The sequence below is a fragment of the Microcaecilia unicolor genome, chromosome 1, assembly GCF_901765095.1.
Source record: "Microcaecilia unicolor chromosome 1, aMicUni1.1, whole genome shotgun sequence".
Taxonomy (NCBI): domain Eukaryota; kingdom Metazoa; phylum Chordata; class Amphibia; order Gymnophiona; family Siphonopidae; genus Microcaecilia; species Microcaecilia unicolor.
The window spans coordinates 46,750,328-46,894,506 of NC_044031.1; the positions used below are offsets into that span (position 1 = coordinate 46,750,328).

Below are 144,179 nucleotides of genomic sequence, written 5' to 3' on the forward strand. Positions count from 1 at the left end.
GGATTGATCGAGGAGGATGAGGATGGAGTAGTGGCCTCTGGATTTGGCAAGGAACAGGTCATTACAGACTTTAGAGAGTGCTGTTTCTGTCGAGTGTAGAGGGCGAAAACCGGATTGAAGTGGATCGAGGATAGCATGAGAGGAGAGAAAATCAAGGCAGCGGCTGTGAACTGTGCGCTCAAGTATTTTGGAGAGGAAGGGTAGGAGGGAGATGGGGCAGTAGTTGGAGGGACAGGTAGGGTCAAGTGATGGTTTTTTGATGAGAGGTGTGACTACGGCGTGCTTGAAGGTGTCAAGGACAGTTGCAGTGGAGAGAGAGAGGTTGAGGATATGACAGATGGCAGGGGTGACAGTATGAGAGATGATGTTGAGTAGGTTGGTGGGGATGGGATCAGAAGAGTAGGTGGTGGATTTCGAGGAGGAAAGAAGGCGAGCGGTTTCCTCCTCGGTGATGTCGGGAAAGGAGGAGGAGGAGGCCTGGGTTGATTGGTTGAGGGAGAGGGTTGAAGGGTGAAGAGGAGGAGATGGCTTGGTAGTGAACTCAAGGTTGATCTTTTGCATCTTGTCACGGAAGTAATCGGCCAGTGATTGAGGAGAGAGCGAGGGGGGGGTGGGAGCGGAGGGCACTTTGAGGAGGGAGTTAAGGGTGGTGAAGAGACGGCGGGGGTTGGAGCTGAGAGAATTGGTCAATTGGGTGTAGTAATCCTGTTTGGCAAGGAATAGGGAGGAGTGGAAGGAGGATTGCATGAATTTGTAGTGAAGGAAATCGGAATGGGTGCGGGATTTCCTCCAGAGGCGTTCAGCAGATCGGGCGCAGGAGATGCAATCTGCTAGTCAATTTGAAATTGTGCGTTTGCCGATGGCTACCCCCATCCGGTTTGGGTCAAGAAATACAAAAAGCTGGGTAGACTGTCTATGGACTTTTGTCCACTCCAGATAGAAGACTAAGGCTCGTTTGCAATCCAAGGTATGCAGGACACTCTCGCCATGATGGGCATGTGCTTTTGGGAAAAATGTTGGAAGGACAACTGACTAAAATGGAACTCCGACACTACCTTAGGAAGGAACTTAGAGTGTGTGTGGAGAACTACTCTATTGTGGTGAAATTTAATTTAAGGTGGATAAGCTACTAAGACCTGAAGCTCACTGACTGTCAGCTGAAGTGACCGCCACCAAAAACATATCCTTCAAGGTCAAATACTTCAGCTGACAGGAATCAAGCGGCTCAAAAGGAGCTTTCATCAGCTGTGTGAGGACAATGCTGAGATCCAATGACGCAGTTGGAAGTTTGACAGTGGGCTTTGTTAATAACAAACTTCGAATGAAGCGAACAACTAGAGTCTGTACAGAAATGTGCTTACCTCCTACACAGTGATAAGCACTAATTACATTTAGATGAACCCTTATAGAGTTGGCTTTCAACCAAGAATCAGAGAGGTGCAGGAGGTATTCAAGCAGCTTTTGTGTAGGGCAGGTGAGGGGATCTAAGGCCATGCCCTTACACCACACAGCAAACCTTCTCCACCTAAATGAGTAACACCGTTTGTAGAGTCTTTGCTGGAAGCCAGTTAAGATGTGGGAGACTCCTTCTGGCAAATCTAAGGATTCAAATTCTATGGTCTCAACATCTAAGCTGTGCGGGCTTGGGATTGGAGGTTGGGATGTAGAGGAGATCCCTCGTTCTGTATGATGAGGGTCGGAAAATATTTCAATCTCCATGGATCTTCGGAGGAAAACTCCAGAAGAGGAAACCAGACCTGCCTCAGCCAGTAAGATGCAATTAGGATCATAGTTCCATGGTCTTGCTTGAGTTTCAGCAAAGTCTTCTCTATGAGAGATATTGGAAGTCCCTCACCCCCCAATGTACAAAAAAAGACATCCGACGCTTGTCTGCAGTGTGACCTGAGCCTGGAACAGAACTGGAGGACTTTGTTGTTGAGATAAGTGGCAAAAAGATCCATCAAAGGGGTGCCTCACTGTCGGAAGATCTTGCAGGTTACACTTATACTGAGATACTACCCGTGCAGTTGCAAACCCCTGCTCAGTCTGACCGCCATGCAGTTGTCCTTTCCTGGTAGGTATGTGGCTCAGAGGACCATTCCGTGAAGGAGGGCCCGCTGCCATATTCCCACTGCTTCCTGACACAAGGGGTAGGTCCCATACCCCCTGCTTGTTTATATAGAACATTGCAACTTGGTTGTCTCTTGTTTGTATGAGAATAATTTGGTTCTGTAGCCAATCTCTGAAAGCCTTTAGAGAATTCCAAATGGCCCTCAAATCGAGGAGGTTGAAATGGAGATCTGTTTCCTGAGCAGACCAAGTTCCCTGGGTGGGAAGCCCATTCACATGAGCTGCCCATCCTAGGTTGAATGCATCCATTGTTAGCACCTTCTGAGGTGGTGGAATTTAGAATGGTAGTCCCACAGTCAAGTTATTATTATCCACCAGAGAAGGTCATGAGTCAGTTCTGAAGGAATGTGGAAGACATGCGCTAGATTCCCAGCTGCCAGAGACCAATAGGAAGCTAGGGTCAACTGGGCTTCTCTCAAATGGAGATGTGCCAAGGGAGTGACATGCACTATTGAGGCCATGTGGCCCATCAGTGTCGACATTTGCCGAGCTGTGACCTGCTTGCTGCTTTGGACTTGCGAGGCGACAGTTGATAAAGTCTCTGATCTCGCTTGTGGAAAAGTCTGAGTTTGCAATGTATCAAGCAGGGTTCCTATTTACTCTAACTGCTGGACCAGGAGAAGGTGGGACTTAGGGTAGTTTATGACAAACCTTAGGAGTTCCAACCCAAACAGTTAGGCGCATTGACTCCGATGTCCCCTCCTGCGATATGCTCTTGGCCAGCCAATCGTCCAGAGAGGGAAACACATATACTCCCAGTCTGCACAAATACGCCACAACTACCGTTAGACACTTGATGGGTGAACACCCTGGCAGCTGACACAAGGCCAAATGACAGAATGCAGTACTGGTAGTGGTGTTTCCCTACTCAAAATCTGAGATACGTCCTGTGACTGGGAAGTATCGAAATATGGGTATAGGCATCCTTTAAGTCCAGAGAGCATAGCCAATCATTTTCCTGACTCATGGGGAGAAGGTTGCCCAGGGAGACACAGAACCTGGAAGATGTATTGAGCCAAATCAACAAGTTAAAGAGTGATAAATCATCTGGACCGGATGGTATACTCCCCAGGGAACTGAAAGGACTCAAACATGAAACTGCTGATCTGTTGTTAGTGATCTGTAACCTGTCATTAAAATCCTCCCTAGTACCTGAAACTTGGAGGGTGGCCAATCTAATGCCGAATTTTAAAAACGGGTTCTAGAGGTGATCTGGGAAATTACAGACCGGTAAGCCTGACTTCAGTGCTGGGGAAAATAGTGGAAACTATTATAAAGAAAAAAATTACAGAACACAAACATGGTTTAATGGGACAGAGTCAGCATGGGTTCAACCAAGGGAAATCTTGCCTCACCAATTTGCTTAATTTCTTTGAACATGTGGATAAAGGTGAGCCGGTTGATTCTGTGTATCTAGATTTTCAGAATGCTTTTGACAAAGTTCCTCCTGAGAAAATTAAAAAGTCATGGGATAAGAGGCAATGTCCTTCTGTGGCTTAGGATTTGGTTAATTGACAGAAAACAGAGGGTAGAATTAAATGGACATTTTTCTCAATGGAGAAAGGTGGAGTGCTGCAGGGATCTGTACTGGGACTGGTGCTGTTTAACATATTTATAAATGATCTGGAAAATGGAACAAGTGAGGTGATTAAATTTGCAGATGACAAAACTATTCAAAGTTGTCAAAACGCATGTGGATTGTGAAAAATTCGAGGAAGACTGGGCATCCAAATGGCAGATGAAATTTAATGTGAACAAATGCAAAGTGATGCACATTGGGAAGAATAATCCAACTCACAGTTACCTTGATGCTAGGGTCCAGCTTTGGAGTCAGCACTCAAGAAAAAGACCTAGGTGTCATTGCAGACAATACACTCAAATGTACCGCCCAGTGTGCGGCGGTGGTTCAAAAAGCAAACAGGGTTCTAGGAATATTAGGAAAGGGATGCAAAATAAGACCAAAAATATTATAATGCCTCTGTATCGCTCCGTGGTGCGTTCAGTTATGGTTGGTTGGTCAAAAAAGATATAGCGGAATTAGAAAAGGTTCAAAGAAGAGCAACCAAAATGATAAAGAGGATGGAACTCCTCCCATATACGGAAAGGCTAACGAGGTTAGGGCTCTTCAGCTTGGAAAACAGACATATGAAGAGAGATATGATTGAGGTCTATAAAATCCTGAGTGGTGTAGAATGGGCAAAAGTGAATCGATTTTTCACTCTTTCAAAAAGTACAAAGACTAAGAGACAATGAATGAAATTACATGGAAATACTTTTAAAACAAATAGGAGAAAATATTTTTTCAAAGAATAGTTAAGCTCTGGAACTTACTGCCGGAGGAAGTGGTAACAGCAGTTAGCGTATCTGGGTTTAAAAAAGGTTTGGACAAGTTCCTGGAGGAAATGTCCATAGTATGTTATTCAGATGGACATGAGGAAGCCATTGCTTGCCCCAGGATTGGTAGCACAGAATGTTGCTAGTAATTGGGTTTCTGCCAAGTACTTGTGACCTGGATTGGCCACTGTTGGAAGCAGGATACTGGGCAGTATAGCTACTCTTATGTTCTTATGATGCACCGGTCGTCGAGGAGCCAAAACGCCTCTCTTGTTGGACCTGCCATGCCCTCTATGTCCTCAATTGCATTTTCAAATAGAGAGAACAAGAGTTAGGCTCATGGTTAGACCCAAGGCACACAAAGCACCAAGAGTGCGGGTTCATCATCAAAATCACCCAATTCATTGGGTGCACTTTTTCAAACCTCTGAGGGTCTTCTGGGACATTGAGAAAAGAATCGTGGCCAAATTAAACTCCTCAATTGTGACCAGTAAAAAGGGACAGCGTTCAAACTGTGGTCTGTGCTCTGGCCTAAACTGGCCTAGCAACTCAAGAAAAAGAAAGGAAAACTTAAGAGCCGAAAAAAAACCTACAAGAGTAAAGGAAACAAAATAAAGAAAAAAATTAAAAATACTCAAAAAAAAAAAAAAAAAAAGACAAAAATACCTGCTTAGGAATCACTACGAACAAGAGGAAAAGATGACGACGCATTCTCCCTGCTTCATGGAAAAACGAAGACTAAGGAAACCATGTGTCGGATGGGAAGGTGCCAGCACATGCGTGGTGGGACGCTGCAAGAAAGTTCTAAGTTAATCTCGCTAGTCAGTGTCAGCACCGGGCTCCATCGGATGACATCACCTAGCTGTGATAATATAATGGCTTGCTTGTCCTCAGAGAATGATTTTCACATATCTTCCCTGAATCTTCAGCTGTGTGTGTTGCTTGCTCTGCATATAGCAAAGCAGCCCCCCAGTTCACTTCAGCTCACTCGTAAGGTGGGAAGTAACTAAGCAGCAAAAAATAATTGCAAAACACACACCAGTATAAAAAGAAAAAAAAAAAAAAAAAAGAAAAGGAAGAGAATGACCTTAATGATTTCATTGCCCAGCTTAGCTGAAAGTGTTTTTTTGTTTTTGACTTTAAACTGTGTGGACCCAGCCTATTATTGTTATGCTGTATAAAGCAACAAATGTTGAGGTCTTTTTGTGCTTAATGCCAATATGAACACCCTCACAATGAGGGGGAGAAAAATAAAGTGGTTTGCCTTTATGAGAAATCTTGGTTTCATCAAAATGAATTTCCATTTGTTAAGATATACTGCATGCAAGAGTCCTTACAATAGCTACAAATTCATTAAACAAATAAAAAAAGTCCTCTCCCCACCCCCCAGCTTGCTTTTTATTTGAATTAGTTCTCGCTTGGAACCTAAGTCTTTCCTTCCTTTCAAAATGCGCAGGCTGAAAGACAATGCGTACACACTATGCACCAGATGTAACACTCCAGTTCCTCAGCGTGATTACAGTGACAAAGCATGAGTCACATCACCACACTCACACACACTCCCCCCAATCTATGAATCAAGACACACATATAGGTATCCCATCTTGGAAGAATTTTATTACAAAATCAAACAGTAACAAAGAGAATGAACGTATGAAATAATTTGTTACCACTGAGCATTCAGTGAGAGAGAACAAATGCCATCATTACACCCAGATTAACGACACGGTTGAACTACAAGCTGCTCTGCTTGTGCAGAGGACACACACTTTGTTCAGTCAGATGCCTTTTTGTTTTTATTTCAAAAGGCTTTATACTTTAGGTTGAGGTGACATTGAACTGTTACTGTGTACTTCAACACAGGGAGCTGGGAATGTGTTTCTTCAACTTGACACAGTGCAGACACAGAGGGACAGAAGTGGCACAAGACTGAAACTTGTGAAGGGTAGCACCCAGCAGCAAGATGTCAACCTTTGCCATGAAGCAAAGGCTGACATTTTGACTGCTCAGAAGTTTCAGATCTCTGCTAATTTATCTCATTTGTCTGTCAACGTCACAAAACAAAACATAGAATGTGGTCCATGCTACCTATCCTCTGATATCATCAGTAACAAATCTGTCTTATTTTGCTCACAATCTTCACATCTTGATCCATCATCTCCAGGTCACTCGTGCACAATATTGTCCTGCTCAGGAGGGACTGCAGTGCTTACAGAACAACAATGAAAAGCATCTCTATGGAAGATGCATTGCAGACCGGACAGAAGGGGTGCAAGATGCTAGTACAGGCATCAGGTGCTTCTACTATTGCATCGTGTCAACAAATCCAAACTTGCTGAGCTACAGAAGTGTTCCCAAGCTCAGCTTCCAAGTTCCATCCAGTCCATGCTGTCAGGCTTATGCTCGTTAATCTGAATCATCCTCTTCTTGCTTTGCTGATTCTACTGCAGCTGCCAAACTGTCAGCTTGCCCTTGTAATCTTTCTCCTACAAAAGAGAATAGAGATCCTGCTTAGGTACAGCCTCCCAAGTAATCATCCTGGTAGAACACACAAGAAATTGCCATTGATGGAAGCTGGGGGGGAGGGGGAGTAGGGGGACACGAGGTTTTATACTCAAATTGTGTTAATTTCAGAAGCTGATGTCAGCGCTAACCTCCAAGCAACTGGATGCATTTTATATTTAAAAAAAAAAATCTGAGATACACAGTTTTATTACTAACTGAATGAGATCTCACCATTTCAAATTCAACATAGAAAAAAAATAAATTCTTATTAGTAGGGGCACAACAGAATAAAGAATTAAGATCAAATCTGCTGATTGATGGGAATTGTTTTGCGCTAGACAAGTTTATAAAAATTTGGGGTGTTATACTAGACAATAAATTATCCATGGAGAATCAAATGAATTCCATAGTAAGGAGTGCTTTTTAGTTTTTACACGATGAGAAAATTAATTCGTAAATATTTAACAGTAGATTTGTTTCAAATAGTGGTGCAGGTGTTGATTCTTAGCAAACTCGACTATTGTAACAATCTATTCGGGTTTACCAAAATATCTTTTAAGAAAAATTCAAACAGTTCAAAATGTGGCTTTATGCCTAATATTCTCTCTACACAAAACATATAGAATTACTCCTTATGTTATTAGAACTCATTGGTTGACTGTTGAGATAAGGATATTTTTTTTTAAGTTGGGCTGTTTGTTATGGAAAATTACATTTGGACAAGTTCCATTATACATGATCACTCTTGTATATTATACAGTGGCGAATTATTCATATAATTTCCGGAAATCGGCATTATTTGATCTCCCGAGTCCTAAAGGTATTACCTCTAAGAAACATTTTGTTTGTTTGCTTTTCAAGCTGCAAAGGTTTGGAAATTCTTACCGGATAATCTTAGAAATATTACTCACTATGACATGTTTAAGAAAGGTCTGAAGATGTAATTGTTTCAGATTTATGTAACAAAGAAATAATCTGATTATAGTTACTTTTATTGTTTCATCGCTATTAATATGTGACTCTGTTCTAAGGTTTGTATTATTTTATACTATATTATGTAACTTCCTAGACTATTGTATTCTAGAATCTTGTTGTAATCCGCTGTGAACCATATTCATGGGAAACAGCGGGCTATAAGTGAACTAACTGCAACTGTACTGTGATCAGACACAATCTGTGTATGATGTGGTATACAGTAACAATGATTCAAGCCTATAAACCAATGCTGGAGCAGTAAGGTCAGCTGTAAACTCAAGGGGAGAACAGACACCAAAAGCAAATAATGTAAAGCAAGCAAATCTTCTAAAGTCTATAAAGAAAAACTGTCTCTGATATGCAGGCAGTAAGGGAAATACACGCATTCATTAAATTGTAAAGAAAACAAAATGAAGCTCTTCACTAGTTTCTCTAATGTCCAAGTAAAAAAACAGTGGAGTCAACTAGCTCATAATTCAAGAACTAGATTTGCTGTGCTTTAGTGTGGTATCTGAACACATTTATTTAATTTTTTATTTTTGTTACATTTGTACCCTGTGCTTTCCCACTCATGGCAGGCTCAATACGGCTTACATGGGGCAATGGAGGGTTAAGTGACTTGCCCAGAGTCACAAGGAGCTGCCTGTGCCTGAAGTGGGAATCGAACTCAGTTCCTCAGTTCCCCAGGACCAAAGTCCACCACCCTAACCACTAGGCCACATCTCCAGTGAAATGTAAGTTAAAAGTGAAGAGACAATTTGAGACTCTGTGACAGATACAGTGATTTTATATTGCACTGGATTTCAAGGGTACAGGGCACTACAGCAAGTTTTTTAAGCTTGAGAACAGCCACACTTGAACAGTAGTGACTATGATATCACACTATGAAGAAATCAGATCCCACTCTACAAACTATGAGGTCCTTTTAGAAAGGGAACACTGAAAAATGGCCTGCGGTAGTGTAGACGCGTGTTTTGGAAGCGCACAAAATCATTTTTCAGCGCACCTGTAAAAACATGACTTTTTAAAATTTTTGACGAAAATAGACGTGTGGCAAAATGAAAATTGTTGCGTGTCCAATTTGGGTCTGAGACCTAACCAGCAGCCATTGACCTAGCGGTAAAGACTCACACGGTAACGAGGCAGTAATGACTTACGTGCGTCAAATGCCACTTGGCACGAGTCCAAAAATAAAAAATATTTTTGGGACGTGCGTATCGAATGTGCACCAAAAATGAAATTACCACAAGAGCCAGGCGATAAATCCATTTTGGCACGCGTTGGGCACGCGTAGATGCTTACAAGGCTTAGTGAAAGGGCCCCTAGATGAACCTAAGGGCTTTTTTCATTTTGTGTCTGTGAGCATTGCGCCAAATGTGAAATAACCTGCAATCTTCCAAATAGGAATATTTCTAGAAACATAGGAAACTACAGAGTGTATGTTTAAAGAAATACAAGAGCCCCTCCTCCTGAGCATCTTATGCCAGTTTGAACACAAACAGAACAGAAAAATTGAGAGGATAAAACAGTTCTGGTTTTAACACAAGTCTATTAGCAGAAGTGCTCTGGCCAACTGAAGTACAGCCTCACTAAATGTCTTCTCTCAAGAAGGAGCAGCCACAGATCATCTGAGCTCTAAGGTGAGGCATCAGGAATGAAAGTGGGCAACTAGATAAGCCTTACTGTCCCTTCCTACACATCAGATTTTCTGTTTGTCATTTCATATTTCAGTTATGACCAGAAGGTATACCTTTCACTCCAAAAAGAGGATGACTGAAACTGTTTTTTTCATTTTCAGCTAAAATTGAAGCTGCCACTGAAACTATCTGAAAGCTTTCAGCCAAAACAGAAACTGCAGTCAAAACTCATCACTTAGTTTCAGCCAAAGCCAAAAACTTAAGTTGGTTGTGTGAATGTGAACCAGTGAAGCTGCTGACTGGGATTGCAGTGCTTGCAGTCTTGCATCCCTCTGCTAAACCCACTGTATCCAAGCCAGAATATAACAATTTAAATAATGAAAGGCCTTATTATACCTCGAAGCAAAATAGTCTCCACACACAGACCATAGCTAATGAAAACTGAAACTAAAAGCCACGGTGCTTTTACAGTGGCTGACTTTGCAATAAACTTCGAGTGACAGCTGATATCATAACTTCACAGAAAGATTAATTCCTAAGGAGCTAATGATCTCAAATTTATAGATTTAAATTCTTGCTCAAAAGCATGTATTTGGAGTGCTCTATTTAGCATATAAACTGTTGTGCAAGATCAGAACTGCATTACTTGCAATCGCGGTACAAAAATGAAAAAGAATATAAAAAGTAATCTCTCTCCACCCCCCCCCCCCCCACCACCCCCCTCAAGGCTGCCTTACAATCCCTGGTGGTGTAGTGATAGAGTTAGGGCAGAAGTGATGCCCCAGCCATGGAGCCATATTGAGAGCAGAGCTGGGATAGGTCAAAGTAGCTGGGAATTACTCCTGCTCCAAACTGCATCCAGAGACCACCATGGATTATAAAAAAGGCTCAGGAAGGCCTATAGGTGGGGGAGGAGGCAGTAGTGGGAGTCTGGGAAGAGGAGCAACTCCTGTTCAGGAGGAGGGAGAGAGGAGGAGGGAGAAAAACAGGACAACACACAAATCTTCAGCTTCCACCGAGAACACACGGTCATTTTTGGCTGAAACTGAAATTTGTTTAAATTGCAAAGGAGACTATGCTTAATTCAGAATATGGCTGCAAAATTGATATTTAGTAAGATGAAATTTGATCATGCTACATCTCTGCTGATGAAGTTTCATTGGCTTCCCATGGCAGCACGAATTGAGTAAGATTTGTTGCTTGGTATAGGAGTGTGGTAGCTGTGTTAGTCCACTCTTAAGGTTATCAATAGAAATCAAACAAAATAAAACATGGAAAAGAAAATAAGATGATACCTTTTTTATTGGACATAACTTAATACATTTCTTGATTAGCTTTCGAAGGTTGTCCTTCTTCTTCAGATCGGTATCATCTTATTTTCTTTTCCATGTTTTATTTTGTTTGATTTCTATTGACATTGCTTGGTATATAAATCTCTATTTGGCCAGGCTCTTGAGGTTTTTGTTCCTTGGGTTTCATTATTAGTATCCTCTTTTACCAGTAGAAATTCTGCTTTCTGACTTTTGCTACTATTAAAGGTCATTTTATGAGAAATATTTTCTATCTTATGCAGTGAAAATTTGGAATTGTTTATCATTAAATGTTTATCTAGCCAGAGGCGTAGCTAGGATTTGACGTCTGGGGGAGCAGACTTCTGTAAAATAGGTGCCAGAAGGGTAGGCCGGCCATAGCATCCCACAGAAGAAGGAAGAACTAAGCTCCACACAAAATAACAGAACATAGTTAACCAAAAAAATAGTGTGCGAATCAAAGTCCTTAAAAAAGGAAACTCAAGAATGATTAAGTTGAATTCCAAACCAACCAATACAGTTCTAGACAACAATTTCTTTAAATAAATCCACATAGGATATGCTTCAAGGGAAAAGCAGTGTAGGGTCTTCTTGGACCTCATATGCACTACAGTTCTGATATGCACACCAAGAGGAAGCTTGTGTCGGAACTCAGAAGGCACAGAGAGAGCAATGCATGCTGCTGGTCCATAACACACTTCTTTGGTTAAGAACGATTAGTCTAGGCACATGCAGAAACACACCTGGTACAAAATAGGGAGACCACAAAAAAAAAAACATTCATAAAAACTGAAATGGTGACCCCCCACTCCCCTCTATCCAAGAAAGCTAGGCTTTATAAGCAGTGCAATATCAGTACACGAGAAACAGAAATGCATTTTCTACTACTACTACTTAACATTTCTAGAGCGCTACTAGGGTTACGCAGCGCTGTACAATTTAACAAAGAGAGACAGTCCCTGCTCAAAGAGCTTACAATCTAATAGACAAAATACTCTGGCTAGAGGGACTCCCCCTCACCCCCTGTATTCGCGCAGAGATGTTTTCACCTAGTAAAGGGTCACCATTAAAGACATCAGATGCAGATGTGGTTCCATGTGTCCCAATGAAAGAAGTTTAATTTTACTTCCATTTAATTTCAGCTTATTCCATCATTATAACATCAGGCTTCCCAAAGGCAGATTACAGCAACAGTTAAGATCAAGAAACAGGATACTCTCACTGAAATTTTGCCATTTCTATTGTATAGAACAGTGTAGAAAAATGAGCACAAAATACAGAGATTATAACTGCGGTTTCTCCCAGCTATAATCATTTTTAAGCTATTTTAGTGATGTTCAATTTTTATTTCATGATATTTATATCTAGATATGGGAAGCTTTCAAATAAATTAAAAAGCTATCAAATAAGTAAAAAAGAAAACAAAATCGTTTGTCCTCCACCTTTTAAGGCACTGCCTATCCAACTGGAACAGATTTAAATAATCTTTTGCTATTGCTTTAGCATTTGCTATTGTTTTGAGTGAACTAAAGTCCGTATAATGGACTAGATAGGAACACCCCATCTCCTGTTTTCTTCAATCTCCTTGGACATCACCCCTTCCTTCCCTGGCCCCCCTCCTCTCTGGGTCTCCCTTGCTTCCCCCCACCTTTGAAATCTCCCTCTTGCTTCCCTTGATGACCCCTCCTGTTTTGAGTATCACCACCCCTCCCCTTTCTTTTCTTATTTTATGGGCTAAAAAAAAAAAAAAGGCTGTATGTACCCTCCCCCTCCTATCCATCGATCGCCTTCTGTAACCCAACCCAACCCCCCCCCCCCCCGGTCCATCGATCGCCTTCTGTAACATAACGTAACGTAACCCGACCCCCCCCCCCCCCCCCCCGGGCTCTGAGAATTATATTTTATTTTTAGCTGGAACAGCTAGTGCCCGAGGAACCCTTCCAATTTCCATCCCACACACACAGTCAGTCAGCCTGCGGACTGCCAGCACAGCGCGAGCTGGTCCCTTGGCATTACCTTACCCCAGAAAAGAGCTCAGCTGAAGCCGAGGCCAAGAGGCTGCGCATCGTTCAAGCGCCAAACAGCTGGGCGTGGGTGGGCAGCATGGGCTGCAGCAGCTGCACTGGTGCCTAACACCGCGCCGACCACGTCACTGTGCCTGAGGAGGAGAGGAGGACCCCTGGGCTGGGCGGGGGGGCCTTGGCTCTGCCTGCCCCACAGTGCTGCGCTGCAGTGGAGTCGTGTCAGAGAAAAAAAGAGGACACATAGGAACGTTGTCGAGAGCGCTGATGAGAGCGCATAGGTAACTCAGCTTAGCAGCAGCACCTGAGCCTCAGAAGTCTGTTCCCTTCCAATTCCTGGCGAAAAGCAGCAGCAGGCTCTCACGAACTCCGCGCGGGAAGGCAGCAGCAGCGCACATGCGCATAGGCGCTGTTTATTGAGAAAATCCATTTGGGGGAGCGACCACTCCCCCTGTGCCCCACTTAGCTACGCCACTGTATCTAGCTTCTAGCTATCTTAGTTTTCAGAAGTGATTATTAAGAAATTTTACAAAGTCGTAGAATAATTCTAGGAGGTTTCTTTTTATGTATCTGCAATATTTGTTATCTATCTTGAACCTACTATGGTAGGGATAAGGTGGGCTAGAAGCATTTTAGTATAGCATAGCATAACATAACTGAAAATTAAAATAACCTCTTGGCCAAAACTGAAACAAAGCAGGAAAAGGATTTTGGGCCAGTTTTGGCGTCTTAACCAAAACTAGGTTGGCCTCTAACTCCAAACAGCATAAACTGTGACTTAGCCAAAAGGGCCAATCCAGAAAGTCTTGCTTTATAGAATTTTCTTAAAACTTTGTATGGGATGACCCCAGTCACTAACATCCAATGTATGCTGTGGCAATGTGCCAAGCATGTTGCTCTGTGTTGTGTGGTAAGATGGGGATGGTTCAATATGACTTATATCTGCTGCATCCTTTTATTTCTCATAGAAAGCATATGAGGTCTATAAATTCTTAACTAGCCCCACTGTACCTGCACAGTCTCCTGCTTACTCATACATTTTATGAATCCATTGGACTTACTTATTAACTCTGCAATGGCTCTTTGTGTTCTCTTCTCTAGTTTCTCCAGTTTCTTGGCCACATCTCTCTTTAAATCCCTGCAAAGGAAGTTAGTTTTTACTTTCAAAAAATAACCAGCACGAATGTGAGGGCAATACCCTTCTTTTGTAAAGATAGATATCAACTCCAAAGAAGGTGCCTGCTGTCAGCACCATGTCATCTCATGCACAATAGTCTGAGATGTGTCACATTAATCTGCACTAACAAAACAGCGAAGTTACTCACCCGTAGCAGGTGTTCTCTGAGGACATCTGGCCAAATATTCTCACACGTGCCCAGACAAGAGCCCTGTGCAGACGCTGCCTAGCATGTATTAGTTAAAGAAAGTTCTAGCAGCGTCACACCGTGCATGTGTAAGTGCCTTCCTGCACAATGTGTGAGCATGGGTCCATCAGGCAAATGACATTGATTGCTGAAGAAGATAACTCCTTGGGGAAGTGGGAGGGTACATAAGGATCCTTGCCCTGCTGTCCTTGGAGAACACTTGCTACAGGTGAGTAACTTCATTTTCTCTGAGGACAAGCAGGCCAGTTGTATTCTCACATATAGAAATCTCTAGCTACCAGGCTCACAAAAAACAATGTCAGGACAACAAGGATTCAAAACAGGCTTTGAAGTCAATTAACCTCAAAGTATATAAATTAACCTCAAAGTATAAACAAGCTGGTTGTGAAGATGCAGCCTAGAACAGAACAAAACTGGGCCTAGGAGGGTGGAGCTGGATTCTAGACACCAAACAAATTCTGCAGGACTGTCTGACCGAACTGGCTGTCACATCGGGTATTTTGTTCAAGGCAGTTATGTGATGTGAATGTGTGGACTGAAGACCACATCGCAGACTTGAATATCTACTCATTGAAGGCAGATCTCAAGTGGGCTACTGATGCTTGGTTGATCGCGTAAAGTGTCCCCCTCACATTTTCACCTATATACTGCAAAATATAGACTGCAGATGTAAATTCTCAAAACTGACATATTATACTTCAGTTACTAAACAGAAAATAAAACCATTTCTCTTACCTTTGTTGTCCAGTGATTTTATTTTTTTCATCTTATTCTGTTCCTCTGTCTGTGCTCTTAACTCTATTTTCAGAGCCCCTCTCTCCTCACTATTTATTTATTTTCTTTCCTCCTCTCTTCACTTCTTCCCATATAACATCTTTCACATTCAACTTTCTGCTATTTTACTTCTCCTTATATCTGTCTTGTTTCTATCCCTTCCCCTTCATCCATGGGCACCATCTCAGAAGGAGAGAGGAGAACTCTCCTCCCCTCTGTGGGCAACATCTCCTCCGGTCTGTCCTCCCACCCCTTGGGCACCATCTCCTCCATCTCTCTTGTCTTCCCTTCCTCTCTATGGGCACCATCTCTCTTCTCTTCCTCTCTATGGGCACCATCTCATCTCATTCCATCCCTTTCTCTCCTCTCCATTGGCACAATCTCATTTCCTCTCCCCCCAGGAGCTCCTGCAGCTTTTTCTCTTCAGCTGCCCCACATGCTCTCCTAACTCCCCCCCCCCCCCCAAACACACACACACACACCGAGTGCCTTTTCTTTTCTTTCCTACTACCCCATGACTCTCTGACTCGTCTTCCCTCCTGCATATATTTTTCTCTCCTACCACTATCCCCCTCTCTCCCTGATGCTCCTGCAACTTGTTCCCTCCTGTCCGCCGAACACCAGCAGCCTTTTCTTTGCTGCCACCATGCTCTCTGGTATCTCATCCCACTCCTGCCTCATGTGGCCCTCCAAACTTGCCTTGTACACATGGCGGTATTAAGCAAATGCTGCTCCGCTCCTCTCTGTAACTGAAGCCCTCCCTCTCTAGCGTCTGACTCCTGCAACAGGAAGTGTCATCAGAGAAGGCGGGACACTAGAGAGGGAGGGCTCCAATTACAGAGAGGAGTGGAGCAGTGTGTGCTTAATGCCGCCGAGTGTACAAGGCAAGTTCAGAGGATGGCAGGTGGCCGGGATGAGATGCCAGAGAGCAGGTTGGCAGCAGAGAAAAGGCTGCTGGTGTACAGCAGTGGGTAGGAGAGAACAAGCTGCAGGAGCACTGGGGGGAGGGGGGGCAGCAGTAGGAGACAGCATCATGACGCAATTAATTGCATTAAAATTATTAGCACAAGTTAAAAATGTTAATGTGTTAATCGCATTAAAATGTGTTAAATGAACAGCCCTAATTTGTACCCTGGTATGACAGTGTCCCACTGGTTATCCTACTTCCACCAGGTCTCAGAGATACCTCTTATATCTAATTTTTCATTTAGTGCAATATATCCTACCTCTCCCATCTTATTTCTTAGGCTTCTGGAATTCTCATATACACATTTCAAACTATGTTTGTTATTCCTATTTATATCTTGCTCAGTAGTTGACAGTGTTAATTTGCAATCTTTTGCCTGCTTTTTATGTAAAGACACCTAGTCTACTATGTTCTCTATTGCAACCTTGATGTTGGGATACCCTACCTTCCCTGTTTTGGTGATATCTTTGAAAGATAACTTGTTCCGAACCATGTGCTTTTCAAAGACTGTTGACCTTCCCTAAGGTTCTAGTTTAAAAGCTGCTTTATCTCCTTTTTAAATGTCGATGCCAGCAGCCTGGTCCCACCCTGGTTAAGGTAGAGCCCATCATTCCGGAATAGACCCTTCCCCAGAGTGTTGCCCAATTCCTTACAAATCTAAAACTCTCCTCTCTGCACCATTGCCTCATCCATGCATTGAGACTCCATAGCTCTGCCTGTCTCTTAGGCCTTGCACATGGAACGGGATGCACTTCGTTAAATGCTACCCTAGAGGTTCTGAATTTGAGCTTTCTACCTAAGAGCCTAAATTTGACTTCTAGAACCTCTCCCACATTTTCCTATGTCATTGGTACTCACATGTACCAAGGACAGCCGGCTCCTCCCCAGCACTATCTAAATTCCTATCTAGGTGATGCGTAGCACCCAATTGTTGGAAGTTATGAAAGACCATCTCTGTTGAAAGTGCTCCCTCCAACCGGGAGGTTGCTTGGCACGGACAAATGTATGGTGACAATGCTCTCTAGGAAGGAGTCAAAAACTGGGTTGTTACTTAGACTGAGAGGGTATCTGGGACTTTTGACCTCACTGCTGCCTTGGATGTGAGCGTTGAGATGTAGTCCTTTGAGATGGAAGAAGGAAGGAGAGTAATGATGTTTAGACATATAGTAATTGGAGAATCGGAATCCTCTTGTAAATCTTCTAGTAGATGAAGAGGTAGTAGAAGTCTGTGGTCTGGATAGTTTTTATAGTATCTATGTTTTTTGATTACGTCAGCCACCTCCTTGACTGTCACCAAACCAGTTTTCTCCATGATAAAAGACAGCAGATTTGAGGTCAGAAACTGAGCCAGGAGAGATGTCACATTGCTACTGCTAAAGCGGAAATGTGTGAAGAAGAATTAAAGGCTTGCCTTGCTAGATACTTAAGACAATCAAGAAGTTTCCTGTGAAGCTTATGGAATTCCTCAGCCTTTTCAGGGGGAAGAAAGTCTGCAAAGGAGAGAGTACTCTGTATCAAAGATTTTAAGTAAATTGTAGAATAAAGCTGATAATCTAATATACAATTGGTTAGCACTGAAGCTTTAAAAGTTTTTCTGCCAAAAGCTTCTCTTGCTGGAGGAGCAAAAGCATGAGATCCCATACAGCAAGTATGTTTTAAAGCAGATTCCACAACTAGAGAATGATGAAATAACTGTGATTTGTCAAACCCAATGCATTTCTATGTCCTATATATTGTATCAATTTTCTTTGGGGCCACCTGAACTGTCAGTGGAGTCTCCCAGTTCTTGAGAAGAGTATTTTTCATAATTGTATGAAGTGGAACAGTAATTCCTTCTCTAGGAGGAGAGTCAAAAAGTTCTGAATGAGGTTCCTCCTCTGTTTCCAATTTGAAAGGTATGGCTTGGGCCATCTCACAGACAAAGCCAGAGAAGGATATACTTTCTGGAGGAGACCTACATCTTCTCAGGTGGCGGAGAAGGATCAGGATCAGATGGAATACCATAGGACTCCTCAGCTGAGAGGTCCTGTAGGTCCTCATTTGTCTCCCAGGACAAGTCTGAGTTGGACTCTTCAAAGTACTGTTCATGGGAAGTACGTGGAAGAGAGAGTTGACTAAAGTGTCGGCTCTGCATCGAAACATGTCAAGGCAGATGAGTCTCCGATGTTGGAGAAAGTTCCTCTGCCGATGCATGTGTTGGTCAGGTTCATGCTACATCCAATGATTGGCGTCAAGCCAGTGTGCGGGACCTCTTTCATCACTGTCTCTCTGATGTATCCAAGGGCTGGGCTGAAACTGGTGCAAGCCTGTACAGACTGTGAATGCAGTAGCCCTGAAAGCTCCTTCTTGAGGATATCCTCTTGTAGAATAGGCATCGGTACAAGCTGAGAAAGTGGTGTGGACACAGCCTGGGCTACAGCCTGTGCAAGCATAGGAGATCTTGAAGACCTCAAAGGCTCTTGGTGAGAAATAAGTTGGAGAGAAGGAGAGTAGTCACTGCAGCACAGACGCTTCCTGTGCAACGAGTGTGTCAATACAGGGGAGGTGTGGGCAGAGTGCCTGGAGAGAGAATGATGGTGATGCTTCTTAGGCTTTTTACGCTGCAGGTCCCTCGATGCATGCAACACCGACTATGAGGACGTCGTGTCCTTATGCATTCACACTACTCAGTCCGATGTTGGACCATCTCGATGTTGCATCGGTGCAACCGATGCCAATGCAGGTTCCATATCAAGTGCAGAATCCCCTGCCATGCTCAATGTGGATGCCGATGTCGATGCAGAACCATAAAATCTTTCACGCTGAATTCTGCGGGGTTTAAGAGTCCTCGCTTGCATGCGCAGGCAAAGGCTACACTATGTCCCGGGGCTGTGGACCCAAGCACTGAACACACCAGTTATGGGGGTCTGTGCCTGATAAAGTCTTATTGCATCGAGTACACTTCTTTAAAGCCACTCAACATCCTTCTTGACATGGAGGGAAAAACAGTCAATGACAGGTCAAAAGCTCTATGGCCCAGGGAGCTCAAGTACTCGCACACACAAAAATGATCAATACATACTGGGCAAAAGAAGGGCAAAGAGGCCCCAAAGGCTGAAAATTGAAAAAAATGAAAATAATTGAAACATTTTTTTAAACAAGTTAACAGAAAAATAGATATCCCCAAAATGGGAAGGCAACAAAAAGGCAAAAGTCTGATGCGCTGAGAGATTAAAAAAAACAACTTCTCTGCTCTCTGGAAAATGATAGACTGCTGGTCCCATGCTCGAGTGTCTGGCAGGAAGGCACCAGAGCATGCGCGGTGGGGGCACTGCCTCAAAGATTTAAAGTGACTGCACTTGGCAGTGTCTGCACTGGGTTCCATGGATGACATCACCCACATGTGACAATATTATGCCCGCTTGTCATCGGAGAATTAGATAAAGAATGGAGGAAAACTACTACATCGGAAGCAAAAATTAAATGGAAATATTTGATTAAAACAAATTGAAAATAGTTCTTAAGAAAATGGAGTACTATATGAAGCTAAAAGGGACACATAAAACTGATCTTTAACAAAACAATCTTACTAAAGTGGATGATTTAACGAATCCCTTAGATTTGACACCCTTTGCAGAAATTTTAGTTTCCTATTTTAAAAGAAAAATAGAGCTGTTAGGAGAGCAACTACACTCAAATTGGCTTTTAGATAGTTATTCCTTGCAAACAGTATCCGTGTGACGAACCAAACGTAAAGTGATTGGCTATATTACAAAAGTGGTCTTGAAAAAGACCTTTCGTGGTAAGCTTGTCCGTAGCGGGTCACTAGGAGCTTACCACGAAGGTCTTTTTCAAGACCACTTTTGTAATATAGCCAATCACTTTACGTTTGGTTCGTCACACGGACCAAATCGTGTTTCAGGCATTTCAGACTCCTGATGCAGGCCTGTAGGCCGAAACACAACAGTTGTGTCGAGTCTTTTCTTCAATAAAGAAGTTTTTATGATATTGTCTCCAGGATTTGTATTTCCGTGGTCAAACATCCCACTTTTTACCCATATCACTTATACCCAAACATACCAAAGATGATTTAACATATCTAATTACCCATCCCTCTGTTTACTAAAATCATAGAGGGCTGGATAGCCAAACAGCTTGTGTTTAATTTTGATCACTTCATGCTCAGTCAGGGTTCAGAAAAGAATTTAGTACCGAAACAGTGTTGGGAGCGATCATAAATTGAGGTAGATCTTTCTTTTGCAGGGGTCAGGAAGTACTTATTATGCAGCTCAATTTATCAAGTGCATTTGATTTGGTAGATCGTAACATTAGATCTATTTTGAGTAATTTAGGAATTTCTGGAAAAAGTATTGGATTAGTTTCACAGCTTTCTGATGAATAGACAATATAGAGTGAAAACGCAGGAAGTTATGTCTGAACCATGGGAGTTCCTCAGGGCTCTCTGCTTTTCACTATCATGTTTAATATTTTGATGTATTCCCTTGGTAGATATATGGAAAAGATATACATATGCCAATGACATCGCGATTATGTTTCCAGTGTCTTGAGATGTGATTCTTTATTAGATAAAATAAAGGAGAGTTTGGATTTGATAGATAGTTTGATATCTTCTGACAGGTTAAAAATAAATAGGGACAAAACTAATTTTTTTTTTAACTCAGAAACCCTGAAACTATTAGGACTTTTCAATCATTTTCCATTAATACTGAAAATTATAAACTAGATCTGTCAGCTCGGATTTTGGGTATTCAGGTAGACAGATGTCTATGGAACTTCAGGTAAATAAAGTAGTGAAAAATGTTAATAAGGAAGTTAAGAGCAATTAGAAAATATTTTGTCATATTTTTAGATTAATTGTCCAGTCCTTAGTTCTTTCAAAAGTAGACTACTATAATGTAATCTATTCGGGGTGTTCCAAGGTTATTTTTAAGAGACTACAGACAATTCAGAATATCCAATTTGATACGGCTGTGAGATCATATTTACAGGATACTACTCAATTATTAAGGGAATTACAAACTGTTACTGTCACTTCCACAATTGGATGTGGTATCATTGTATACCATGAAACCACAAAATAAAGCTTTAACTATTATTGCTCAGACACTGAAAGATCCCCTTGAACCACAGAGGATATCATCAGAATTTTTATGTAAATTGGCTCAATTGGTCATTTGTAAAAATTATCTTTGGTTTTGGGGAGACTTTTATGAGCAGCTAAAGGGGGTGGCAATGGGTGTGTCCCTTGCTCCCTCTGTAACTACTCTCTTTGTAGCTAGATTTGAAGAACATTTATATGGTTCCCAATGATTTCAACACATTGTGTTCTGGAAATGATTCTTGGATGATATCTGTTGATGCATTTCATTGTTTTCATGAGTGGTTGAATTCTTAGACTCCTCATTTGCAATTTACTTTGACATTTGACACCAATTTTATTGATTTTTTGGATGTTCATATTTACAAAGATAATGAGAAGTTACTTACTACATGGTATAGGAAGCCCATACCTAGGAACACTTTTTTGCGCTTTGATAGCTTTCACCTTTACACCCTATGGAAGAACTTATCATTAGCCAATTTTTGAGGGGTCGCCGTATTTGTTCAACTGAATCTGAATTTTTGTTACATGCTAGGGAATTAAGTCAGAGATATCTGGCTTGAGGCTATCCAACATCTGTAATTAAAAAAGCTTTTCTTTGAGCCAAGTTTGCACAAAGGGAGTCGTTGCTTTCCTATAATCGTAAGTCTGTACAAGACAAACTAGTGGCTATATTTCCTTTTACAAGACATATTGCTTTGGTAGTAGCATTGCTATTTAAATACTGGTCAGTCTTGTCCCTGCATGATTGTTTTCAGGATGAGCCTATGATAGCTTATAAGAGGGGGAAGATCATTGGAGAACCGTTGACGTATAAAAGATTGGATTATGATCTTGACCATTTTGAAAATGTGTTGTATAGGCACTATAATTGTGGACAGTATCCACCATAGAAGGTTACAATGGGAAGTTCTCCATACTGGCCAAAAGTTGTTGGCTCGTTATAACACTACTTGTGGTTCTGATAACATCATATATGTCATTCAATGTCCTTGTGAATTATTATATGTGGGGCGGTCAAGTCATGCTGTTAAGACTGACAGAACACAAATCAAGGATTAAAAAAGGGATGGCAACAGCTCCTTTGGTTGCTCATTGGCTTGATAAAAAAAATGGGATAGCTGATTTCAAATGGTGTATTTTGGACAAGATCACTGTGGGGTGGGAGGGAAGTGACAGCAATGCTATATTGAATTACATCCTCACGTCAGCACCATTTGGAAGAAATGATGGAATTAGAGGCTTGACGTGAATACTCTGTAACTGATTCAAGTTTTATTTCATTTTAGATGAATAACTTTGTTAGTATTTATGATACTATGAGATTTTTATTGTTTATTTTAGGACTGTCCTTGATGCAGTTTCGAAACAGGGCCTTGTCGGTTGGTCTGTTAATTATGAGAACTTTTGACTAACAAAGACACTGGAAGAATTTATTTGAGTGCTGGGCTGGTCTTTAAATTGTTGACAATTCAGAATATGGCAGCTACTTTAATTGTTGCAGTGCAGAAATATGATAGTTACCTCACTTTTATTAGTTTGCATTGGCTGCCAATAGATGCAAGAGTGCAATTTAAAGTTTGTATGTTTATATTTAAGATTTTATATGGTCATGCTCCTCTTTACTTGACCTCTTTAGTTCAGTTATCAGGTAGAGAGAGATATTGTCTCTGAAATCAAATGATGTTATGTTTTCCATCAATATATAAGGTTAAGGCTAAGAAGTTTTTTTCATCTTTTTTTTTTTGTTTGTTTCAAGCAGTTGTAGTGTGGAATTTATTACCAAGATAAGAAAATACGTCATTATGGCATATTTAGGAAAACTTTAAAGGCGTTTTTTATTTCAAAAATTCTTGTTATTGGAATCATGAGTTGTGTGTTATGCTTTTGCTTTTATAAGAGTATTCTGTAACTGTTAATTATTGATTATTATTTAGTAACATTTTGTTGTACTTCCTTGGTAATGTCCAAGTTCTCTTAATTGTTACCACACAGAACCTGAATAAGGAAGATGTGGGATATAAGATAAGATAATTTTTAAAAAAAAAACTGTGTTATGTGTTTACTCAGGTTCCCTTTATCTAATATTACATTTTGTTTAAAGATCAGAAACCATTCAGTGTGGCATATATGCAATGATAGGAAAAATCAGGAGAGGGCAAAAACTTTTTCACATCACTGTAATTACTTATTTTAAAGTAATATATTCCAAATAGCTGTGCTCCTCCTATACTACACACCTGGGCAGGGAAACACCAGGAATTATGAATAGCTGATGCCTCTAATTAATTTCCAGTGCCTTGCTTGAAGTAGGGCACTCAGGTGCCAAGTCTAGTCCAGCCCACCTAGAAAGAAAATCCCATATGGATGTGAACTCCTCTTACTAGGAGCCAGCAACCAATCCATGTCACAAGTACCTGGAAATCTTAAAAGTATACTTTAGAATTACGGCCCAGTACAAAGTGGGTACAGCTTCCTTTTAACTAATGCAGTGTTCTGTGGGTTTTAACACAAGTACATTAACCTTTAAACTGAAAAAAAAGCAAAAAAAAAAAAAAAACCAGGAAGTTGATACTTACCAGTCAGGTTTTCTGGGAGCGAGGTTTGCCAAGTCCTGAAGAGAGATTTCATTAAGAATGAGTTTTTCTTTTAAAAGAAGAGGGCACAGGTGAACATTACATAAATAATTGTTTTCTATAGCAGTACTAGATACAAACAAATAAGAGACACCAGGAAATGTACTTATTTAAAGAAATCATGGTTAACATACCACTTCCTCAATGACAGGTGCTAGCTTTGCTGCTTCTAGCTGGTCCTTCACCTTCTCCTCCACTAGAAGATGGAATAAAATAATTTAAAAAAAACTGCATTTTAAGCCAGCTCTTCACAATCATCTCTTATTGTCCATCTAAGACAGAACCAGGACCAATTCAAGCACTGAACAAAATTCTCTGCAGGCTGTGAATTATCCAGAGATGAAGACATACATTACCTCATCTTGTCTCAGAACGATTCTCATATTAGCCCAAGAAAAGTTTTATGTCAAAGAATTTAATTTTCTCCAGGATGAATGTGGCTACTAGGACTCTGCATTACAAAGCATTTAACAAATGTATAACATTAAAAGGCCCTTCTACTAACGTTTAGCACTCGCTAAATGCTGTACATCCTATGGACCATATGGCATTTAGCGCACGTTTGTCCATTAGTGTTCACTTAGCTTTTGTAAAAGGGCCTCTAAGTTAGTTATTGAAGTAAATATTTCCAAACATACAGGTTTACCTATTATGAAAACAAGTTAAGGAGTTTAAGACAAGCTCTATGCATTTACGATTTAAGAACTGGTCCTAACACTTTCTGTAGTGATCTACGACTTATACAATCCTCATTTTTACCCCTCAGAGTGATATTCTAATCTGCTGTCTAATCCAAATACCTCAAGATACAAAAAGAACCACATAACCTCAACAGGTATAATCACCAACCCATTTTCTCATGATAAAAATCATACCTCAGTCAACAAATCCAAAACAACTGACCTGAATTACCTTCATTAACCCTTCATTCAAAAAATATATAATGTGACAAACACCATCCAATCAGTCTTAAGAACCACTTAATCCACTCTCCATTCAGCCAGCTAAATTCAAGTTCAGAGTATAATTCCTTCCATTATGTCCCTAGGATCAGTCCAGACAAATGGGTTGTGACCATCTGCCAGCCGGTGGAGAGTGGAGATAGGGAACTCTAATGAGTTTTAAACTCCTGCACTTAGCAACCAAGCCAGTATTCTCTATCACCAGCAGATGGGATAGCAGTTCCTATGTCATATGGTGACTTCTGTGTCGCCTCCTGTCCTGCCTGCTGGTTCAGTTGAGTTTGGGGTTGAGAATATCCTGTGCCTCCAGTATAAAGCTAGTGGTGTAGGTCCCTCCCTGCACCTGTTGCCACTTTCTACCTCTTTATCTCAGTCTCTCCTCTTTTTTCTGCTGCCTTTATCTAAAAAAAAAAAAAAAAAAGCAGTCACTGCAGTTCTTTTTCAGCACACGTTTGCTGTGGGAAGATAGTGGGGCTTCAGTGCTTTGGAGACTGGCTGTTTTTCTGTGAGTATATTTACCCTTCTCTCCCTTCTCTATGTCTGAGCCTATTAAGTCTTGTGCAAGCTGCAGGGGGGTAAGCTCTCAGCTACCGGTTCCTGCATACTCTGCTTTACTTCTGTGGACATGCCGCTTTTGCCAACTTTGGCAGTCAGTACTCTATCTATGGGAGTTGAATCCGGCCCCACTCCAATGGCAATTTTGGCGGGCTCAGCACCAATGGCTCCTGCGCTCCGCAAGGCTTCAGCAGCCATTTGGTCAGCTGGTTCCTCGCCCACTACCATGGCCCAGGATGTTGGTTTTGCGGGGTAGAAGTCTCTGCCCTGCTGTTTTCATCTGAATTTCTTCTTTTATTACATCAGGCCATTTTATTACAGTCAGCTCAAGCTGCCTTTCCTTCTTCCCCTCATGTTGCTTTTCAGGAGCAGCTTCCTAATAAATGAAAATTTTCCGTTTTGCAGGATTTGGAGAATGTTCCTCCTTGGGACTCAGAGGAGGTTTTATCTGTGTATTTTGACTGTCCTAGTTCTGCTGATAGCCCTGACTTGAACATTTCAGAGGCAGACAGGTGTGATGATCTTACAGTAGATAGGCTGTTTTAGAGAGTGGGGTTGTCTCTGTTGACCACAGAATCTGTGGAGGCTTTAATCATTTCTTCCCCTGCTTCTCAGTCATCTTGTCCTGCTCCATCTATTATGACAGGTACTAAGAGACCTTCTGTATCTTTCCATATTCATGAGGCTATGCAAGAGATTATTGCAGCTCAATGGGAGACCCCTGATTCTAACCTCTGGGTGTCTTGCAATATGCCCAAATTATATTCCCTTCTGCCATCTGATTTAGAGAAGTTTGCCCTGCTTAAGGTGCATGCCCTTATTATGGCAGTTGCTAAATGTACCACTATCCCTGTTGAAGGTGGCACTGCATAAAAGGAAATGAATAACCGCAAGCTTGAGGCTTCCTTGAAGCTTGCCTTTCAACTAGCTGCTTTAAATTCTCAGGCAGCAATTTCTTCTTCTTTTGTAGCCAGGGCTTCTCTATCGTGGATTCAACAATTGTCCACGTTGGACTCACTTCCAGACTTTCTCCCTACCCTAGAGGTGGGGTTTGTCCTTTTTGTCAGATACTCTTTATGATATTCTCCGAGCATCAGCTAAGGGTATGGCCTTTGCCATTTTGGCACAACGCTGGCTCTCGTTGAGACATTGGACAACTTATATGGCATCCAAATCTCATCTGAAGTTGTCCTTTCGGGGGAAACTACTCTTTGGTGTGGATTTGAAGAAGACTGTTAAAGACCTGGGAGATTCCAAGGTCCAGCAGTTACCTGAGGACAAGCCTAAGCCTCATCTCCAGGCAGCTAAGTCTCGTTTTCGAGAAGCGCAGAGGCGTACACCAGGGAAAGATACTACTTCTTCTCAAAAACTTCACTTTCCTGAAACTCAAGTCTTCCTTTCAAGGAAGCAAGAAGCCCTTTTCCGCTTCCTCAAGAACCTCTCCCTCTTCGCAGCCCTCACAATGAAGGGGTTGAAGTTCACTCCTTGTACGTAGATATAAGTGGGGGTCTTAACCACTTTCACAAGGCGCATACCACCATTACTGCAGACCAATGGGTCTTTGATATCATTCTCCATGGCTATAAGCTAGAATTTTCAAAGCCACTCGCAGCTCTTTTCATGCTGTCCCTTAGTGGCAGCTCTGCAAAAGAGCTGGGCAGTGCTAACTACCTTAGCCTCTTTAAGGCAACTGGGGGCCATTCAGCTCATTCCTCCGGCAGAGATATTCCATCTATTTTGTCATCCCAAAGAAAGAAGACTCTTTTTGCCCAGTCCTGGATCTCAGAGGGTTGAACAAGTATCTCAGAGTGCTGCACTTCCACATGGAGACTCTTCGTTCTGTCATAGCTCAAACAGCAGATTCTCAGGCTTCTCTCTTCCCTGCCTGCAGGCGTGGGATTATGCTCAGGTTCTCTGTGGTGAAGTTCCACATACAGCCCCTACAGTTGTCCCTGCTGAACTGATGGTCTCCGGTCTCAGGGACTTACGAGCAGCTGGTGCCGTGGACGCCTCAAGCCAGAAGGCGTCTGACTTGGTGGCTTCTCCCTGCGCACACTCAGAGGGGGTTGCCCTTACAGACTCCCAGTTGGTGTGTTCTCACCTCCGGATGGGGAGCCCATTATCTCCATCACTCTGCACAGGGCCGCTGCCACTGGTCAACAGTGAAGGCTTCCTGGTCCATCAACAGATTAGAACTTTGAGCTATCTAGAAAGCTCTACTAGCCTTTGCACCTTTTCTTCTCAGAAGGTCAGTGTGCATGCTCTCAATGTCATAGCCATGTCTTACATCGACAGACAAGGAGGAACAAAGTGTATCTCTAACCCCGGAGGCGACTCTTCTTTTTCACTGGGCAGAATTGAATATTCCAATTTCAGCGTCTCACACAGCGGGTTCACTGAACTCGCAAGCGGATTTCCTCACCAGAGTGTCTCTAGACCAGGGGAATGGAAAAGACTGCATTTTGCATCATTTACACACAGTGGGGCCTTCCAGTTCTGGACCTCATGGCATCCAGATTCATTGTACAAGTACATAGATTCTACAGCAGCTTCAAGGAAAGACTCCCCAGGAATGGATGCACTGGTACAGACTTGGCTGTACAGCCTCCTTTATGTGTTTCCTCCATGGCCTCTCGTGGGAGGGACATTGCACAGGATTGAACGTCATCCCAGGAAGGTTGTTCTCATAGCTCCAGACTTGTCCAGATGTACTTGGTATATGGACTTCATCCGTCTTCAAATTGCTCCTTGGTTGACTCTTACTCCACAGACGGGTTTATTGCACCAAGGTCCAGTACTTATGGAGAAACCTTCCTGTTTTGGTCTTACAGCCTGGCTCGAGAGGGCGCAATTGAGGAAGAAGGGTTACTGGATGATGTTATTACTACCTTGCTGGCAGAGTCTAGGGCAATTTCGTTGGCATAGATCTGTCAGTCAATGATGTGATCTTATTCTCATTCCTTGTTAAGCATTACCATTTGGATGTGTCTGCTCAAGCAGATGCTTCCTTTGGGGCCACGATTCTCACTGCAGGGATATCACAGTCCCTCCCCTCTTAAGGTCTGCTTTGGTACATCCCATTTGTCTGAACTGATCCCTTGGGATGTAATGAAAGGAAAAATTAGTTCATTACCTGATAATTTTCTTCTGTATGGTTTCATTTTTTCTGGGTTCTATGTAATTTCGGGTGTTTGTATTGTTCTGATTCTGTTGTTTCTAAGGCACAAGTTTTGCCTTTATTTCATAGTTCTTTTTCTATTTAGAGGTTGGAGTTTTTTCTCTGGAAGTCACTTCCTTTCACTGCTTTGTTATCAAAAACTGGTGTGGTTGCTAAGTGAGGGAGCTTACGAGTCATAACTGATTAAAGTTCTTTATCTATACCTGCTGGGGGATGGTCAGAACCCATTTGTCTGGACTGATCCTTTAGGACTAAAGGAAAGAAAATGATCAGGTAATTAACTAATTTTTCCATAACCACATAGCCAATTAAAGGCAAAACTAGTAAATTCACCCTTCTATTCACTATAAACTATTCACTCATAAAAATATGTCAAATAAACCATTCTGTCCAATCGCATTCCAGACTAACCACATCCCTAGAAATATTTTTATAGTTAGCAGACTCAGTGGATATTTAAAATATATAAAAGCCAGTCATAAATTCGGGCTGCTTCCACTTCCCTCTCCCTTGTCGCTCTGCCCGCTAGATCAAATTAAAAGACCCAGTGCTTCAATTCTATACAGTAGTTTGCAAACCCTCCCTCCCCCCTTTTCTTTTTAACCCAGAGGTAGCTTTGATATATATATTTTTTGTTTGTTTCGCTGGGACAGCTTAGAGAGGGAAGGGAGGGGAAGAAGAAGAAACAGAAAGAGAGAAGGACCCCCTGCAAGGACCATACTTACATACCAGAATTGAGTTAGCCAAAGGATGGAAAGGACAGGTTCTTCAGTTTAAGGCTGAACTAAGATACTATTCTTATGCCAACTGCAACTACCCAAATTAAGGGCTAGTACCAGTCTTCCAAACAAGGCCTCAACATGTCTCCCACACAGATTTGCATAGTACTGGCATCACATATCTGACCCTACTCTGCCTCTTGTACCCCTGATCAGAAGCACTGAAACATTTCTTCTTCACAACAGAGATTAATCTTGCTTAAGAGAGTAGCATTCTGCAGCGACAGAAAACGCCAGGTGCTGATTTGCTCTACACACTAGCTGGCCCAGAGCATTGAAGGAGAACTTACCAGAGGCTGGCTTGGCCTGGGGCATCTGCCGTTGTTGAAGGACCTCATCTTGTGGGACATAGTTCCGTAGCTTCAGCTCCCTACAAAAGAGAGAACAGCATGTTTAGTTAACCTGTGTTAATGGTCTAATAGCCAATTATACTATTACTGATCAGTTATTTCCAATTTCCTGCTTGAGGCCTTTTGGATGTTACGTGTAATTTAACCACCACAAGATGCACAGTTAAAAGAATATTTCCTTTCTAAGGTTAATATAAGTTCTTGGTCAGTTAAGTCAGTGGTATGTAGTATTTATCTCCAGCATTCTCATTTCACTCTTAACATGAAAACAGAATCCAAAATCCTCGGATCTGTCACCAGCAGCAGACCTGCCTCACACTCTGAGCTGCACTGTTAACCTGTTCCCCATCACTTGTTCCCACTGAGAAAGCCAATGACTGTTTATTTATTTATTTATTGCATTTGTATCCCACATTTTCCCACCTTTTTGCGGGCTCAGTGTGGCTTACAATACATTATGAATCATGGAAATACAATTTGTTACAACTTGGTTATGGATTACATTGTGATGAGTTATTTGAGTCAGAGTTATCGTTAAGGAGTATAATCATGAAAAAAGCACTGAAACATTGGAAGGAAACAAGGGAGACAAAAAAGGGCAATATATAATAACAGGAAAACACTTGGTATACATTTTCTGTGAGTAAAGGTATGAGTGTGGTGAGGTTCCGGGGGCTGAGAATTCAGGAGTGGTTGTATTGATGCATAACTGAACAGTGATTGTGGGCTTTATGTGTTTTGGTTCTTTCCGTAAATTTTCTCAAAAAGATGGGTCTTCAATAGTTTGCGGAAGGTGGTTTGTTCGTAGATCGTTTTCAGGTTGCGTGGTAGTGTGTTCCAGAACTGCGTGCTCATGTAAGAAAAGGTTGACGCGTGCAGCGCCTTGTATTTCAAGCCCTTGCAATTAGGGAAGTGGAGGTTGAGGAAAGTTCGGGATGATCTTTTAGCGTTTCTGGGTGGTAAGTCTATTAAATCAGACATGTAGGCTGGGTCTTCACCGTGAATAATTTTGTGGACTACTGTGCATACTTTAAAAGTGATGCGTTCCTTGAGTGGGAGCCAGTGTAGCTTCTCTCGTAAGGGTTTTGCACTTTCATATTTTGGTTTTCCGAAGATGAGTCTGGCTGCTGTATTCTGGGCCGTTTGAAGTTTCCTCAGTATATGCTCTTTGCAACCTGCGTATAAGTGAGTTGCAGTAGTCCAGATGGTTGAGTACGAGGGATTGCACCAGGCTGCAAAAGACGGATCTTGGGAAGAATGGTCTTATTCTTTTCAGTTTCCACATGCAGTAGAACATCTTTTTGGTTGTGTTGTTTGCATGAGTTTCGAGTGTTAGGTGGCGGTCGATAGTGACTCCAAGGATTTTTAACGTTTCTGAGATTGGAAGGTTTAGTTTAGGTGTGTTTATAGCGGTGAATTCATTCGTGTTGTACTGGGAAGTGAGTATCAGGCATTGAGTTTTTTCTGCATTTAGTTTCAAGCGAAATGCATCTGCCCATGTGTTCATGATTGAAAAAGTCTCACAGATCTTGAGCATTCATTTCCATTCTGCTAAATCACATCTGGCTCTATGAGGGTCATTTTATAAACTATTTCTGAATGTGGAACAATGATTTATGCAGATAAATGGGCTTTTATAAAATCAGATCATCCCTTGAGAGTACACACAGTGCCAGCTGGGGCACACTTGTACAGTAGGTATGCTCAAGGGTGGAGTTTGAGTGGAACAAGGGCAGAGCAGAGATTTACATGTATATTTTATAAAAAGCATGCATTGCACCTAACAGTTGACCTTGCACTATCACTTTGGTATTGGAGGTTTATAAAGGAGCCATTGTGTGGCAGTTTATTTTTGGTACAGGTAATCTACTGTAATATTTTATGCTATACAAAGATATGTTGTTTATGGCTGTGCAAATTTGTTATCCACAAATACATTTATTTTTAAAAAGGCATACATACATTTAAATCTGTTCTCAATCTAAGCACTATTTCTACAGGAATTCCTGCTAGGATTTTATAAAGACCCAAAGATGGGCATTTTCGATATGACATCTAAGTCTGGCTGTGGACGTTTTGCACTAAATGTCCAAAATCTGAATAGAAAACATGACCATTTTCAAAACCTCTTTTATTTTTTTAAAATACCATTTATAACAAGGTTTTGTACTCTGTGCATTTATGTTTTCAGGCCACGTTCGAAAAAAGACGTACAAGTAAAAAACAGAGAAAATCAAGTCATTGGTATGTAGGAGGGGCCAGCGTTTTTAACACACTGGTCCCTCCAGACATCCCAGGAGAGCAATGGAGCACCTAGGGGGCACTCCTGTGGACTTCATATAAATGCTCCCAGGTACACATCTCACCAATGTTCCCTTATCTTGTCTGCTGAGCCCTCCAAAAAAACCCAAAACCCTCTACCCCCAAGCTGTACACTACTACAATAGCCCTTATAGGTGAAGGGAGCACCTAAATGTGGGTACAGTGGGTTTCTGGTGAGTTTTGGAGGGCTCACAGTTTCTACCACAAGTTTAACAGGTAGGGGGTGGTATGGACTTGGGTCCACCTGTCTACAGTGCACTGCACCCACCACTACACTACTCCAGGGACTTGCATGCTGCTCTAATGAACCTGGCTATAAAATCTGAGGCTGTCATACAGGCTGGTGAGTACTATTTTTATTCACGTTTTAGGAGGGGGGGGGGAACCGGTGGAGCCAACAGCCATGCAAGTTGCAGCGTGCACCCGGGGCGGACCGCCCCCACCTCAATATGCCACAGGTGCTGCCTTAGGTGCGAGGAAGTCAGCGGGGTACCTCCAGTCGCCGATGCTGGCACTCCCTAAGCATGCACGAACTGAGAATGCTTGGGGAGTGCAAGCGTTGGTGGCTGGAGGCACCCCACTGACTTCCTCGCTCCTGAGACAGAACGAGGAGGAAGGGGGTGACTCAGGCAGTGGATTTCGTCAACTGGTGGGGCTTCAGCTACCCCACTAGCCGTTGAACAGGTACTGTAGCTTTGGAGGGGGTCTTCACCCATTCTCTCATGTACCCCCTGTGCCTTCACTCTCTCTTTCTCTCTCTCAAATGTGCCTCTCCTCCCGCATTCTCTCTCAATTCCCCCCTCCCTCCCGCGGTTGCCATCTCTCCCAGACGGACGGCGGCTCTCCCCTCCCCTTGCCATTCACCTTATTTGCAGTGTATTGAAATGCTGCCTAGGCCTTCACTGGGCTTTTCCTTCTAACCTAGCACCACCTTCTGAAAACAGAAAGTTGTGTCAGAAGGGGGCGGGATGGGTAAACAAGATAAACCGGGAAAGGAGGGAAGAGGAGAGTCACCAGCAGTCTAGGAGGGGAGGAAGAGATGCTGAACCAGGTGTGCAGAAGGGGAAGGGAGACAGGGAGGGTGGTTAAAAAAATTAATCACAATTAATAATAAATCAGTTAATCGTGATTAACATGCAGCCCTAGTTTAAATGTATCCCACAATTGATTGGCCCAGAATCCTAAATCGGAAGCATCTGAGATCTGATAAGTAGGTATAGATGGGAATATGAATGAGATAAATTTGCATGTACTTCCTCACTTGTACACAAATTATCTCATGTATATTTATCATATGTATCCTGAAAACCTGAATGGCCAGGTGTGTTCCGAGGACTGGGTTGAGAACCACTGGTCTACATTAAAGAACATTTTCTAAACCAGTTGAGTTCATTTCGCTGAATGGGCAAAGGATAGAAACAGAGAAAATGAAAGCAGATAAAGATCATATGGCCTATCCAGTCTACCCAGCCATACTATCTACTCTCCCTTCCTCTCCTTTAGAGATCCTAAGTGCTTGTTCCAAATTTTCTTGAATTCAGATACAGTCTTCCCTCCACTGGGAGGCTATTCCTCGAATTCACCACCCATTTGGTGAAGAAGTATTTCCTCAGGCTACTCCCAAGTATCTCCTTTCACCTTCATCTTATGTCCTCTCATTCAAGAGTTTCCTTTTAATTGAGAGACTCACCACCTTTGCATTTATGAATATGTGCTACAGAATGCCATATGACCCTTGCTTCACACTTTTCATGTGCACTTGATGCCCACTCTTCCGCTTCCTGTCTTTTCCTATACCAGGCCAGAGTGCACTGTGTTGTCATTGAGCATTTTTAAATAACTCTGATGTTTAACATCAGACTTTTATTAAACTGCCCTACTGCTGGTTAGTGTCACCAGCTAATTCCAGTTCTTGCCTAGTTTCCTATAAGAAAAAGCAACTCTTGTTATGCAGAAATGTATACAACCAACATTGTTATAAAGCTTGTACCAAGGGAGGAAAGCAGGCATCTTAGAGTGCTCATACATATCAATGATTTAGCTTGTGGATCAAACATTTTCCCTGGGTGCTATTAAAATATTAAATGTACTAATTAGGCTTCCTTCAGATTAAGAGCAAGTCATTAGTCATGTATTACACACCTCTAGCACTAACTGCTTTGTGCAAGTGGGGGGAGAGGGGGCGTCAGAGAAAACCTACAATTATGCCAAACTGACACCTCCAAGATTCTTAAGCATTCAGCAACAATGCTTCCTGCCCTTCTGTTTAAGACGCCAGGAAATGTTCCAAGTAGCAATGTTAGGGAACTCAAACTTGTAAATATTTCAATTAACAGTTTAAATAAACTAGCAACAACTACCTACTTCATTTCTGTGGCCATACTTACAGGGCTGACCCTGTCAAAGGAAGGCTAGGCATCTGCACAGGACAGCAAAGGTTGGGGAGCGGCAGGGCAGCAGTACATCTCATCCTCACGTGCCTTAATTTTGCCGCTGCCCTCCTTCTTCCAGAGCCAAAGAGGCAAAAGGATTCAGCTGCCTCCTGCCTTCCTCCAGAGTTCTCTTGCAAAAGTTGCCAAAAAGCACCACTAGGCATCAAGGACTACTGCATTATACCATGTACAAATCCGGCATCATCAGGAGGCTTGTTGCCATCACGCATAATCCGGACCCGCACAATAATGGTGCACATACAAGCAGTGTTTTACTCTACGTTCAAGTGTTACTCCACAAGTTTTGTTACGAGAAGCCAAAGAGAAGTGAAGCAGATCTGCTTGCCCAAACTTGTCTGTAAATAACATGCTTACCCTTGGAAATCTCTCTTGCAAGAGGTTACCCTTTTACAACCTTCTGAAAACTTCACATTCAGCTGCATTGTATTCTTTAAAAATGACATGTGGCCTGACGGCCTGGCACTAGTGGTAAGGTAGCTCAGGTACACGACTGTTAGGATCAGCACAGCTGGGCATGCCACAAAAATCACACTGAAATAAAGAACAGCAACCCCTGGCAGTAGGAAGAGAGACCTACAGGGGGATCAGAATCTTCTTTGCCTCAGTCAGCAACAGGTCTATAGAAAATACTTGGCATAGATGGGGATATATGCCCCACTTGTGTTTCCCTGTGCACTACAATGTACCATGAAAATTACAGCAGGTACATGGTCAGTCTAACTGGCTCTCAGTGCTCCGTAATACAAGTGTTGGCTGGTTGGAAGCTGACCTTATTCTTCCCTTCCACCAGCCACACACTTTGCAATTCCCCAAACAACTGCAGGCACCAACCTCCCAGATACATATTCACACCAACACTCCTCCCATAGGTATAAGTACACCATTGCACCTGCCACATATGCACACATACCCCATGCCGCCCTTACCCAACTAAACAGCTGCTGCTAGCCTACTGACAGATACAGGCGTTCATTTTCAAAGCACATAGACTAACAAAGTTACATGCGCTTTAAAAATGAGCCTCATGATCTACCAATGTCTCCCATATAAAGTCATGCCCAAGTCTTAATGATGGGCTACTTCAAATGTGTTTCATTCTTGATCCACTTGCTTTGGTTTGCCTTTTTTTTTTTTTTTTTTTTTTTTTTAAGTACATGATTAAGATTTGTTTTATTGCCTTGCTGAAAAACATACCATGGCTGTATCTTCTAGCATGCTTTCCTTAGCCTCCTGGCTGTAGGAAGGGCATCTTTAATTATCCCCACCCAAGATCTGAAGTCATCATAAACTCAGTTGTCATGTGTCTTATACAAATCACACACCTATTCCTAGTCCTTTCCCTGATTACAGCATACCATTTCTGATCAGTCTTTCCATTTTGACAGATACTTTGTACTAAAAGCCATAAACTCATAAAATAATTCCTGATTAATCATCAGTGGGGAAATAATGACCAAACAAAATTCCGTGTTTCACGGGCAGTTCTTGGTTTGCTCCCTGTTACAGGCATTTGTTTGTATGGTGTTCCAGACCAGCAGATGTCATCCTCTCCTTAGAAACAACCTTGAATGTTTAGTGTAGCTCTGTTACCACCAAGACGCCTGGATATTTGATGTGATAGATCTGTCCTGTGGAAAACATGACTATCTTTCAGCCTTGGTTTTCCCTTTAATCTTATACTTCCTTTCTCATCCTGCTATAGAGAGATGAGTTCTCTCTTATGTGGTGCCCTTTCCCATCTCTAAATATCCAGTTCCCACATTTCACACTTCAGCTGTCTCATGTACCTGTTAATAAGATGCCTGTAGGGGGCTCTTATGTCTTGATACAAGGGCCCAGTGTACTTAGAGGCAGATGCAGCAACCAAACGTAAAAAAATCTAAATCGTTAAAGTCCCTAACGATTTTAAAATAACGAAACATGCACCAAAAAAAAAAGTCACACATGCTGAGATCGGTAGTGAAACGTACAATGTATCAAAGAATCACAATACACATCGTTAATCGGCCCCCAAATCATGCGCAGAGCAGCCAAGCGTTATGTTAGCTGCTCTGCGCATGCCACAAACAGTCAAAACACAGTCAAATCGCAAGCACATGGCTCCCAAATAAAAACAAAAATAAAAAAAAAGGGTCGGGAGGGGGCAAGGGCGCTCATCAGGAGCGTCCTGTACAGACGGCCTTGCCCCCCACCCCCCCCGCTGCTCCCCACTTTCCGCCGCTCCCCCCACCCCGAAAAAGCAAAATTCTAGCAGCCCCTGCCCCCTCCCCACTTTCCGCCGCTCCCCCCCACCCCGAAAAAGCAAACTTCTAGAAGCCCCTGCCCCCCTCCCTTCCTCACTACTCTGTCACCTCAGCTCCGCCTCCCGACATCCTCCGTCCGCGCCCCGCCCCCTTTTGGGGTCGTCGCCGCCATTCCCCTCCTCCATCGGGCCCCCCTTCCTCTTACCGGGCCCGTGCAGCGCCTCTCTCCTCTGTCCGAAGGCGCTGCACGGGCAAGAAGAACGCTGAATCAGCTGATGCCTGCCTTCGCCTAGCTTCGATAGAGCGTCTTTCTCCTCCTGGGCCCGCCCCTGTCTGACGTCAGTAACCTACGTAGGTTACTGACGTCAGACGGGGCGGGCCCAGGAGGAGAAAGACGCCCATCGCGAAGGCAGGCATCAGCTGATTCAGCGTTCTTCTTGCCCGTGCAGCGCCTTCGGACAGAGGAGAGAGGCGCTGCACGGGCCCGGTAAGAGGAAGGGGGGCCCGATGGAGGAGGGGAATGGCGGAGACGACCCCAAAAGGGGGCGGGGCACGGACGGAGGATGTCGGGAGGCGGAGCTGAGGTGACAGAGTAGTGAGGAAGGGAGGGGGGCAGGGGCTTCTAGAAGTTTGCTTTTTCGGGTGGGGGGAGCGGCGGAAAGTGTGGGGGGGGGCAAGGCCGTCCGTACAGGACGCTCCTGATGAGCGCCCTTGCCCCCTCCCGATCCTTTTTTTATTTTTATTTTTTTATGTGTTTTCTGAGGTCCTTTGGACCAATCACAGCGCTTTTAGCTCTGCTAATGCGCTGGGATTGGCTCAAAGTTTGTTTATTTTTTCACTTAACACTTTTTCCTGCCACGGAGCTGTCCTAACGAGAGGTCCAGACCTCTCGTTAGTTTTCCTGCCTTTTTCCTGCGTAAAGGCAATCGGAAAAGGTTAGTGCATGTCGTTTCAATGGGGTTTTCACACTAATTGCTCATCTCCATTCCGTTTTCGTTAGCTGCTACTGTCGTCGGAAAATAGGCTTAAGTGCATGGAAAGGATAGGAAATTCTTCCCTGAGGGCTCATTTAACGATGAAAAACGTTTAGTGCATCTACCTCTTAGTTTCACAACACTGAAATCAGAGGAGGCAGAGAGAGATTTTTACAAACTTTAAACTAAAAACTGCCAATGGGACAGCTCAAGAAATAACTGCAGGTCACAAAGCTTTAAAGAGTCCTTCATGCTGAAGTGCTACTTTTAGCAACACACTTCATGGAAGCTTTTCAAGAACCTCTTAATGCACAGTCAAATGGTGCAAACACTTCTGAAATAAGCTGGAAAACAATTTAGCAGTTGCTTCTCTGCTAACCTATTAATCCCGTTTGCTACTTAAATGTCAGTTCCTGGTCCTAGGCAACCAGTGTATAGGCACCAGTGTAGGTGAGGATCCCTGTGTGCTAGTACAAGGGACCTTCCGTTTTTGGTTTTTAAGAATTTTTAATCATACATATACACATATGCAAAAGCAAACAGCTAACCCTGGGAACTAAATGCTGCTGCCCAGGATATAAAATCAAAACTTCTCTGCAATAAATAAAATCACCTTGTCAATTCCAATTTTTTTAAATTTCTTTTTAAATATATACGATGAAGGGAATTGCCACCAAAAACCAACAACCACCAGACTCCACGGCCTCAACTACGAAACCAATCAAGACCATTCTTACCGAACTGAACCTGGGACAGAAGATCCGCTGAGATGGGAAGTCAGAAAGAAGCCTCCACCTGAAGGCAAACCAGATCCCCGTACCAAGGTCTGCGAGGCCAATCAAGCACAATCAGAACCACCGGACCTCTGTGCCAACTGATCCTGAGAAGCACCCTGCCTATCAAAAGCCACAGGGAAAAGACATACAGCAGGCCTTCAGATAGCCATGGATGGCCAGAGCATCCAGGCCCTCCAGTTGAGAATCCCTGCAATGACTGAAGAATCACGGGACTTTAGCGCTGGATGAGGTGGTCATCAGGTCCAAGACTGGAACCCCCCCCCCCCACACACACACACACACCTGCAGTCCACCAGATTAAATGCACCATTCCCTAAGAACCACTCTCCGAGATCTAGCACATGCCTGATGAGAAAGTTGGCATGCATATTTTCTACTCCTGCCACATGAGCCGCAAGAGATCGAGGAGATGAACCTCCACCCAGGCCAGCAGCAGCAGTGCCGTCTCCTGCACCAAGAGATAGCTCTTGGTGCCTCCATGACAATTGACACACGCTACTACCATCGAACTGTCCGAGAGAACTTGAACCGCCTTGCTTGACAGGAGGTTAAGAAAGGCCACCAACGACAGCCGAATCACCCTGGTTTCCAACCAACTAACTGACCAACAAACTTGGCAATCTCATATATAGAAAATGTTCCTTCATGTGTTAAAAGGTTGAGGAAGCAACTAAGATGAGAACGTTGCTCAGTTTGTGGTCATACAAATAGAAACCTTACCAATTATCAGCTATTATTTTTCCGTTTTCAGAAGCACAACATGCTTTGCCACAAACGAGTTAACAAGCCCTCTTCAACTGTAAACACCAGCAGCAAGGAACAGGCCCCGATGAACACAGAGAGGTCAAAAGCTTCTCACCTCGGTTTCACACTGACTTTGATAGGAATGTGTTTACTATTTTTCTGAACTGGAACCTCACTCACATCATCAGCTTCCAAATTAATACATTTTATAATGTACAACTTTAAAATTGTTTCTAGCTATCAACATAAGTTGTGAAAGTAACACCAACAGAATCCACATTAAAACCATTTTCCGTATCTCAAGGTCTTATACCAGATGTTATTACTGAACCCTAGCAAAGTGTCTCACTTCAATTTTGCTTTTGAGGGGTCTCTTTTTTTTTCCAAGATCAAAGGCACAGCAATAGAGGCAAATATGAATCTCTGTTTTTTATTGGTACTGAGCTTGAAGCTGAGTGAATTTCTCATCCATCTTTGTGAGACAAAATTCTCCTACAGTGAAGAAATAAAGGTAATATTTTTAATATTAGGACCAAGACACACACTGAATTATATGAATTCTATCAGTGGAGGAATTTCCAGGAATTACTCAGGACAATTATTTTCAATTTTCTTGACAGTAATTTGATGATTCCATTTTTGGATCCTTTGATCAAAAAGAGCAATCAACTGGGTTTCAAAAGCCAATAAACTCCAGGAGCTGTCCCACTGGATGTTTGAGCAATCCTGTAAGTGGGCTCTTTTCTCAGACTGCGATTCTCTTTATTACAGCACATGACAAAATGAGCTCAAGCTGAATGTCATGTGTTCAGATAGCTGTTTTTATCTTTTGACCACTTCTTTTGAGAACTGTGATATAATTTGCACATCATGTGCTTGCCAGCCTCTCCTATTTCATTTGCCCAGGGACTGATTATCAAAGAGGGGAAGTATCATTCTTTTTATACTTTTACAAACTTAGAGGCTAATGCAGTAAACTGTGCTATACTTTAGGGTTGTGGCTCATTCAATTTTCCCATACTAGTTTTACTCCCCAATGAAGACAGACCTAGCATAGGAAAACCTGCCAACACCCCTACCTATCTGCTAACTCCCAACCCGTCAAAAAATCCCTTTGGCCCAGTGGCCCCTAGTCTTCCACCCCCCATCTCAAAGATCTCCTTGGTGGTCCATGGGCCTCCACCCCATCCCGTGATCCCACCAAACATACAGAAGGGCCAAAGAGGACTCCCTGTCCCCATAACCTCCAAATATAAAGTTAGCAGTCAGGAACATTGCCCATTTGCTCTTGCCTCCATGCTACCATCTTGGAAAGTCATGTCTGACCCTGGTGCAAAGGGAGGAGTGAGTGTGCACTGCTCCTGCCTCCCAAAGAGGTGAGAGTCTGGTGGCCCCAAGATCATTTTTAGCATCAGAAGTGTGTGTGGGGAGGTGGGGGGAGATCAGGAAGTCTGGTCTACAATAACGTCAATTGGATGTTTTGTGCAAATCTGTGTGCATATGCTTCTGGTGCACTCTGCACTGGTAACATACATTTTTTCCACTGGGCCAATTTGCAAACTATTTGGTTACTGAAATGGAGAGCTAAATACTTGCATTAGGATTGTGTTTGGAAGCTATGCACTAAGCATTAGCGCACAGCTCAAACACAAGCTTACTGGATCGACCCCCTTGGGGTCCTTGCAGTGATCTTAGGTGACTAAGGAGGCATTTTTGTTGTGGATGTTGCTCAGTTAAACTGTTCCAGTGTCTAAGAACTGATAAAGAGTTTTATATTGCCCTTTATGACTAATTATAAAACAACTTTTGTTGTCTATGCAACTGTGTGCCTTTGTTTTTATATTACACAGGAAACCCATCTTTGCCACTTTGCATGCAAATGGTAGAATGTAGGTTTAGCTTTAGATTTAAATTTATTTGGTATACTGCTGTTCCTAATATATAATATAGCGGTATGACATAGGAATCATACCTGGAATCAAAGCTTTGGAGCCTCTGAGGAACATTTTGCAACTCAGCTTGTCACAGTACATTGGCAAGGGGGTAACTGATAACCTCCTTACTAGACTCGAAACATGCTGGATTTTTCAACAAGACACTGTTAATCCTATCAGGCTTAGTCAGTTATTAAATGGAATGTGTTCCTGTTAACATATTTTGTGATTTGCCTCATCCCCCTTTCTTTCATGATCCCTCGAGTATTATTTGGAGTTTTCTCCCTTTGTACTTAGGTTTCTTTAGCTACAAGTCATGCTCTATATTTCTTCAGTAATTCTCATTCTCTGATTTTAGGACATTTCGTTAACGGTATAGGGTGAAGATGGAGAAATTAGATCTTACCTGATAATTTGCTTTCCTTTAGTCCCTCCAGACTGGCTCAGAGAAGACTGATGGGTTGTCAATATCTACCAGCAGGCGGAGACCGAGAACTCTGATTCTTCAGTGAGCCAATAAGGACCCTGCACAACTCCTCCTGGAATCAGTATCATCCTTTCAAAGCAAGAGGCAGAAGTAAACGAGTCTGCATCTGTGCTACCGTCCAACCCCACTATAGACACAATTGTATAGACAAAGGGAATACTGGCTTTTGATTCCAATTTTTTATATTTTGGTGCTTATTTAATGGTTTGTTAACCTTAAGAAGACGCAAATAGAAAACGCATCTAGGAAACTCCCAGCAGAGCTGTTCCCTCAAGGAGTAAAGCAAGAGTCAGTGAACACCAAAAGAACACAAGTTGAACAACACGAAAACACCGGGCGGGATTTGGGAGGATCTGGAGGGACTAAAGGAAAACAAATTAGCTAGTAAAATCTAATTTCTTCTTCCTTAGCATCCCTCTGGACCAGCCCAGAGAAGACTGATAGGAAGTAACAAAGCAGTGATTTCAAGGGAGGGACCCACTGCGCCCTGTAGTAAGACCATACTCTCCAAAAACAGCATCCTGACGAGCCTGAACATCCACTCTGTGGGCCGCAGAAAGGAATGCAAGAAAGACCAGGCTGCTGTTCTACAAATGTCCAGAGGAGGAACCAGGGAGCGCTCAGCCCAGGAAGACACCTGACCCCTGATAGAATGTGCTTTAAGTCCCTCCGGGTCCAGCTGAACACCCTTGGACAGATTGGGGGACTGAAGCCACCACCGCAGGCTTTGTCATGCCACCGCTCAGATGAGCAAACTCATCCACAAAGAGTCGGACTGGGGAGACCATGTAGACAGAAGAAATCTCTGCTAAGGCCTCATATGAACTCTGGCCCATGGAACAACCTAAGCAGATACGCAGACCCAATAGTAGAAGCCACCGATTGGTTCACACGATAGGATGTCAGCATTTTGGGAAGGAAGAATGGAACTGGACACAAAATGACCTTATCCTTGAAAAATTCCAGAAAGGGTTCCCTACAGGACAGGGCTGCAGCTCAGACACACACAACATCAAGGATATGGCGACCAAGAAAACCGACTTCAGAGTACAGTCCTTAAGCGAACATGAAGACAGTAGTCCAAAAAGCAGTCATACCAAGGCTGACAACCAGATTAAGGGAAATTACATACATCTTAGCGGAGGAAGAAGGCTGACTCCAAAAATCAACCAACATTCGGGTGACTGGCTAAAGGCTTGCCAAGGGCACAACCTAAACTTTAAGAGAAGTTAGGGCCAAACCTTTACACAAATTATCCTGAAGGAAATCCAAGATATGAGCTACCGAGGCATGCAAAGCAACAGCTCCATAATCTGCACCCCAGCTCTTGAAGATTCTCTACATCCATACATAAATGAAAGAGGTAGATCTACGCCAAGACCACAGCATTGTGACAACCACCTTGGACAAATACCCTCTCTTCCTCAGCCTAGCCCTTTTAAGAGCCAAGTTGTAAGACAAAATTGAGCCGGATCTGGCATGGCTACCAGACTCTCCGAAACTAGGAGCCCTCAGCGACAGTTCAATCACGAGCCGCATCAGGTCTGCATACCAAGGCCTCCTTGGCCAATTCACAGCCACTGAGATCACCAGTCCCCTGTGGCTTTTGATTCACTGAATGACTCAACAGAGAACAAGGAGCGAAGACATATAGCAGATCCATCGGCCAGGGCTGAATGACAGCATCGAGGCCTGCCAACCTCTGATCTTTCCTGTAACTGAAGGATCGAGCGGACTTGGCATTCTGGTGCGTCGCCATGAGATCAATCACTGGGATGCCCCACCAATGGACAATGCTATCATAGGCTGTGCAACTGAGGGACCACTCCCCTGGTTCCAAGGTATGACGGCTAAGAAAATCTGCCTGGATGTTCTGTTTCCTGCCACGTGAGCAGCTGACAGGCCTGACAGATGGTTTTCTGCCCACTGCATAAGAATCGCTGCCTTCTCTACCAAGAGGCAACTCTTTGTTTCACCCTGGCAACTGACATAAGCCACCACTGTTGCACTGCCAGACAAAACCCTCAGGGACTTGTTCCCCAGAAGATCCTGAAACTGCTATAGAGCCAACTGTATCACCTGGTTTCCAACAGATTGGTAGAGCAAAGCACCTCCTCCCAGGACCAGAGACCCTGAACCAGATTACCCTGACAATGAGCTCCCCAGCCCTGACGACTAGCATCAGTAGTCGCCACCATCCACTGCGGCGGGTCCAGCTGAACACCCTTGGACAGACTGGGGGACTGAAGCCACCACTGCAGGCTTTGTCATGTCACCGCTCAGATGAGCAAACTCATCCACAACGAGTCGGACTGGGGAGACCATGTAGACAGAAGAAATCTCTGCTAAGGCCTCATATGAACTCTGGCCCATGGAACAACCTCCAGCAAGGCTGCCATTGAACCCAGTATCTGAACATAGTCCCTGGCTCTCAGACTTGCTGTGGAGAAGACCCAGGATCTGACCCTGTAATTTCTGAATCCTCGTTGCAGGAAGGAACACCCAGCCCTGGAGAATGCTGAAATGGACACTGAGGTATTCAAACATCTACGTCGGTACCAAGTGACTCTTGAGAGGATTGATTACCCAACCAAGGGACTCCAGAAACTCAACCACCCATGCCATTACCCGACAGCTCTCCAGATATGACTTTGCTTGAATTAGCCAATCGGCCAGATATGGATAGACTAGAATCCCTTTCTTGCATAGGGCTGCTGCCACTACCACCGTGACCTTGGAAAACGTATGAGGCACCGTTGAAGGCCAAATGGCATCGCACAAAACTGATAATGCTGACCTAAAACTGCAAAGTGAAGGAACCTCTGATAGGCCTGAAGAATCAGGATGTGAAGATATGCTTCCATGAAGTCCAAGGTGGTTAGAAACTCCTCCAAATGAACCGCCAAAATAATAGACCAAAGAGGGAACCCCAAGTGCCCAATTCACTCCCTTGAGATCCAGGATGGGCCTGAAGGTACCCTCCTTTTTTGGTACCACAAAATAAGTGGAACAACAACCAATCCCTAATTCAGTTGAAAGAACTGGGAATACGGCCTGCAGTCAAATAAGCCTCTCGAGGTATCACTGACTGCCCTTACCTTCACACGGGATCGACAAGGACTTCTCACTGAGCTTAAACTGTGTCTCTAATGTCCTGATGCACGGGAAATGACCTACCAGTCTTCCTAATCCCTTTCACCAGAGGGTCCATCTTTCTCACCTCCTGAGACACAGGCTCCTCATCATAGAAGAAACCAAGGAAATAAGCTTCGGCAGATCCCCTTTATGAAACACTTTGACTACAGAGAGATCCTCCCACAGGGGCAATTCTTTTGAAGAAGGGAAACCCTCTCCCGGAACTTCACACTCCCTGTCTTCCAAAGGAATATCTAAGTTCCCTTCTTCCAAAAAGGGCCCCAAGAGCAAAAACTCCAAGTGAGCCTCATCCTCCTCCTCATTCAAGGCCACCCTTGGACACTTAGGAAAAGAAGAGATCCCCCAAGAAGGACCCAGCTCCATATCAGCCTGGTGCTTGATCTGCTTTAACAAAACAGACTTGTGCATTGCTAGGACAAACTCCGGAGGAAATCCCTCCCCTCCCCCCCCCCCCCCCCCCCCCCCCCCCGAGAATCGACCCTGCACATCCCTAGCACCTGAGGCAACCACAAAAGTCTGCAGGATGAGCCGCGAAGGCTGCTTGAATGTGGTGCCTGAGAGTTCAAGATGGTGGTGGTTCCTGAAAAAACGGGAACTGCTGGCCTCTGAGCCATTATCTCCACATTTGCATTAACCGATGAACTCTTAACATCGAGGCCCCCAGTGTCCTCGGAGTCACACAATACTTGCACACTCCTGCAGTGGTAAGGCCCCAACGCTGACAAGCAGCACATTTGTGAAGATTGCTGGTCTCTGCGCCATGAGCTCTGACAAACACAACAGCGAGCTCACACACAAAACTCCCCCGAGTTCTGTGGGAAACAGTCCTGAAGTTTGACACAGAAGACCAAATGTTAACGACAAAAAGGGAAGCATACTCAATTAAAACTGCCTCCTTCCAATCCCTTTTTTCCCCCCTTAGTGCTGTCTGACTGTCCCTTGTGGCACTCAAGGCTCTCTTACTGCAAAGGGGCCGAGGGAAAATAGGGGGGGGGGAAGGACTCTGCCACCCAAGTGTAGTACCCCCAGGACAGAAAAGAACCTCGATGGGCCTTAACCCCTCACCAGTAAGAAAGCACCACCGATGGAGCACAGATGCAGAATTGATAAGAAGAAAAAAAACTGTGTGTTATATTATATATATATACTGTATATATATATATATATATATATAATTATTAGTAGTAGTAGTAGTAGTATTAATTTACATATTTATTTTAATGGAGGGAAAACAAAGAAGAAATAAAAGAATCCTGAGACTGAAAGGCTCACCACATCCATCACCTGCTGGAGACTGAGAATACAGATTCTAGGAGGGGTTGTGCAGGGTCCTTACTGGTTCACTCAAAAATCAGAGTTCTTAGTCTGCACCTGCTGGTAGGTGTGGACAACATCAGTCTTCTCTGGGCCGGTCCAGAAGGATGCTAAGAAATTAGGTGTGAGCGGTGATACATCCTGTCCTTTCCAGTGTGACCATGATTTCTGATCTAACTACTACTACTACTAACTAACATTTCTAAAGTGCTACTAGGGTTACGCAGCGCTGTACAATTTAAACATAGAAGGACAGTCCCTGCTCAAAGAGCTTACAATCTAAAAGACAAGAGAACAATCTAAAGACAAGTGAACAATCTAGAGGACGAGTGAACAGTTAATCTGATAGGGTGGATAGATTGGGGCATTCTATATTTCTCGAGCGGTTAGGTGCCGAAGGCAGCATTGAAGAGGTGAGTTTTAAGCAGAGATTTGAAGATGGGTAGGGAGGGGGCATGGCGTATGGGTAAAGGAAGATTGTTCCAGGCATGGGGTGAGGCAAGGCAGAATGAGCGGAGCCTGGAGTTGGCAGTGGTGGAGAAGGGTACTGAGAGAAGGGCTTTGTCCTGTGAGCGGAGGTTACGGGCGGGAACATAAGGGGAGATGAGGGTGGAGAGGTAGTGAGGAGCCGCAGACTGAGTGCATTTGTAGGTAAGGAGGAGGAGCTTGAATTGTATGCGATATCTGATCGGAAGCCAATGAAGTGATTTGAGGAGAGGGGTGATATGAGTATATCGGTTTTGGTGGAATATAAGACGTGCAGCGGCGTTCTGAACGGATTGAAGGGGGGATAGATGGCTGAGTGGGAGGCTGGTGAGGAGTAAGTTGCAGTAATCAAGGCGAGAGGTAATGAGAGCGTGGACGAGAGTTCTGGTGGTGTGCACAGAGAGGAAAGGGCGAATTTTGCTGATGTTGAAGAGGAAGAAGCGAAAGGTCTTGGCAGTCTGTTGGATATGCGCAGAGAAGGAGAGGGAGGAGTCGAAGATGACTCCGAGGTTGCGGGCAGATGGGACAGGGAGGATGAGGGTGTTATCAACTGAGATAGAGAGTGGAGGAAGAGGAGAAGTGGGTTTAGGAGGAAAGACGAGGAGCTCGGTCTTGGACATGTTCAGCTTCAGGTGGCGGTTGGACATCCATGCCGCAATGTCGGATAAACAGGCCGATACCTTGGCCTGGGTCTCCGCGGTGATGTCAGGTGTGGAGAGGTATAGCTTTCGTCTGCTGCATAGACTTGTCACCCTTTGCAGTTTAGCATGATCATGGGCGTGTTTTAGCCCACTTGTGAAGTCAATGACTGTCTTCCATGTAGTGTTTGTTTTTCCTAATGGTCCCTATCTACTGCTATGGCAAATACTGCTTGTGTGTTTTAGGTCTGATTTTCAGAGATATCTGCCACTGGATACAGTAAAGTACCAGCAGCAGGATTTCCCTTTATTCATATAATCAGTAGTGCTGTGCATTTAAGTAGCGCTGAATATACGTATATGCAGCAGCCAGCACTATTCAGATGCATACCAGTTCCAGATATAGCGGAATTACAAAAGGTTCAAAGAGCGTTCAAAACGATAAAGGGGATGGAACTCCTCTCATATGGGGAAAGGTTAAAGAGGTTAGGGCTCTTCAGCTTGGAAAACAGATGAATGAGTAGAGATATGATCAAGGTTTACAAAATCCTGAGTGGTGTAGAACGAGTAGACGTGAATCGATTTTTTACTCTTTCAAAAAGTACAAAGACTAGGGGGATGCTCAATGAAATTACATGGAAATACTTTTAAAACAAATAGGAGAAAATATTTTTTCACTCAACGAATAGTTAAGCTCTGGAACTCATTGCTGGAGGATGTGGTAACAGCAGTTAGTGTATTTGGGTTTAAAAAAAGGTTTGGACAAGTTCCTGGATAAAAAGTCCATAGCCTGTTATTGAGACAGACGTGGGAAAGCCACTGGTTGCCCTGGGATTGATAGCATGAAATGTTGCTACTATGTGTGTGTGTGTGTAAGTTTCATCTTCATACTAAAGCACTTCTTGGGAACTAACCACTTCGCTTTCTAAGAGAATCTGACCTCCAATTTCTGGCTGTGTGTCTTTCTTTGCCGTTTGATTTCTACAAGTAAACCTTGATTTCCTGGTAGATGTTGTGTCCCACCCATCCTGCTTCCTATTGTTATATGATCCCTAATCAAGAGCAGGAACTTCTGGTGTCACTTCTTATTTAAGAAAAACAAGTCCTTGCCATCACCTCTGGTAGTCTTATGGTAATTAGCATACAGTAAGCAGAAGAATGAGAGGAATAGCACAGTGCAAGATCTGTGGGGATACAATGTTCAGACAAACTATGTGCAGTGGAGAAGCAGCTTAATGGTTAGAGCCGCAAACTGAGAATCAGGGGAACCCAGTTCAAATCTCACTGCAGATTCTTGAGATTTTGGACAGTTATTTAACCCTCCATTGCCTCAGGGACAAACTTAGGGGCCCTTTTACTAAAGCTTAGTGTGCGCTAATAGACATTAGCACCTGCAAAATGCTACGTTTCCTATTTTATACCTATGGGCCACATGGCACTTAGCAAACGCTAATGTCAGTTAGTGTGCACTAAGCTTCAGTAAAAGGGCCACATTGAGCCTGCAAATAGGTGGGAAAATGTGAGATACAAATGCAATAAATAAATAACTATTAAACATCTTGGATCACTTTGGACTGAGTGGTAACATCCTCCAGTGGATTCAAGGTTTTCTTAAGCTCAGATCATATCAAGTGAAAATGGCAGGTTCCATTTCTCCTCCTTGGTCCCCTGATTGCGGAGTGCCTCAGGGTTCTCCACTCTCCCCCATTTTATTTAACGTAATGATATCTCCCCTAGGTAGCAGACTGGAATCTGCAGGTTTCAAAACCTGCATATATGCAGATGACATCACTATTTACTTCCCTTTCAGTAAATATATTTCTGAAATCTTACACCAAATAAAACTAGGCTTTGACCTCATGGAATCTTGGGCATCTGAATTCAGACAAACACAACAGGGACAAAACACATTACTAACCTGTACGATTCCACTTCCTTCAATTCATTTACCATTGATTAAACTTCCTATCCTATAGAATCCACTCTGAAGATCCTTGGTGTTATCATTGATCATCAGCTCAGGTTTGAACAACATGTTTCCCAGGTCATTTCCAAATCATTCACAACCCTCTGGAAGCTTAAGCGCATCAGGCCCTACTTTACATCTAAAACCCTTAGACTACTGGTTCAATCTCTGGTTCTCTCACAGTTGGATTACTGTAACGCTACATACTCAGGTTGTAAGGAGCAGGTCCTAAAAAGACTTCAAACTGTACAAAACACAGCTGCTTGATTTATTTTTAAAGTACCCCATTTTGAGTGAGCCACTCCTTTATTAATTAGATTACATTGGCTCCCCATTAAAGCCAGGATCTCGTTCAAGCTACGTACCTTTATATTCCAGATATTACATGGACTGGCTCCACATTATTTGAACCATTTAATAGAAATATCTTCACATAAAGCCTTCCTTGGAGCCAGGGACCCTCTCATACTTCGTCCACCAAATTTTTAAAATGTGGTATATAAATCAGTACTTTCTGCTGATTTCACGTATATTGGAACCAAATGTTGGAACACTCTCCCCAAATCTATTAGATTTCATTCTAACTACTTACAGTTCTGAAAAGTGCTAAAAACTAATTTCTTCACCAATTCATTCCAGAATTCAGTATATTAGTTAATATAACAATAACCAGTTGATAATCTTGTCTCTTTTCTGCACTGCGAATCTATCAATATGTCCACTATTTGTAGTTTATCTGCCAATCTGTTACTCTCAGCCACTTCATCATTCTACTTCACTATTGCTGAAATTCAAACTCTGTATTTTTAATCTAAAAACTGTAGGCCACATTGAACTCGAGCTTGTTTTCGGGATAATGTGGGATATAAATGTCATAAATAAATAAAAAATAATAAATATGCCCTCCAGGGAAAGAAAAACACCTACTCTACCTATTACACACTGCTTTGATAGCTTTCAGGTGGAAAATAAGATTAAATACTTACAAGCAAATGACCTATATGTCAGGATGATCATATTCTTAAATGCAGAAATATGGAGTGTGATATAAGGAAAGCAGAGAGAGTCCCAAATAATTTCAGCTCACTCACTGATAAGGATGACCCTTCACCTATCTGGAAACTAAGCCTACAACTGGGTCCAAATAAACATTTTATAATCTACTAGGAAAAAATGCCCGTTTCTGAGCGCAATGAAACGGGCGCTAGCAAGGAGCCCCCTCCCTCCCTCCATCCCTCCGAGCTACTTGCCTTGTTCGCTGTGGCGTTTCCATTTCGGCCCTCGAGTGTCATAGCTCCGCCCTCGACGTCATGACGTTTTGACGCGAGGGTGGTGCAGACACTCCAGGGCACACCGGATATCTCGGGCGCCTCAACTTCCGTGGAGGCTTCAGAACGTTGGGGTTGCCTTTTATATAGAGAGATATGCAGAAAGCAAGGCAAAAATGTATGGATACTAATGATAACGGACCAGTTGGGCTACCGCACTATGGGAAGTGGGGAAAACGGTTATAAGAAGCCAGATCACTGCTTATGCGAACTTTCATTTGGCTGACATTTGATTCAGCGCTGGGCACCCCCGTATTTAAGTATGGTTGTCCCCTCCCGAGCACCGGCAGCATCCACCTAAAGCTACCCACACCAGCATTGGCATTTTCCTTCTTCCACACCCCTGAAGAAACAGGAAGTTACATCAAAGTGTGATGGGAAGACGCCAGGGCTGATCCACGCTGCATTAGGTGGAATGCTGCCTGTGCTCAGGAGGCCACAACCGCACTTAAAGGTAGACTGGGGGAGGGTGGTCTGAGAGAGAGGGGGTTGCCAGACACAGGGATGGAGGTTTTGACAGCTGCAGGGAATGTGAGGTAGGCTTTTGGTGCTCTGAGAAAGGACCGAGTCCATGCCTTGAACTGGCCCTGGTTGGGGCAGTATGGCATAAGAGAGGGATTCCAACAACGAGCAAAAGTTTAGTACAATAGGCCGGAAGTTTAGTTGATTTTTAATGGACAATTGGCAGACCTATATGAGAAACACAGGGGAACAAGGTAGGGATGCCCTTTACTCTTTATTCTTATTTTGGAACTCCTTGCCATCCAGCTACAAGCAACTCCTGAAGTTACTGGGATTCATATGGGGAGGCCATGAACAAAAACATCAACTATTTACTAAGGGTACGTTGTTAATTTTAAGCCACCCAGAACATGGCATGAGGAAAGTCACACAGATAGAAGACTTTGGGAGTTTCCTGTGGTTGAAAATCAACTTTGACAAGTCAGAAATCCTATGACCATGGGTGGGAGATAATAGGGGAAATGTGATCTTACTATGTGTTTTGAAGGAGGGGAACAGTTGTGCAAGAGTACAGTAGAACTGTTTTTTTGTGGCTGCAGAAAAGCCCTAGATTTAGTTACTATAAATTGGCATTGGAAAAAGGGAGGGGTGGAGCAGGGCTACCAGACATGCACCTTTATAATATAGCAGCATTGTTACAATGGGTTCAGGAACTCTAGAAGAACGAGAAAACAAATGTCTGCCACTGCAGTCTAGGAAAACGATAGCAAGAGATTATGACAGCATGATTACATTGCATATGACAGATAGCCTGGGCTGGGTGAAAGGATTACAGGATTTGGCTAGACTTCTGCAGAAAGCTTGAAACTGGTGGCGATGGTCATGAATGCGGTCTGTTAAGAGTTTTTCCATTTTTGGCTGTGACAGACAGCACACAGTATGACAGCAGAAACAAACAGGAGAGTCTACTGCAAAAGTAGAACAGACAACCAAACCACAGCAGCGAACCAAGGACGGACAAACACAGCAAGAGTTTATCCAAATGTCAACTTTAATGGAAACAGGACCTAACCTGGCCAAGTTTTGGAAAAACCTTCATCAGGGGTCACACAGGTTTCCACAATAAATTCACAGATTCAAAGTATGAACTGCATTAGAACATATTCTTATGTTGTTATCCACAGAGCTGGCACCTATGTGCAAACACACACACACCCATAGCTCTCTTTCTGCCTGCCCCCAGCACACATGCATACCCCTTCCCTGCCACAGCTCTCCCTCTCTCTGCCTCCCCTCACCCCCCCCCAGATCTGTCAATCACCACCCCATATATTCTCCTGTAGAATACACTCTCCATCCCAGTAGCTGTCTCCCAATGATTTTATTGCACTTGTATCCCACATTTTCCCACCTATGACGACTCCTCCCCCAAAAACTGAATTCTCAATACTGCTCTCCAGCTTTTTATTTTCTCTACATGCACTTTTTTTTTTTTTTTTGCTGTGTTTGATTCCAGGGTCATTCTTCTTGTCAGTGATGGCTTATGATCATGACAAACACCGCTGGTTCAGGCTGGCCTCAATGAGTATCACTTCTTTCTCTGTACAATACCTGTTTTTGCACAAATAAACGGTCCCACTAACTAATCAGCAATCAGGAAATCTGGGTGGCTCAGTTTTACTATCTGAGGCCCCAAGTCTCTCACTCCTTCGAACCCACCTCCCAGCTCGGCCCAGTACAAAAAAGGAAAGAAGAGTAGCTGTGCATCAGGCCACATCCTCCTCCTCTGCCTCTTTGGTGCTGAATGCAAAACTTGTACCACATGGTTTAAATTTTACATTCTGCACTGAGTGGCAGAAGAGGAGGCTGTGGCCTAACATGCAGCCACTCTGCTTTCTTTCTGCTTCTATTCAGTACCTGCTGGGGACTTGCGGTAAGTAAGGTTACCAACTTTGACAGAGAAAAATCAGTCACCAGGGTTGCCAGCTGGGAAAAAATTTCCCAGCCCCAAACGAGCCGTAAACCTGCCCAAAAACCGCCCGTACCAATCCCCGTCTCCCGCGTCACCAACCCCGCCCCCGCGTCACTTAACCTCGCCCCCGCGTCACTAACCCCGCCTCCCACGTCACTAACCCCGCCCGTACGTCATCCCTGACGTCACCCCGCCCCTGAAAGGCTTCTATTGGTCCAATTTGGACCAATAAAAGCCCCGGAAAAGCTTCTATTGGGCCGAATTGGACCAATAGAAGCCCCGGAAAAAACCGACGAACTCGCACAGCAGCGACGGGAAAACCGCCCAAAAAACCGCATCCCGCGGCCGGCGAAATTTTCCCGCCGCCACTGGCGAAAAACCGCCCAATTAGGCGGTAAAACCGCCCACCTGGCAACTTTGCCAGACACCTGCCCATCTCCATGCCCCTCCCCCTGTCCTACCCAAGTCTCTTGCCACACCTACTATTGCACCCTTCCCCTCTACAACCGTCTGTCTGCACTAGGATTGCCATCTCAAAAGAAAAAAAATGACATATGTACGCACATTCTATGATTATTTCACAAACCTTGTCTGATGTTATGGCAAACTGAAATTAAAATAAAGTTTTGAAATCACCTCAGTAAAGCCAAAAACACAATCCCGCCACTGCAAAACACTAAGCACAAATGCACTCAGAACCTTACTGTGCCATAACTCCCAGAATTCGAAAAGCCAAAACCTTATCCATGAAAAGGTAGTATCGTAAATATTACACTGTGCCTAAAATACCAATATACCATCTAGTGAGAAAACAGAATAAATGGGCTACAAATCTCTACACAGAAATTACACACGAGCAAAATACCGCACTTTGCTCACACATACAAAACACAGACACACCCTTAATAAATATGAAACAAGGAGCCATAGACCAGAAATAGAGATGTGAAGGCAAAATACTGAACTGGAAACCTCAAAGAGGCAGACTCTGCATACACAGAAATACTAGAAATAGTATTAGAAAAAGAGCCAAGGTGTACGCATACTTTATTATTGTTGGGAGATTGGGAGGATGATGGAGAGGATGAAAACTGGCAAAAACCATCTCAGCTGATTAAGAAGTGTGTCATGTATGCCATGTTATTAATTAAAAAGTAAAAGAAAGCAGAGACCCCCCCCCCCCCGTTACCAATTATGATGTCACCAGATGTGTGTTAATACTAAATTTGAATGCCAAGCTTATCAGATAAATAAGCAACATGTGGGGGGAGGAGAATAGGATGGGAGAGCCCAAGAATCCTAGGCTGTAGTAACGGACCCTCTCAACTACTAATATGTACGTTATATAAGTAGTGGAAGCAAAATGAGATGGAGAGAAAGAGAAAGATTATGTAATACATGATGTGCTTAGGGGAAAAAGGGAAAATCCCACCCCAGTATTTGGGGCGCAGCTTAGTCCCCTTTCTGTTAACAGCCATACTGAAGGGTATTTGACTCAATTTAGCTGAATTTAGTTTAAATATATATTGCATATAGTTTAGGTCAAATATTATTTATTTTAATATTTAGCTCACATCTTTTCTCAAGATGAGTTACATGCAGGTATGCATTTTTCTCCGTCCCTAGTAGACTTACAATCTAATCCCCTCTTTTACAAAGCCGCACTAGCAGCTGCCACGCGGCAATGCCGACACAGCCCATTCACTTTGAATGGGCTTTGTTGGAATTACTGCACCGGCAGCCGCTAGTGTGGCTTTGTAAAATGGTGGTGGTGGGGGGGGTGTAAGTTTGTACCTGAGGCAATGGAGGATTAAGTGACTTGCCCAAGGTCAAAAAGAACCACAGTGGGATTTGAACCAGGCTCCCCTGATCCTCAGCCCACTACTCTAACCATTAAGTTACTCCTCCACTCCAATATAGGCATGCTTTATGAATGCCATGATGTGCTCATTCAAACTGATATGTTCTATAACATTATAATATTTGAGCAATGTTGTACTTTGTGACCTGAATCTGATGTTGAATAAAGAGAGATTAAAAAAAAGAGAGAGAACATCAGGAATGTCAATTATCTAGTGCTTAGAAAAATTTAATGGAAAACAATATTTAGAACTGCAAAGCCACTGGCCACTTTTAAATTAAAGTCCTGCTTTACTGAGGTCTGGAAGATTAACATATGTTATATTTGCCTGTTTTTCCTGCTGTAGTAGGTCCTCTTTATAGCATACAATTCAGCTATCTACCCCTTCATCCTGGGATCTAGGAACAATGTAACTGAAGCACCTGATGTGGAAGAAACCTAAGTTATGGTGACCGTAACATCACATGTTTGGGGGGCAGTGTACCTACTGTACATCTTGTATGGATCCTTAAAGGACTGCATGGACAAAGAAGGCTTAAACTTACATCAGCTCTCCTTTGAGAACAAGGCTCCAAGTTTTCTCCATGGGCTGTATAGGCAGCGCAGGAGCAGCTGTCTGGAAGAATTAATTGTGGAACTCCATCTTGATTGTCTCTCCCAGGATTTTCCCTTTCTTTGACGACACTTAATCACCAAATCAGAAGATGTAGTTGGCTGAAACACAAATGATCTTATGCACATCTTTTTAAAGCTGCTCTCTGTGGGATGAAACTTAGAAAGCTGTTTTCACAGTATAAGCCTATCCCTGGTGTTAAAAGATGGGCTTGCAGTGAAGTGTAGTAGTTACAGCAAAGAGCTGTAAGACTTCAAGAGCCCTACTGCAATAATTTTAGATGTACTATATAATGGGTCTGATCAGTACCCTGTCTCTGACAATGGCCAGTCTAGGTCACAAGTACCTAGAACTATCTCAAATTGATGCATCCTTTAATGTTAATACCCATGGATGAGCAGTGGCTTTCTGAAGCCTACATGGTTAATAAGAACATAAGAAAGCCATGGTAAGGCAGACCAAGGTACACAGACCCCAGCATCCTGTCTAAAGGAATAGCTATTCCAGGTCCCAAGTACCTGGCAGACCCAAAATGTAGATTTTATTTCGCATAACTTGTTTCCAGGATGAGCAATCACTTTCTCGCAAGTCTTCCTAAAACTTCTTCTATGGGCTTAGAAACCTATGTTAATTACCAGGACAACATCCTCTGGCAACAGATTCCACAGCTTAATTATGTAATATGTGTGTGGGATAGTGGTAGTGGGGTAGGCGAGGGTAGGGGGGCCTTTCCATGATTTGTTTTCTGTAAGCTTCATGGAATGTCCTCTTGTTTGAAAGGTTAAACCACTGTTCCCTATTTAACCATTCTACCCCAACTCACGATTTTATAAACTTCTATTATATTCCCTTCTCTCACCTATTCTCCAAGCTGAAGAACCCTAATCAGATTTGCCTTTCTTCATAAGAGAAATGTTCTCTCCACTTTATCATGCCACCCTTCTCTAAACCTTTTCTAGTTGCACTATACACTTTTTGACACAGGGCAACCGAATTGCACACAATACTCATGGTGCCGTTGCACTAAGGATCTACGTGGATATATTTATTTATTTATTTGTAGCATTTTTTTATCCCACATTTTCCCACCTATTTGCAGGCTCAATGTGGCTTACATTATTCCGTAATGGCAATCACCAATTCCGGAATGAGAACTACATAGTTATAATGCACGTGAACAGAGTGGATTAGGAAATCAAGTAAAGAGAATTCATTTTCGTAATCAGAAATAAAAGGTATTGGGTTAAGGTTCAAACGTGATAAGTTAGCTTAAACAGTCATGGGATAGAGTTCCATTTTGTGCAGTTCTGGTGTGAATTTTGTTCTCTGGTGTTTAGGTTGGATCACTGTGGTATGCCTTATTAAATAGGTTGGTTTTTAGTAATTTTCGGAAATTAGTTATATCGTGTGTTGTTTTGTGGATTTTGGTAGTGCATTCCATAGTTGCATGCTTATGTAGGAGAAACTAGATGCATATGTTAGTTTATATTTTAGTCCTTTGCAGCTGGGGTAATGGAGATTCAGGAATGTGCGTGATGTTCTAGTAGAATTCCTAGTTGGTAAGTCTATGAGGCTTGACATGTACACCGGAGCTTCACAGTGTATGATTTTATGAACCAAAGTGCAGATTTTGAACGTGATATGTTCTTTTAGTGGGAGCCAATGTACTTTTTCTCTTAGGGGTTTGGAGCTTTCATATTTCATTTTTCCAAATATGAGTCTGGCTGCTGTGTTTTGTGGAGTTTGGAGTTTAATGATTTGTTCTTTGCATTCAGCATAGATTGCATTGCAATAGTCTAGTTGGGTTATTACCATTGATTGTACTAGTCTGCGGAATGCTTCCCTTGGGAAGAAAGGTTTTATTCTTTTGAGTTTCCACATCGAGTGAAACATTTTCTTTGTTGTGTTTTTTGCGTGGCTTTCTAGTGTAAGATGTCCATCGATTGTGACTCCTAGAATTTTCAGACTATCTGAAACAGGAAAGGCAAAGTTTGGGGTGTTTATAGTGCTACTACTACTACTACTATTTAGCATTTCTATAGCGCTACAAGGCGTACGCAGCGCTGCACAAACATAGAAGAAAGACAGTCCTTGCTCAAAGAGCTTACACTCTAATAGACAAAAAATAAATAAAGTAAGCAAATCAAATCAATTAATGTGAACGGGAAGGAAGAGAGGAGGGTAGGTAGAGGCGAGTGGTTACAAGTGGTTACGAGTCAAAAGCAATGTTAAAGAGGTGGGCTTTCAGTCTAGATTTAAAGGTGGCCAAGGATGGGGCAAGACGTAGGGGCTCAGGAAGTTTATTCCAGGTGTAGGGTGCAGCGAGACAGAAGGCGCGAAGTCTGGAGTTGGCAGTAGTGGAGAAGGGAACAGATAAGAAGGATTTATCCATGGAGCAGAGTGCACGGGAAGGGGTGTAGGGAAGGACGAGTGTGGAGAGATACTGGGGAGCAGCAGAGTGAGTACATTTATAGGTTAGTAGAAGAAGTTTGAACAGGATGCGAAAACGGATAGGGAGCCAGTGAAGGGTCTTGAGGAGAGGGGTAGTATGAGTAAAGCGACCCTGGCGGAAGACGAGACGGGCAGCAGAGTTTTGAACCGACTGGAGAGGGGAGAGGTGACTAAGTGGGAGGCCAGCAAGAAGCAGATTGCAGTAGTCTAAACGAGAGGTGACAAGGGTGTGGATGAGGGTTTTGGTAGAGTGCTCGGAAAGTAAGGGGCGGATTTTACAGATGTTGTAAAGAAAGAAACGACAGGTCTTGGCAATCTGCTGGATATGAGCAGAGAAGGAGAGAGAAGAGTCAAAGATGACCCCAAGGTTTCGAGCTGAGGAGACAGGGAGAATGAGAGAGCCATCAACAGAAATAGAAAACGGGGGGAGCGGAGAGGTGGGTTTGGGGGGGAAAATGAGAAGCTCGGTTTTGGTCATATTTAATTTCAGGTGGCATTGAGACATCCAGACAGCAATGTCAGACAAGCATGCTGAAACTTTGGTTTGGATGCAAGGTGAGATATCAGGGGTAGAAAGGTAGATTTGGGAGTCATCAGCATAGAGATGGTAGGAAAAGCCATGGGATGAGATTAATGAACTAAGGGAAGAAGTGTAGATAGAAAAGAGGAGGGGACCAAGAATAGAACCCTGAGGTACGCCGACAGGCAGAGGGATAGAAGTAGTGGTGGGTTTGTTTGTATTGTGTTGTGATGAGAGAATGAGACATTGTGTTTTTTCTGCGTTGAGTTTTAGTTGGAATGCATCCGCCCATGAGTTCATGATTTGGAAGCTGTGTTTGATTTCTTTTGTAATTTCTGTTAGATCATGTTTGAACAGGATGTAATATTTTCACTTTTATTCTCCATCCCATTTTGTATAATCCCTAACATTTTGGGCTGAAAATTTCAGTGCACTGTCCAGAGTGACTACAAGAATTTTTTTTCCTGGATGACGCCAAACTCAGAACCCAGAAGTTTGTACCTGTAGTTGGGATTATTTTTCCCTATGCACATCACTTTGCATTTATCCACATTAAATTTCATCTGACATTCTTCAGATGAGTCTCCTAGTCTCACAAGAAAATTCTCTACAATTTAATGGCTTTGAATAAATTCACGTCACTTTACTCATCACTCATAATTCCAGATCATTTATGAATATGTTAAACAGCGCAGATCTTAACACAGACCCTTGGTGCAATCCACTACTGGCTGTTTTTCCTAGCTTTTACCACCATAAAAGAAGGTTTCTGGTAGATACATGATCTCTCTGAGATCATATTTAGTAACTCCTGAAATAGAGATTTCAGTTAGGTTTTCAGATATATCCTTTCTCTTCCTGACAGCCCTTTACCCCTCAGCCATCTAACAGTCCAACTGTTTTGAATATACTTGAAAACGTTCTTATTATTAGGTTTTTGCCTCTATGGAGATCTTCTTTTCAAAATCTCTTTTGGTCTGCCTTAGTAAAGCTTTACGTCTAATGTGCTCATTCCCATTTTCTTCATTTAGATCCACTATATATTTTTGAAAGATGTCTTTTTGGCTTTAATAAGGTCTTTTTACCTCACCATTTAACTGTGCTGGCTGTGTTCTAGTCTGCCACTGACATCTTCTAATGAATGGAATACATTTGGTCTGTTTGTTTAAGACTGCATTTTTTAGAAATAGTTAGCATTCTGCATGCAAACTTTTAATCTTTGCAGTTTCTAATTTCTTTGTTCTATTATAGCCTTTCTTTTAATGCAAATTAGTGTTCCTTATTTCCCTCTTTCCAATGATAGTGATAACATGATCAAATCTGACACAATTTCCAGCAGCCCTGCCACCATTACCTAGGTTGCAGTGATGACTGGATCTAGTGTAGTTTACCCTCTTTGGTTCCATCACCAGCTCCACAAAGCAGCTATTTATGGCATCTAAAAACATCAATCTCCTGGTAAGTCCAAAGGAGACATCCATCCAAACAATATTGGAGTAATTGAAATCTCTGAGTCACACTGAGGTATTTTTCTACACTAATTTTCAGTGAATAATACAAGAAATACCTCCAGATACAGAATAAATTGATGCAGAATTAATTACTATTGGGTCATATTGAGTTCTACAGATTCCCTACATATTGAGCAATTGAAATCTGCCATTATTACTGTGTTGCCAATTTTGTTTGTGTTTCAATATCTGTTGTTCTCAAACTAGCTAGGCAGAGAGTAGCAGAGCCTCACTGCTATACTCATCCCATTATACATGAAATGTCTATCCATAAGAATTCCACAGTGCATTTTGTTTCACGAAGGGCTTTTATCCTGTATTACTCTATGCCATCCTTTACATAAGGAAAAACAACATAAGAGGAAGGTTGGTACTTTATCATTTCAATTCAAGTTGTACTCCAGTATTACAGCACCCCCACTGGTTATCTTTCTTCTACCAGGTCTCAATATACTTATTAAATCTACATTTTTAATTTAGTACTATACATTAACTCACCAATCTTCTTTTTGTTTTCTAAGATTTCTGGCATTCACATAAAGACAACTGAAAGTCTGCTCTTTTTCTATTTATATTCACAAGGTGTCTAGCAGTTGATAAGGGAAAATGGAATCATTAATATTTGTCAGTTCTTTATTAAAATGCGCCTCAGCTACTTCAGCCGCTACAATAGCCTCTCTATCGGGACATTCTAACTTCACCATTTTGCAAACATCTTTTGAAGGCACCTAAGTGAGAACCATGCACTCCTTTCCCTATGAACTAGTTTAAAAGATGCTCTCTCTTTCTCCCTTTTTAAACATTTGTGCCAGCAGCCTGGTTCCTGCTCTTTAGAAACAGGATCTCTTGTTCTCAAAATATTGCCCTGTTCCTTAAAAAAATAAAAATGCTAATAAGCCATCTTTCCTGCCCTAATCACTTCAGCCACACACTGAGACTTGAGAGCCCGACTTGCCTCTGTAGTCCTAAGACTACCACCTAGGAGATTTTCAATTTCCTATCTAAAATCCTCAATTTGGCTTCCATAACCTCTCAAACTTAGAATGAAATCCAAATGTAACATAACCAAAACAGTTAGCACAGCATACTGTATGCTGATGAAGCTGTTCAAATAATAACTATTACACATATCCTGTGAAAATCAATTTGATCAGGAAAATCTTGCACTAGGCTTGTCTGCTGGCCCACTAGTTTATGGTGTCCAAAGAAATCTTGATAGCATTTTCGATATGAATAGTAAACTTGATTTTGACTCAAGACTTCCTTTGGGAATACCCATTTTAAACTCTGTGTAGCCCCCACCAAATCCTTGTCCTGTGTTTTCTCTCACATTGCTGCCATTTCTTTCCAAGATTTAAGAACATAAGTGTTATAAACTCTTACCAACTGGTACTAAGATGTTGTTCTCCCAGCTTGTGTCTGCATTAGCTATTTTACTTAAGTGGACCTCAATGCATCCACATTTGGCAATTCACCCTCAGAGTGAAGAGAGCCCTTTTAATACAGAAGAGCGCCAATGTTAATGTTGGAGCTAGTCTATTTGTTACGTTTGTATTTGCAGGCTCAATGTGGCTTATATAGTACCGTAAAGGCATTCACCAATTCCGGTATGAACAAATACAGTAATGTTGTGGTAGAATAAGGTTCATGTGTACAGACACATTAGGGAATCGTAGAGAGGAAGAGTTATTATATGTCCATTACGAGCTTTGGTTTCGTTGTGTTGCAGGGTACAGGCATTTAAGTTGGTTCGGTAGGCTATGCCTTTTTGAACAGGTTAGTTTTTAATGATTTCCAGAAGTTTAGGTGATCATAAGTTGTTTTCATGGCTTTTGGTAATGCGTACCATAGTTGTGTGCTTATGTAGGAAAAGCTGAATGCATAGATTGATTTGTATTTGAGTCCTTTGCAGTTTGCGTAGTGGAGATTTAGGTATGTTCGTGTTGATCCTGTTGTGTTTCTGGTTGATATGAGGTCTGTCATGTATCCTGGGGCTTCGCCGTAGATAATTTTATGAACCAGGGTGCAGATTTTGAAAGCAATACGTTCTTTGATTGGGAGCCAGTGCAGTTTTTCTTGGAGGGGTTTGGCGTTTTCGAATCACGTTTTTCCAAATATAAGCCTGGCTGCCGTGTTTTGAGCGGTCTGAAGTTTCTTTATAATTTGTTCTTTGCATCCCAAATAAATTCCATTGCAGTAGTCTACATAGCTTAGTACCATTGATTGTATCAAGTTATTCTTTTCTTACCAAGAAGGGTAGCTCAAAAACCAATGTAAAAAAAATCTTGCTCAGAAAAAAAGCATTGGATATTCAACTAACGGTCTTTGTGCAAATCAACACCCGCTGTGAGAACAATTCAATTGTGAACTCTGACATTAATAAATGTGAACTCTTTTTCACAATCCTTAACAAGTGTACTGGCTTTTTTACACAAGTTTAACAAATATAACAGGTCTAACCTCCCTGAGGGTCCAAACACTTCAACTACCCACCGTCGGCCCCGTACTTATCTCTTTCACTTATTCTATTCCACTGCACTGTGTTGTCCTTTTGCGGTCTCTTTAACGTCTCCCAGCTAGCTGGTGCGTTCCTGGTAGACTCCCAGTGTTGGTTCCTCCTTCAGTAGGTTTACATGCTGCTATTGTTCCTTCTTCATAACTTCTACTCCTTCAACAAGAATGTCTCATTTCGCAAAATGCTTTGCTGCTTCAGGAAGGAAGTCTTCAATCAATATTATGCGCAGTATGGTTCCTTGCTCCAAGATGGCTGCGGAATTTAAACGAACACCCTCCAGGCTTACCATCCAATCATCTACTAGAGATTTCTTAAAAGGCCTTCACAGTCCTAATAAAATGCTTTCCACTCAATTTTCTTATTCATACCAAATGGTATTACTGTATTATATTGAAACGCGTAGAAAAGGTCCTTTTCAGACACAAATGAAACAGGCGCTAGCAAGGTTTTCCTTGGAGTTTGTATGTTTGAGAGAGTGTGTGTGTGTGAGAGAGAGAGAGTGAATTACGTCAGACGCATGCACACAAACAGATTCCAATTTGATCACGTCATTCGTCCACGCCACGCGGCCGAGAAGAGGACTTCAGCTGGTGGGGGTTAGGGTCCCCTGCCAGCACAGGTACGCGGCGGGGGAGGGTTGCCGGCGGGAAGGGGGGCTCGAGAGGGTCGCGGCAGGGGGGTCCAAGAGTCAGGAACTCTGAGGGGGGGTCTGGAAATCGGAGGGAGGGGGGTCTTTGCAAATCGGAGGGAGGGAGTTGGGGTCTTGAACTGGCAGCTGCGGGTGGCGAGGGGGTTGATGCACCGAGGGGGGGTTGTCTGCAGTGCCGCGCTTGTCATGTTGCAGGGAGCAGCGCACTCACAGCTGATTCCAAGGCAGGGGGAGGAGTAGGGAAACACGCAGAGCATGTTGCATGGATGTTTCACCGCCACCTGAAACTCAATATGCCCAAAACTGAACTCCTTATCTTCCCTCCTAAACCAACCTCTCCCCTTCCCCCATTCTCTATTTCTGTCGACAACACGCTCATTCTTCCTGTCTCGACTGCTCGCAACCTTGGGGTCATCTTCGACTCCTCCCTCTCCTTCTCTGCCCATATTCAACAGATTGCTTAAACCTGTCGTTTCTTCCTTTATAACATCGCCAGAATTCGCCCTTTCCTTTCTGAACACGCTATCAGAACCCTCATCCACACTCTCATCACCTCTCGCTTAGACTACTGCAACTTGCTTCTCACAGGTCTTCCGCTCAGCCATCTCTCTCCTCTTCAATCTGTTCAAAACTGTGCCACACAACTTATATTTTGCCAAAGTCGTTATGCCCATATCAGCCCTCTCCTGAAATCGCTTCACTGGCTCCCTATCCGTTTCCGTATACAATTCAAGCTCCTCTTACTGTCCTATAAGTGCATTCACTCTGCAGTCCCTCACTACCTCTCCACCCTCATCTCTCCCTACACTCCTTCCATAGAACTCCGTTCACTAGGCAAATCTCTCCTAGTTGCACCCTTCTCCTCCATCGCTAACGCCAGACTCCGCTCCTTCTATTTCGCCGCACCTTATGCCTGGAATAGGCTTCCTAAGCCATTACGTCTAGCTCCATCTCTGGCTGCCTTCAAATCTGGGCTAAAGGCCTACCTGTTTGATGCTGCTTTCGACTCCTGACTTGTCACTTTTATCTTATCCTTGTGTCCTTCTGTCTGTCCTTCCCTTATCCTTATTGATCCTGTTTGTCCTGATTTAGATTGTAAGCTCTTTTGAGCAGGGACTGTCTTTCTTCATGTTCAATTGTAAAGCGCTGCGTATGACTGGCAGCGCTATAGAAGTGATTTATAGTAGTTAGCCTGGCTCAGGAGCCACGGACACAGGCAGCTACTTTAGAACGTTGATGTGAGAATTATTATATAGGATATCAATCTCTGCTCCTTTTGCCATAGCTGGGAGTCTAAAGAACTGCTCAGGCTCAAAACAAGTCAGCAGGTCACATCAATCATCACACAACATCTCACTCACTCTTAGCAGCATCGCGAGGTGGAATCATATGACTATAAAACTGCATAGACTGTAGTTACGAAAAGATTTATCATCACTCTCTCACTCAGTCAATCAATCCAAAAATGTACATCAGCTATAAAAAGACCTAAATAATATGAATACATAATAGGCAGGGAAAGGACATCAGATCTATATATGCTGAATACAGGATAATCTGTTAACTGTGTATCACCTTGGACTGCTGGCAAGATCTCAACACAGGAACTCTCAGAGAAATGTCATCAGTTAGCCATCTTCTGGAACACAAGGCTTGTTACTTCAAGGTACTTTCATGGAACTGGCATTTTTGCAGGATGTAATGCATCATTAAGATAAGGTAGTACATGAGTTTCTGAGACCATGTTCAGATAGGACCTCTGTAGTCTCAAAGGCTCATGTTTCTGTTAGTTCTATCAAAACGTATCAAACTACAAAGATTCTAGCTTTATCTAAAACAAATATAGTTTCTAAACTCTGCAATAGTCCATATGTCTATAATTTTCACATAACATAGTAGTATAGCATAGTAGATGAAAGATTAATAAGCCTCTTCAGTCCGCCTAGTTATGAATGTCAACATGCTGAGGATACGTCCCAGCTGCCATTTATAAAGTGTGATCATGCCTTGGGCAAGATAATTTATGTTGTCTTCATTCCTTAAATTCTTCTCTCCTGAGTAGCTGATCTTGCACTACCTTACATTTAGTTCATACTCAACACACCTCCCTTCCCATATCCAACCACAGTAAGCTGCTACTCTACTTAGTACATAAGTACATAAGTAGTGCCATACTGGGAAAGACCAAAGGTCCATCTAGCCCAGCATCCTGTCACCGACAGTGGCCAATCCAGGTCAAGGGCACCTGGCACGCTCCCCAACGTAAAAACATTCCAGACAAGTTATACCTAAAAATGCGGAATTTTCCAAGTCCATTTAATAGCGGTCTATGGACTTGTCCTTTAGGAATCTATCTAACCCCTTTTTAAACTCCGTCAAGCTAACCGCCCGTACCACGTTCTCCGGCAACGAATTCCAGAGTCTAATTACACGTTGGGTGAAGAAAAATTTTCTCCGATTCGTTTTAAATTTACCACACTGTAGCTTCAACTCATGCCCTCTAGTCCTAGTATTTTTGGATAGCGTGAACAGTCGCTTCACATCCACCCGATCCATTCCACTCATTATTTTATACACTTCTATCATATCTCCCCTCAGCCGTCTCTTCTCCAAGCTAAAAGCCCTAGCCTTCTCAGCCTCTCTTCATAGGAAAGTCGTCCCATCCCCACTATCATTTTCGTCCCCCCTTCGCTGTACCTTTTCCAATTCTACTATATCTTTTTGAGATACGGAGACCAGTACTGAACACAATACTCCAGGTGCGGTCGCACCATGGAGCGATACAACGGCATTATAACATCCGCACACCTGGACTCCATACCCTTCCTAATAACACCCAACATTCTATTCGCTTTCCTAGCCGCAGCAGCACACTGAGAAGAAGGTTTCAGCGTATCATCGACGACGACACCCAGATCCCTTTCTTGATCCGTAACTCCTAACGCGGAACCTTGCAAGACGTAGCTATAATTCAGGTTCCTCTTACCCACATGCATTCACTTTGCACTTGTCAACATGAACTTCATCGGCCACTTGCACGCCCAATCTCCCAGTCTCGCAAGGTCCTCCTGTAATCGTTCACATTCCTCCTGCGACTTGAGACCCTGAATAATTTGTGTCATCGGCGAATTTAATATACCTCACTAGTTATTCCCATCTCTAGGTCATTTATAAATACATTAAAGAGCAACGGACCCAGCACAGACCCCTGCGGGACCTCACTAACTACCCTCCTCCACTGAGAATACTTCCAAGTTTCCTTTTCACCTTCCCAGATAAGTACCCTACCACCAACAATCCACTCACACAAAGATTGTGGCCCGAGTACCTGTACTTCCAAGAGAACTTTTAGTTATTACTATATTTGCAAGGTGCCAGACACAACAGCTAATTAAATTTATCTTTTCAGTCTGACAGACAGGGCCAGCTGAGTAGTTTATGCTTTGTAATAATAGCCTAGGGAGGCCACATATGGGAAAAGCAATCACTTTACAATTTTTGTAAGGGAACAGAAAAATAGTAATGACTGATACAAAAGGTAGGAAGGGCATACGAATTCAAGTCTGACACACTCTGGTCAATACCTTTCTATGCACTTCATTCAGAGATCCACTCACTCTAGCAGTGCCCTGGTCTAACAGGAGGAGGAGCAGTTAGGCCACGTACCCATACAACACAGCCCATCATTTCATGTCCCAGTGTTACACTCCATGACGTGTTGGCAAGTAGGGATTCTCAGCAACTGGTTCAATGTATTAGATAACCAAGACTGGGAATTCAATAGCACCTCACTCATTATTCACCTCTTCAGCTTTCTTAACTCTCATGTGTCAGCCCCTTCATTAGGGAAAGGGAAATGGGACTTGATATACCGCCTTTCTGTGGTTTTTGCAACTACATTCAAAGCGGTTTACATAGTATATTCAGGTACTTATTTGTACCATAGGCAATGGAGGGTTAAGTGACTTGCCCAGGGTCACAAGGAGCTGCAGTGCAAAGTCAAGAAATACATCGTAGAAGTCTTCACACCCTTGAACATTTTTCAAATTCTGCAGTTTAAAAAAATATGCATTCAAGTAGGTCTTTATTTCACTTACAAAATAAAAGAACAAGTATAAAAATATTCAAAAATAATTTTAAACTCCATACAATCAAGAAATCAAGCAGTCTTAATTGCTTTAAGTTTTCACACTCTGTTATAGCAAACCCAAATTAGCTCCACTTCCAAATATTGACTCAACAAGGCACCTTGAGTTAAATAGAACCAACCTTGAATACACCTGGATGAAGAATAAAGCAACAGGTGTGGCATAAAAACCAACACAGCACATTACCCTGCTAATATCCTCCCTACAATATAACACGGCGGTGGCAGCATTAAATTGTGGGGATGATTTGCAGGACGGAGACAGGGGGACTTCTGAAGATTGAGGGAAGGGGGGATGCTGCAAATATAGATAGATTCTGGAAGAAGACCTTTTCCAGTCTACCAAAGATTGGGACTGGGGAGAAGATTCACCTTTTCAGTAGGCTCAATGATCTTAAGCGTAAGGCTAAAGCAATAGTGGAATGGCTCAGCAAGAAAAAAGTGAAATGTCCGCGAGCAGTCCAATCAAAAGCCCTGACTTGAAGACTGCAATCCACAGACAAACTCTAGCCAACTTAAAAAGCTTGAGCTATTCTGCGAATTAGACTGGGCAAAAACTGCACCACTCCACTGTGCATAGTCGGTAGACACCACTCTTCAACAACCCATGGATGCTACTGCTGCAAAAGGAGCTTCCATCAAGAACTCAGTCAAGGAGACTGAAGACTTAATTACTTTTGGAACATTTTTATTATTGTTCTTTCATTTTGAACATGTATTTATTTATTTAACACATTTTCCCACTTGTTGCAGGCTCAATTGGGCTTACACAATAACATGGGTACGCTACAGTTCAGTATAATATCATTAAACAATGTCATAGTAAAAAAATAATCGTACACGTATCATCTAAGACAACAAAGATAATAAAAGATAATGGAAAAACATGTATAGTAAGTTGTGTAACACAGTGTTTCCCAAGCCCAGTCCTGGAGTACCCCATGCCAGTCAGGTTTTCAGGATATCCACAATGAATATGCATGACTTGATTTGCATGTGCTGCCTCCATTATATGCAAATCTCTTTCATGCATATTCATTGTGGATATCCTGAAAACCTTACTGCCAAGGGGTACTCCAGGACTGGACTTGGGAAACACTAGTATAACAGAAGAAAGAAGCAGGCCTTTTGAAAAAAAACAAAGCAGCTTTGACCAACCAATAAAGGACTGTTTATCTTCAAAAGGCCTGCTTCTTCCTTCTGTTCCACATTGGATCTAATAGAACTGTTGCCTTCTTGTTTTCTTAATCCTAGTATGTTGTGTAGATGACTAAAAACAACCCCAATTTTAATTGATTTTGAATTGTACTTTTTAAACAGCAGAATCTGAAAAATATACAAGGGTGTGAAGACTTAACTAGATAGTATATATGGCAGAATGTAAAATTCTGAATGGCTAATTCAATTGAGAGGCCAAGTATGTCTACAGAGCAGGAGAAAAGCAAAAACAACTAACCTGCTCTGACTGATACAGAGAAGTGTCCTCTGGTGTTTACCTGCTGGAGTATATAAATCATCAACACTAGCATCAGAGGGACCCAAGTGTCCCTGATGCACTGTAAGAAAAAAAAAAAACTGTTTCAAACAGTTCTCTCTTGCCATTCTGAATACCAATATTTTTTTTGTCACAAAAAGTGCACAGGATCAAATATCCACCAGCAGTTTTCTTTGCCTAGAAATGTCTCTAGATAAGCTCTTTTTAACCATAGGTAACCACTATCAGGAATTTACAGAATGAATTTCTCTGGAGCTGACACTTTTCAGCAATTTAACTTGGAAAGACAATGATTACATGAATTTTAAAAACAAAAGACAGACTAATTACCTGTGTTTTATCTCCTCTTCATCTTCTAAAACCTTCTTATTCTCTGGCTCTCCATCAGTCTTATTCTGCAAAAAGTGAAGTTATCAGCTAGTAACATTAACACATTATCAGAGAATACACCCAATACACCCGAACGCTTATCTGAATTTTAGCGTCTTTGACTGGGGTTGTAGTGTTCATCATCGGTCTGTCAACCTCATGGTATTTATTTTGTAATTTTTTTCTAAAATTCATTTTTATTGTAATCCTTATAGTTTAAAACATAAGTTTCTTGTTTTCTTATCACTTATTCCTCTTGATTTTTCATGGAAAATAAACTTTCATATTGAATGAGGTTGACAGACCGATAATGAACACTACAACCCCAGTCAAAGACGCTAAAATTCAGATAAGCGTAGGGTGTATTGAGGTCTTTTCCTCGTTTAAATAATAAACAATATATATCTTGCAAAAGTACTGGACTCTTCAATATTTTGTCTCATTTGATTTGTTAGAGCCACCATTATCTTTCTCATTTGTTGATAGAAAGTCATCCAAGACATCAGAAATCAGTTTAATAAAGCATCAGTACGAATAAAAGAATGTTTTTCAATAACAGATGTTTCATATTAAAAGCAATAAAAATGACTAGAGGAACATCTCAAACATACAGCTACAGCACATGACATGTATGTATTCTATAACATATAACATATGTGTAACTGAAAGACATGCTAATGGCCCACCTAGGCTTTGCCTCCACACATGCCCCCATGCAGAATAGTGTCTAGTGCACACAGGTACCCAACTGCCACCCAGTGGCGTTCCTAGGCTGGCTGACACCCGGGGCGGATCGCTGATGCGCCCCCCCCCCCCCCAGATGCAGCGCCCCCCCACTCGGCGAAATTACCCCCCCCCCCCCCCGGGTGCATTTTTACCTGCTGGGGGGGAGGGTGCCGCGTGCCTGTTGGCTCCGAGTCCGCTCGTTCCCTGCTGCTCCCTCTGCCCCGGAACGGGAAGTAACCTGTTCCGCGCAGAGGGAGGGAATGAGCGGACTCGGCCAACAGCGCGCGCGGCACCCCCCCCCCCCCCTTGGTACGTCACTGCTGCCACCTTATGTTGCCTTCTGATGCACATAAGTGGCGCCTATCTGTAGATGCCACTTTACAGAATTGCCCCCAATGTGTTTGAACTCTGCCGTGGGAGGGAGAAGGGACAGAGAGGCCTCTATTTCTGCTGGTAGTAGTGCTGAGAGAGTGAATCTCTTCCCTCCAGGACCTGGGTCTGTGAGAGAATCTGTGAATCTGTTGCTGAGTGGAGAAAAAAAAAAGGGGGGGAATGAACAGCCACATGAAATTAAATTAAATAAGTGCTCAGCTGGCTGGAAAAACCTACTTCAGTCTGCGTTTTAGAATTAGAATGCATTTTCTCTTACTGATCAACTCTGCACTGGTATTCAACGCATCCATATTAGCAGACAAAAACAACAAAGAAAAAGTCATCCCTTTCCCATGTAAAGCAGAAAAGATGTCATCGACCATGTGCATGAAATCTAGAAAAGTGCACAGAATGTCTTGGAAAGCTCCTGTACAGCTAGAATGGGTGCATTCTCTTTAAATGAGCTCTCAAACTCCAAAAAGACAATGGGCATAGCTGTAGAAAAGCTGAATGGTGTCGATCAACAGAAATTTGTAAGCAACAGGAGCTGGGAAGGGAGTCAGGAAAGCAGATGTTACTCATGCAGTGTTACCCACCCACTCATTGACCAGTGATCTCCCTCTGTCTCTCCCCCCCCCCCCCCCCCCCCAAACCCACCACTTGTTTTGGCTTTGAGCTCAAAACAGAACTGAATCTTCATTCACAATTACCCTGGGAATAAAGCAAAGGACCACTGAAATTAACATGGTTCTGGAAGTCACTTCAACACCAGCCTTCTTGACACTTTCAGACAGATGAAAGAGGAGGAATACAGGGACCGTTTTTCAGTACCTAGTTAAAATAGAGATGTTCCATTTCTTGAAACTGGACTATTTCTACAATAAAAGATCGCCTCATCCTCCAGTAAATCTGAATTTAAAAAAAAAAAAAAAAAAGGTGAAGCAGAAGCCTCAAGGGTAAATGCAGCAACAACAAAAAAGTGAGGTCCAAAAACATGAAGAGTCCAAGATGTAAAAGTCACATACATTTATACATAATCTGACTATCATAACATGGGCTCGACACAACTGTGTTTTGGCACAAAGGCCTGCATCAGGAGTCCATCACAACTACTGCTGTTATCAGTCTGATATACATCAGGAATAAAGATCACACGTTTCTTCAAAATGAGAGGAGTGCCTGTGCCCATGTAAAATTGATAGTTTCTCACACGGCATAACACGAGTCAACCTGACAAAATCTGACTTTTTGCCATGGATAGGAGGTATATAGTCAGAGGCACTGTACAATTTAGGTTCTCTGCAGGAGCACAGTGAGCAGTAAACACATTCTTGGAAATTCACATTAGCTTTCTCAATTAGCTCTAGCAGACTTGTTTTGTAGGTCTACACACAAGGGATAAAAATATGCACTGTTGTGCAAACAATGAAGAGAGTAGCACTATTCTGGGCTACAGCAAAATATTTACTACTACTTATCATTTCTATAGCACTACTAGACGTACGTATGCAGCGCTGTACACTTGAACATGAAAAGACAGTCCCTGCTTGACAGAGCTTACAATCTAATTAGGACAGACAAACAGGACAAATAAGGGATAAGGACGAACAGCAGCAAGATTCCGGAATCCCAATGAGTAGCAAGATTCCAGAACCCAAAGACTACTACTACTTATTTCTATAGCGCTACTAGACGTACGCAGCGCTGTACACTTGAACATAGAGACAGACCCTGCTTGACAGAGCTTACAATCTAATTAGGACAGACAAACAGGACAAACAAGAGATAAGGGAATATTAAAGTGAGGAGGATAAAATAAGGGTTCTGAACAAGTGAACAAGGGTTAGGAGTTAAAAGCAGAATCAAAAAGGTGGGCTTTTAGCTTAGATTTGAAGACGGTCAGAGATGGAGCTGGATCAAATTGTACAGCCATTTGTAGTGATGTGTGAGGAGGTGCGAAGTTCACAAAATGTGGGAACATCCTTGAACCATGTGTACATCACAGTGTTATCAAAACTGGGTAAAGACGCAGAGCTGGTAGGTTCTTACCGACCAATTTCATTGCTTAACCAAGATATAAAAATTTTGGCGGCTGTGTTGGCATACAAGCTCTTGCAAATAACTTGTACAGTGTCTATTACCACTACTTTTTTTTTTTTCTGCTGGTTAGCACACTGCTTGGGTATTCAGTATCAAAGAATTACCACTAACCAGGAGAAGGAGCTGAAGGTGATCAGTACGTTGACTCCCTTTTATACAGTTCTCTAATGTTTTTGTACCTCCTGGGTTTGATATGCCGAAAGCATGGCTTATACAACTTGACAGAACACACTTCGAAAGTGCCAAACCTCTTCGAGAAAAGTTGCACTGGCTCCCAATCAAAGAACGGATCACCTTCAAAATCTGCACCTTAGTCCACAAAATCATATACGGCGTAGTCTCAGGATACATGACAGACCTTATAGATCAGCCAATAAGAAACAAAGTCAAATCGTCAAGATCCTACCTAAACCTACACTACCCAAATTGCAAAGGACTGAAATACAAAACAACTTACGCATCCGGCTTCTACTACATAAGCGCAAAACAATGGAAAGGCCTCCCAAAAGCTGTGAAAACAATGCACGACCACCTGAACTTCAGGAAATCACTAAAAACCAACCTCTTCAAAACGGCCTACCCCAATGACCCCACGTAAACCTCTTCACCCAGCAACACAGCATGACTATAATCGTACTGGACAACACGCAATCTTCATCCCTTGCGACCTTCCACTTATAACTCATATGATCACTATACAACCTTGTATCTGTTATCAACCGACTGGGCAAACACCTTGACGGTACTATGTAAGCCACACTGAGCCTGCAAATAGATGGGAAAATGTGGGGTACAAATGCAATAAATAAATAAATAAAATTCAAGACTTTTCCCTCTGAATTAAAGAGACTACCATTTTGTTCCTGACTCTGTGATGCAACAGGCCTCAGGTTTAGTGAATAAAGTGTTAATTTAATTTCCACAACTTTGGCTAGCTGTGTCATTTGGAGGCCTACCCTCAACCCTCACTCACAGTATCACATGTTGTGGAAGTGGTGGGATTTGGTGGATATCCTGCCAGAGAAAGCTGGGACTCTTGACCTCTGGGGCTGTTATAGATACCACGCCACAATACTGGGCAAAAAGGGTTAGCCCTGCTCTATTTGGGGGAGGGGGGTAAAGCTAGTGCCGTACAGGCAGGTTTTATTTTTGCTTACTTGTGCACTGCTTCTTTCTGGGCGCTAACGCTACAGCAAAAACATGGAAAGGCTACTCCAAGCCTTAGTGAAGGGCCAGCAATAGCTGCAACAAGTAGTATAGAAGCAATGGCAGCACCAGCAGAGATCTCAGGAAGCTCAGCAGAGTTCCCTGAGCCAAGTGACATAGGCTTTGCAATCTTCCAGGTTACACACTCCAGTCCTGGTGTTGCCAAAGATGATACTGGAGGATGGCCTGAACTATTTACTGACCAACTTTGAAAGAACCGCCCACCTTGCTGGTTAGCCAGAAGCATCATGGACACCTTATCTAGGGAATTTACTGACCGGCAGCAGCCAAACAGCATTTCAAGATGTCCATTCTTGTGGGACAGCCACCTATGTGGAAGAGCAAGCTGAACTCGAGGCCTACCGCAGCATTTCCAGAAGGAGTCTCTGCAAGTTAAAGAAAACCCCGGAGTTTCTTCTACAGACTCAAAGAAGTGGCCAGAAGGAAAGACGGGCCTGGAGACCATAAAAGTTATCCTCCTGGAGTAGTTCCTTGAAAGATTACCCTCACTTATGAAACAGTAGGTAAAGCGGCACCCTATATTTGATCCCAGAGAGCACTTTAGAGGCAGCCAAAGCTTTTATACCAAGCACAACCCGAGTCCAAACTCTATAAGAAGAAGAAACGGGCTAGGAGTGCTGGGAGAAAAAGAGAAAAGGCGGGACTGGACAACCCCCGAGAAATCGGAAACCACCCTCCAGCCCAGTGTCTCCAAGGCAAGGATTAGAACGATGGGACCACGCACCTTTAGCCTGATTGCGGGACTCCCCCACCTGTTTCAGGTGTGGGGGAACAGGCCTCATAGCCAGGGACTGCCAGGATCCAGCTGAAGATGCTATGGATGTGAATATAGTAACCACCGATTGTTGCGATGTTGTGGAGGCCTTCCATCCCAACAGCCGGAACTGTGTGTTACAAGTTGAGTTGGAAAGATGCCCATATCAGGCACCATGGATTCCGGAAATACTCACCAGCCTGCAGCTGAATTACAAGCGGACTGTGACGTGGCATGCGTACATGGTAAACAGAGGCAGTACAGCTCAAGTATCCTTTAAAACACCCATAGGGCAAGCTCAGTTGGAAGTAGCTGTTACCTTACCCAGTAGTTCTGGGCCGGGATTTTCCAGCTGGCTGCTGGTCCAAAGAAGGAGAAGTCTTTGCCTGAGATCTTCCCCGCTGGAGGACTCTGACTTGTATACTGAAACCCCAAACTGCCTAAACCCTGCCATCAGTGGCAGTTAGAGAAACTGTGTTGCTTTCTGAATTTAGGAGCTGCAGTAGATGGAGAACCGGAGCCAGGGGAAGATGGCAGCCCAGACATCCCAGATCCTTTAGATAGCCTGACCCAAATGGAGAATGAAGGACTAAGCTATAATTATAAAACAGCTTAAGCTACACCAGCTCTCACATTCACCTAAATTGGGTACCCCAGAGATTTGGGCTTAAAAAGGGCATAGCATAAAGCTTATCTCCTCATGTGTAGGATGTCTCAATTGCCATGCTTCAGAAGCTTTAAAATATCACCTGGTTGCCTTACATGGGGCTTGTATTGACAATGGGATAATTAAGATGGTGCAACCCTGAAATTTCATCTACTTCCTTCACTTGCAACCTTCTTAGCTAAAGATTCAACACAGTATGGCAAAATTATTTTCATTCGACAGAAAGGCCAATAAGTAGCACGTGTTCTGCTGAAGAAAGTTGAAAAGCACATGAGCTGTCTAGTATGTTTACGATATACCATACAGATCACTGTAGCATCAACTAAAGTTCTTTGGCCTGAAACAAGGAATTTCAGAGTGGCATTTACTTTTAAAAAACAGAAATGAGGTAGCGAGATCAAAAATGCAGTACAGAACTTAAAAGTGTAAACCACTTGTACACTATTTGTATTAAAAGTATCCTAAAAAGTGATATTTATTTATTTTTATTACATTTGTACCCCCGCGTTTTCCCACTCATGGCAGGCTCAATGCGGTTTACATATTGTATACATAACTAACTACAACTAAATCCAAATTGGCAGCTTAAAGCAATCAAATGCTTTCTTACTCTGGCAGACTGGTTCTCGTGACACAGTTGGAGGCCAGCAAACTGCAGTCCCAGAATCTTATCATAAAGCAAATGTCACCACAGAGTTTCCATGGCTCAGAAATATGTTTGTGCGTGCAAGGCCAGCTCCTACCCTGCACTTAAAGGGACACATAAATCTTTTACGTACCAAGCTGTACCTGATTAACCAGGCATAAAATTCAGAATCATCGCATGTAATTGTTAGGGCTACCTGCCCCAACAAGAGCTGTGTGCCCTCAGTCTAGACAAGTTGACTTGTTTTGTTACCTGTAAACCAATAGGGAGGAGGCATAATCCAGAGATTAGACATCTGGAAGGTTACAAATTCCTGAGGTTCAGTCCGTGCTCTGTCACTACCTATGTGGGATCTGGAGCAAATCACTTTAGGCCAGATGTACTTAGTTTTTTTTTCCTACAGATACAAAATGGGCAAAATCCTCTAGTACTTCCATTACTTTTCTGTATCTTAGTTTTAATCCTGGCTTTGCCAATGAATACGAATGACCATAGGCAATTCACATTATAGCCCCACATCTCACTGTGGCCAGATGTACTTGGTAAACATCAGCGTTTAAAAACTCTCTCGAGGATATGCTCACCACAGCCAAAACATATTCAACATTTACTCCTATTGCTGATCCATCTCCATACCCACCCATCCCATTTCATTCACTAAAGAGTAAACCCCCCACCCCACCCACCTCCATGATGTTCTCTCCTCCTCACCCTACTACCTTATCCAGGTAAAATCATCTCTCAAGAAAATGAGGATATGAATTTATCGGTGTAAAATTTACAATGGTGGAAACAACTCATTTTAAATAGTTTCTACCCCTAAGAACGTATTAATCTACCATGTGGGCAGCATCACTGCATAGCTGTCTTTGGAGAAGGATACACTGAAGGATTATTTCCTAAAATACAATATGGCCCCAAGATTGCAAAGTTCTAGCAAAGCTAATGACCATGTTAGCTATGCTGAGGATGAGGGGAAGAGAACATAAAAACATTAAAAGTTTCCAGATTAGACCAAAAGCTCCATCTAGCCAAGTATCCTGTTTCAAGCAGTGGACAATCCAAGTCACAAGGGCCTTGCAGGATCCCAAAAAGTAACAAGAATCCATGCACTTACCCTCAAGGATAAGCGGTGGCTTTTCCCAAGTCTCCTTAACAGTTTATGGACTTTTTCTCCAGGAACATGTCCAAAATCTTTTTTTAAACCCAGATATGTTAACTGCTTTTACCAGCAACAAATTCTAGAGCTTAACTATGCTTTGAGTGGAAAAATATTTTCTCATGCTTGTTTTAAATGTAGTACTTAATAATTTCAAGGTGTGATCCCTAGTCTTTGTACAGTAGTTTATGAAAGAACAACAGATTCATGTTTAACCATTTCACCTAACTCATGATTTTCTTGACCTCCGTCATACTTTCCCCTCAGTCAGCTCTTCTGAAGAACCCTGACCGCTTTAACTTTTCATCACATAGTAATCTCATCACATAGTAATCTGAGTTGTTCCATCCTCTATCATTTTGGTTACCCTTCTATGTACCTTTTCACATTCCACTATATTTTTTCCAAGACGCAGAATTGCACACTAAACGCAAGGTGTAGTCTCACCATACAGCAGTGGTTCTCAATCCAGTCTTCGGGACATACTTAGATTTTCAGGATACCACAATGACTAAGCGTGAGATAAATTTAAATGCTGTACCTTCACTGTATGCAAATCTCTCTCATATTTTATTGTGGGTATTCTGAAAATCTGACTGGGTAGAGAACCCCTGCCATAGAGTGACAGAAATATTATGATATTCTCCATTCCTTTCCTAATAATTCCTAACATTCTATTTACTTTTTGGCTGCCACTGCATGCTGGGCAGAGGATTTCAATGTATTTTCCACAATAATACTTACTTTATATAAAGGAATTGGAGAAGGTGCAGAGAAGGGCAATGAAAATGATAAAAGGGATGGGACGACTACCTTATGAGGAGAGGTTAGACGGCTAGGACTCTTTAGCCTGGAGAAAAGGCGGCTGAGGGGTGATATGATAGAGGTCTACAAAATAATGAGTGGGGTAGAGCGGACAGATGTGAAGCGTTTGTTTACGCTTTCTAACAATAATAGAACTAGGGGACACAAGATGAAATTAGAATGTGGTAGGTTTAAAACAAATTGGAGAAAGGTTTTCTTTACTCAGCGTGTGGTTAGACTCTGGAACTCATTGCCGGAGAAGGTAGTGACGGCAGCTGGCCTTGCTGAGTTTAAAGGGGGTCTGGACAGATTCCTGAAGGAAAAGTCCATTGATCGTTATTAAATTCTGGGTTTTTGCCAGGTTCTTGGGGCCTGGATTGGCCGCTGTCGGAGACAGAGTGCTGGGCTTGATGGACCTTTGGTCTTTTCTCAGCGTGGCAGTGCTTATGTACTTATTATGTACTTATCCTTTTCCTGACTGGTAATTCCTAATATGGAACCTAGCATATGTACCTATAATCTGGGTTGTTCTTTCTTACGTTCTTCACTTTGCACTTGTCCACATTACATTTTCATCTGCCACTTGAATGCCTAGGCTCCCAAAGTCCTGTTTTAAGTAATGACTATAACACATATCTCAAACGCCCCTTCGATGGGGGAGGCAAAAAGACAAATGAAAATGGAACTATGAACACTACCTCTGCTGAATCCCCAAGGATCAAACGGAACCTTCTACATGGCAATGCAGTGCTCTCCACTGCCACTGTCACTGAGAGCACTAGACTAACCTGAGACCCACTTTTAATCTTAAATTTAGATAAATTCATTTCCAACACAAAGACTATGAGGCAATTCCATCCCTTCTCCCCCTTTACTTTGGTATAGGAGGCAGGAAGTAAGAGTGAGTGCATCTTATCTCAGTTCCCAGCCTGCACTTCTTCACAAGTTGTTGCCATTGCAATTAGGCCCAAAACCAGTGTAATTCATTACAGACAATATTTGTTGGGGTGAGGGATGGTCTGTGACATGATGACCATGTTTTGGCCAAGTTAGTAAAGTTGGGGGGGGGGGGGGGGGGTGAGACTTGATATGCCGCCTCTCTGTGGTGTTTTTTTTTTTTGCAACTACATTCAAGGCAATTTACATAGTATATACAGGTACTTATTTTTACCTGGGGCAAATGGAGGGTTAAGCGACTTGCCCTGAGTCTCAAAGAGTTGCAGTAGGAATCAGATCAAAGTCCACTGCACTAACCACTAGGCTACTCCTGCAAACTTGCCTAGCCATCGGAACATTACAACATTTGGGAAGGACACATGTGACACTTCTAACTTAGAAGATCCTTAGATGCAAGGGAATGAGGAGAAAGCCAAAGATCAGGTAGACACTGTGGTAATACATTAGGAGTGGTTAGACTAAATAGGGTGTGCGTGGTCTTTCTGAATCTGAATTTAGCCTAATCTGAATTTATACGGTGATGTGAAAGTGTCCCCCCACCCCTAGTCCTAATTTCCCCTATTATTGTATATGCTACATTGAATGATTTCTGGTCTTGAAACAAACTGTAATACTGTATTAGACAAAGGGAACCTGAGTAAACAACAGTTTTTAAATTATTATTTAATTTATTTAAGGAACAAAGTTATCTAACACCCAATTCATTCATGTGAAAAAGAAACTGCCCGCTAATCTTGCATCACTTTTAGCAGAAATAATTAGAACCAATTTCTTCCTATAATTTGATATGTCTTTCACATCACTGTCGAGGAATCTCAGCCCACTCTTGTTTACAGAAATGTTTTCATTCAAACGTATTTGTAGGTTTTCATGTATGAAACTTGAATTTTGTTTCTCCTCAGTCATTTCAGATGAAGACTTGCTTTCGTGTTTTGGATCATTGTCTTGCTGCATAACTCAGTTTATGTTTCAGCTTCAGCTCCAGCTCACAGACAGATGATCAGACATTCTGCTTAAGAATTTTCTGATATGCGCAGAATTCATGGTTCCTTCAATAATGGCAAATGTTTTCCAGGTCTTGAGGCAACAAAGCATCCCAACACCTGCCATCACATTACCACCACCATGTTTGACTGTTAGTATGATGCTTTTACTGTGGAGTGCTGTATTTGCTTTACACCAGACATGACGTGACTGAACATTATCCCAAAAGGCTTGAGGATCTTCCAGGTGTGTTTTTTGCAAACGAGCGATGAGCACTGACGTTACTCTTGGATAGCAGCTGATTCCACATTGATACTCTCCCATGAATCCCATGTTTTCCCAGTCTGTTTCTTATGGTGGAGTCATGAACACTGACCTTTACTAAGTCTAGAGAGGCCTGCAGTTCTTTGGAAGTTCTTCTAGGATGTTTTGTGACTTCCCAGATGAATTGTAACCGTGCCCTTGGAGTAATTTTGGCAGGATGACCACTCCTGGAAAGATTCACCACTGTTCCAAGTCTTCTTCATTTAGAGATAATGGCTTTCACTGTAGTTCGGTGGTCCCAGAGCTATTTGTATCCCTTTCCAGGCTGATATTTCAACAACTTTTTTCTCATCGCTTCTGGAATTTCCTTTGATTGTAGCATAGCATTCTTACAGAAACCTTTGTGGTGACTACTTCACTCTCATGGTAAGGTTCTATATATAATGAAGTTTAGATTCAACAGGACTGGCTGCAATCAAGCCTTGTTATGTTCAAATCAGTTGAATATAATTTGATCAATTGATTGATTAACAAAGGATGCAGTTACTTTTCACATGGGTGATAGAGTTTTAAAATTATTACACTTATTTGAGGAACAAAGTTATCCATGTTAAATATTTACTCAGGTTCCGTTTGTATAATACTGTATTACATTTTGTTTAACGATCAGAAGCCATTCAGCAACACTAGGGGAAAATCTGGAGGGAGCAGACATTTCCACATCACTGTACTTATCACCTCTCTGGTTTATCAAGTCATTTCATACAATCCAAGCAGCCTTCAGTCACTACTGCTTATCTGTTTAAAGCAAGCATCCCTGCACAACTAATCATCCGCTATTACCGTTTCTCCAGGAAATGCACTAAATATACCAGTCACTTCGTATCACTTTCTACTGCATAGTCACTTCCTTCCCAAACCTCCAAAATGTATATACAAACATATTTTAAACACATTTCAAGGCAATGAAACACTGCCAAAAAAAGAAATTATATATATTTGAGCAACAGCAAAGTTAAACAAATCTTTGTCCTGAGCAATCATTCATAATAGCAAATCTTTCCTGATCCAAGAGCTTTTAGAAAAGCTTGGCTAAGAACAAAACTACACAATCCATAACTTGATGTCCAGGGTAACGAAAAGAAACATTATCACACACATGTATTTGCTAGGAAGAGAGGCAACAACAAAAACATTTTGTAATCTTCTCAGGGAAAGGAAAGACAAGTATCTTTCACGCTAGGGTGAATAACTCTGTTCTTTGAAGGCCACAAACAGGTCTGGAGTCCAGGATACATAGTAACATAGTAGATGACGGCAGAAAAAGACCTATACGGTCCATCCAGTCTGCCCAAGATAAACTCATATGTGTATACCTTACCTTGATTTGTACCTGTCTTTTTCAGGGCACAGACCGTATAAGTCTGTCCAGCAGTATTCCCCGCCTCCCAACCACCAGTCCCGTCTCCCATCACCGGCTCTGGCACAGACCGTATAAGTCTGCCCTCCACTATCCACACCTCCCAACCACCAACCCCTCTTCCCCCCACCAAAAACCATAACCCATGCTCCGGAGAGAGGAATGGTTGCATGCTTTGTTCACTCAGAAAACAGCAGATGTCTGTGGCCCTCCAAGACTGAAGTTGTGTACATCTGTTTTTATAGTCAAGGCTTGCGATTTTCAAAGCTGAATTCCTTAGAATAGCATCTTCCCTTTAAATTATCATCAAGGCTTATCCTAATAGATTAAAACCACCTGATCTTCCCAGGATTCCATTTTCCTTCAGCTGACCCAGTGCTTGTAGTTGGGAGCGAAACATATTCTGCAGATAATAGAAGATTTGTCTCATTGGGTCAGACCAAAGGCTCATTTAGCTCAGTATCCTGTTTCCAACAGCGACTAGTCCTGGTCTCAGCTACCTGGCAAAGTCCCAAAAACTAGCAAGAGTCCATGTTACTTAATCCCAAGGATTAGCAGTAGTTTTCCCCAGGTCTACCTTAATAATGGTTTATGAACTTTCCCTCAAGGAATTTGTCCAAACCTTTTTTAAACCCAACTACATTAACTGCTTTTACTACATTTTCTACATCCTTTGGCAACAAGTTCCAGAGCTTAACTATCCATTGCATGAAAACATATATTTTCTCCTATTTGTTTTAAAAGTATTACTATGGGAACCCTATGAGGAACTACGGAGAGCGTATCATTTCCTGCCAACAGACTGGTGTCCGTATATGCAGGCATTATGGACACATCTGGCAGGAATGTTTCAATGTCAGTGGGTTCCCAGCCTGAAGGCCAGTCTCCTGGATAAATGTATCAGCTATCCCACTGCTGGGTTCCACTTGATGGGACTTTTTTTCCATAAGAACTTTCTCATAGCAAAACACTGCATACTTTGCAATGGATTCATCCGAAATCCCCGACCTTGGCATAATGGAGATGTCATATGCATGAACTATTGTGGATGGAAAGTTGACTCAAAAGGGTGGCTGGCCTGGTGGAAGTTTCTTAAACTCTGGACAACACTCATGGACACCTTGACTGCATTAATCTACTCCACCATCTTAAATGACAAAGTTGTAATTATACCTGTAATGTTGGGTGGGGAGGAGAGGAGGGTCAGGGGTTGCTGTTGGGATCTTGTTATTGTGTGCTTTTGCTGCACGGTTTATATACTGCTTCATTTCTTTTGTGTACTTGTGGTTTTGGATGATAATAAAGATATTCAAACATAAAAGTATTACTATGGGAGTCAAGTGTCACCATGCTAGGAGAGAGATGCTGAGCATTTGAGCTTCCGGGTCTGACTTTCCAAACCCCGCCAACTGTGAATTTAACCAGTATCATCATACCTCATCTAAAGGGTTGGAAAGTGCTGCACTATACCAAGCATTTGCTGTTAGAAAATCCCACTGAATGGTGTCTAATGGAGTGCAGAAAGAGGAGGAATGCTCCATACTACAAGATGGTGGATCCACCTAGCCTGTCCACGCCTTCAATAAGTTCCACTTGGGTCTTGGAAATTGTTAAGCGAGGTAAAGGCAGCTGTGGAAACCACATTAGAAAAGCGCTTGCAAAACATCTCAAACAAGCTGGACATGGTTTCAGAATGGCTAGATGATCTAAGGTGAGATTTTAATACTGCCAACAGCAGGTGGCTCCATTAGAATCCTCTGTGCGGAAACTGGAGTCATCAGACCAAGCTCTTACCAAAAGGGTGGCCTCGTTGGAAGAAAAGATTGATGACCTCGAAAACCATTCGAGGCATAACAATCTTATATACTGCTTCATTTCTTTTGTGTAATTGTGGTTTTGGATGATAATAATAAAGATATTCAAATACTACTTACACCCATACCCAAAGACAAAGAAAAAAATTAAATGACACAACCAACTATCGACCAGTAGCATCCATCCCCCTAATAGTAAAACTAATGGAAAGTATGGTAACCAAACAACTAACCAACTACTTTAACAAATTCACAATACTACATGAATCACAGTCAGGATTCCAATCCAACCATAGCACTGAAACAGTGTTAACCACTCTCATAACCAAATTTAAACAACTAATTGCAACTGGAAACAATGTGCTGCTCCTACAATTTGATATGTCCAGCGTGTTCGACATGGTCAGCCACCAAATACTCTCGAACATCCTAGACTACTTCGGAAATTGGAGGAAACATACTAAGATGGTTTAAAGGCTTCTTAACAGCAAGAACTTATCAAGTGATTTCAAACTCAGAAACATCAACACCATGGAAACCTGAATGCGGAGTACCACAAGGATCACCGCTCTCACCTACCCTTTTTAACGCAAAAAGATCAGCACGCACATTCCTCAATCTATACTACCCTAACTGTAAAGGACTAAAATATAAATCCACATACATGACCAGTTTCTCATACATTTGCACACAGCTATGGAACGCACTACCGAAAGCCATAAAAACAACGCAAGACCCAACTATCTTCCGAAGACTACAGAAAACTGATCTGTTCAAAAAGGCATACCACAAACATCCATCTTAAACACTAGATAATAAGACTTAACACGTTCTAGACAAAACCGAAATCCCATCACTTGACTGATTAACTTATTTGCGATTATGAACAACCACTAATACTTTAATCCTTAAGTCGAATATGATCTCTATAGTCGATGACCTAATGTATGTTACAATCCAATTTATTATTCAGGAACCTTCATGCAATACCATAATGTATTCTTCTTCTTTACCATGTATGTATGCACATGGTGTATATATATATATATATATATATATATATATATATATATATATATATATATACCATGACCTGTTCCATGTATGTTACCTTGTATGTATACACCTTAACGCAATACCATTTGTAATTCTGTTACCCAGAAATGGCAACCGCCATTACAGCAAATGTAAGCCACATTGAGCCTGCAAATTGGTGGGAAAATGTGGGATACAAATGCTACAAATAAATAAATCTTAGACTCATGGGACTACCCGAATCGGTCAAAGATGCAGATCTGATAAGTTTCCTGGAAAACTGGCTTTTGATTTCTCTACAGCTGCAGAGCCGAGCTGACCCGTACTGCTTCGCATTGAAAGAGCACATCAGGTAGGCCCCAACAGAGCTGAGGAAGTGAGGCCTCGAGTGGTGATATTACACCTGTTAAATTGCTATCACAAGCAGGAAATTCTGCAAGCAACACAGGCATGTGTAAAGGGAAAATTAGGTTCTTACCTTGGTAATTTTCTTTCCTTTAGTCATAGCAGATGAATCCAATACGATTGGGTTGTGTCCATCAACCAGCAGGGGGAGATAGTGAGCACTGAAAAACCATAGTGCCTCATGGCCAGCTAGCTCCATCTGCCTCTTCAGTATTTGAAGCTTCCAGAGCAGTGTTACACCACAAAGCATAATAACATGAACTTTCCTCACAGCGGATGAACGTCCCAAACTGGTGCTATAATTCAAAGGAAGGAATGAACTCATCCTCCTGTAACTGAACAGAAATCCTGAAGACTGTTTTCCAACTTCTCCCAATGAGGGAACATATCTACAGGAAAAACTGAACATAAAAGTAACATGAATCACATAATGAACCACTGAGGGAGGGCTCATGGATTCATCTGCTATGACTAAAGGAAAGAAAATTACCAAGGTAAGAACCTAATTTTCCCTTTCTTGTCATCAAGCAGATGAATCCATTACGAGTGGGATGTATCAAAGCAATCCCTAGATAGGGTGGGAACAAGCCACACCACGCACCAGCACTTGTGCTCCAAAATGCGCGTCTCTCCTGGCAGCCACATCCAGCCTGTAATGTCGGGCAAAAGAGAGCTTCAAAGCCCAAGTAGCTGCACTATATATCTCTTGAAGAGAGAGTGCTCCAGTTTCAGTCCAAGAAGAGGAAATCGCTCTTGTGGAATGTGCCTTAAAGGCTTCAGGCGGAGGCCGGCCAGATAGCAGATATGCTGAAAAGATAGCTTCTTTGAGCCAATGGGCTATAGTGGCCTTAGACGCTGGAGACACTCTGCGCGGACCTGACAAAAGAACAAAAAGTTGGTCAGAGGTCCTGAAGGCATTTGACATGCGCAGATATTGCAACAGAGCCCTTCGCACATCCAGAAGGTGCAACTGCCCATAGGCTTCTGGAAACTCCTCTTTAGAAAAGGAGGACAGGAAAATAGGCTGGTTTAGGTGAAACGCTGAAACCACCTTAGGCATGAAGGAAGGCACCGTACGTACCATTACTCCGGACTCTGGGAATTGCAGAAATGGGTCTCGACAGGACAGTGCCTGGAGCTCAGATACCCATCTCGCCGATGTCATGGCCACCAAAAAGACCATCTTTAAGGTCACATCCTTCTCCGAAGCTCGCCTAAGCGGCTCGAAGGGCGAACAGTGAAGGGCCTTTAAAACTAACCCCAGGTTCCAGGACGGACATGGGGCCTGCACGGGAGGACGGAGCCGAAGCACCCCTCTAAGAAACCGTGTCACATCCGGGCAAGCAGCCAGAGAGAGGCCAGCGACCTTCCCTCGAAAACATGCTAAGGCTGCAACTTGAACACGCAGGGAATTATAGGCCAAGCCTTTTTGTAAACCATCCTGCAAAAAGTCAAATATCGGCGAAACAGAAGCCTGCACGGGTGTGATCGCTTTAGAAGCACACGAAGCCTCAAATTGGCGCCAAATCCTGGCATAAGCCATGGAAGTGGAACGCTTGCGGGCCTGCAGGAGAGTGGAAATGACTTTACTGGAATATCCCTTGTCTCTCAATTGCGCCCTCTCAATAGCCATGCCGTAAGACCAAAGCGGCAGGTGTCCTCCATGGTCACCGGGCCCTGTGACAACAGGTTCGGTACCAGAGGTAACGGCAGCATCTGCTGGAGGTCCGCATACCACGGCCTCCTGGGCCAATCCGGGGCAATGAGAACCACCTCTCCTTGATGTAGCCGAATCCGCAGGAGTACTCGCCCTATCAAGGGCCATGGAGGGAACACATACAGGAGGCCCTGAGGTCAGGGTTGAGCCAAGGCATCCAACCCTGACGAGCGAGGATCTCTCCGTCTGCTGTAGAAGTACGGGACTTTGGCATTTGTACTTGACGCCATAAGATCAATTATGTGCTTTCCCCATTTGGGACATATCTGCAGGAATACTTCGTCTGCAAGTTCCCACTCCGCTGGGTCGATTTGATTCCTGCTCAGATAATCGGCTTGCACGTTGCTCTGACCTGCAATATGAGCTGCTGACAGAAACTGCAGATGAAGCTCGGCCCAGTGGCAAATCTGCGCAGCCTGCACTGCTAGTGCTATGCACTGAGTGCCTCCTTGGTGATTTATGTAGGCTACTGCTGTCGTGTTGTCCGACAGAACTCTGACAGCCAATCCTTCCAGGGTCAATTGAAAGGCCAGAAGCGCCTGGAAAATCGCTTTCAACTCCAAGCGATTGATGGACCACTCCTCGGGTGTCCAAAGACCCTGGGCATGCCTTCCCCGGCAATGTGCACCCCAGCCCTTCAGGCTGGCATCTGTTACCACCAGGCACCAATCGGGGAGCGCTAGCGGCATTCCTCTCCGCAGCATGCTGTCTGAGAGCCACCACTCCATACTGAGCCAGGCCGCAGGGAGCCATGTGAGTCTGCATTGATAATCCTGAGATATTGGAGACCACCGTTGAAGCAGGGAGCACTGCAGAGGTCTCAGGTGCACTCTCGCCCAAGGCACCAAAGTGGCCGTCATCGACCCCAACAGCTGGACTATGTCCCAAGCTCACGGGCGAGGCATCCTCAGGAGCAGGCGGACCTGGTTCTGAAGCTTGCACTGCCTCTGCTCGGGTAGGAAGACCATCTCCAAGGCTGTGTCGAACCGGACCCCCAAATATTCTAGAGATTGAGAGGGGGGTCAGGTGACTTTTGGCTATATTGACGACCCAGCCCAGAGATTGCAGTACTGAGACCACTCTGGCTGTAACCTGATGACTCTCTTCTGCAGAGTCTGCTCTTGATGAGCCAGTCGTCTAGGTACGGGTGAACCTGGATACCCTCTCGCCTAAGAAAAGCAGCTACTACCACCACCATTACCTTGGAAAAGGTTCGGGGAACTGTGGCAAGGCCAAAAGGCAAGGCCAGAAACTGGAAATGTTTTCCCATCACTGCAAAACACAGAAACCTCTGGTGCGGGGGCTAAATTGGTATCTGCAAGTAAGCTTCTTTCAGGTCCAGACACGTGAGAAACTCTCCTGGCTGTACCGCCGCTATGACGGAGCGCAGGGTTTCCATGTGAAAATGCTGTACGTTCAGAGACTCCACCACGAAGTAAATGGAGTAACGGCCAGAGCCGCACTCGGTGCGAGGCACGGGGGAAACCGCCCCTATGTGAATCAAGCCTTGCAAGGTCTCCTCTACCGCTGCCTGTTTGGCGGCAGAACCGCATTGGGACTCCACAAACACGTCTCTTATCGGGGCATTGAATTCTATTCCGTAGCTTTCTCTGATCAGGTCCAAGACCCACTGATCTGAGGTAATCTTGGCCCACTCCTCGAGAAAGAGGGAAAGTCGTCCTCCTATCACAGGAACCGAGGAGGGGGCCGGCGCATCATCATTGAGAGGGTCGTCCTTGAACTCCAGGTCTTGAGCCTGCTGCTACGGAACATTTGTCCAAGTGAAAGGAGTTCCTCTGCTGAAAACGGGCACGCGAAGTGAACCCAGCAGTACGCCCCGGGTAGTACCTTCTAGCTTCACAGAAGCGAGGTCTGTAAGAGGAGGGAACCGCCTGACCCTTGGAAGAAGGCCGCGGCCTATCCTCGGGTAAGTGCTGGGGTTTGGCATCCCCCAGGCCTTTCACAATTTTCTCCAACTCCTCACCAAACAGGAGAAGGCCTTGAAAGGGCAACTTCACCAACCTTTGCTTAGAGGCCATGTCAGCTGCCCAATGCCGTAGCCACAGAAGACGGTGAGCCGCCACCGCTACAGCCATCTGTTTAGCCGAAGCTCTGACCAGATCATAAAGGGCGCTCCATCTCCGGGCTGTTCCACTGCCTGTTGTAACCAAGCGAGGCAGGTTCGGGCAGCATAGCAGCTGCATGCAGACACCCGTAAGGATAGGCCTGAAATTTCAAAGGACAATTTCATAGCTGCCGCCAGGCGATGGTCCTGCATGTCCTTCAGGGCAACTCCTCCTTCCACTGGGAGGGTAGTTTTCTTTGTCACAGCCGTGACTAGGGCATCCACTTTAGGCACTACTAGGCGCGCCAAATGCTCCTCACTTAGAGGGTATAATTGCCCCATAGCCCTGGTGACTTTCAAAGGCCCCTCGGAGTCAGCCCATTGAGCCATGATAAGCTCTTGGATGGAGTCATGCAAAGGAAAGGCTCGAGCAGGCTTCTTAGTACTTGCCATCCTCGGATTACCAGAGGAGGTCTCAGTACTCCCAGGGTCTTCTATAGAGAGGACCTGCAAAGCATCAGAAATAAGCGCTGGCAGCTCATCTCGGTGGAAAATCCTCACCTCATCTGGATCCGGTGGCAAGCCTGCACCTTCTTCTGGCTCTCCAGACCACAAAGGCCTTCCAGACCCCTCAGAGTCCTCACATCCCAACCATGGGGGGGGGGGGGGGTGCGCCACTCTCTGAAGGGGAATCTACCCTTCTGCACTTGTCTTATGGCCATCTGTCAGGAGAAAACGCGCCTGACGGTAATCCAAGGCCAGACTCCACTGGAGGGGATACAGTAGGGCCGCAGAGGACCCCTGCGGAAGAGCTCTTTTTAACATGTATGCATTATGCAGCAATAAAACAAATTCAGGGGAAAATGGCTCACCCTGGCCTCCCGGTTCCAGTCCAGGGGAAACAGCTCTTTTATTAGCCTCTACACGAGGCGCCCCTCCAGGCTCAAGCCCCTCCGCCTCAGCGGGGGTCGCGCCATGCCTTTCCAAAATGGCGCCTGCTGCCAGCTCCACAGAGCGGGAAGGAACATTGCTCACCATGCTCAGGCCGGCTCTACCATCTGAAAAGCATGCCTTACAGAGTCCCGCTGCAGATTTGCGCTTGCCACAAACGGAACAGCGCTTTACTTTCTCAGCAGCCGTCGCCGAAAGTGGTACTTTTAGGTGGGGCGGGTTAAAGAACTTCTTTACCTGTTAATTAATCTGTGCTCTTATTTCAAACATTCTCCAGAAGATAACAAGGGCAAACTGCCCCTTCCTTAAATAAACCAACCTTATACTAATGCATATAGTGCACTGCAGCAAACATTCCATCTCACTCTACTGAATTTGGGCCATATAAGAGTAGTCTTTAGTATTCAAGTCCTCAGTGTGCCCAAAAACAAGAAAATGCATTTTTTTTTTTTTATTATATTTTTTATTTAACATCCATCTATTTAAACAATAAATGTTGGATACAGAAATATAATGATTTCACATCTTAATGGAAAAAATTAGTTTCATTTAGACCACAACTTAAGACAAGATACAAGGCAAAAATATTAGGAAAAAAAAAAAAGAAAACAATTAAGAGCATGATCAAGAAGGCAATCCGCAGCCAGACTTCAGCGAGTCCTCACACCCTATTGGGTTACCTGGGTCGAACATGCTACACTTTCTTTAGAAATCAAAAATTCCTTCAATTTCTTGGGATCCATAAACATATATGTAACAGATTTTAATGTTATTATACAGCGACAAGGAAAAACTAATTTAAACAATCCTCCCAAAGCTAAAGTTTTGGATTTTAAACCGAGAAACTCTCGCCGACGGGCTTGAGTCTCCCTATTTAAATCTGGAAAAATTCGAATGGCTTGCCCAAGAAATTTACTGTTCAAAGATTTAAAATAAAGCTTAAAGACATTTGTTTTATCCATTTCCAGTGCAAATGAAACGATAAGAGTAGTTCTTTCCGTAATTAGTTCCAATGAGTTTTCTAGAAACTTTGTAATATTAAGTTCTGGTTGCTGTGACTGAGGATTCAGCGGATTCACTGTTCTCCCGGTTATATACTGTGTTCGGGTAATAGGCGGAAATCCCTCTGCTGGTATACCCAGAATTTCTCTGAAATATTTTCTTAACATGTCCATAACTGGAATTAATGGCGACTTGGGAAAGTTAATAAACCTCAAATTATTTTTTTCCCCTGATTCTCAAGAAATTCTAGCTTGCGTGCCAGAATCTCTCTGTCCTTCGCCACATTTCCCGCAAAATTTTTTAAAGTGGAAAGTTCAGTTCTCAAAGATTCAATTTGCACTACTTGAGTTTGAAAATTGTCCACAAGTTGATTTTGCTGGTGCTTTAATTTATCAATATTTTGTGAAAAGTCACGAGTTACCTGAGAAAGCATGGCATTCATTCCCTGGATAACATCCCATAGGGCATCTAAAGTCACTACTTTAGGTTTTTTTACCTCCAATAATACCGGGGTAGTTCCCATCAGAGAAGGGGTAGAAGTCACCGGACCCCTTTGCTGTTCCGCTCCGATTGGGGAAAGACCACCGTCGAGGCCTCCTGAGGGCAGGGAAATATCGACCACTTCGGACGTCCCATCCGCTCTCACCGTCGGGGTCACTCTACTTCCTGGTTGTGGAGGATTGATGTTCCCAGGCGGGCTAAGCGAAACCGCCTCCTCGCTGGTCTCCGGCGATGTTATTAAGGAGCATTCTGTAGCGGGTTGCCGCATGATCAGTGGCTGAACCCCGAATTGTTCCAGAACCGTTTGTCGCGAGGGGGGAACACTCCCAGGGAGTAAAGAGGCCGACTCCCTGGGTTTTCCTTTCCGCTTCCCCATGTCCTGCACAAGGAAACGAGCCTCCTAACGATCAAGGGCCTGGTAAGTCAGGAGCTCAGACACCTGCGTCTGCTCTGATCGGCCATCTTGCAAGAAAATGCATTTGACAAATGTCCTCATAAAGTAATATGCTAGTCAATCTACCAGGCGAGTTTCGAGGTACCATGCCTTTTATTGTAATAGTGAACCAGGGGCTGCATTCATTTGTTGTGCCAGTCTAGAAGCCAGAAGAATTTAAGTGATGGCATTCTGAACAAGGTGCTACTTCACATTCCTATCCAGCTAATCAGTGCACAGAGACTGCCATGTCAAAAGTTCCAGGAAAACCACACACATAAAAGCCTGGCCAAGGAGAGTGGGAGGGAGAAATGATAAGTAAAGAAATTGTAGTCTGAACCCCTCTGAAGGGAGAAAGATCTTTCAGAACATCTTAATCCAGTCAAAGTTTAAAAACTCCCAAGTGTGGTTGCCGTGTGTGTGTGTGTGTGTGTCAGTAAGAGACACCGCCTCTGAAACCTAAGTAGAAAAAGGTGCCCCATGGTGCTCACTCCACAACTATTTAGGGACTGGCTTCCAGGGCACAGCTGGGAACAGGAAAGCAGCCAAGGGTTTACAGCTGGGCAGCTCTTGCTGAAAAGGAGCACAACTTTCTTTCATTGATTTTCATAGCTACAGAACAAAAAAGGGTGAAAAAGAAAAAGACAAAACAATTCTGTCTTCCATTACCATGGAAATATGAGAATCAGATAGGATTCACAGAGACTGTGGTCATGAAACCAGGGGAAGAGAGAATCAGAATACAGGGAACTTTACTGGAATGACAGTTTGTATAAGTACCAAAGCAACACATAAAGGAAGTTAATTTTATAAAGCCTGTCTTACACACAGTAAAGGGCTTTTAAAAAAAATGTGTGTGATCATGAATGCGCGTGAAAATTGTGCCTATTATCTCATCTGTATCTGGCCCTCCCGAGGGGCATTAGCTTGGGTGCAGCTACGAAGTACCCATGTAATTTATAAAATATGCAAACACATACATATTTACACCTATTTTCTCAGCAGGTGTAAATCTGTGCATCCACATGTGCACACAGATTTTGCACCTTTACCAGCCACCTAGAAGTGTGGGACCAGCAGACAAACATCTATCGGATGTACCTTCATTTCATACCATAGGTTTAGAGGGATATCACGGAGAGAGTAGTGGATGCTTGGAATGCCCTCCCGTGGGAGGTGGTGGAGATGAAAACGGTAACGGAATTCAAACATGCGTGGGATAAACATAAAAGAATCCTGTTCAGAAGGAATGGATCCTCAGAAGCTTAGCCAAGAGCCGGTAGTGGGAGGCAGGGATAGTGCTGGGCAGACTTATACAGTCTGTGCCCTGAAAAAGACAGGTACAAATCAAGGTATACACAAAAAGTGGCACATGAGTCTTTTTCTGCCATCATCTACTACGTTACTATGTTTTCTATTTTTTACGCTGCTGGCCCTAAAATGTACAATTTCTTGCCTTTAGGTTTGAGAACAATTAATTCAGTTGGGTCTTTCAACAATCAGTTGAAGGCCTTCTTGTTTAAGCAAACATTTGGATCTACCAATGAATGATTTTTTAGTCTTGATATACTGATAAGATTTTGATGTTTGTATGATATTCATTTTGTTTATTGTATATTATTACATTTGAGTTATACATTGCGCAGTTTATAACTAATATAAATAAATTCACTAGGATCCAAATGAAGAAAATAAGAAACAACATACGCACAGTCAAGCTAGATGCAAAGCACTGATGAAGAAGGCTAAAACAGAATATGAAGAAAAAGTTGCTGCAGAGACAAAAACTCATAGTAACACCTTTTTCAAGTACATCAGAAGCAGAAAGCCTGCGAGGGAATCTGTGGGACCATTAGATCATGAAGGAGCAAAAGAGGTACTCAGGGAGGACAAGGCCATAGCAGAGAGATTGAATGAATTCTTTGCTTCGGTCTTTACAGAAGATGTAAGAGATCTACCTGTACTGGAAATGGTATTCAAGGGTGACGGAATCTTACTGCTGAGGTCCAATTCCACCATGAGCAGGAACCCATATATATGTAAGAAATGGGAAACAGAACCATCAGTTGGATTTGCCAGCAAACATGCCATACCTAATAATTTGAAAACCAGATCCATGTATTCAAGTATTTAAGGCAGTGTTAAAGCTTCAAGAAATTGTGGATAATGGCAGTCAGATTTAACACCTGATTACACTAACTACAGTATACTCCTGCTTAACTAGATCTAACTAAAATGATTCAACAAGCACAACAACAATGGATTTAAAAAGTCAGTCATTTTTAGTCATGTTTTGCTAGAGCACCTACTGTGGAGGAACGCCCCTCTGTCCACCTGCATGGTCAGTGTGCGGTGACTGCCCATCTAGCACCCACATGCACAGAATCTGGGAAAGACAGGGAAACACCTCCTGTACCTGCATCTACATTGCTCTTGTACCCTTCTGCAAGCCCACTTAATAGCTGCAGCCTGACAAAATAAGGAGAACTGAAAGAGGAAGAGAGACAGAGGAAACATGCCTTTCTGCCATTCTAGCAGGCACTCTCTGTGTCAGTTTCAATTCAAAAACGCACGAAAGCTTTTTTCTTTTAATCCAAAAGCATTTTATAAACACAGTAGTATCCAATGAGATATGCATGCAAGCATTTCAGCAGGGTTCCCAAGTTCTGAAGACATGCTGCCCTTAGGAAATGAGACTGCATCAAGAGATGTGGAGTAACACATCTGCCATGTCACATGACCCTGGAGCCTACTGTTGACATACCTTCCCACTAGGAGTCCATGGTTCTCTTTCACACCTTCTGCCTGTCCTCTCAAGGTCTGTCAGTACTCATCAGACAGCTTACTACATTTGTAAGGGCATAGAGGTTAACAACATGTTTCCACAAAACAGAGTGGCATACTGAGATCGGAATGAATTTATTTATTTGCGACACTTATATCCCACATTATCCCAAACAAGTTTGAGTTCAATGTGGCTTATAATAAACAGCAGGGGCTGTGGGAGTGGGCCAGAGCCCGAGGTTGGGGGCACATTTTGCGTGCCACCCCACCGCCCCCCCCCCATGCCTCACCTTGCCCCCCCCCCACCGCCTCGCCTCCTTGCCGCTTCCCCTCACAAACAAATACCTTTGCTGGCGGGGGTGCACAGGAGGAGAAAGAAGAAAGAAGGGCAGGGGGCAGGCAGCGAACGCGGATGCGCTGGAGACCGGCGCTGAAGAAGGCTTCGGCTGGCAGGGGTTGCGGACCTCCGCCAGCCAAACCAGGGGCTTGGACAAAATTTGCAGGGGCCCAGGCCCCTGTAGCTATGTCCCTCATAAACAGTATAGGATACATAACAAAGAATAATGCATAAGAAAGTAATTTGTTGTCAGAATCCAATTTCACAATACAGTATCATCAACATACTGAGATAGCTATGGAAGTTTTACATTAAGAAAATCTATTATAAACGAGAAATTGTACATGAAGCTAAGAGAAGGTTGATGGTAAATGGAGTAATAACCAATTCAGGCTCTAACTCCACTGCCAGTTCTAGATAGTGTGGATTCTAGAGGTCCTTTGACATCAATAGAAACACAATACAAGGCAAAACTGTCACAGAACAGCTGTACAAAATATGCAAAAAAGCAGCATCTTAATAAACACTTAACTTACCTTGTTTTCTAAGTATTTTTCAACTGAACTCCTTAATTCCTATCCCCTTCATGCCCACTCAGCTTCTGAATACCCATCCCTTCCTCCTCTTAGTCTTTGTCCACAGCCTCCCACAAAAAGGGGGGGGGGGGAATTAAGAGCATAATTGGGTAAGAGAGCCCTTAAGTTCTCCCACTGAGCAGACAACTTTTAACTATTCAGCCCACAACTTTTCCATCTGACACAAATGTTGCAATCTAGAATGCCACACTTGACGAGAGGGGGGCTAGATACTGCCTTAACTGTAAAAGGGAGTTTTGCTTACTTGTATGCAATCATCACAGTGTGAAAACTATCACTGACCATCTCTACACGCTACATCTGTCAGCCTGGGAAGTCCCACATATTTCCAACATCAACAAAAATTGTAACCTAGCAAGACAGCTGAAGATTTAAGAAGAACTCCAAAATGTGGCAACTGCAAGTACTTAAAAACTCCTCTGATACACTAGGCTTTTTTTATAAAAGGCTAGATGTTATGAATTAAGTGAACAATAACAGCACAATTTCCTTCACCAGCAAGTACAAGCTGCAGTTCTTATCTCACAACGGCAGCACTGGAAACAACATTTCCTTTTTGCCTGCATCTCACCACCAGCACTTCAATAACCAAGAGGTCAGAATCTAGAGACTGACATGGGAAAGTGAAAGTGTAATAAGCAGCAGGCTGGGAAATAAACCAATATGTTCCACTGCCCAGACAGAAACTACACTTTGTTCTACGAGTAATGGAAGAAGTGAAAACTCAACTTCCTTGAGGATAAAGGAAGCCAGCAGAACATCCAGTGCCTTTCAAAGCAATATCAGTGGTCAATGTGGAACCTACACAGTCATAAGAGAAATAATGGCTTAGATCCACAGTCCATCAAGCCCACATTTCTGCTTCTTGAGAGCAGCCAGTCTTGGGTCACCTGGAAGGAACTGACAGTTCTTAATGGTACAAAGTATTAGGGCTTATCCTGGATTCAAAATTGTCCTACACTGATCAGATTACTGCACTTAGTAGGAAATGTTTCTTTAAACTTAGGCATCTTAGGGCAATTAGACCATCACTTCATCCACATAACTTTAGGTTTTTGGCTCAAGCAATTTTGCTTCCACTGTTGGTTTATTGTAATTCTTTGTACGGGGGGGGGGGGCATCTCTGCTAAACTGCAGCAAAGGCTACAATTACTGCTAAATACAGCAGTCAGACTGATATACTGCAATGGTCGTTTTGATTATGTGACTATCTTTATGAAGGATCTTCACTGGCTATCTTTTAAACAGCGGATCAAATTTAAGTTAGTTTGTATGGTTTACAAATCACTTTTTGGTTTAAATTCTGAGGATGCAATTGATCTTTTGGATTTTCTGGTTTCAGGATGCATTAACTGTTTTTTGCATACTCTACAAATAGGTTACCCTACACCCAAAAACATATGTTTAAAAACTATTCGCGAGAGTTCATTCTCTTTTCAAGCAGCCAAGATCTTGAATGATCTTCCTCGTGATAATCAGACTTATGCCATCATATTTTGCTTTTAGAAAGGTTTTTAAAACGTTCCTGTTCAAGTTGTAATTTGTAAAAAAAAAAAAATATCTTGCAATAATTTAACGAATCTAATGTATTATTCTTATAAGTTAGGTGATATTATGATTTTAAACTGCTTTGAATCCTTTGGGAGAGTTGGCATTATATAAAGATGAATAGCACAGCAAAGTAATCCATGCCTTGCTGTTCACTCCCAGAATAGAGGTTATCATGATCCCCAAGTCTACCGTTTAAATACTCGTTCATGAACCTGTTGTCAATAAACTTATCCAGACCTTTTTCACTCTTCCTAGCCCAACAGAATGTTGGAGAGCAATTATATATAAAGGGCAGCAAAAACTGATCATATTTGATCAGGGTAGAGTAGAAATGGCTGTAGCAATATTATGGATATAACAAAAGAGAGGGAACGAAGTCCAAACAAAAAAAACAGCACCACGGGCCTTTAAAAATGGAACACAGTTCTTTAATGAATGAGCCTTGACAAAAAGACCCGACACGGGCCATGTTTCGGTGACTAGCACCTGCGTCAGGGGTCACAGTGATGACGTGGAAAACTTGGGGAATAACTCGAATATATTCCTCTACAATATATTATTCCTTACCCCACGTCTCATATAGTAAAAGCTATTTTTCATCCATTTGGATACAGAAAGTGAAAGTGCCTTGGTGCTTTGTAGCTTTTACTATACGAGACGGGGGGTAAGGAATAATATATTGTAGAGGAATATATTCGAGTTATTCCCCAAGTTTTCCACGTCATCACTGTGACCCCTGACGCAGGTGCTAGTCACCGAAACACGGCCCGTGTCGGGTCTTTTTGTCAAGACTCATTCATTAAAGAACTGTGTTCTATTTTTAAAGGCCCGTGGTGCTGTTTTTTTTGTTTGGACTTTTTTTTTTTTTTGTAGCAATATTATGACCATTTTTTGTCATTTGTAATTCCTGGTAATTTCCAGCTTCTTGGGATTGTACACCATTAAAAACCAAGCGGTATAGAGAAATACAACTTTGAAATTATGCTATGACAGGCAGACAGATGTTCTTCTATCTGAGGCAATAAATAACTCTTAAAACACTTAACAGAACAGGATCAAAGTTGGCACACTGGATCAACTGGGGAAGACATACAGCTGGCTCAGAAATAGGCTAGACTGCACAAGGGGTTCCAGAGAAATGAGTCCCCCCCCCCCCTCAAAAAAAAAATGGCCCAATGTATCTCTGTGGGAAAGTTCCAGCACCTGCAGCACAGAAACATTGATAGAATGAAACTTCGTTGTTAGGAAATCGCTGCTTTCAAATTGCCCAATTTCTCTTCTCTGCTCTCTTGGTCACAATCTCACAGACACATATAGCAGGGTTAGAAATAATTTCATATACATGCTCTACAAATTTTTCACTACCATGCTGCTGCACCCTTTTCACTGCTGGGCTGCCTCTTAGTAATTTAGGTATGCATTTCATTTTCTCAGTTGTAAAATTCTACTGTGAAACATAATGAATCATACAACTTTCCTTATGGTCACTGTGTGCAATAACACCTAGTGACTGAACTATATAATTTGCTACTAGTTGCTATACGTACTGCCTCCTACTAATAGCACACCACCACCTGTTGTCTTGGCATGTGGCACCCTATGGTTAAACTGTACAGTCCATCCTTTAAAATGTATTGATGGTGACACCTAATTGTTATGCTATGAAACTTGGTTTCATTTATTCTGCCTGAACCAAAGAGAATTGCTCCATTCAAACCACCTTTCCCCTCTACGTCAAAGACAACACAGATACACACACCTACACAGGCAGACGGCTAGAAGGAATTTTCACGAACCATGCTCTGCATGCTTGAATCCCCCACATTTTAGATCTAGCTATGTGTCAGGGCCTGAGCATGGTGGACAGGTTAGGCCCAGGGCAGAATGATCCAGACACATAGAAGTAGGAAACAAGATGACAAGCAAGTTAAACAGCTGGAACCCAGAACAGCAGGTGTTAAGCAACTAGCAACAGTGAAAAAGCAGCAGAGCTGGATACAACCAGGCCCATTGGATGACTTATTAGACCAGCAAGGGTATGTTGGACTGAGTTTCATAGATATCATGGACACACACCTTGCTGGTCCAATTGACTTTTTTGGGGTGTGGGGATCTCCTTCTATCACCTCCACTCAAAGGCTCTAGGGGCTGGGTCAAGGCTGTACAGAAGCTGTGGCTCACTTGCAGGCCTACAGTCTATGGACCATGGAGTCCTAGCTTCAAACCTTGGCGTTCATGACACTACGTCACTAGCCTAGATTGTATCTTCCAACAACAAAGTGCACTTCTGCTTTAACTGAAAGAGCAGATTAAGAAACTATTACCAGTATTATCAGTTAATTTCATGAACTGTCCCCTCATCCTAATGTCATATGGAAGGTAAATAAGCATTCCCTATTAAATGTTTCCACCCTTTTATAACCTATCATCGATTTATAGCATCTTGCTCCAAACTAGAGATCCCAAACCTGTTTTAGACATAATAGAGAGTTGTTCCATTCGCTTTATCATGTTACCCTTCTGTGCAATTTTTCTAGTTCTTTTTTAAGACATAGCAAACAGAATTACATACAGTACTCAAGATGAAGTCACACTATGGATCCATACAGAGGCAGTATGATATCTGGAATTTTCTTCTCTCTTTCTTTCCAAGTAACACCTAACATTTTATTTGCTTCTTTTGATCCCCCCCCCCCCCCACACACATACACACACAAATGTGAGGATTTCAATTATTATTCAAAATGACTCCAAAGTCCATTTGCTCAGTGGCAACTCCTCATGTGGAATACAGCACTGTATATAGAAAGGATTATGTTCCCCACATGCATCATTTTGCACTTCTCCACACTGAATTTCTGCTGCCATTTAGACACCCAGTCCTGAAAGGTCCTCCTACAACACTCCACCTGCACATGTTTTAACTAATTTATATAGGTAATTAAGAACATAAGAGTTGCCATACTGGCTCTGACCAATGGTCCATGTAGCCCAGTATCCTGCTTCCAACAGTGGCCAATTCAGGTCACAAGCACCTGACAGAATCCCAAATAGTAGCAACATTCTATGCTACCAATCCCAGAGCAAGCAGTGGCTTCCCCATCTCCATCCCAATAACAGACTATGAACTTTTCTTCCAGGAACTTGTCCTAAACTTTTTTAAACCTAGATATACTAACTGCTGTTACCACATCCTCTGGCAAAGAGTTCCAGAGCTCAACTATTTCCTCCTATTTGTTTTAAAAGTATTTCCAAGTAATTTCAGAGTGTCCCCTGGCCTTCGTACTTTTTGAAAGAAACAAAAAAAATGAATTCACTTCTACCCGTTTACACCACTCAGGATTTTATAGGCCTCAATCATATTCCCCCCCTCAGCCGTCTCTCCTCAAAGCTGAAAAGCCCTAACCTTTTTTGCCTTTCCTCATATGGAAGGAGTTCCATTCCCCTTCATCATTTTGGTTGCTCTTCTTTGAACATTTTACAATTCCGCTATACCTTTTTTTTAACTGCATTTATAAACTTGTATTATATACAAGATAATACTTGAAAATACCAAAAAGTAAACCTTTAGGATAACCATAAAGAAAAAATAAACCAAATGAACTGGTAATAAGGCCAAACTAAGGGAACAGCTCAGGAAAACAAATTAAATCACAATCTAGCAGGCAAATACTATACCTAGTACCCTATTGATACATTCTCAACATATAACAAAAAAATAATAATACACTGATTCTGACTGTTCTAGTACTACCTTATCCTTCAAAAATTCCTCTAATTGACAAGAATCAAAAAACACATCATAATGATTCTGATATGTAACCAAACATTTACACGGAAACTTGAAAAAGAAAGTAGCTCCGATTGCCAAGATCTTACTTTTCAACTGCAAGAAAGCTTTCAATCGTACAGCCCTCACCATATCTGGAAATGTATAAATAGCCTGACCACAAACATGCAGCTCTCAGGATTTCCATTTTATTCAAAGTTAATTGTAATACTACTATTAAAGCAGTTTTCTTAACAATAATATCCTGAAAAGATTCCAAATACTGAGAAAAAGGTCTAGGCCAGAGGTGTCCAACCTCAGCCCTCGCCAAGTTGGGTTTCCAAGATTTCCCCAATAAATATGCATAAGATCCAATGCATGCAAATAGATCTCATGCATATTCATTAGGGAAATCATGAAAACCTGACTGGATTGCGGCCCTTGAGGACCGAGGTTGGACTATCCTGGTCTAGGCTATCTGGAGAATTAGGTGGCTCCAGGGCTGCTCCTTCTTTTTTCAACCCTAGAGGCTTTTTGGAAGATAATATAAATTAACTAATTACAACTTTCTCCCAATTAGGGAACTGTAACACCTCTTTTAAATATTTCAGAAAAAGTTCCTTAGGAGAAACATAGTGAGTCATAGGAAAATTCAACAAACTCAAATTAAGAGCCCTGGCAATATTCTCTAATTTCTCCCGATACACACAAATAGCATAATTATCCTTAAGGACTTCAGCAGAAACCTTACTGCATTAAGGAAGTTTGAGTCTCTTCCTAACTGGCCTGCCACACTAAATAATTTATTATCCTGTTCAGTCATTTTAGTGGAAGCCTCTTCAATGTATGTAGCCAGTTTAGAAAATTGAGTAAGATTTACCTGCAGCATAGATTTCATGCGTGTCACTACTGTCTATAAGTCTTTCAAGGTTACTTCTGAATCCATAATCAAAGATTTTACAGATGCAGCCATACCTGATGAAATTTCACTAAGTAATACAGGAGCAGGAACCAAAAACGAAACAGAATCTTGCTGTGAGAATACTCTTGGAAGGTCCTTGAGATTTTTACTATCTTGAAGGACCAAAATATCCTCAGACGAGTCTTAGCACAGGCTGAGAGGGTGGGGTACGTTCACCCAAAGATAAAGAAGCCTCAGTTGGAGAAAAGGACTTCAGGTCATGGCCGGTCAACCAACTTGATAACAATATACGCTGATCCATCAAGCCCTTAACATTGTCCGAACTTATCTTTCAACCTGAATTTACCGTAAACTTGTTTTCTCGCTTCACCATGTTGTAAACCTCCAAACAACCAGCGCTCCTAAATCCCAGCTCCTATGGGCTCCAAAGGGGCGGAACCTTCAGGAAAGCACCAGCAGCCGCGCTCAGCAACAGTGACCTTTTGAAATCCCGGGGTCTTCAGCAGAACAGTGTCGGGGGCAGAACTTGCTCAGATACTGCCTGTTTGAATGCACAGAAGCGCAATCTGGTGCTGTTCACAGTAGATCCATGGCAGTGCAGATCTTTTGAACTCCTGGGGTCCTAAGCAGAAGGGCGTTGGGGACGACACCTGCCCAGATACTGCTTGCCCAAATGCACAGAAGCGCAATCTGGTGCTGTTCACAGTAGATCCATGGCAGTGCAGATCTTTTGAACTCCCGGGGTCCTAAGCAGAAGGGCGTTGGGGACGACACCTGCCCAGATACTGCTTGCCCAAATGCACAGAAGAGTAGTCCAGTACTGTTCCTCTGCTATACCTTTTCTGAAATATGGTGGCCAGAACTGAACACAATACTCAAGGTGTGGTTGCACCATGGAGCAATACAGAGGCATTATAATATTCTTGGTCTTATTTTGCATTCCTTTCCTAATAATTCCTAGCAACCTGTTTGCTTTTTTGGCCGCCATCGCACATTGGACAGAAAATACTTTCTACAACACTTAAGCACTGACTCCTAAGGTGTACTCTAGCATTAGGTAACTATTCTTCCCAATGTGCATCACTTTGCATTTGTCCACATTAAATTTCATCAGCCATTTGGATGCCCATTCTTCCAGCTTCCAAAAGACTTCCTGCAATTTTTCACAATCCACATGCATTTTGACGGCTTTGAATAGTTTTGTGTCATCTGCAAATTTAAGCACCTCACTCGTCGTTCTGTTTTCCAAATCATTTATACATATGTTAAACAGCACCGGTCCCAGTACAGATCCCTGTGGCATTCTACATCCTCCTCCATTGAGAAAAACAGCCATTTAACCCTACCCTCTGTTTTCTGTCCAATAACCAATTCCTAACCCACACAATGACATTGCCTCCTATCTCATGACTTTTTAATTTTCTCAGGTCTCTCATGAGGAACTTTGTCAAAAGCTTTCTGAAAATCCAGATATACTACATCAACTGGCTCACCAGTATCCACATGTGTATTTATGCTTTCAAAGAAATGAAGCAAATTGATGAGGCAAGACTTCCCTTGGCAGAACCCATGCTCACTCTGCCCCACTAAACCATGTTTGTCTACGTGTTCTGTAATTTTATTCCTTATAATAGTTTCCACTATTTTGCCCAGAATTGAAGTCAGACTTACTGGTCTGTAATTTCCCAAATCACACCTGGAACCCTTTTATTTTTTTTTATTTTTTTTTTTTAATATTGACATTTTGGCCACCCTCCAATCTTTAGGTACTACAGATAATTTTAATGACATTTTACAGACCACTAACAACAGATCAGCAATGTCATGTTTGAGTTCTTTCAGTACCCTGCGGTGTGTGCTATCCAGTCCAGGTGATTTATCACTCTTTAACTTGTCAATTTGGCTCAGTACATCTTCCAGGTTCAGAGAGATTTCTTTTATTTCCTCCACATTGTCACCCTTGAAAACCATTTCCAGTACAGTTAGATCTCTTATCTCCTTCCATAAAGATCAAAGCAAAGAATTCATTCATTCAATCTCTCCGCTATGGCCTTGTCCTCCCTAAGTGTCCCTTTTGATCCTTCATGATCTAAGAGTCCCACGAATTATCTCATAGACTTTCTGCTTTTGATATACATGAAAAAGGTGCTACTGTTTTTGTCTCCATGGCAAGTTTTTCTTCTTATTCTCTTTTAGCCTTCTTTATCGGTGCTTTACATCTAGCTTGACGCTGATTATGTTGCTTCTTATTTTCTTCATTCAGATCCTTTTTCCATTCTTTGAAGGATGCTGTTTTGGCTCTAACAGCCTCTTTCACGTCACCTTTTAACCACGCTGGCTGTCATTTGCTCGTTTACACCTTTGTTAATACGTGAAATACAGCTGGTCTGGGCTTCCACAATAGTATTTTTAAATAATGTCCACATCTGATTTAAAATCCTAACCTTTGTGGCCAACCCTTTCAGCTTCTTTTTAACCATTTTCCTCAATATGTCATAGAGGGGCATAATTGAAAGGGATGCCCATGTTTTGCTGAGGACGTCCTCGCAAAACGTCCCAGTGGAGGGGCGGGGAAACCCGTATTATCAAAACATGATGGACATCCATCTTTCGTTTCGATAATACGGTTGAGGACGCCCAATTCTTGAAATTTAGGTCGTCCTTAGAGATGGTTGTCCCTAGACTTGGTCATTTCTGATTTTCAGCGAAACTAAGGACGCCCATCTCAGAAATGACCAAATGCAAGCCCTTTGGTTGTGGGAGGAGCCAGCATTCGTAGTGCACTGGTCCCCCTAACATGCCAGGACACCAACCGGGCACCCTAGGGGACACTGCAGTGGACTTCAGAAATCGCTCACAGGAACACAGCTCCCTTATCTTGTGTGCTGAGCCCCCAAAACCCACCACTGTACACCACTACCATAGATCTTATGGGTACAGTGGGTTTCTTGTGGGTTTTGGAGGGCTCACATTTACCACCACAAGTGTAACAGGTAGGGGGGGGGGATGGGCCTGGGTCCGCCTGCCTGAAGTCCACTGCACCCACTAAAACTGCTCCAGGGACCTGCATACTGCTGTGATGGACCTCAGTATGACATTTGAGGCTGGCACAAAATATTTTTAAAGATGTTTTTTTTTTGAGGGTGGGAGGGGGTTAGTGACCACTGGGGGAATAAGGGGAGGTCATCCCCGATTCTCTCCGGTGGTCATCTGGTCAGTTCGGGCACCTTTTTGTGGCTTGGTCGTAAGAAAAACAGGACCAGGTAAAGTCGTCCAAGTGCTCGTCAGGAATGGCCTTTTTTTCCATTATGGGTCGAGGACACCTATGTGTTAGGCACGCCCATGTCCCGCCTTCACTATGCCTCCGACACGCCCCCGTGAACTTTGGTTGTCCCCGCGACGGAAAGCAGTTGGGGACGCCCAAAATCAGCTTTCGATTATGCCAATTTGGGCGACCCTGTGAGAAGGACACCCATCTTCCGATCTGTGTCGAAAGATGGGCGTCCTTCTCTTTCAAAAATAAGCCTGATAGTCACCCTTTCGAAAATTGAATGCTCCTACGGTAGATTTGTTTAGTGATTTCACTCCAGACATCAGCACATATTTGATTATATTATGATCACCGTTTCCCAGTGAATCCAACACCGTTACCTCTCGTACCATGCCCTGCATTCCACTAAGGACTAGATCTAAAATAGATCCCCTTCTTTTCGGTTCTTGGACCAGTTGCTCAAGAAGCAGTCATTTATTACATCTAAGAATTTTACCTCCCTAGCACTCCCTGATGTAGCATTTATCCAGTCAATATTGGGGCAGCTGAAATCACCCATTATTATACTGTTGCCCAATTTGCCAACTTTCCTAATTGCTTGCACTCTCACTGGCCAGCTCATTCCCTTCTCCCTTCTGAACTCTGAGCACTGCTCCCACTCTCAGTGTATCTTGCTCAACAAACAAATGTCCCAACACATTTCAGGGAATACTCAACTCTAGTCCAGTTGGTGCTTTGGGGTGCTCACTGCCCAGAATTAGAGAGCCTGCTTGCACTCTCACTGGCCAGCTCTTAGGGAGTTCCCTCCTCTCTCTCTCTTTTGTCTGAAGAAACCCTTTTTCTAGGTCTAAGGACTGCTGAGTGCTTTCTGAACCGCACCCTTCTGTCTCAGGGAGATGACATAATCAGCCCTATTCTATGGGGAATAGGGCTAGACTACAACTCCTAGAAGACCTAGCGCCATTCCCCAGGCTCTAGCTGTGGAGTTCCAAAAGTCTATTCACCCCTCCCCCATTGATCCATGACATACAGCTTTCTCCTGTAAGATGAGCACTCCTTTGCTGCTGTCCCAGGCAGGAATCCTTATACCTGGGCTCTGGTTGGGCTAACCCCAATCTCTGCTCACCAAGTGACCGCTCCTGTGATCCCTTAGGTGTCACAATATATAAAAATTTCCTAGCTTGCAAAAGTGCTTTGGGAATCATTTTTTGCTCTACTCTTCCTTTCAGCAGCTCTCATGCAGTCAAAATCATCTTCAATAAAGGATTTGCTCACACGTTTCAGTAGTAACTCAAGGTCAGTTACATTCAGGCAGCAGACATTTCTCTACTGCTTAATCAGTGGCTGAAAAATGTCAACACATCTACTTGATCTTTGGGCAAATGTCCAGAGACAAGATTCTGATCAAACTCTTTCACTAGTCTGAAATGCCAATTACACAGAATGGCAATAAAGTGGGTCACAGAGCAGTGATCACTGATGAAAATCGCTGCAATTAATCCAGTACTGTACAAGGCGCAGTGTCTCCTACCAGTGTGATGCATGGACAGACCTTGCACATGGAATGCTTCAGACAGGGACACGCTCTGCCTCTTTTGGAACAAGCTAGATACAAAGAAAAGCTATGACAGTTGTACAAACTACAGCATTAATTAATGGGCCCAGTATTACATTATTTTACAATTATATGTCTTTCATCCATCACACTATCAGCCCATCTAGTCTACCAATGATACATCCCACCTGCCATCCATAAAGCACAACCACTAGGATAATCGCTTCTTAAACAATTCTAAGTAAGTGTAAGCATGTCAGCTAAGTTAGTACTGTAATTGCAGCACGCTGGACAGACCCAGCAGCTAGATACTTTTCTACAATCTCTTTACTTTTTTGCAATGAAGGATCCTCTACATTATCCCATGCCTTCTTAAAGTCTGTTACTGGCTTAACCTCCAAGACCCACGCTGGAAGGGTGTCCAAACATCTACCACTCATTCCACGAAAAAAACACTTCCTGACGCTGCTCATGTCAACACACGCTCATATTCTAACTCCTTGTTCTAAAACTTATTCCACTGAAAAAGATTACTTCTTGTATATTATAAATCTTTCATATATAATCCAGACATTAAAATACCTACCTCCCCTAGGGTATAATCTAAGTTTCATCTCATAGAGCTTCCAAATCAGATCTCACATTTCCATATCCTTCCCTGGACTGCCCCAGCTCGTGCCTATATCCTTCTAGAAGTTTAACCTCTGGAACTGAACACAACACTCCAGGTGAGGTCCCTCAAATGAGTTCCACCGAGGGCCCACTGCCTCCTCCCCACATCAATCTCATATTTTTAGAATAACAGTGGCAGAACAGCATCCCTTCCCTCTGCATCCTAGGGCTCATGTCACAGCATTATGGCGTAACCCACAGTTCAAACTGTAACCGCAATAGAGGGGAGAACAAAGTCTGAGCCCCTTGCTGCTGCTGCTGCTGCACTCCTCCTATAGTCAAGCAGAGTTGGGAGTATGATGGGATGTGGAAAAGAGGAGTTCCTATTCAACAGGAGCGCAGAAATCCAGTACAATGGCTGTCATTTTGCAAAACCTAAAATAGAATATGGACAGCCACATTGACAAGATGACAAGAATGTTCTGCAGTGATCAAAGAAATTACATTCATACTTTAGCTCTATCAGAAACATGTCCTTAACATACTCAGGCAGTCCTAGATAGAGCAAGGGATGGGTTTAGAAGAGCTGTGGGTTGTGTGGGAAAGAAAGAAGGGAGACAAAGAGTGTGGCATAACCACGGAATTGCAGCATGTGATCACGAAGATTCGATGGGGTGTATGAGGGTAGGAAAAATGAGTGAAAGCAATAGAGGGGTTATAGAGTGCAAGGGGATGTTCCTCCTGATCCAAGATCCTTCCCCTCAATCCTGGATCCCCTCTTTTCTCTTCCTTCCTCTGTTCCCTACCTCCCAATTCTCTCACTTTTCCCTCTGTTCCTCCTGCCTCCTTCTCCATCCTTACCCCTAGATCCACTACCCTGTTCATTATGCCCTTCACCCCTTCCCAGCATCAGTCCTCAGGTGGATGAACAACTAGGTATAAACTGTGTTGTTTCAGACTTTACTTGTTTTAGAGTGCTTTGAGTCCTACTGATCTGTACATCTGTTGTCTAGAATTTTGGAAGATGGAAATGAGAAAATAAAAATTAAGTTTTGGATGTACGTTGTTGAAGTTTTTGTTTACTTTTGCAATGAGATGGATGCCTGTTCTAATGTGTGCATAAGATAATGTTTGAATAACTGACTATACTTATGGCTGTGATTTCTAAGCACGCAGCATCATTAAAGGGCAGACTTTTAACTGCCCAGTTGGATATATATGCTAATCTCAACTTTGTTAAATGTTTCAGACATATCCATCTACTTGCTCCCATGATATAACTGAATTCTATTATCCTGTCTCACTGTATTTTCAAGCCACATTGAACCCGGAGTTTGCTTGGAATAATGTGGCATATAAATGTCAAAAAAAAAAACCTTTATCCGCCACCTGTTAGGACACTGCCTATCCAGCTGGATGGCGATGACACAAGGAAAGCAACTTTGGTCCAATGAAGACTAACTCAAAATAACCTGCTCCTTAGTTGGGCTCTATTATTACCATATTGAAAACGCAACCATACATGCCTCTGTAGTTATGTTCCACTAATAAGTTAAACGATTAATTGGCTTTCTTAGAAACAAAAACATTTACTTACTTATTCAATGTCACTTACTTACTTATTCAATGTCACAATTTCTCATATACAGCCACAAAACCTTTTAGGGTGGATAGTGTTCACAATGAGCTCCTTTTATTATTGACCAGATGGAACAGGTAAGAGTTTTCAGTTTTGGCACAGTATAAGTCAGCACAAGAACAAAATATAAGAAAACCAATGGACTGCATTAGGGGCTTATAGCCCATTTAGTTATGTTTAAACAAAAGAAATCTGCATGAAACAAAATATTTATTTTTACTTTGACTTATAAAACCACTTGTCCCTGAAACATGCTCAAAACAGAATAATCCATTTGTGTATCTAGAATGTAAATTTCTACAAAACAGATGAAGTGACGATGTGATTCCATGTGCCCCAATGAATGGAGAGTGTAATTTTACTTCCATTTAATTTCAATATATTCCATCTTTATAACACCTGACTTCCCAAGGCAAATTACAACAGTTAAGATGAACCCATCAGGAAACAGGCTATCCTCACTAAAAATGTGGCCATCTGTATTATATAGAACAGTGTAGAAAAATGAGCACAAAATACAGAGTTTATAACTGCTTTTTCTATCAGCTACAATAATTTTTTAAGCTGTTTTAGTGATATTCAATTTTTATTTCATGATACTTTTATCTATATATGGGAAGTTTTAAAAAAATTAAAAAGCTATCAAAGTAAAAAAAACAAAAAAACTTTTGCTCTCCACCTTTTAAGGCACTGCCTATCCAACTTGAACTGCTTTTGACTTTTTGCAGATGGACCACAAATAGGCAGCCCATTATTTCTAATAATCTTATGCTATTGCTTTTTTTTTTTTTTTTTTAAATATGTTTATTGAGGAACAGGACAATCACATGCGACACATTACCTTAAAAGTTATACCCTTTACATAAGAAGTTACATATGCACATCAATCTCTAGACAGCGTAGAACTATGCGTAGTCTGTGCTGCATATGAGCATCCAATTATGCTATTGTTTTAAACAGCATCTGCTATTGTTTTGGGCGAGCGAAAATGCTGACAAGCTCCGCCTACTGGCTTCAGCCCATATAATGGGCTAGATAAGCTAATACTATCTCCTTGGCTTTAGCCAAGAAGGTTTGATTGCGAACAGGAGAAGAAATGATGTCAAAACGTTGAAGCCACTTAGGTTAGTCTGTTTCCCCTTCCCCATGCAGCCATTGTTCTGCATACACTCAAAACAAAGCAAATAAACCTAGGAGCTGCTGCATCCATGTTGTCGTTCTTTATTGGTGGTAGCATTTTTATTTAATCTTACTCATATTTTCAAACATGCCAGCTTGTGCAGCACACGGATGCACACACAGAAGAAAATAATAACGGACTAACCATTCATAGGTACAGTAGTAATTTGTTATAAATCATAATCAGTGTGTCATTTGGAGGGGCTGGTTATAGAGATACCCTAGCATGTGTTATATTTATGCAGAGATCCTGGTAAAGGGCCACTAAAACCGACATCATGTTATGAGAATAAGGTGCTCAACATTCAGAGTTTCTATTTATTCTTTTGCTTATTTATGGCAGTTATAGCCTTCCCACATTAAACATGAATTAGATTGAAACTTGGGAGCGTTTAGATCACAAGAAAAAGATGGTTTGTGGGATCTTGCTCCTTTTGTTTTGTGGAATGCAGTGGTATATTATAAAAATGCACTCAGAGCTTTTACAAAGCCACGCTAGTGATTCCCATGTGGCCAATAAGAGGAAGCCCACAGAAATTGAATGGGCTTCATCTAATTTGCCACACTGAGAATCTGTAGCACAGCTTTGTAAAAGAGGCCCTTAATATTGTTTATTACCACTATTTAAAAGAGAGATGTTCAATAATGAGGGCAGAGCTACCTTCATATAGAAGTCCAGTCAGTCTAAATGTACCAACATTTTCCATTTTCCAGTTCTATGATATATATTTATTTCTTCTTCAAGTCATTTTTCAACACCATTTTTCAGCTATTACCCAAATGGGAACACAATTATGTTAATTAATAAGTTTTGGATGTTATTCTGTCTCGTTGTATTTCCAGTTTTGGCACAGTATAAGTCATCACAAGAACAAAATATAAGAAAACCAATGGACTGCATTAGGGGCTTACAGACTAATTTAGTTATGTTTAAACAAATGAGAGATCTGCATGAAAGAAATTATTTTTCTTGACATATGAAAACCACTTGACCCTGAAACATGGTCAAAACAGAATAATCCATTTGTACAAAGGAGATGAGGTGAAGATGTGATTCCAATGAAAGCAGAGTTTAATTTTACTTTCAATCTTTATAATACCAGGCTTCCCGAGGCAGATTACAACAGTTAAGATGAACCCATCAGTAACAGGATATCCTCACTGAAATTTGGCCCCCCATATTGTATAGAACAGTGTAGAAAAATGAGCATAAAATACAGCCTTTATCAGTGCCGTTTCCACCAGCTACAATAATTTTTGAAGCTGTTTTAGTGATATTCAGTTTTGATCTCATGATATTTATATCTACATATGGGAAGCTTTCAAATAAATTTAAAAAGCTGTCAAATAAGTTTTTTAAAAAATCTGTTGTCCTACACCTTTTAAGGCACTGCTTATCCAACTGAACAGCTTTTGACTTGACTTTACAGATGGCCCAGGCCCACGTAAAGGAAGTCCGTTAATTTGCTATTGTTTTGGGTAAACCAGTGTGGTGGCAATCTCCACCTACAGTCAACAAGCTCCGCCCACTGGCTTCAACCCATATAATGGGCTAGATAGCCATAGCCATAGCCTGTACCGTCCGTCTCCTGTTCTCAATCTATCTAACCCCCTTGGATTTAGCAGCTCTCCAATTAATCTAAAATGTTGGCCTGTAGCACTACTGCGACAGCCCCTTCTCGGTATTTCCCTTCTTCCCCTCCCGAAGCCCCACTTTCTCTTCCCCAGATACAGACCTGCAGCTGTTTGCCCCGCAAAGCCTTCAAGCGATCCTTCCTGCGCAGGGCTTCGGCCTGCAACCGGCCGACACTTTCCTCCATCTTCCCACAATGCACCGTTCCCGTGACGCACAAATCCACCGCCGAGCACGGCAGTTGTGCCGGCGGCGCTAAAAATGCGTTTCAGGAGACATTGAGGAGAGTAGTAGAATGCATCGACCAAGGAGGAGGTTTAATAAACAGGAGTGGAGCCTATCTATTCCATTGTACGCAAGGAAGCCAATTAGGACAGGCTGTTTCCCCTTCCCAGCGCAGCCGTCATTCCCGTTAACTCAAAACAAAGCAAGCAAACCTATGAGCTGCTGCATCCACATTGTCGTGTTTTTTTTTTTTTTTTTTATTGTTGGTCCATCTCTGTAACAAGTCTAAAGCTGTTTGAACTGGATAGGCAGTGCCTTAAAAGGTGGAGGACAAAAGTTTGTGTTTTTTAATTATTGGCTTCCCATATATAGATATCAATATTTATTTATTTGTTACAATTGTATCCCACATTTTCCCACCTATTTGTAGGCTCAATGTGGCTTACATAGTACCGGAGAGGCCTTTGCAGGCTCCAGTGTGAACAAATACAGGGTGATGTTGTGGTAGGATCAAGTTCATGTGGCATAGCCACATTAGGGAATCGGAGAACGGAAGAGTTGTGTTATGTCCATTACGTGCTTTAGTTTGGTTGTGTTGCAGAGATTAGGCATTTAAGTTGGATCGGTAGGGTATGCCTTTTTAAACAGGTTGGTTTTTAGTGATTTCCGCAAGTTTAGGTGGTCGTACGTCGTTTTCGAGGCTTTTGGTAATGCGTTCCACAGTTGTGTGCTTATGTAGGAAAAACTAGATGCGTAAGTTGTTTTCTATCATGAAATAACAACTGAATATCACTAAAACAGCTTAAAAATTATTATAGCTGGTAGAAACAGCATTTTTAAATGCTGTATTTTGTTCTCTTTTTTTCTACACTAAAAATTAAATAAATACACTGGCCAAATTTCAGTGAGGATATCCTGTTTCCTGATGGGTTATTTTGTTGTAATCTGCCTTGGGAAGTATGGTGTTATAAAGATGATGGAATATATTGAAATTAAATGGAAGTAGAATTAAACTCTCCTTTCATTGGGCACATGTAATCACATCTTCATCTGTTTTGTAGAACTTTACCTTTTAGATACAGAAATGGATTATTCTGTTGTTTAAGCATGTTTCAGTGACAAGTGCTTTATAAGTCAAAATAATAAAAATATTTTCTCTCAAACAGATCTCTCATTTGTGGAAACAACTAAATTGGCTAAAAGTCCCTAATGCATCCCATTGGTTTTCTTGTATTTTGTTCTTGTGATGGCTCATACTGTGCCAAAACTGGAAATACATTGAGACAGAATAATAGAATTCAGTAACATCCAAAACTTATTTTTTATGTTTTAATCATCTTTAATAAAAGCAAAACATGTTGGTTGATAAGCTTCATACAGAACAAGAAAAAAACAGTAAACCATCCAACATGGCACAATAAAAACTTTTACCCCAAGAACCCTTCCCCTCCTGTACTCCCCTCCCTCCCTATAAGCCCACCTGCCTGTTTCCACCCACCAACATAACACATCAGATGTACAGATCAGTAGGATCTTGAGCCCTCATCCCCATACCTCATTCTTGGTGACTTCAACATTCACACTGATAACCCAACCGACTCATATGTTTCTCAGTTCCTCATTCTTACCTCCTCCTTCAACCTCCAACTGAGCCCCACAACCCCTACTCACAAATCTGGCCACCGTCTTGATCTCGTCCTCTCTTCTACTTGCTCATCCTCCAATTTCTGCGTTTCAGCTCTTCCTCTTTCTGACCATCACCTAATCACATTCACACTTCAGCACCCTCCCCCTCAATCTCGCCCAACACTACTACGTCCAGAAATCTCCAGGCTGTTGACCCCCCCCCCACCTTAACCTCTAGTATCTCTGATCTCCTCCCTTCCATCATGTCCTCCAAATCTGTTGACAAAGCTGTCTCCACTTACAATGCCACTCTCTCCTCTGTTCTAGACACCCTTGCACTGTCCATCTCCCGTCCCACAAGGCGTACCAATCCCCAGCCTGGCTGACCCCTTGCACCCGATACCTTCGCTCCTGCGCCTGTTCGGCTGAACGCCACTGGAGGAAATCTCGCGCCCATACTGACTTCATTCACTTCAAATTCATGCTATCCTCCTTCCAATCCTCCCTATTCCTCGCTAAACAGGACTATTACACCCAACTGACTAATTCCCTCAGCTCTAACCCACGTCGTCTCTTCGCCACCCTCAACTCCCTCCTCAAAGTGCCCTCCGCTCCCACCCCCCCCCCCCCCCCTCTCACTCTCCTCAATCTCTGGCCGACTACTTCCGTGACAAGGTCCAGAAGATCAACCTCGAATTCACCACCAAACCTTCTCCTCCTCCTCATCCTATAACCCACTCTCTCAACCAACCTACCCAGGCCTCCTTCTCCTCTTTTCCTGCTATCACCGAAGAGGAAACCGCCCATCTCCTCTCCTTCTCGAAATCCACCACCTGTTCCTCAGACACCATCCCCACCAACTTACTTAACACCATCACTCCTACTATCATCCCCACCAACTTACTTAACACCATCGCTCATACTGTCACCCCCTCCATCTGTCATATCCTCAACCTCTCTCCACTGCAACTGTCCCGGACACCTTCAAGCATGCTGTGGTCACACCACTCCTCAAAAAACCATCACTTGACCCTACCTGTCCCTCCAACTACCGCCCCATTTCCCTCCTACCCTTCCTCTCCAAGATACTTGAACGCGCCATTTACAGCCGCTGCATTGATTTTCTCTCCTCTCATGCCATCCTCAATCCGCTTCAATCCGGCTTTCGCCCCCTACACTCGACAGAAACGGCACTATCTAAGGTCTGCAATGACCTGTTCCTCGCCAAATCCAAAGGTCACTACTCCATCCTCATCCTCCTCGACCTATCCGCCGCTTTTGACACTGTCAATCACAACCTACTTCTTGACACACTGTCCTCCTTTGGGTTCCAGGGCTCTGTCCTCTCCTGGTTCTCCTCTTTTCTCTCCCATCGTACCTTCAGAGTACACTCTCATGGTTCGTCCTCCTCCCCTATCCCGCTCTCTGTTGGAGTTCCTCAGGGATCTGTCCTTGGGCCCCTTCTTTTTTCAATCTACACCTCTTCCTTAGGCTCCCTGATCTCTTCTCATGGTTTCCACTATCATCTTTATGCTGACGACACCCAGCTTTATCTCTCCACACCAGAAATCACTGCGGAAACCCAGGCCAAAGTATCGGCCTGCTTATTCGACATTGCTGCCTGGATGTCCAACCGCCACCTGAAACTGAACATGGCCAAGACTGAACTTATTGTTTTCCCACCCAAACCCACTTCTCCTCTCCCTTCACTCTCTATCTCAGTTGATAATAACCTCATCGTCCCCATCTCATCTGCCCGCAACCTCGGTGTCATCTTCGACTCCTCCCTCTCCTTCTCTGCGCATATCCAGCAGATAGCCAAGACCTGTCGCTTCTTCCTCTATAACATTAGCAAAATTTGCCCCTTCCTCTCCGAGCACACCATCCGAACTCTCATCCACTCTCTCATTACCTCTCGCCTTGACTACTGCAACCTACTCCTCACCGGCCTCCCACTTAGCCATCTATCCCCCCTTCAGTCCATCCAGAACTCTGCCGCACGTCTTATCTTCCGCCTTAACCGATATACTCATATCACCCCTCTCCTCAAGTCACTTCACTGGCTTCTGATCAGATACCGCATACAGTTCAAGCTTCTCCTACTCACCTACAAATGCACTCGATCTGCAGCCCCTCCTTACCTCTCTACCCTCATCTCCCCTTACGTCCCTACCCATAACCTCTGCTCTCAAGACAAATCCCTCCTTTCAGTACCCTTCTCCACCACCGCCAACTCTAGGCTTCGCCCTTTCTGCCTCGCCTCACCCCATGCTTGGAACAAACTCCCTGAGCCCATACGCCGGGCCCCCTCCCTACCCATCTTCAAATCATTGCTCAAAGCCCACCTTTTCAATGTCGCCTTCGGCACCTAATCACTACACCTCAGGAAATCTCAACTACCCCAACTTGACATTTCGTCCTTTAGATTGTAAGCTCTTCTGAGCAGGGATCTTCCTTATTTGTTAATTTGTACAGCGCTGCGTAACCCTAGTAGCGCTCTAGAAATGTTAAGTAGTAGTAGTAGTAGAATGCAAGCATTTCATAACAAATAAAGTCACAAACAACACAGTTTATACCAAATTGTTTAATCACACTTTGGTTTTGCCTTCGGGTTTAATAAGCAATACCATGTGCATGTAAACAATCTATGTTTAAAGCATGTGCCCTAAATATGTAATACTTGGTAGCAATAATTAAACAGTGATGGAATATTCACGTAGCAGGCAGCCAACAGATGTATTGTCCACTGAAAATAATCAACTTTGTATAAACTTGGCAACTAATACTCTGCTGCTTGCTATTTTGTATTTTGGCGGTGTATTGTTTGCCTGCATAATAAAATCGCACTTGCAAATATTTTTCTGACACAGCTTTAATTAACAAAAGCTACCATAAGAGGCAGACACGGTTGTATAATTAACATTATTCCTCATGCACCAAAGTTGGTAGCACTTTTCCCAATCAGGCGGCCATAATGCTAGCAAACTACTACTACTACTACTACTACTACTTAGCATTTCTATAGTGTTGCCAGGGTTACGCAGCGCTGTACAAGTTTAAACATGGGGAAGGACAGTCCCTGCTCAAGAGAGCTTACAATCTAGAAGAAACAAACTATGTAGCCAGTGTAGGTATCATGAATGGGGAAGGTGGTTAGGCGCCAAAAGCAAGGGAGAAGAGATGGGCTTTGAGTAAGGACTTGAAAGTGGGCAGGGAGGGCGCATGGCGTATGGGCTCGGGAAGTCTGTTCCAGGCATAAGGTGATGCAAGGCAGAAGGGCCGGAGTCTGGAGTTAGCGGTGGTGGAGAAGGGTACAGATAGGAGTGATTTGTCCTGAGAGCGGAGGTTACGGGTGGGAACATACGGGGAGAGGAGGGTAGAGAGGTAATGGGGGGCTGCAAATTGAGTGCACTTGAAGGTCAATAGGAGAAGCTTGAACTGTATACGGTAGCGGATCGGGAGCCAGTGAAGCGACTTGAGGAGAGGGGTGATATGAGAGTATCGGTTCTCGCGGTAGATAAGACGTGCGGCGGAATTTTGGACAGATTGAAGGGGGGATAGGTGGCTAAGCGGGAGGCCAGTGAGGAGAAGGTTGCAATAGTCAAGATGAGAGGTAACGAGCGAGTGGACGAGGGTTCAGGTGGTCTGTTCAGAGAGGAATGGGCGAATTTTGCTAATATTATAGAGGAAGAAGCGACAGGTCTTAGCTGTCTGCTGGATATGGGCAGAGAAGGAAAGGGAGGAGTCGAAAATGACTCCGAGATTGCGGGCTGAAGGGACGGGGAGGATGAGGGCGTTGTCAACAGAGACGGAAAGTGGGAGAAGAGGAGAAGAGGGTTTGGGTGGAAAGACAAGGAGCTCAGTCTTTGCCATGTTCAGTTTCAGATGCCGGTTGGACATCCAGGCAGCGATGTCTGAAAGGCAGGCCGAAACTTTGGCCTGGGTTTCAACTGTGATGTTGGGAGTGGAGAGGTAAAGCTGGGTGTCATCAGCATAGAGATGGTACTGGAAACCATGTGATGAGATCAGCGAGCCCAGGGAAGAGGTGTATATCGAGAAAAGAAGCGGTCCAAGGTCAGATCCTTGAGGAACCCCAACAGAGAGCGGGACGGGGGTGGAAGAAGAGCAATTAGAAAATACTCTGAAGGTGCGTTGGGAAAGATACGAAGAGAACCAGGAGAGGACGGAGCCCTGGAACCCGAATGAGGACAAACAGTTTTATATCCTGATTTAACAAGGAGATAGGTTGGTAAGATCCCAGTAGCTCCCGATCGCGGCCTGGCTTAGGCAGAAGTATTATAGATGCATGTGTCAGGGCGCCCGTGAGCTGTCCTTCTGTACACAGTGCTTCGCAAAGTTCACTGAATGGCCCTGCTATTTGTCATCCCAATATTTTGTACAATTCAGGCCCTAACCCATCAGGTCCCGGGGCTTTTGCTAGCTTGAGCTTCTTTATGGCGTCTTGGATTTCAGGCCCCGTAACAGACACGTTCAACGTGTCTCGTTGTTCTTGCGACAAGGAGGGGAGCCGAAGACTGGAAAAATGCCTCCCGTTTGTTCCTGTCACAACTCCCCCTGTCAGACAGAGATTTGTAAAAGTCCACAAAAGCTTTTTGTATCTACTCTTCCCTACCCAACACTTGCCCCAATGCGGATTTAATGCGAGTTATCAGTTGTTTCGCAGGCCTATTGCCCGTTTTGTTTCCCCACTTGTGTAGTTGGTACTTGTATAACAATGTCCCTCATCGCCCTTTTATTCAAAGTGTTGTTAATCTTGGTTTTTAACTCTCTAAAAGTTTTCTTTGCCTTTTCATCTCTTCGCATCATCAATACCCTAACCTGCTGGAGTGACCTGAGCTGATCAAGAAGTTCCCCATCTCTTCTGAGTTCAGGCTGTGTATTCTATAATATTTCCCCTCATCACTGCCTTCCCTGCTTCCCAGAAAATAATTGGGTCGGCTACAGAAGACTTGTTATCTGTGATATAGTTCCCCCATTCCTTTTGAAGGAATTCCCTGAGTTCAGATTCTTGATACAAGGTAGGGTTCATTGGCCAATTCACTTTGCTTCTATCCCCACCAAGGTTGATCTCCACCCAGATCAAGCTGTGGTCCGAAACCACCTCCGCCTTGATCTCCGCAGCCCGACTAACAGAGAAGAGGCCTTGTGATAGTAGAATGTAATCTAACCTTGCCTGGCATTTATGTACATGTGAATAAAAAGTGTATTCTCTGTCGTCCGGGTGTAGCACCCTCCAAGCGTCCACTAATCCCAGATCTCGTTGTAGTAGTCCTATTCCCCTGTCCTCCATCCCCTTGGGCCGTGTTTTAGGTGGCTTACAGTCAACTAGTGGGTCTGCCGTTATATTAAAATCCCCTCCCACAATCATTTTCTACTCTTGCAATGGGGCTAATTCAGCCATCAACTGTGAGTAAAATTTTTGTGAGTAGACGTTCGGAGCATAGACCGAGCACAGGGCTACCTTCAATCCTTGGAGGATACCTGCCCAAATCACAAATCTGCCCTCGGGGTCCTGAACAATTTTGTGGCAGGTGTTATCTAATCTTTTACTCATGAGGACGGCCACTCCCCTTTGTCTATTGTTAAAGGATGAAAAGGCAATTTCCTCCACCCAGCCTTGTTTCAGCTTAAGATATTCCGGTGATGACAAATGGGTCTCTTGCACCATAAGAACATCCACTTTTAGTTGCTTGCTGTATTACAATATCTTTTTTCGTTTGATTGGAGAGTGTATGCCGTCTACATTAAAGGAAGATACTCGTATTCTACCCATTCCCCCACACCACAGCCAAACTGATGCAGTACTGCAAAGACATAAAGACCCACCAGAGCAGCATCCCAGCCGTGCCACCCTGCAAGGCAAGCCCCTCATGTCTTCCCCGTGCACCCTGCGCCCTCACTGCAGCATAGAAAAACCTCTCATTCTCCCAGCCTCAAGTCCCTTTGGACCCCCTTAATTCCCGGTTCCCTTCTCTCTCTTCCTCTACTCCCGATCCCCCCATCCTCCCTCCCTTCCCCCCGACACCCCTCCTCTTCACTCTCGCGTTCCCACTGTGCGACCTATCGGCCTCTCCCCCCAGCCCCGCATGCATACTCTCATCCATCTCCCCTTTCATTCCGACACAACTCCTTACACAACACAACAGCATCCATATGCCTACTATCACTCTCCCCTTTTTTGTTATTCTACCCTTCTCCCTGATTGAGACTCTGTCCCCCTCAATCATTCCCCAAGATGACAAGCCCTGTATCTGCTCCCCCCATCTCCCCCTCCTTTAGCTAAACCCTGTAACCATCATAAATAACTTGCATTCAAACAGTCTGACCCTCCATCCAAGGGGCGCTGGCCCCTATCCAACACAAACATTTGAACTGTAAACAATGGCAGTGCATATTGTGTCTGGGTCACCCAGCATCACTCTGATCCAAAATATGTCCACTCATCTTTAGTCAATATGACACCTCCGTGTTTGCATAGCCTGCAATTCCGGAATGGTTCCTTCTCGTCAGTTCCCTGGAGGTAAATCACAGGTATCCCCCACCTCCAACTCGTGTTCTTGCGGGTCCTGTGTCTTGTTCGTCTAGTCCTGGCTTTAGATCCACTCATTATTAGTAAAGCAGTCACGGCTTCCCATATCTATTGAGTGGCAATGTCTGGTGTAGGGTATTTTTAACTCTTTGAGATGGCCGCTTGTTATTCACCTCTCAGTTTATGCACCCATGTGGGAGAAATAGCCCCATGTCTTCCCCCATTGATCATATTCTTGTGAATTTCAATATCTTTCAGGTATTTAGTCATATTAGTAGGGCCTTCTAATTTCTCCCTGACCGATTCTTTACCGCATCTCCTCAGCCTGTTCTGGAACCTTTGATAGCTTCTCCATAAAAGCTTGTAGCACTTCTACCTTTGTTAAAGTGAAGTTGTGATTGTTGTGGGTAGGTAATCCGTACTTTGGCCGGGTATTGAAATGCGAATTTAATTCCTTTCTCGTACAGCTTAGTAGAAAACGGTGCCAACAGCTTCCTCAGCTCCATGACTCTAAAAGAAAAATCCTGGAACATCAAAATCCGATTTCCTTTGTATTCCACATTGCGTTGTTTCTTGTAGTGCTCAAGGATTCTAGCTTTGACAGCATAGTTCAAGTAGCGTGCAATGACCAGCCTCGGTTTCCAAGTGGTTTCTCCCCTCGGCCCTTTGCGGTGGATCCGTTCCACCTGCCCCTGGCCTGAGTCCGGTTCCAGGCCCAATTGCCTGGGGATCCATTTTTCTGCCAGCTCATTCAACTCTGCATCAGGGACGGATTCAGGGATACCCACAAACCTGATGTTGTTCCGTCTGCCCCTGTTTTCTTGATCTTCTACTCGGTCGATCAGCGTGCGTACTTGTACCTCCAGGTCACCAATGCGCCCTTCTGCTGCTGTCATTTGATCTTCTTGAGAAGAGATTCGATCTTCTGTCTGTTGTATTCTGACCGTGTAGCTGGCGATGCATTCTTTAATTTCCTCCATGCCTGTGTGCAGCTTAGCAAGCTTGTCGTCCAGCAGCTGTGACGTGTTTCAAAGATACTTGCACCATGTCCTTGTGCATCAGATTTGGGTTCGGGCTTCGGAGCGGCGGGGTTGGCAAGGTGACCGGTGTTTGCAATGCCATTTTGTTTTTCACTGCGCTGCCTTTCTCCTTCCCCGCCCACAAGGCTTTTACTGGCATTCCGCTCCTCTCTGCCTTTGAAAAACACCCCGCCCACTTCTGCACGATTTCAGGTAACTTGCCGGTCTATTTAAAATAATGTTGAAGTTTCTTCGCCCTCGACATGAGGGAAAAGCAGGACGAGGGGAGGGGAGGGGAGCCGAGCTAACAGGCGTCCGCTCAGACCTCTGGCATCACGTGACCCCCCCCCCAATATAGACTTCTAAACAAGGGTGTAACATGATCATTGTGAGAACAGCCATAAATCATTTTGGCTGCAGTGTTTCGTAGTAACTGCAGCTTATTAATTAATCTTACATTTAATCCACCATATAGAGCACAATAATCCAACTGAGGCAAAAACAATAGCATGAACCAGGATACGAAAATGTTCAGTACAAAAAAAAAAACATCACCCTTAGTTGTAGTTTAAAAAACAACTTCTTAGAGGGGATCAAATGATGCAGTGAGAGCGGTAAGACGTTAGTGAGATGTCTCCGGGGTCCCAGCTTCCTTTATTTGCTATTTTGACCACTAATTTTGACTCACCTGCTACTTAGACGCCTCTACCAATGTGAGGAGATTTATGGACAAATATCTCAGTAGAAAGGGAGGAGAAATGTCTGCTAAACCACTGCAAAAAGCTGGAGATCGGTTGAGGTCGCAGGATGGCAAGACGGCAGATCCCATGCCGGCTCCAGTTTCCCAGTTTACTGAGTCGGCACTCACAGAACTCACTAAAGCGGTGTCACAGGCACTGGGACCACAATTGGTGAGCTTATCAACTCAAATTTCAAACTTAGAAAGTCTACTCACTGAGACGTGTTCTCATACAGCTGAACTGCAGGAGTTTCCACACTGGAGGACACCACAGAGGCGAGGACCACAGCATTGGAGATACTAAAGAAACAGATGCAACAGCATGCATCCAAACTGGAGGACCTAGAGAATAGATTGTGACATGGAAACCTCCGTTTGGTAGGTATTCCTGAAATGCTGGCAGACACAAGATTGCTTCTGGCCTTGGAGGGCTGGCTGGCCTCAGTATTTCCAATGCGTGATGGATTGGGCCCGGCGCACCTAGAACAGGCACACCGGTTAGGCCAAAAAACAGCACAAGATTTATGCCCACAAGTGGTCATCATTAAACTTCACAATTATATCCACAAGGTGGAAATCTTACGGCAATATAAAGCAAAAAGAGAGGATTTACAATATGAAGGTGAGGCAGTGCACATCTTTCAAGATTACTCCTTTGCACTCTCTGAGCGTCATAAACAATTTTACCCTCTCTACAAACTGTTGACCAAGAAGAAGCACCGATTCATGCTTCTTTACCCTGCAACTTTGAAAGTTTATCAATCAGGAAAATGACAAGCGCTAGATAACACCTCCGAGGCTAAAGACTTTATTAATATCATGGAGAGATCAGCAGACGATCCTGATTGAGGCCAAGAAGAGATGGATAAAATTTGTGTTTAACTATAGCAAAGTGGTTGAGTAACTATTATATCTGCAGGACGTAAAAGTATGTTTGTACAGTAGTGGGAGTTGGGACCCTGAAAGGCATCATAAATGTCCCTTGTCAGCCTAACACTGGAGTTGACAATATTTTGGCGGGGAGGGAAAGGAGTAGGGGCGGGTTGGGAGGGTGGTCAGGGTGGGGGGCGAGTGCAGATGAGAATTGCTTTGTGTGGACAGCTGAATGCAAGTGGTAATATTAAGAAGGTTTGGTTGGCAACTGGTCATGGGTGGCTTATTGGTGTTAACTCCTTGGGAGGAGAGGCTGCCATTAGGTAATGAATGACCATAAGGTACTGCTGGTGACAGCTAGAGCACGGCATTGCGGGAGTCTGGAATATTGGTAGGGTTAGACGCTGAAAAGGCGTTTGACCATGTTAATCGAGTATATTTGTTTCAGCTTTTGAATCATGTGGGAATAACAGGTTGGTTTCATCAAGTCCTGCGTACACTTTACACAGCACCTAGAGCAGCAATTATGGTAAATGGCACAAGAACACACATGTTTGCAATAGAACGCGGTACTCAACAAGGTTGCCCGCTCTCACCTCTGCCCTTTGCATTATATTTAGAGCCCCTTTTACGTACAGTACAGAAGGATCCTGATATTACAGGGCTCCCACTTGATGATGAGTGCTTGAAAATATTAGCTTATGCGGATGATATGTTAGCTACCCTGGGAAACCCGCATTCCTCCTTGCCCCGATTGATAGGTGCGGTGGAAGAATTCAGATACTTTTCAGGGCTATTTAACTTGCATAAGTCATTGGTCCTCCCATTGCAGGAATCGATTCAGAGGCAATGGAGGGGTAATTTCCCATTATCTTGGACAGGAGAGGCAATCCACTATCTAGGGTTGTGGATCCCATGGACCTATCTCGCTTAGATACACTTAATATTCAACCACTATTAGCTTTTACTTTGCAGAAGGTACAGCTGTGGTAACACTTCCCTATCTCTTTATTAAGACGTTTGGTGTTACACAACATGATGCTTGTCCCAGAGTGTCTATACTTGCTGCAGATATTACCCTTCTGACTCACTTTTCAGCATAATCGTAAGCTTGAAAGAGATGGATTGGCAAACATGCCAGGGTGCCCTTAACGATGTTGCGGTTGCCTAGAAGTAACTTTTTGCTATGGCATGTGGAATGTGGCACACTACTGATTAGTTTTGGAGTACACCATATTTTTCGGCTACAACTGTAATCTGGTTTGGGAGCCCCATGGCATGTTAGTAGTTGGTTGCACTCTTTGCCCCCTCCAGCGGCCCCTCCAGGGGCTCGCTTGATCTTTTATGCTCTGTTATGGGTGATACGGTGACAGGTTTGCAGGATTTTGGCTCTACCCTCTATTTCTACACCATTGCTTCTAATTTATAGCAATGTGGCATTTCCACCAGGAATGCTAGATAAAACCTTCACACATTGGACAGGAAATGGCTTAATCTATTTATTTCATGTAACCACTGAGCAGGGTGAGCTAAAATCCTTTGGAGAGTTACAGACTGCACATAACTTGTCTAAGATGACGTGGTTGGCATATGGGTAATTACGTCATTACATTCGCACTATCCCTCCAGATGCGCTTTCCTTGTCCTCTTATGAGAAATTGGTAGAGACTTACTGGTTAGATGCCCAAAACTTAGTTCCTCTTAAGTGTTACCATAAGGAACTCCAAGATCACAGTCCAGAGCTGGATTACGAACACTACATGAACCAGTGGAATGTGGATCTGAGTATTCAGTTAACGGGTGAGCGATTTAAAAGATGTGTTCCTCCACGACCCTCCAGACCGGTCAAGACGCATGGGTTATGTCCTCCTACCAGCAGAGGGAGACTGAGAAACACTGAGCTTTTGAATACTGTATATATAACCTGTGCAGTACATCCACTAGCCAGTATTTTCTCAGTCTCAGCAGAGGTAGATGGACAGCCTGTGCAGTCTTCAATAGTCTGGTGAGGTAGTTTGATTATTCAGTTAAGGGGTTTCTTATTGCCTGAGTTATTAGTCTGGACTATTCTCTGTACGTGGTACAAAAAAAAAAAAAAAAAAAAGTGCTTCGGGGCCCTGGGTCCGGTGGGGCCCAGTTTTCCCCCCTGGGGTGTTACACCTGTTTTCAGGTCCCTCCCCCTGTGCTGCTCTCCTTGGAGACTCTGGCAGCTTTGTGCCTCGGCTGCTTTCTAAGATTGTAGCCTTGAGAGCCCCCCACTTTTCAGCTGCCAGAAAGAAAGAAAGAAAGAAAGAAAGAAATTGGGTGATATCTCTTTAAGAGCCATCTGAGGCTTTATGTAGATAGGAACGGACGGCAGGTTCGTTTCCTATTGCTAGCGAGAGAGAGCAGAGCGGGTAATTGTTGTGGGGGAAGCTGTGAGAGACAGTGTGTGCGCCGCTCAGCACAGCGTGTGGTGTGCTTCGAGGTCATGGCAGGCAAACTTCTCCGCTGTCGCGCGTGCTCGCGCCGAGGCATAGAAGCGCCGGGAGGTCAGTGCCGGTTGTGCGGCGAACCGAAGCAGGCCTCGCCGATGGCGGCACCCCCGGTGTTGATTGCGGAGGCCCCAGCTAGTTCGGGGGTTTCGGGGGCAGCAGGGGCACCGGCAGGGACGGTTTCAACAAATTTAGTTTTGGCGGGAACGGCCGCCATTTTGGATTCCGCGCGTCCCGCGGAATCAGCTGTTTTTGGCCCTGCTGCTCCCGGATCGGCTCCGAAGGTGGCGCCTGAGGGTACAGGAGGCGTTGGTTTTCCTCCGGATTTCGTTTGGACCCTTTTTCAAGCCTGGAAGGCGGGTCCCCCACCTTTAGGGGAGGGGACTAGTGCGGCGCTGGCGAAGAGGCCTCGGTTTGAGTGGGATGATGAGGAGGGATTCTCCCCTGTAGGATCCGAAGGTGCTTTGAGTGATATTGGGGATCCTGAGGGGCTTGAGGGTCCTCAGGATCCGGAGTTGGTGGTCCCTGGGGAGGATCCCTCTGTAGTGCGGATTTTTCACAGGGAGGAGCTTGCGGAGCTCATTGAGCAGATTTCTTCCACCCTTAAGTTCGAACAGCCAGAGGCGGTTTTGGGGGAGGCTAGACAGGTGGATCCCTTGGTTAAGGGGATTCAGCGGCAGGCTAGGTCCTTTCCCATGAATAAGGACATCCGGGATATGGTGTTTCAAGAGTGGCATTCGCCGGATTCTCCCTGTAAAGTGTCTAAAGCTATGTCTAGACTGTACCCGCTCCCACAGGAAGATAGAGATTCCTTTAGGGCTCCCACAGTGGATGCGGTGGTGACAGCAGTGACAAAAGCCACGGCTATACCGGTGGACGGGGGGACTGCTCTCCGGGATCCCCAGGATAGGAGGCTTGAGTCCTTCCTCAAGCGGAGTTTTGATTTGTCGGCCCTGGCCCTGCAGGCCTCGATTTGTGGGGGGCTAGTTGCGCGGGCTTGTTTCCGATGGGCCGAGAAACTGCTTGATGATTCAGTGGAGGTTGGGACCTCCGGGGTACAGGAATTAGCCAAATTGGAAATGGGATCGTCCTTTTTGTCTGATGCGCTTTATGATTTGCTCCGTGCCTCGGCCAAGAATATGGCTATGCTGGTGGGGGCACGTAGGGCACTGTGGTTGCGAGGTTGGGTCGCGGACGCGGCCTCCAAAGCTAAGCTTTGTTCGCTTCCGTTTAAGGGGTCCATGCTTTTTGGTGAGGATTTGGATAAGTTGGTGCGTGGACTCAGCGATGCCAAGGCCCCTCGGCTTCCGGATTTTCGTCCGAAGGCGGCTTCCAGGGGTACTTCCTCCCGAGGCAGGTTTAAGGAGGCTCGCCGGTATAGACCCGGGAGGGTTAGTGGAGCCTTTAGAGGTCGGTTCTTCCAGCGTACACAGTCCTTTCGTGGGAATCGGCGCGGAGGGCGTGATTTTTCCGCGGGAGGACAGGTTTCGGGGCGTAATTCGCAATGAAGGTGTGCGGGTCCAGGCTCTGGTTCGGGTAGGGGCTCGGCTGAGTCTGTTTTACCAGGACTGGGCCCAAATCACATCGGATCAGTGGGTTCTCGAAGTGGTGCGAGACGGATACGCTCTGGAGTTCGACGGCTCGCCTCCCGAAAGGTTTCTGGAGTCCCCTTGTCATTCGAGGCTCAAGCGGGCAGCAGTGCGAGACACTTTGGCTCGTCTGATCAGTCTGGGGGCGGTGGTACCTGTTCCCGCCGCTCAGCGCCGCTTGGGCTGCTATTCAATCTATTTTGTAGTCCCAAAGAAGGAGGACGCCTTTCGGCCTATCTTAGATCTGAAGGCAGTCAATGCGGCTCTCAGAGTCCCCTCTTTTCGCATGGAGACATTGAGGTCGGTCATTGTCGCGGTGCAGGAAGGGGAGTTTCTCACATCTTTGGATCTGACGGAGGCTTATCTGCACATCCCCATTCGGGCCGCTCATCAGCGATTTCTGTGCTTTGCGGTTTTGGGGAAGCATTTTCAGTTTTGTGCTCTGCCTTTCGGTTTAGCAACGGCTCCTCGAACTTTTTCCAAGATCATGGTGGTAGTGGCGGCGGCCTTGCGGAAGCAGGGTATTCTGGTGCACCCGTACCTGGACGATTGGTTGATTCGGGCCAAGTCCCGGTCGGAGAGCGAGGTGTCTACGGCTCGAGTGGTGCAGTTTCTTCAGTCTCTGGGCTGGGTAGTGAACTTCGGCAAGAGTCACCTGGTGCCTTCGCAGTCGCTGGAGTACCTGGGGGTTCTGTTCGATACCAGGAACGGTCGGGTCTTCCTGCCGGGCCCCCGGATTCGCAAGTTGCAGGGTCAGATTCGTCTCTTTCTGTCGGAGGCGGCTCCGACGGCCCGGGAGTATCTGCAAGTCCTGGGGTTAATGGCGGCCACCATAGAGGTAGTTCCGTGGGCCCGGGCGCATATGCGGCAGTTGCAGTCGGCTCTTCTCAGTCGGTGGGCGCCTCTGTCGCAGGAGTTGGATGTACGCCTCCAGCTGCCGGTAACCCCACGCCTCAGTCTCCAGTGGTGGCTAGATCCAGGCAATCTGGAAAAGGGAATGCCGTTGGAGGCTCCGCAGTGGGTGGTTCTCGTCACAGACGCCAGTCTTCAGGGCTAGGGAGCTCATTGTCTCGGTCAGGTAGCTCAAGGACGCTGGTCTCAGGTAGAAGCTCAGTGGTCCATCAATCGTTTGGAAACCCGGGCCATTCGGCTAGCGCTTCAGGCGTTTCAGAGTGTGCTGGTGCGGAAGGCAGTCAGGGTGTTTTGCGACAACGCCACCGCCGTGGCTTATGTCAACCGTCAAGGGGGCACAAAGAGTCAGGCGGTCGCGGAGGAGGCGGCGCTGTTGTGTCAATGGGCGGAGGTTCATCTTCTAGCGCTCTCCGCGGCGCATGTGGCTGGAGTAGACAACGTGGAGGCAGATTACCTAAGCAGACATGCTCTAGACCCCGGGGAGTGGTCGCTTCATCGGTCGGTGTTCAATCGCATTGTGGCGATCTGGGGACTTCCCGTGATGGATCTCATGGCAACGGCCCGCAATACTCAGGTTCAGAGGTTTTTCAGTCGCCGGAGGGATCCTCGAGCGGAAGGCATAGATGCGCTTCTAATGCCGTGGCCGCAGGAGTTGCTGTATGTGTTTCCCCCATGGCCGTTGGTCGGTCGAGTGATTCAGCGCATCGCTCGGCACCCCGGACAAGTGATTTTGTTAGCACCGAATTGGCCACGTCGGCCGTGGTACGGAGATCTGGTGCGGTTGGCGATAGCGGATCCTCTGCCGTTGTCAGATTCAAGGGTGTTGTGTCAGGGACCGATAGTTATGCCAGATCCGGATCGGTTCTCGCTTACGGCCTGGCTCTTGAGAGGCACAGGTTAAGGAAGAAAGGTTTTTCGTCCAGAGTGATTGATACAATGTTGAGTTCGCGTAGGCAGTCCACTTCGCTGGCGTATGTCCGGGTCTGGAGAGTCTTTGAGCATTGGTGTGCAGGTAGGCAGGTTCTTCCCTTTCGGGCGTCGGTGACAGATGTCTTAGAGTTTTTACAGGATGGTATGGACAGGGGTTTGGCCTTGTCCTCTTTGAAGGTGCAGGTGGCGGCTTTGTCGTGTTTCCGTGGGAAGCTCCAGGGAAAGTCGTTAGCTTCTAGTCCTGATGTGGTTCGATTTTTGAAGGGTGTTAAGTTACTGCGCCCGCCCCGGCGGCGGATGGTGCCTCCGTGGGATTTGAATCTCGTTTTGGAGGCTTTGGTGAGGCCGCCGTTTGAGCCCTTGGTTTCTGTTTCAGATAAGGATCTGTCCCTAAAGACGGTGTTCTTGGTGGCTATTACTTCAGCTCGGCGAGTGTCAGAACTTCAGGCTTTGTCTTGTAGAGAGCCCTTTCTGTCTTTTTCCAAGGAGAAGGTTTCGTTGCGCCCGGTGCCGTCCTTTGTGCCCAAGGTGGTTTCAGAGTTTCATGTGAATCAAGTGATTTCCTTGCCAGTTTTGGGTGACTTGGCGGGGGATGCAGAGCAGCGTCGACTGGCCAAGTTAGATGTGCGAAGAGTCTTGCGCTGTTACGTTTCCAGAACTTGACACTATAGGCTTTCTGATCGTTTGTTCGTTCTCCATGGTGGTGCAAGGAAGGGCGCGGCAGCTTCCAAAGCTACGATAGCTAGATGGTTGAAGGAGTCAATTGCTTCGGCGTATTTGCTGAAGGGCTGCGTGGTCCCTAAGGAATTTTCGGCTCTTTCTACCAGGGGAATGGCGACCTCCTGGGCGTAGTATGATTCCTCCGTTAGATATTTGTCGAGCGGCGGTTTGGTCGTCATTGCATTCCTTTGTTAAACATTACAGGATTGATGTGCATGCCAAGGATGAGGCAGGTTTTGGGGCTGCAGTGTTGACCTCTGGCCTACGTGGATCCCGCCCTTAGGATCTTACTGCTTGGGTACGTCCCATGCGTCTTGACCGGTCTGGAGGGTCGTGGAGGAAGGTGAAATTAGATCTTACCTGCTAATTTTCTTTCCTCTAGACCCTCCAGACCGGTCAAGGCCCGCCCTGTCTGTACTGTAGGCCAGGAGGTCGGTTTGTCTGTTGTTCTATCTTGGCAGCTGTTGAGTGTGGTTTCTATGGTTTCAGACTTTGTTTTTATAAGTCTGGTCAGGTGTGACCGTGTTTGTTAGTCCACCTGTGGAAGCACACACAATACAAAGGACACAATGAAAGATATGAAGAAAGTGTCCAGTTGACAGTGACCACGTACGGGGTTGTTAGTTCTAGTTTATGTTTTTCTTTTCTCTGCTTTGTCAGGGTTATACTGGCTAGTGGATGTACTGCACAGGTTATATATACAGTATTCAAAAGCTCAGTGTTTCTCAGTCTCCCTCTACTGGTAGGAGGACATAACCCATGCGTCTTGACCGGTCTGGAGGGTCTAGAGGAAAGAAAATTAGCAGGTAAGATCTAATTTCACCTTCTTCAATGTGGAAAACTATTAGGAGATGCCTCCTATAGGGAACTTCAGTATAAGTTCCTTCTGCGGATGTATATATCTCCTCATCAAGCTTATTAACTACTCTGCAATCGGACGATACATGTCCCAAAAGTACGCAGAAACTTGCTACCCTAGGCCATATGTTTTGGGCATGTCCTATAGTGCAGTGTTTTTTGGGCAACAAGTGGCAAACCAGGTTACTATGTTTTGGCACTGGAGGTGGCGACCTGCAATGCTTATGCTTTTTGATCAATTTAATTATTCCAGACCAGTGCCTAAGGGATTCACAGGTGTCACACTGGTCAGGAATAGTGAGCCCTTGGGCCACTGCCGAGGAGCGGCAGCGGCAGGCGAATCACCCAAACAGGAGGCAAGGCAGAACAGAATGGTACCACCAGAACTGGAACAGCCGGACTGAAGCTGCTGGACTGGAACAGAAGCAATAAGCAGTAAGCACTACTACTACTACAAATCATTTCTACAGCGCTACCAGTCGTATGCAGCGCTTCACAATTGAACATGAAGAAAAGACAGTCCCTGCTCAAAAGAGCTTAAGCAGGCACTTTACTCAGATCTGGGATCCCTTTTGGACTACATTAACACTATTGGCCTGATTAATTTACTTAATGCTTGATTTATCATGTTTGAATCTATACAGAGCTGTAGCCTGGGTTGGGTGGGGGGTTGGGCTGGGAGGTTGTATGGGGGGGGGGGGGGGTTCCTTGAAATATATGGTTCTGAAGTTTGTGTAATGTTATTGCTCAATATTGTATTTGTTGGCATCGAACCAATACAGATGGATAAAAATGAGTAAATAACTTCTTACACAAATAGTTTATCTGCTGATCTATCATCAACTGGGTATCCAAAATAATTCCCAAAACCTTAGAACGGTGGTTCCCATTCCCAACCTTGGAGGCACCCCAGCCAGTCAGGTTTTTAGGATATCTACAATAAATATTCATGAGAGAGATCTGCAAAAGAGATGGATGAGGGGGAGATACAATTGAGGTCTACAAAATCTTGAGTGCTGTAGAACAAGTAGAAGTAAATCAATTTTTTACTCATTCCACAAGTATAGAGACTAGGGGACACTCAAGGAAGGTACGTGGAAATACTTAAATAGGAGGCAATATTTTTTCACTCAATGGTTAAGCTCTGGAATTGTTTGTCGGAGGATGTGGTAACATCGGTTAGCATATCTGGGTTTAAAAAAGGTTTGGACAAGTTCCTGGAGGAAAAGTCCATAATCTGCTATTGAGACAGACATGGGGAAGCAACTGCTTGCCCCAGGATTGGTAGCATGGAATGTTGCTACTAATTGGGTTTCTGCCAGGTACTTGTGACCTGGCTTGGCCACTGTTTGGAAACAGGATATTAGGCTAGATGGACCATTGGTCTGACCCAGTATGGCTACTCTTACGTTCAGTTATTGGTTGGTGGTGGATTGATTACACATTTATGATGCATTTGGGGGTAGGCTGGCATAGTCTGGACTAAATTCATCAGGTCTTGTGACCTTCGCTTGAGTGGAAATTGATGATGTTCTGTAGTTATTTAAATTAGAAGCTTTATAGCAGGTAGCAATAAAAAGTAGCAACATTTAGTTCCACCTACATATTGTTTAGCGATTAGTGTGAAAGAGATCTAATCCTCCTATGTTCTAAACCCATTATCTCTGGAATCCTAAAGTAAATCCTCCCCATCTTCATCTCCTTACTCACTCCCTTAGTAATCTTCTGAGTCACATTGTCAAGAAAAGTGCTTCAGTTTGAAAGACTGTCTCTCTAATCTTTGGGATCTCTGAGCCCCACACTCTGCTCTCTGGGTTCTTCTGCGTGGTCTTTGCTTAAGGAGGAGTAGCATAATGGTTAGTGTAGCAGGTTGAGACCTGGGGAACTGGGATTGAAACCTGTTTCTGCCTGACAGGAGTGGGTTGAGATCCTGAGGAACCAAGTTCAATTCCCCGTTTGACCCTGGGCAAGTCATTTAGCCCTCCATTGCCCCATTGGGGACAGTGCCCCATTAGGGACAGTGCAAAGGACCTGTAATAAAAATTGTGCACTGCATAGTCACATCAGGGATTAATTACAGTATACCAAGTGCTATAAATAAAATAAATCCAGCACTGAATGGGATGGGAATAAGAGAGACTACTGGGAATGAGTGGCTGAGAGACAGTGACTACGGAAGATGACAGAGAGATTGAGAGAGAAAAAATGCTGGATATGGGAAGGAAATAAGAAAGACTACTGGGAATGAGATTGGAATACAAAGTGATTACTGGGATAAGAGAGTGACTGCTGGGGATGGTGGAATCGAGAGTGCTGAGCAGAAGCATAACCAGGTTTAGATGCCAGGGGAAGCAGACTTTTTGTAAAATAGACAGTGTGAAGCTGAAGGACTAACCTACATATGCACCATTTTATTCAAAATCTGTGCACTCCACCAAGCTATGCCTCTGGTTGAGGGAGAATATAAAAGAGACTACATGGAATGGGGGATTGAGATGAAATGACTGTTGGGGTTGAAAGAGGGGATTGAGAGAAAAAGTGACTACAAGGGATGGAAAATTGAGAGTGAAAGTGACTACAGGGAATGAGGGGCATTGAGAGAGTGTCTGCTGGGGATGGAGAGGCTGAAAGTGATTGCTGGTATTGTAATGTGAGAGTGAGACTGTTGGGGAAAGGGAGTGCAGGTTTGAGAGAGAAAATGGCTGCTGGGAATGAGGGCTGGGATTGAGAGATAGTGTAATTAAGAGAGGGAGTGACACTGGGGAGATGAGAATTGGGAGAGAGAGTAACTGTTGAGGATGAGGAGGAAGAAAGAGGTACTGCTGGGGAGGAAGAGGAGGGAGGCAATTTACATGACTATCCCAATTTATAAGAAGGTTACAGCTCTTGAAATATTTTGGACAAAATAACAATCTATAAAATGGCTCTACTGCTTTGAAAGGTTGCAGACCTCTTCCCTAGTCTTGCAGTTACCATTCAGGATCACCAACAATTTTCAGTCCTCTTCTGCTTTGCTGCTTTGTCTTGTGAACTTGTTGATTCAAGACTCTGCATTCTTCCACGTTCCAGTGCCTTTTTGTCTTTTCATTTCCTGCTATCATCCCCCAGTGAGTCTAGTTTTGAAACACTTCTCACTGAGTACAGGCAAAGAGACATTTCCTATTCCATGTATTCTTTGTTGAATGCCACACCGTAATCTAAGAAACCAAAGCACATCATCAACACAATCTACAGTCATGTAATCATCTTGAAAAAGTGCCTATCCTTTGTCATATCTTTTGTTGTGACTCACAGCTGGATTTAGGATTCTGGCACCTCTAAGTAAGAATGGAGAGCAGGACTCTTCCTCCTCCCCACCCCCAAGAAATCAAGCCATGAGATGACAGGGTGCAGAGTGTTATAGCAGCACTTCATCTTCAGAGCATCATTGCACAGCCCTAAAATACACAAGAACAGACTTTGGCACCTTTGATACTGTCGATAGTTGTTTATTCTGAAATCTATCCTGTTTTGTCCAAAAGAATAGATGAGATTATCCCCTATGTCATGTCTCTTTCTACATCTTCCATTTGATCCCTTTTCCCTATAGGATGAAGTGCCAGTAGGAGAAGAAGGATTCATGGTCCTCAGCCTGCTGCACTAGCCATGAGGGTCTGCTAAATTTCAGCAACCTTTTTGCTCCATCTAGGATTCAGGATCCTGGCAAGCAGCACTCCTCCATAGGTATCATGGCAGTTGTGTAGATGGCTGCTTTGTTCTATTTAGAAGGGAGCCATCAGCATTAATGACATTATTATGGTAACCTGCCTTTGGAGTTTTCTGCTTAAGGGATGAAATCCTTCATTTCTGATTCCAGGGCTACATACCAAACTTTGTCTTATACTGGGATCTCTACAGAGTTTCAAAACTGCCTATAACATAGATAAGGGGCATCATTACACTATGAATGATGCCAGGAAGCTGAATGGGCAGGCATAGACGTAAAACACTACTGGGCACATTATGGTGTTTGGTTACCAGCTGAAGGCGTGAGTAGATCCTGTTTGCCCTTCCTCTCCCTTCCCTTCAGGGACCAAGCCTGCTTCAGATAAAATCCTTTAAAAAATGTATGCAGGCAGCCTGCATACTCTACACTTTAAAAGCGGGCACACTACGTAGAGGGGCATAATCGAACAGGGCGCCCAAGTTTTCCTGAGTACGTCCTAGCAGGACGTTGCGGCGAAGAGGCGGGGAAACCCTTATTATCAAAACAAGATGGGCGTCCATCTTTCGTTTCGATAATACGGTCGGGGACGCCCAAATCTCAACATTTAGGTTGACCTTTGAGATGGCCGTCCCCAGTTTTCGGCAATAATGGAAACCGAGGACGCCCATCTCAGAAATGACCAAATGCAAGCCCTTTGGTCGTGGGAGGAGCCAGCATTCGTAGTGCACTGGTCCGCCTGACATGCCATGACACCAACCGGCCACCCTAGGTGGCACTGCAGTGGACTTCAGAAATTGCTCCCAGGTGCATAGCTCCCTTACCTTGTATGCTGAGCCCCCCAAACCTCCCCAAAACCCACTCCCCACAACTGTACAACACTACCATAGCTGTAAGGGGTGAAGGGGGGCACCTACATGTGAATACAGTGGGTTTCTGGTAGGTTTTGAAGGCCTCACATTTACCACCACAAGTGTAACAGGTAGTGGGGGATGGGCCTGGGTCCGCCTGCCTGAAGTGCACTGCACCCACTAAAACTGCTCCAGGGACCTGCATACTGCTGTCAGGGAGCTGGGCATGACATTTGAGGCTGGCAACAAATATTTTTAAAGATTTTTTTTAGGGTGGGAGGGGGTTAGTGATCACTGGGGGAGTAAGGGAAGGTCATCTCCGATTCCCTCCGGTGGTCATCTGGTCAGTTCGGGCACCTTTTTGAGGCTTGGTTGCAAGAAAAAATGGACCAAGTAAAGTCGTCCAAGTGCTCGTCAGGGACACCCTTCTTTTTTCCATTATCGGCTATGTGTTAAGCACGCCCCAGTCCCGCCTTCGCTATGCTTCTGACATGCCCCTGGGAACTTTGGCAGTCCCCGTGACGGAAAGCAGTTGAGGATGCCCAAAATCGGCTTTCGATTATGCCAATTTGGGCGACCCTGGGAGAAGGACGCCCATCTCCCGATTTGTGTCGAAAGATGGGCGCCCTTCTCTATCGAAAATAAGCCTGATAGTAACATATCAAGTGATGGCAGATGAAGACCTGAACAGTCCATCTAGTCTGCCCATTATCAATTCATGATTAAATCAACAATGAATGTGATATTGTGCACTTTATTATACACTTTATCACAAGTCTTTCTTTGGTGTTTCTGGGACATAGACCATAGAAGTCTAATTCCTTATGTTCCACCTACTGGAGTTGCCTTCAAAGCCTACTCCATACAGCCTATTCAAATACGTCTTGTCATTTGCAGGACCCAGGTTATAAAAGTGTGCCCAGCACTGTCCTCAGTTCCAGCTACTGAAGTTGCCACTGAAACACTTTCCAGCCTATCCTAAACTTATTATTATTTTATACTATCTATTCTCTAGATAGAGAACCTCTGTGTTCATCCCACGCCTTTTTGAATTCCATCACTGTTTTTGTCTCTACCACGTCCCTCGGGAGGGCATTCCAGGCATCGACCACCCTTTCCATGAAAAAGAATTTCCTGACATTACTCCTACCACCCCGCAACCTCAGTTTAAGTCCTCTAGTTTTATCATTTCCCCTTCTCTGGAAGAGATTTGTTACTGTACTAATACCTTTCAAGTACGTAAATGTCTATCATATCGCCCCTGTCCCTTCTTTCCTCTAGGCTATATATATTCAGGTCTTCCATTCTCTTCTCATACGTCTTTTGGCACAAATCCCATATCATTTTTGTCACCTTCCTTTGGACCACTTCTAGTCTTTTTACATCCTTAGCAAGATACAGCCTCCAAAACTGAACACAATACTGCAGGTGGGGCCCTCATCAGTGACTTGGACAGGAGCATCAACACCTCCTTTCTTCTGCTGTGGTTACTCCTCTCTTGATGCAGCCTAGCATATTTCTAGCAATGGCCACTGCTTTGTCACACTGTTTTTTTCACTTTAAGATCCTCAGACCCCATCACCCCAAGGTCCCTCTCCTTTTTTGTGCATATCAGCCTCTCACTTCCTAGGTCATACAGCTCCCTTGGGTTTCTACTTCCCAAATGCATCACTTTGCACTTTTTTGCATTAAATTTTAATTGTTAAATGTTAGACCATTTTTCTAACTTTTGCAGATCACTTTTCATGTTTTCCACTCTCTTACAAATCTTAGTATCATCAGCATAAAGGCAAACCTTACCTTTTAATCCTTCGGCAATGTCACTCACAAACATATTGAACAGAATCGGCCCAGCACCATTCCTTGAGGCACTCCACTACTCACTTTTATGTACATAGATTTATGCGAGAGATCATAATTTTAGATTTTCAAGACCGAAAATAAATGTAAGTTCAAGTTGGTGCCCCTTGGACTCTCGTATATTAAAATAAGTACCAAAAGGAGCAACATTCTATATCAGATAACCATCTCCAGGTTTACCTAACCTGGTTTAATTAAATATCAATTTCTGAATGTAAAGCAAAAGGGATTATTTATCTGACAGATATTCTTACATTCACACCGTTAATCTTGTCTTGCTATCCTGCGAGTCTGCCAATCTGCTACTTCTACCACCTTCCTATGCATAACAGGATCCATCATTCTTAATCCTCAAATCTATTTACTAGTGGGGCCAGTGTAAATCTTTCTCTTAGACCATATGTTGATTTGTAAATCAGAACAGTTTTGAATTTCAATAGCCGTCACCCACATGAAACAGTCAATTTCTGTCATTTATTCCAAAATGTACGCTTTGCATTGCTAGTGATTTTTTACTGCTGTGTTCATCAGTTCTGCCTTTCTTCATGCATTCCAAGTGCTTGGGGAAGAATTGGCCAGATGCAAAATGCAGGCAGGAAGCCAAGTTGGGGAGAAATGTTCAAGTTTCTTGAATGAGAAGCTACACGAGAGGGAAAAGAGATTAAACCTTGCCTTGCCAGTGAGTGCAGCTGACAACTGCATGTGACTGAGGAGCTGATGGGCTTGGCAGGAATAGAACTTTAAATTGCAGTCTGAATGTCTTTATATTCATGGGGATGGCACAGAAAAGTAATTAAAGCACAGAGCTTGCAGACCCGTTTCATTCCTTTAGCCAATATTCACCACTTACCCAAAGGTGGTTATTTTAGAAGCTCTATTTTTGCTTTGACTGAAAGAACAATTGATCTTAGCCCCACTGTTCTACAAGGGAATCAGATCTCGGAAGATCTTTAACACGCTCTTCTCGGTATCAGGGATCTCATTATGGAACTCATTCCCTCTGGCTATCAGATCAGAGAATAACTATCTCAGCTTCCGGAAGAAACTAAAAACTTTCTTCTTCTCAAAGACTGTTATATAACAATCTCTGATCATCGTTCCCCCAACGGACTTTTAGAACTATCAAATGTAACTCCGACAACAATCACACAGTATAACGAAGTAAACCGTACTGAACCCTAAAAAGGGGATATTAGCAGTATATAAGACCTAAATTGAATTGAATTGGTTTTGGATGTCTGAAAACTAGCATTTAGATGTCCATATTGCATGGATGTCCAAATCCCAAATTGACAAAGGCAGGATATGGATGTCTAAAACTGCAGTAAGTCCACATGGGAAGGAGGTTTGGTCTGGGCATGGTTTGAATAGGAAGACCCAAAATATGGACATCCAACTCCGATCACAGAAGGGGAAGGGACGTTCAAGTCTAAAGAGATGGACATCCGTATTTGTCACATTCAGGTTACAGAAAGGTGCTCTGATTGAGCAGCTGTCCACCAGAGGGATGAAGGCACGACACCTCCTTAATCCTCCAGTGGTTGCTGTCCCCCTCCCTCTCCCCGAATGTGAAATTGGCAAGGGATACCAGGCTCTTCAGGTATTATGGACATTTTTAATAGAACAGCATGCAGATCTAAGGAGTTGCTTAGTAGTTAGTGCAGTGAACTGAGGAACCTGCGTTCAAATCCCAGGTGAGCTTTTGTTTTTGTTTGTTTGTTTGTTTGTTTTTTAATAGTGAGCTCTCCATGTACAGAAAAATTTTATTTATTCATGACTTGATATACTGCCTTAACTGACGAACACAGCAAAGCGATTAACAATAATAAATTAACTAAAAAAAACAAGAAAAGAACTATAATATAAAATAGGAGAGAAACACAAGCAACCAAAAGAACAGTAGAACTAAACAAACACTCATTCATTTCTCTCCCAGGCAGCAGCACCCTACCGCTCTACTAGTCCTTAGCATAATCATAAGCTCGCTGGAACAGCCTTGCCTTCAAACCTGACAAATCTAGAGATATGTAGGAACAAAGGCAAGGAGTTCCACAAATGAGCAACAAAGAAAAATGCACCATGACAAGTAGATTCTAATTGCGTAAAATGGGGCCCTAGCAAAACCATACGGTGATCATTAAGTGAACACAATAAGCATGCTGAAGAGTACGGGATAGTCAGTGATGATAGATGAAATGAAGTACCTTGTCGGAAGGCTCGAAAAGCTACCAGTAAAGTTTTAAATTGTATGCGGTAAGCAACAGGTAGCCAGTGATGAGCCTTCAGCACTGACGTGACATGAGCGTATCGCTTTAAGTGAGAAAGTAAACGAATGGCTGTGTTCTGTAATGTTTGCAACCTTTTGAGTAAAGATTTGGAGATGCCCAAATATATGATGTTACAATAATCCATGCGCGTCATAAAGAGAGAGAAGCAATGACTGAAATGTATCGTGAGTAAAAAGCGAACGGACTGATCTTAATTGATGTACCTACTGTTCTTGAATAAACTTGAGTGAGTTCCTTCAAAAAGGCGATAAATAAATCCTAATAAGTAAATACAAGAAACCTGCAAGCCTGAAGGCTATTGAAGTGGTGTACATTCAGGTACAGTAGGTATTTTTCTGTTCCTGGAGGGCTCACAAAAAAAAAAATCTCAAAGCTGAAGTGGGATTTGAACCCCTGATTCTCAACCCAGTGCTCTAATCATTAGGCTACCCCTCTGCTCTACAGGAGCCTCTATGTAGCCACTTTATGAAAGGCTGTATCCTGTTCTAAAATACATTTATGTAATTATTTATTTTAAAAACGTATACCCCACTTAAACCTAAGTGGCTAACAAAAAAAAACATACATAAAAATAATGATAATCACAAACAACAAATCTGCTGTTATCCCCCCAACAGATCTCTCAAAAATACCTGGTACTACCTGCCAACATCAAAGAGTAACAAAGGTTTGGACAAAAATATTAATTTTCAATAACTTCCTAAATTGTCCCACATTAGCACAAAGGCGCAAATGGCCAGGTGAGATGGACATCCATTTGTGACATTCTGACTTGGATGTCCATATTCTGAGTTGAATGTCATTTCTAAAATGCCCCTCAAACTCATCTTGAGCATTTCTGTAACTTGGTTGTACAGAAATGCCATTTTTTTTTTTTCAAGAAACATGTTGTTTCCTACCTGCTTACACTGCGATCCTTAGCATGTACCTGGCACCAAGGAGGTTTTATGACAAGTGACAGCATATCAAAAAGTTGTGTGACCCCAAACATTCTGTTATGCTGAGAGATGGTTTAGGAAGAAGTGAGCCTCACACCAAGGAGGTTTTATGACAAGAGACAGCATATCAAAAAGTTGTGGGATCCCAAACATTCTATTATGCTGAGAGATGGTTTAGGAAGAAGTGAGCCTTGTGGCCTACATCGGTGTGAACCAGTCTGGCAGCTGACAACCCCAGGTCTTCACTTGTACCAACCGCCTTTCCCATGAGGGTTGAACCCTCGGGTGCAAGTGGCTGGCAGGATTTAGGAGGAAGAGGGCCAGGCTGATAGACTGGGCGGTGGGCAGGTCTATCTCCAAGGTGAACTAGTCAGCTAGATGGGACGTAATCAAGGTCCAGGCTGATAGACTGGGCGGTGGGCAGGTCTATCTCCAAGGTGAACTAGTCAGCTAGATGGGACATAATCAAGGTCCAGGCAGGCAAGGTGTCGTCGGTATCCAGGCAAAGGTCTAGGCAGGTGGCAGGTAAGGCATTGTCAGTATCCAGGTGAAGGTCCAGGCAGCAGGCAAGGCGTCATCGGTATCCAGGCAAAGGTCTAGGCAGGCAGCAGGCAAGGTGTCGTCGGTATCCAGGCAAAGGTCTAGGGCAAAGCATCGTCAGTATCCAGGCGAAGGTCTAGGCAGGCGGCAGGCAAGATGTTGTCGGTATCCAGGCAAAGGTCTTGGCAAGGCGTCATTGATATCCAGGCAAAGGTCTAGGCAGGTGGCAAGCAAATTTTCTTAATGAAAGTAAGAGCCGGTCAGGGGCTGGATTGTCCAACTTGCATGTTTGGCTGCACTCAGCTGTATTAGGGACAAACTCCCTACTACATAGTGCTGCCAGATTTACCAGACCAAAAATTAAAATGCATTAAGAAAATTTTATAAAAGATAAGTTAATTGCAAAGAATCTATTGGTGTATTCAGTTTAACATGAGTAAATGTTTTGCCGATGGGGAGGTGGGTGCTATAAATCTCATTGATTACAGTCAAGTTCAATGAGTTGCACCGCTGAGGCAAACAGTATATACATATATCTTGCTATTTAATGTTAAGATCTGGTGTTATTGAAAATTGAATCTTAAGTAATTAATTTGTACACACATCTGCCCTATGCGCTCAAATTTGGGCAGGCATACTTTGGCGGTCTATATAGAATCCAGGAGTACGAGATTAATCTCCTTTTATAAGAGTGTCATTCTTCTGGTGACAGATGCCAGAATATACATGTAAAAAGTGAAGATTTTAGAAAGGGACAGTAAACATATTCTTTCCCTTTTAAAAATGCTGCTCATACATGCAGTCACCAGCAGCAGACACAAATACACACAGGGACGTCTACAAGGCTACAAAGAAAATGTTCTACTCAATATGGAAACTCAAACGCGTGAAACAATACTTCCCGAGGGCGACCTTCCGCAACCTGATACAATCAATGGTACTAAGCCACCTAGATTATTGCAATGGAATCTATGCAGGTTGCAAAGAACAAACATTAAAGAAACTCCAGACCGCGCAAAACACGGCAGCGAGACTCATCTACAGAAAACAGTAATTTGCAAGCACGAAACCCTTCTGCGAAAAACTCCACTGGCTTCCAATCAAAGAACGCGTGGAGGGGCATAATCGAACGGAAACGCCTATCTCCATGGGCGTTTATCTCCGAGAACGGGTCCGTGAAGGGGTGGGCCGAACCGTATTTTCGAAAAAATGGACATTTTTGAGCTGGGCGTTTGTTTGTTTTTTTAGCGATAATGGAAACTAAAAACGCCCAGCTCAAAAACGTCCTAATCCGAGCCATTTGGTCGTGGGAGGGGCCAGGATTGGTAGTACACTGGCCCCCCTGATATGCCAGGACACCAACTGGGCACCCTAGGTCAGTGCGGTGGACTTCAGAAAAAGCTCCCACATGCATAGCTCCCTTACCACGGGTGCTGAGCTCCCAACCCCCCTCCCCCAAAATGCACTACCCACAAATGTACAACACTACCATAGCTCTTAGGGGTGAAGGGGGCACCTACATTTGGGTACAGTGGGTTTTGGAGGCCTCCCATTTACCAGCACAAGTGTTACAGGTAGGGGGGGATGGGCCTGGGACCACCTGGCTGAAGTGCACTGCAGAATCCACTAAAAGTGCTCCAGGGACCTGCATACATGCAGGCCTCTAGGACTTGTTGCTGCTGTATAACATTGGCACACCAGTTGACACCTGCAGACTAATCTCTCCGAAAACGTCCTTTATTGGAATAACCGCATTTACTCACAGTTAACTGCAGATCAGAGGTTGTGCCCCACTAGCAATGAGTCTCCCTGGTACTGAGATTAGCAGTAGGTCAGAGCTGGCAGAATGCTGTACAATGCCCTCTTTCAGCCACATTCAAGGTAAGAACTAAGTTCTGTAACGTGGCTAACACAGGAAAGGGAACTAAAACTGGCTTACAAAAATGGCCACTACCGCATGGACTACAACAGGAAACACAACAGGGCACACTCTGACCCAGTAGGCAGGGGGAAAAGCACCATGGGAGAAGAGCCTACCAACTACCAACATCGTGAGACTGTAACACAAGCTAATGAAATCACGGAGCCCAATACCCTACACCCACCACAATGCAATGCTGATGTGACCCTGTACCGCACCCGAGAGCCACATCTGACCCAGGGAAAGGCTGTGACAGGATCGAACACATTCTGCTGTCATGGAGGTGGGTATGGCATTTGAGGCTGGCATAGAGGCTGGGAAAAAAGTTTGTAAAGTGGGGGTTTTTTGGTGGGAGGGAGTTAGTGACCACTGGGGGAGTCCGGGGAGGTCATCCCCGATTTCCTCCAGTGGTCATCTGGGCAGTTGGGTCACTTTTTTGGGACTTGTTCGTGAAAAAAAGGGTCCAAAAAAAGTGACCCAAAATCGCGGTAAAAACGGCTTTTTTTTCGATTATCAGCTAAAGACGCCCATCTCTCCTCGGCTGATAACCACGCCCCATTTCCGCCTCCACCACGCCTCCGACACACCCCTGTCAACTTTATTCGTTTCCGCGACGGAATGCAGTTGGAAACGGCCAAAATCGGCTTTCGATTATACCAATTTGGGCGCCTTTGCGAGATAAACGTCTATCTCCCGATTTAGGTCACACTATAGGCGTTTTTCTCTTTCGAAAATAAGCAGGATAGCCTTCAAAATCTGTGCAATGACTCACAAAATTATCTACTGTCATGCACCGGGATACATGACTGACTTAATCGACCTACCAATTAGAAATACCTCTAAATCAACACGCGCGTACTTAAATCTACACTACCCACGATGCAATGGACTCAAATATAAATCTACCTACGCATCCAGCTTTTCTTATATCAGCGCACAACTACGGAACGCACTGCCAAAAGCCCTGAAAAACCACGTACGACCACATAAACTTCAGAAAAACACTAAAAACTCACTTGTTTAAAAAGGTGCCCTTGGCCTGGATTGGCCGCTGTCGTGGACAGGATGCTGGGCTCGATGGACCCTTGGTCTTTTCCCAGTGTGGCATTACTTATGTACCGATCCAACATAATTGTCAGAACCCTGCGACACAACACCACCAAAGCCCGAAATGGATACTACACAACGCTTCCGCTGAACGAATCTTTTATGTGGACCTTTCACATGAACCCATCCTACCACAACATCTCTTCGTATTTGTTTACCCCGGAGCCTGTAATCATCTCTGCGGCACTATGTAAGCCACATTGAGCCTGCAAGTAGGTGGGAAAATGTGGGATACAAATGTAACAAATAAATAAACAAACAGGTGTACTGTGCATTATACAAAATATTCCCCGGATTCTATATATTGCACACAAAATCGGGTGCCAATATTTGGGTGCTTTTCCAAGATGCACCCAACTCAATTGGCTAATGAGCCAAGTAGTGCCAATAATTGGGTGCTAATTGGCACTACTTTCAGTTTGGGTAGACATCATAGCACGTAACCCAAAGGGGGGGGGGGGTGACCATGGGAGGTGCATGGGGGGGGGGGGGGGTCAGGGGAGTTCCTAAAATTTGCACATAGTGTTGTAGAATACCAGGATGTGTGCCAGGAATTACACCTGGCTTCAGCAGGCATATGTGTTGGCGCCAAAATTTGGGCACCCAAATTGACACTCGATACTATTCTGTAATGGGTGATTATCTTTGAGTGCCTATTATAGAATAGCATTGAGCACTGATTTTTTTCAGTGCCAATTTTTGAGCGATATTTACTGAATCTAGCTCTATATGTGCAAACCCCAAACTCCACTCAACTGCACCCCTAGGAATGCCTGCTTTATTCATGTACCAAAAATGTAAGGAGGATTGCACTCTGTGTATACTTCTAAATGTGTATATGGTGGTAAATGTTGCATATACTCGCGTAGAAGTGTTTTTTTCACTCAGCGTATAGTTAAGCTCTGGAACTCATTTCCGGAGCAAGTTGTAAAAGCAGTTAATGTAGGTGAGTTTAACTAAGGTTTGGCCAAATTCCTGGAGGAAAAGTCTGTAACCTTTTGGCAGGTACTTGTAACCTGCACTGGCCACTGTTAGAAACAGGATGCTGAGAAAGATGGACCCTTTGTCTGACCTAGTAGGAAAACTCTTATGTTCTGTGTGTAAAATCGGATTTTGGAGGTAGATAACCTTTCTAAATTTGTCCTCATACTGCTACTACACTTCCATGAGGGCAATATACAAACCACCCATATTGCTGCAAATTCATAAGGTGCTTTTACTTAATGGCTTCTATGCCAATTTTCAAAGTGAAAATATGTGCACACATCCGCTTTGAAAATTGCCTTTGGAAAAAAGTACCAGCAGAGACCTACACCTGCTTTTTTTTCTGTGGGTACATTTTTTTAATATGCTTAGTTTTGAACAGGGCTTTTTTTGAAGGGGGTACTTGGGGGAACTGAATACCGGCACCTTTTCTACTGTCTGCTAAAATTGACCCATGGTTCCCAAGCTTTAATGAAACAGTTCAGGCTCTACACACCAATTCTGCCTTGTCATAGAGTCTGTAACTGGTTGCAGGGGACCTGGCTATTGTGGGGTGGGTGGGGTCCCTCAGTGATCACCCCACTCCTGGCACCTTTTTCAGTAGAAAAAATGCAC

The 144,179-nt window shown here is 43.6% G+C and overlaps 1 protein-coding gene across 1 annotated transcript; it reads right to left on the reverse strand.

Moving 5' to 3' along the window:
• Positions 1-6,068: 6,068 nt before the first annotated feature.
• CCDC12 (coiled-coil domain containing 12) lies at positions 6,069-111,114 on the reverse strand. The gene is made up of 7 exons (XM_030196863.1): positions 110,961-111,114; positions 68,968-69,032; positions 29,540-29,619; positions 23,910-23,971; positions 23,719-23,753; positions 13,974-14,050; positions 6,069-6,950 (listed from the first exon to the last, which is right to left on the reverse strand). Exons 1-7 carry the CDS (start codon positions 111,042-111,044, stop codon positions 6,871-6,873), a joined length of 483 nt encoding a protein of 160 aa, XP_030052723.1. The 5' UTR covers positions 111,045-111,114; the 3' UTR covers positions 6,069-6,870.
• Between the last annotated feature and the right edge of the window lie 33,065 nt (positions 111,115-144,179).

Coding starts and splice junctions, on each gene's coding strand:
- CCDC12 (XM_030196863.1), bottom strand. CDS start 111,044: ATGGAGGAAAGTGTCGGCCGGTTGCAGGCCGAAGCCCTGCGCAGGAAG. Junction 69,033..110,960: donor TGCGGGGCAAACAGCTGCAG/GTCTGTATCTGG, acceptor CACTTTTTGCAG/AATAAGACTGATGGAGAGCC. Junction 23,754..23,909: donor CACCTGTCATTGAGGAAGTG/GTATGTTAACCA, acceptor ATCTCTCTTCAG/GACTTGGCAAACCTCGCTCC.